Source organism: Talpa europaea, assembly GCF_964194135.1.
Source record: "Talpa europaea genome assembly, chromosome: 15".
NCBI classification, from domain to species: domain Eukaryota; kingdom Metazoa; phylum Chordata; class Mammalia; order Eulipotyphla; family Talpidae; genus Talpa; species Talpa europaea.
The window spans coordinates 52471069-52615247 of NC_140083.1; positions in this window are offsets into that span (position 1 = coordinate 52471069).

Genomic DNA, 144179 nt, shown 5'->3' on the forward strand with positions numbered 1-144179 from the left:
GTGACATGTATTAATTCATTTAATTCTGTAAGATGGAGGTTGGAAGTCTCTAAGTAGTTACAGATAGTTGGGGGCACTGAGGTATGGAGACAATGTCACTGGGCCAAACTAATACAGCTCACAAGCGATGAAAATGGGATTCAAACCCTAATAGTCTAATCCTGAATCTAAACTCTTAAAAACCAATACACATAGTGGTTAGACCCTTAATTTTACATTCCAATAGTATTTTGACCAATCCTCTATTGTAAATTTCTTCAGATATTATTTTTTAATAAAACCACTAGATTACAAACACCTTGAGGTTTTCCTGATATGTGGTGACTGGCCCATAGCTGATGTCCCACATATATTTGTGGTGCTGTGGACTATCAGGGGGAAGGTTCTGGAGCCAGAGGATACTGGCTTAGAATCCTAGCTTGAACACTTCTTCAATTCACAGACTCATTTTCTCTGGCCAAAATATGGGAATCATGGTGCTATTTTGAAGAGTAAATAAGATAATGCTACAAAGTTTTTAATACAGGACCTGGCACTTAACAGATTGTCATAAATCCTTGCTGCTATTGCCTAAATACATTATTTATTTTGAACAATTAGTAAGCATTTCTTCCTCTTTAAACAAGAAATAGCCTTAGAAATATGGAACCATTAAAGACCTAAGAGGGTCCAGACCAAACCCTAGAACTGAAGAGTGAGGCCTGGTCTGGCTAACACCCTGGTCATATAATACAGAGATGGTCTCTCTCCTTTCCTCCATCATTTCCAATCCACTATTACTTTATTCACCACTCAATTCACTTTTTATTAAGTACCTACCTATGCACCCAGCTCTGTGTTAAGGATAAAGCAAGTTGTGGGGCTCTGCACCCCTGACTCAATTCCTCCTCATGCAATGGTCCTTGCTGTGTAGACTCTGCACTACAGCATCTGCATCCATTGGTGTTGGTTCATTTCATATGTGAACTTGACTGGACCACAGGGTGCCTAGACATTTGGCCAACATTATCTGGATGTGACTCCCATGCTGTTTTTGGATGAGTCTATATTTGAGTGGGTAGACGAGTAAAGCAGATTGCCCTCCCTAATGTGGGTGGGCCTCCATCAATCAAAACAAAAACACTGTGCAAAAGGGCTATCCTGCCTGACTACTTGAGCTGGGGCCTCAGTCTTTTCCTACCTTTGGACTGGAACTGAAATATCAGCTCTTCTTAAACCTCAAACCTTGATGACCTTTGAAACAAAACTTCCACCATCAGCTCCCCTGGTTCTAAGGCCTTCAGACTGGAACTAAAACTTCCACCAGTGGCTCTCCTGGGTCTCTAGTTTGCTGACTGCAGATGTGGGGGCTCCTCAGACTCCATGTGGCATGTGCCAATTACTGTTGGCCCATCAATCAAGCTTCAGTCTGTCAATCCTATTTGTAGTGTTTCTCAGGAGAACCCTGGCTAATACACTTAGGAATTGCATTCAGGCTCCACCCTGAGAGTGCAGACCAGAGATCTGTGTTCCACTAAATGCTCTGATGTCACTAAACCTTGAGAACTCCAGAAACACGTTCTGATAGACCCTACCAGTGAAGAGGATGGCATTTTACACAATGACCAGTTTGACCAGCAGAGTCAAACTCCTAAGTCATGGCTTGTTCTTGATATCACAAATGAATATCTTCCCTGAACTGGCCAGTCTAACAGCAATCCAGAGTAACCAGGAGCCCCTGGAGGGCCACTGGCCCTCTATCACATAGGACTCTTTTTTTAAAAAAGATTTATTTATTTTTATACAAGAGCTGGCCAGAGGCGAGGGAGGGTGAGAGGATTCACCAGAGACAGAGTGGGGAGCAGAACAGGCAGACAACCAAAATACACTGTTGAGGGGTGCAGTGGATGCGACAGGAGAGGTCTGCCACACCATGTGGGAATCTCCCTGGCCGGCCAGGAATCGAACCCGCACTGCAGAGGCTGCGGACAGCTTCACAGCACTGCGCTCAACCCGCTGCACCACTGGGGAGGCCCATATAGGACTCTTTTGCAAAGAAGATAGCAGTCTGTTTATTTTCCAGTTGAAAAGAGTTGCTATCTGAACTTTCAGTGTTGCAGTTCCAGGTCCTGCTATCTTCTGAGCCTACATAACAATGTGTGAATTGAAGTAGCTGGTGTTGAATTTTAGCTCTAAGAACTGTGCCACCAACCCCAAAGCCTTGCAAAATAAAAATTTCTTATGGGCCTCCCAGGTGCTGCAAGGGGGTAAGATGCAGCACTGTGAAGCTATCCACAGCCACTGCAGCTTAAGTCCAATCCCTGGCCAGGGAGGTGACCCACATAGCCCAGCAGACCTTTCCTGTCTTGCCTGCCGCTCCCCTCAGCAGTGTATTTCAGTCAGTCTGCCTGTTCTGCTCCCCACTCTGTCTCTGGTGAATCCTCTTACCCCACCTCCCACATATCTGGCCCAGCTCTTGTATGCATAAATAAATAAATCTTAAAAAAAAATTCTTATAAAGTCCCTGTTAAAACACTATTTTTCTAAAGGGATATGTTGTAAGACATCTGAAATGACTCAGAAAGGAAGTAAAGAGATAAATCACTCTGTAAGCACCAATTAATGAGACTCTTTACATTATTGGTATCTTACTGGAGAATCAATTTTTTTTTAATAAATTTTATTGTTATATTCCCCATACAATTGCAGCCCCCCCATTCTGACCCCAATCCCTCCCCTCCCACCCCCGCCCCCCTAAAAGTGTCTCTGGTTCATAGTTTTTTGTTGATTTTGATTTTCACTTTCTTATAGTTATTCATTTTCCTGGTCCCTTATTTAAGTTTTCTAGATTCCTGCTATGAGTGAGACCATCCGGTATTTTTCTTTTTCTTTTTGGCTTATTTCGCTGAGCATGATCCCTTCCAGCGCCATCCATGTTGCTGCAAATTGCATGTGTTTATCTTTTTTGAATGCTGAGTAATATTCCATGGTATATATGTACCACATCTTCTTGATCCAGTCATCTATTTTTGGGCATTTGGGTTGTTTCCAAAGCTTAGCTATTGTAAACAGTGCTGCTATAAACATAGGGGTGCAGGTGTTCTTTGGAATTGATGTTTCTGTGTCCTTTGGGTAAATACCTAGGAGTGGAATTGCTGGATCATATGGAAGCTCTATGTTTAGTAGGTCCAGAAATCTCCATACAGCTTTCAATTTTTTAATAGAAGCACAAGTTTCTAAGATTTACATTGTTTTGCTTCAGCTTATGACTGTTTATTACTCCTGAGCTTCACTACTCACTGTTTACATCCTTAAAACAAAGTGTGTATAATTATTTCCTTTATTTAAAAGTCTAGTTTTGGAATTAATGCCCTGCATTTGGTTCCTCTGAAATGAAAGAACTAGAAACAAAGAGGTGATATAATTCTCCAAAAATGGCTCTGCCCATTAAGTGACATTTCTTTGGGCAGCAACTTCCTCTAGATCCCCGAATTACACCCCCAAGTGCACATTGTTATTCAAATGTTCTCCATTGAGGTCATTTTTGCTCAGGTTTTGCCATCTTTTTTTGCTCTCTTCATGTACTCTCTCTGGACTAACTGCTCAAGAGTCATTTCTTCTCTGACATCTCTATGCTGACATTAATTTATAGGTCTCCCCTGACTCTCAGAAGCTCACACTTGTCTTCTTGACACCTTTCCTTAGGCATCTTCAATTCCACATGTCCAAAACAGAACTGGTCATTGTGTATTTCTCTTTCATTCTCCCTTTTCTTGAAATGACTCTTCTGCAATCACTTGGTAGGGTGGAAACGTGTGAATTGTCTTAGACTCTACTGCCTCTGCAAAATGACCCTCTACAAATATCTCTTGCTGTCCTGCCAAGTATGCCCCCGATCCTGCATCTCACACCAGGAGATTACAATCTTGTGTAACACTGAAGCTGCGTGTGGGTCTGGAGTGAGGTGAGAGAGGATGTTACCTCAATTCCCTGGGTCATAATATCTTAGAGAAGAGCCAGTGCAAGCTCTGATCCCTTCCTGCACAATTTCTCTCTCGCCCCTCATCCTCACCTCCACCCTCACAACCCCCTCACTTATCTCTGTCTCCCAGATATGATTCAGGAGGCCTATTAGGGTCAGCTACCAAATTGTACTCTGAATCATTCCTATCTGCTCACTGCAAATGTGTTTCTTGATCAAGACCAGTCCATTCCCCACAAGATGTTTCTGGACCTCTCCTAGTGCCCATCCAGAATGCCTGTGCTCAGTTTAGCATCAGGGTGGGAGATCTGTCATCTATGTAGTCAACTGCAACTTGAAATTCTAGTTAGCCCTTGAACTCTGGGCTTGAGTCCCTATAAAGACCTCCTCTTAAAAACCACTGCTTATCTGTTGAATTACAGTCAGTCAAATGGACATTCTTATAACATTTTGAAGAGTGCCTTAGCAGTTACCTAAAGAAGCCAGAAAGAGGGGCCTGTACCTCAGCACTTGTATAAATAAAAAATAAATCTTTGAAAAAAAAAAGCCAGAAAGAGGTTCCCTTCTCATGATCCCTGCAGTAAGGTTCTTTGCTCAACAATCAAGTCTATTGTTTGAGACACCGCTTTTTGTGCTTTCTGCCCATCAGAAAAGAGGACTGAGATTACCTCGTTTACATAATACAGTCTTTTTTTTGCCGTTGTTAATATTTGCTTTTTCTTTTTAAAGGTTAACAAAAGGTTTATTTACAAGGGATGGGGAATGAGGAAATGTACAACTCAGGGAGAAAAGTGGGAGATAAATTCTTAAATGTGTCCTACACATTCCGCGGACCTGGAATCCCAAATGACCCACCAAGACTAAACCTGCCTTACCAAGAGCACAAGCCATGTGCCCAAGACCCCACTAACATGGCTGGTTTTTATTTGCAAACAGAGAAAATGGCTGCTTATCTCCACCATTAGGGCCTCGCCACTTCCCTTTGGGGATCCTGGGATTTGTAGTTCCCAGTGTCTTGATGGAGTGGGCTTGAAGCAGCAAACACTTGTCCCTTCAGTCTGCTGACCTGGGCTGAACCACTGAGTGTAGAACGTGAAGATGTCCGCTGCCCATGGGTCCTGGCTGTCTCACTTGTAATCATTGCTGAACTTCACTCATTTCCAAGGAATTGTTTTCCGTTAATGACCATCCTAAATGTTACACTACTCTCATGAAACCAAATGTCTGAGAATCTTCCCTGGCATTGTTGTGTGGAAGATAAATTAAGCTTTGCAGAAATCTGTGGCTTATTTCAGAAAGTGGGTTTGCCCTTTCATACTAACTAGTGTGTATCAGCTTCAATGCTTCAGTCTTTTCACTGACAGAGAAATATCAGACTTGTGATATTTTCTTTTTTTTAAAAAAAAAAAAGATTTATTTATGCATACAAGAACTGGGGTACAGGCCAGAATTGTGAGGGGTGAGAGGACTCACCAGAGACAGAGTGGGGAGCAGAACAGGCAGATTGACTGAAATACACTGCTGAGGGGAGCAGCAGGCAAGACAGGAGAGGTCTGCTACACCATGTGGGTAACTCCCTGGCCTGGGAACTCATGCTGCAGTGGCTGCAGATAGATTCATGGATTGCGTCTTAACCCCTTGTGCCACCAGGGAGGCCCATGACTTGTGATATTTTCTAATTCAACAAATGAAAGGCAAGAGTACAACCCACTCAGATTTGGTTTTCCTCTAAAGCCTTACCAGACTATCAAGGAGAAATCATTCTTCTCACTCCTTCTAGCAAGGATAGGATGCAATTTTAGCATTTTTCTCTTTTTTACATTCTATTGCTTTCTTACCTTTTCCCCTGAGAGTAATGCCATCAATTAATGTTTTTAAAAGATCACTCTAGTATCCCAGAGAGGCTGGATGGCAGGAGCCTAGAGGAAGGAATTGGATGGAGACAGAAATCATATTGGGGCAACAAGGCCCTGGCTGAGACAGGACTGGGGCCCCAGCAGTGGGACCAGGCATAAGAAGGGCCGGGGGGTGCCTGGGATGTCTCCTGAAATTCAAGGGGAGGGGGAAGCTCCCAGGATCCAGATGCCTCTCAATCTTTGTGACATTCACCAAGAGTGCCCAGAGACAGTTGTCTTGGAGGGTCTGGTGTTCTGTGAAGGGGCTGGATTTTATTTCCTAAAACAGGTGTGAGCCGCCTCATGAGCTCTAAGCCCTGGGTGGCCAGGGTGACAGGCATAAGGGAAGCCCAGACAAGATGCCAGAGCCACTTTTTTCCTTTCTCACTGAAACTATTCAACCTCTTTGGGCCAAGTTTTTATACCTTTCATTTCTTTTCTTTTCTTTTCTTTTCATCTTCTCTTCCTTTTGAAGTCCATGGCATATGGTTATATGACCTTTCACAATCTCTGCCTCTGTTGGCCGTATATCTTTCCATGTTTTTGAGGAGCAAAGAGAAGGTCATATGGCCAGAGAATGGATGAGGCCAGGTGAGTCTGCAGGTACTGCAGGGTCCTCCCGAGGATCTGGTAGGCTGTGTTGAGAATTTTGGTCCTTATCCTAAGAGCAATTAGAAGTCTTTTAAAAACCTCGAAAGGTTGAAGTACCTGATATATATCAAAGCAATGCAAAGAATGGAACTGATGTGGGGAGCCGTTAGAGACCCATGGTCAGGCTTAGACTTATGAAGGGAGAAGAGAGTAGAATTTGGAGACTATTTTGATGAGAGAGAGAGAGACGCTTGGGGTGATTTCATGGTTTCTGTGAGGAGCTTGAGACAGAAGATATGTGGCAGGTTTCCAGGGCATAAGGACTTTGCTTCCTCCTTCATCGCTCTCCTACAGCTGCAGGGGATTCTGACCACTGCCATCATTCCCAGACAGGTGGCTGTTGCCATGGAGATGATGGTGCACCTGGCTGCACTAGGCATAAGTCATCACCATTGTCAGCAGGGCCTCTCAGCTCTTTGGAAATATTTTTACCAGTTTCAAGTTAAATGTTATAGCTGTTGGAATTTTAAAGATATTTGCACTCTTTCCACATTTCTAATCCTGTCTTTCCCCTGTTTTACAAACTACCTCCCCTCTTCATTTACTTAAAAAATAGCAATGTCAAATGATGTGATTGCCTTCAGATTCTCTTATCTCAACTTCAGAATTTCTCCAAATTTTTGGTTGATCTTCTTTCCTTCTTCTCTCAGCTGGAAAAGTGACCCTATTCTTAACCCAAAGCTTGTCTCCACCTGTGTCCCTGATACCACCCATTCCATTTTTCTAGAACATTGCCCCAAGGTCCCAATCTCATGTCATATTGAAGAAAATAGCCTCTATTTTTCCTGCACCCTGAATACATAAATACATCCAATGTGGAAAATTTGGGAGCAAAGATGAAGAAAATCACCTACAGCCTCATATTAAAGAATAATCCACTTGTGATTTCTAATTTAAAAAAATTCTCTTCCCACTGTTTTTTTCTCTTTCCTCAGCCTGAAAGCATACTCAAGCCTTCTCTGTTCTAAGGAAGATTCCATTCTGGCTTCCCTTTCAGACTACTATGAGATCACTTTCATAGCATCTACTTTTAGTGCTATCTGGAGAGCATTAAGATGCCTCTGGAGTGAGGAAAGGTGCCTCAGGCTTGTGAAGATGAGCCAAGACAATGAGCAAGACTAGAGTAGATCTCCTACAGTGATCTAAACCTGCTTTTCTCCCTTCTGGACCTACCACTAGAGTCTTGCTATTCAATCCAAAATCTGTGTGGATCTTGGATTTTGCCTCATGTCTGATTTACCTTATATCTGACTATCTATTGCCTTGACCACCTGCTATGTCTCCAGACCTTTTCTGCCCCAATTTATCCATTCTCATTTCTATATGGAATGCTTCAAGCTAATATCACTGGCCAAGACCTCTTACCAAAAGCCACAATAAAATTTCCAATGGCTTTCCTGATGCCTCCCTCAGCATGGATGTCCCATCACATCTCAGCACATCCAAAACTAACTTTAGCTATTTGCTGCCAAACCTACTTCTCCTTTTGGTTTTTCGAATGTCAGTAGCATTATTGTCTTTTGTTTAGCTAGGGCAGACAATAAGGAGTTATCTTTGACTCTTCATTTCCTCAATCCAATATCAAATTCTAATTACTTAATATTACAGTAGTTACTTATTATATCAGGCATATTGCTAAGGACATTAGGGGCATTTCCTAATTAATCTTTCAACTATACTATGCCTAGTTCTTATTTTACAGAGAAGAAAACAGAAGCTAAGGGATGAGGTCAGAACTTGAACTCAAGCCTGTTATCGCCAAAGCGAGTGTCTTGGTTGTCTTTCAGTTTGTCTCCTCCTTTCTTTTTCCACCACTGCTACCCTGGCTCAGATCATTACAGAGGATGCTATGTTAGCCAACCCAAATTAGTCAAATCACTTCATTAGCAACCATCTCTGATCCTGTCTCACTCAACAGTGGAGACTAGTGGGAGATTGTCTGGTATGCTGAGCATTCTGGCTCCAATTTAGTTGTATGTTTACCAAAAACAGTTTCATGTTCTTCACAAGCCAGTCACTGAGGTTGTACTTTTTAAGATGTTACAACGTTAGTTAAGTACTAAGTCAACCAAGGAAACATAGTGTGAGAAAAAGCTGTTCCTGTGGATACTGAGTTGAATACTTTGGAAAGATTTGATAAGAGTGAGTGGCGGGCCTCCCCTGGTGGCGCAGCGGTTGAGAGCTGGGTTGTGAAACTGCCTGCAGCCTCTGCAGCGCCGGTTTGTTCCCCGGCCACCAGGCAAGGGTCCCACATGGCACGCAGACCTCTCCTGCCGTGCCCGCTGCTCCCCTCAGCAGTGTATTTCGTCGGTCTGCCTGTTCTGTTCCCCGCTCTGGCTCTGGTGAATTCTCTCACCCTCCTGCACTTCTGACTGTACCAAGAGCTTGTATAAATAAATAAATCTTTAAAAAAAAAAAAAAGAGTGAGTGGCTGAAAATATTATGACCCAAAGAAGTTTAAGAAAAGGAAACCAAGAATGATGGGAAAAAGTTGTAAAAATGGATTTCATATTCTGCCCTCTGATTGCCTGTTGCTGCAATTTAAAGAAATGGGAAACCTGGGTGTGAATCATACAGGATAGATGATATAAAATTCCATTTAGCAGAATCAAAGGAAGGGCCTGGCCTTCTATCATACATTTACTGGATGAATGGACACAGATATGTCTCAAGTGAAATATCTAAGGGGTGTGTGTGTGTGTGTGTGTGTGTGTGTATTCCCTTTTTACAACCGTTGCATATTCAGTCCCTTATTTCATTGAATGAGAGAGAGCTTCCCCTTTATGTACCATTAGCTTCCAAAAAGTGCCTTTTATCTGATCCCTATTCTTCCGTCCTCATTTCTCCATTCGGTTAACAAATATTTGTAGGAGCCTATTATTCCCAACCTCATGACCAGCATTACCTTCTTAAAATTCATCTCTAAGTCTGTCACTACTCTACTCACGATAACTCAAAGACTTTCCATTGTATATAGAATGAAGCTAAAAATACTTAGCAGGTCATGAAAGACCTGGGGTGATCTCACTTCCACCCACCTTTCTAGCCTGAGTCCTCATACAGTACCCCAGAGCCTCCAGGCATCCAACACCCACACCCTGGTTGTTGCCCAAACACGTGACACCTTCCTCATTCATCCAGAAAGAGCCTGGGCCAACCCTTTACTGTATCTTTCAATTCCACTCATTACCAAAAATAGTAGTTTACAGAGGGAAATATATTGTTCATAGAAATAATATCTAACTGGAAATGCTGAAAGCATCTAGGTTTAAATGAATACATTCCAAGTTGTTGGGGGTCTTGCTCAATATAATCTGGAGGTGAAATGGGGTCAGTATTATTTTCTAGTAACCAGAAGTTTAGATTTCTCATAAAGGTTTCTCATTAAATCATAAAGGTTTAATAGACTGCATAGAAATCATCACTTGAATGCCCTTATCCAGTTGTCCCATCAGGAGAAGCACCTAGTTCCTAGGTGACAAGTATCAGCTGAGTTTCCTGTCCTTCTCATTCATATTCTTTCTCTAGGATGTCACCCACCTGTGGATGGTCTTACCTGCCACCACCTCTTGCAGTCTTTAGACCCCCATCTCAGCCAGCGAGCCTACTGTCAGTCCCGTGCCCTTCTTTCCAATTGCTTTCATGTATTTTTCATCTGACAAAACACCATCCAACATGCCAAAATTTAAAATGCAACTTTCCTAGAAAACACACTCTCCTGTGCTTCCCACATGCAGGGACCCCCCACCTTCAAGATCATGGAATTACCCAACACTCTTGGGGCGCGGATGCTGTTTTTGTTCCTTGCTCTTCCTTAGGCATAACTAGTTGCCAGCTGTCTCCTTCTCTGAAGATTGAATGATTAAGGAAGAACTTTGAAAACTGTAAGAGTCCTTGCCCCTTCATAGTCAAACTTCCTAAAATGTTTGTCCGTTTTCACCATCTTCATGTTGTCACCTCCTGTGCGCTTTCTCAACCCAGGGTAAGAGGGCTTCTGCCCCCAACCTCATGCTGAGGCTGTCTTCATCAAGTCACACATTACTGCTGGGCACTAGATTTAGTAAACATGGCTCCATTGTCAACCCAATTCCTCCTCGTAGCAGCTGATGTTTAGATCACGCCTCCTACTCCAAATGCATTCTCCCCACAGCTTTTGAGACACTTCTTTAGCTCTCAGGCTGCCTTGTCATACTTTTTTTTTTTTTTTTTTTTGGTTCCATTCTACGGCCTGTTCAGAAAATGTGTGTGTTCTTAGGAATCTGAGGCTTTCTGTCACTTCCTTTCCACATGCTCTTCTGGTGACCTTATCAATCTCTGTGACCTGAATGACCACGTCTGCCCATGATCTCCAGCTCTGTCACTCCACCTCCTTGTTCCCCTGAACTCTCAAGACCATATTGCTGGGCCAGCACTCTTGGACATAGCATAGCACATGGCTACCAAGTGGGTTGAAACAAAATCTACAAAAAATGCAAAAAACCTTCCGTTATTTAAGTGAATCATATCACTGACCTTCCATTTGTTCAAGCATCAAACAGATATAAGTTTTGATTTCTCTTTCTTCCTTCGTTCTTTCCTTTCTTCCTTCTAATCAGTATCAGAACACTTTCAATTCCATTTTTTTTAAATAATAAATTTTATTTTTATATTCCCCATACAATTGCAACCCCCCCCCCATTCGGACCCCAATCCCTCCCCTCCCACCCCCACCCCCCAAAAAGTATCTTTGGTTCATAGTGTTTTGTTGATTTTGATTTTCACTTTCTTATAGTTATTCGTTTTCCTGGTCCCTTATTTAAGTTTTCTAGATTCCAGCTATGAGTGAGACCATCCAGTATTTTTCTTTTTCTTTCTGGCTTATTTCGCTGAGCATGATCCCTTCCAGCGCCATCCATGTTGCTGCAAATTGCATGTGTTTATCTTTTTTGAATGCTGAGTAATATTCCATGGTATATATGTACCACATCTTCTTGATCCAGTCATCTATTTTTGGGCATTTGGGTTGTTTCCAAAGCTTAGCAATTGTAAACAGTGCTGCTATAAACATAGGGGTGCAGGTGTTCTTTGGAATTGATGTTTCTGTGTCCTTTGGGTAAATACCTAGGAGTGGAATTGCTGGATCATATGGGAGCTCTATGTTTAGTAGGTCCAGAAATCTCCACACAGCTCTCCATAGTGGTTGGACCAGTTTGCACTCCCACCAGCAGTGCAGGAGAGTTCCTTTTTCTCCACACCCTTGCCAACATTTGTTGTTGCTAGTTTTTTTAATATGTGCCATTCTCACTGGTGTAAGATGGTATCTCATGGTAGTTTTGATTTGCATTTCCCTGATTACAAGTGATGCTGAACATTTTTTCATATGCCTGTTGGCCATTTGCATTTCCTCTTCAGAGAAGTTTCTTTTTAGCTCTTCTGCCCATTTTTTGACTGGATTATTTTCTTTGTTGTTGTTGAGTCTCATCAGCTCTTTGCAGATTTTTGTGATCAGTCCTTTATCATTAGTGTTGGGTGCAAAAATGTTCTCCCAGTTGGTGGGGTTTCTCTTTGTTTTTGTTATTGTCTCTTTTGCTGTGCAGAAGCTCTTTAATTTGATGTAGTCCCAGCTGTTTATCTTTGCCTTCACTATCACTGCTTTGGGTGATGTGTCTGTAAAGATGTCTTTGATATGCAAATCACGTAGTGTTTCACCAATATTTCCTTCTATGTATTTTATGGTTTTAGGTCTTATGTCTAGTTCTTTAATCCATTTTGAGTTGATTTTTGTGTATGGTGTGAGGTAGTGGTCAAGCTTCATTCTTTTGCATGTAGCAACCCAGTTTTCCCAGCACCATTTATTGAACAAACTTTCTTTGCTCCAATGCATAGTCTTTGCTCCTTTGTCAAAGATTAGTTGACCATAAATCTGTGGGTTTATTTCTGGATTTTCTATTCGATTCCATTGGTCTGTGTGTCTGTTCTTGTTCCAATACTATGCAGTTTTGATGATTATGGCTTTGTAGTATAGGTTGAAGTCTGGGCGTGTGATGCCTCCATTCCCTTCTTTTTTTTCAGGAGAGCTTTGGCTATTTGGGGTTTTTTGTGATTCCATATGAATTTCATCAATAATTGTTCTATTTCTTTGAAGAATGACATTGAAATTTTGATTGGAATAGCATTGAATCTGTATATTGCTTTTGGTAGGATGGCCATTTTAATGTTTATTCTTCCAATCCATGAGCAGGGCATGTCTTTCCATTTCTTTGTGTCTTCTTCTATTTCTTTTAACAGTGTTTTATAGTTTTCTTTGTATAGGTCCTTTACCTCTTTTGTTAGATTTATTCCCAAATATTTGATTTTTTTTGTTTCAATAGTAAAAGGGATGTTTTTTTTTTTGATTTCTTCTTCTTCAGATTTATTGTTTGTGTATAGGAAGGCTACTGACTTTTGCGTGTTGATTTTGTATCCTGCCACTTTACTGAACTGATTGATGAGTTGAATTAGTTTTTCTGTGGAATTTTTGGGGTTCTCTATGTATATTATCATATCATCTGCAAATAGTGATAGTTTGACTTCTTCTTTTCCTATTTGGATTCCTTGTATGTCTTTCTCTTGTCTTATTGCTCTGGCTAGGACTTCCAGTATTATATTGAAAAGCAGTGGTGAGAGTGGACATCCTTGTCTTGTTCCAGATCTTGAGATATTTCTTAAATCCTTGAGATATTTCTTAAATGCTTTCTCCTTCTCTTCTGCACTGCTGTGTTCTGACCACAGTTATATCGCCCATGGATTTCCTCTGAAAGGGACTCCTGCCTCCACACTTGCCCTTCCCAACCTTTCCCTGCAGCAAATATCCGTTTCTAAACATGCAGCTTTTATCACATCACTTCCCAACTTCTCTGTCAAAGTCTCTGTGTTGCCCTTGGCAGGAATTCCACTCTCTTTCACAAGGTTTGAGGGACCCTTTTTCAGTCACCGGGCTGCTAACAGCTCAGACCCCATCTCTTGCTTGGCCAAGCTTGCTGGGGTTCCTATACCATTTAGTTCCTTGCTGACTTTGGCCACCCCCATGAATCTACTCCTCCAGTAGTAGATTCTCTCTGCCCATGACCTCTGCACCCTCCCTTGTTGTTCATTCATCCACTTTCTTCTCATTTACTGTACACCAGGCTGGTTCCAGGGACTCCAAACATAGCAGGGAGCAAAGTGGGCCCTGTGTGCTGAGCTCCTGCAGCTCAGTCTATGGATGGACACATGAACAAACATAGGCATTGCAGACCGTGGGGAAGGAAGGGGCACTGGAGCACCATTAGCCTCAACGAAGGGATCTTGCTGGCCCAGAAGCACAGCTGCCTCAGCCTTACTCCGCTGTCTGATCCCTGGTTTCCTTTATCCTGCTTGTGCCCCAGAAATATGACCTCTATGGGTTGTCTCATCTGGCTCCATTATTCTTTTCTTCCAATTGTGTTCAGCCTTTGGGAGACACAGAGAAGAAGTTGGAAGGAAAGAGACTGGGCTATTCCCCTGCATTTACATTGCTCCCCACTCACCCTCCGCCTTACTGCAATTCTGGGGGAGCTGCATTTATCTAAGAACATGGCCCTTCCACAGCTCTAGTTCCAATCCTTTGTCCCTCTTCCACTTGGAACTTAAAGGTGACAATGATTCCCCATTCATTGTGGCTCTACCCCATCCCTTGGTATCCTCACCAGCCCACATCTCTATTGTTCCTTTATTATACTTTCTTCAGGCTTAAGCCCTTTTCTGAATCAGCCTTTCTTGCAATATCCCTAATAATAGAGAAAGGGGCCCAATCATATGATCAAACATGATGAAGAACAAGAAACAGTGTCAAAAGTTGGAGGCCAAAGAAAGCCAGGGACTTGAAGACCCAGGGAGGTGAGATGGAGTGATGATGAGGCATAGCATCATAGAAGCAGTATCCACAGTCTCTGCTGATCACTTAAAGTTCATGGCATTCATGCTTCACATGAATGAGTTAGTATGATAACTTCTTAATTTCAGAGATGAGAAACTATGACTTAGAGTGGGGAAGTCATTTCTAGAGATCCCTCTTTAGTAAGCTACAGAGCTAAGTGTTGGATCTAGGAATTTTTACCCCCAGACCCATGGTGCTAACTGTATACCTGCTTACTTTCTATCACAAAATCAAGAGTTGCACTTTCCCACTGGCTTCACATACTGTCACACTTGGCTGCCTTGAAGGGACAGACCTTTTGAAGTTCAGCACATTTTTGTGTTGGTGAGTCCCGAATTGGAAGGTTGCAATGGGAGCAGCTGTCATTTCTCCCACTCCCCATAGACCCCCCAAATAAAATCCAGCCTTCTTTGCTTGACTTTAGGGTTCTCCATAGTCATATTGCATATCCCTTTCTGGGTTATCTGTCCAAGTCACACACTCAACTTGCGCCAATCAAACTCACTCTTTGTTGTCCCCCCAGTTTCTTCATGTTGTTGCCTTGTTTGAAATCCTCTGAAGTCTTTTTGGTGCCCTTAAAAGCCCTTTCCTTATCACCCCAATCACAGACCACCAGCCTTCCTTCTTCTGAAGGCTACCAGCTAGTTTTCTCTGCACTTGCCAGGCACTACTTGGTGTTTCAGTTGTCTGTGTTTATCTCATTTTCTCTCCTGTTGGACATTAGAAGTTAAGGGATCCTAAGATGATTATTACCTGCCTCTGAGGAGGTAAGAACACAAAAGACTCTAAATACCAGGGACCCCATGTACTTTGTTTGGAATTTTGTGGGTCTGCTACTCCTAGGCAGTCTATACAGCTGCCATTTTGTCACCTAAACAAGGTCAAAGTGGTCCTGCAAGTTAGGAACAGGAGTCCAACCCTTCAGCCCCTCAAATCAAATGAGCACAAAGCTAGATCACACTGGGAAGGCTATGCATCACAAGGTATGTCCGGAATGCCTGGGGGGCTGAGGACTGATGCATAACATGTGCATCAGGAAGAATGTTCAGAATGCCCAGTGGGCTGAGGACCGATGCATAACACATACTCCCGACTTATACATCATAAGGTATGACCAGGAACACCAGGGGGGTGCCAAGGACCGATGAATGACAAGGTACCCCAGAAGCTGATCAGTGGAGCACCTTGTTGATAAGATTAGAACCATGGCTGGGGATTAGGGTGTATCATCAAGTAGATAAGAAGTTCCTGGAGGGCAGACTCACAATCCCTAATCTTCTACACCCCTCCCCTTTCCTTAATCTCCTTACAACCAATTACATGTGTCAATAAAAGGGCCAGGATCTTGCTCTTCAGCAGCATCCTGCATTATGTAGCCTGCTCCATGACTCCTGTTTGTCAGTGTGGTGTTGTCCCACGCAGCAGCATTTCACTTTAGGCAATGATGAGGACTTGGGGTGTGGAAAAGAGTAAATGACATAGTTTCTTGGAGGAAATGACATTTGGGGTTTCCTGAGTCTGGTTGGGCTGTTAAGGTGGGGAGGACATTCTGTGATACCCATCAAGGGAAGATGGCTTTGTGAAGAATGCTTCCACTGTGGACCCCAGCACCTTCAGAGATTAATGATAACAGTATTCATCACTTATTCAGTATATAGCAGAGGCCAGACATTGTGTTAAATGTTGTTTGTATATTATCTTGTTTAATTCTAACACCTTCCCTATTGTACAGGTAGGAAAACCAGGCTTAAAGATATTTGGTTATTTATCCAAAATGGCCCAGTTACTCAGTGGCAGAGCTAACTCTCATACCCATATGTAACTGATAAGAAAGTCCAGATGATGAAAGGTCACTAGTTAGAAGGGTTATAATACAAGACCCTTTATGCATTGTTACCAACATTCCAGAAAAAATTCAAACCCTCAGAGAGCTGTATGGAGCCAATGTAATGCACACATAATATTTATAAACAAACCATTTGTAAGGAATCTAACCATCTGCAAGTCACCTCTGAGAGTTCTTTCGAAAAACAGTATTTCTAAACAACATCACATTTATCATCTTTTATATCAGGGCATAAAATTGTGGCTCTTTAATCTGAGATACAAACCCACTCTAAAATCTCTTTGAATGATGATATCATTTTTCTCTTGAGATGTTTTCTAAAAATAAAATATTATCCCATAGTAATTATGTTAGTCACCATTCAAACCAAAGTCCCTATTTAAATTCAAAACTTTGTCTACTGAGTTAAAAAAAATGGCCTTCGATATTTTTATCAGGATTAAAAATGACAGCGCCTCTCAAATCTACAATTCAGAGAAATGAAACTGCCAAACATTATAGGATGAGGGTGAAATTTGCTAAAAATTATGAGCTTCCATCTTCCAGATGCTCAGAAGCTCGAGTAGTGAGCATTTGCGCTGCACTATTTCCTGGATGCGAGTGATAAACCAGTAGGAGCTGAAAAGGAAATGTCAGTATGTTTTAATTTTTCCTTAAATCATAAAACCTTTATCCCCCAGCTGTTGAGAAGTGGTCTGTGCCCTGGTAGGAACAGTAACAGATTTCTGTATTAACAAAATGTGCCTTGTGAATCAAGATGTTGACAATTATGTGACCTACAGTCTTCAAACCCAGGACAAATCCAAGAGTCTGTCACCATATTGCATAGTGTTAGCATTTGCAAGAGTGCTCTTAGGAAGTCAGCCTGAGGACAGATTGCTAGCAAAGTCTGTTAAAACGAAAGGGAGGGAGCGAGCCCTCCAGGAGTAGGTTTCTACCTACTGACCAGCTGGATAGCTGGTGTTCTTGACATACCACACAGCACACTTTTGCACTGGCCTCTCAGTGTATGCATGCATCAGTGCAGAGAAGCAGCTTTGGAGGGAGATTGTTAGCTTTTGTAGAGACCACAGTGCTGAAGATTCTGGGAAAAAGAATCACATCTGAAAGACATCAAGTTTGAAACTGTCCAGCTCTGACTCCGTTCCAGACTAACAGTAGCCAGAAACAAAAGGTCAGTTGGAAGTGAAACCTTGGCAATTTTGTCCAGTTGCTGTTTGATGAGAGCATCAATATTTGGACTTTTTGGGCAACTCACAAACATTTTTTCAGATCAGATAGTCTTGTAAAAAATATAAAGATTTGGAAACATCTTCCAGAAAGATCGCAGTAGGATATTGTAATAAAACGACAGAAATTAGGCCTTGAAGTGGGTGAAAGTTTGATTCGTTTAAACCACTCATTACATACTAGAAAATAACACCACCCTAAAACCAGCACCCTAACTATGAGGAGCATGATACTATCTGATTGAACAACCATGCACACAGCTTTGTCTGGGACTGGCAGGTGTTCCCTGGGATGTCGGACTTTTCAGTGTCACTCACCAGGCATAGTCTCAGGTGGACCTGGGTGACTGGTCACCCTATATTAAAGGTTTGCATTCTGTTTCATATGCAAATTCATATGGAATTTAATTGTGCTAAACAACAACAACCCAGCACTTCTATTTTTTTAATTTAAATATTTTATTTTATATAATTCTTACATCCTTTTTCATCTTTGCACAATGTATGCATTTTCATTTTGGTTATATTCCCCATACAATTGCATCTTCCCCCTTATTTTGACTCTAGTCCTTCCTTTCCCTGCCACCACCCCCCCCTTAGTGTGTCTCTGGTTTATAGTTGCTTGTTGATTTTGATTTTTACTTTGTATTGATTAGTCTTTTTCCTGGTCTCTTATTTAAGTTTTCTAAATTCCTGCTATGAGTGAGGCCATCCGGTATTTTTCTTTTTCTTTCTGGTTTATTTCGCTGAGCATGATCCCTTCTAGCACCATCCATGTTGCTGCAAACTGCATGTATTTATCTTTTTTGATTGCTGAGTAATATTCCATTGTGTATATGTACCACATCTTCTTGATCCAGTCATCTATTTTTGGACATTTGGGTTGCTTCCATAGCTTAGCTATTGTAAATAGTTCTGCTATAAACATAGGTATGCAGGTGCCCTTTGGAATTACTGTTTCTGTGTCATTTGGGTAAATACCTAGGAGTGGAATTGCTGGATCATATGGAAGCTCTATGTTTAGTAGTTCAAGAAATCTCCACACAGCTCTCCATAGTAGTCGGACCAGTTTGCGCTCCCACCAGCAGTACAGGAGAGTTCCTTTTTCTCCACACCCTTGCCAACATTTGTTGTTGCTAGTTTTTTTAATATGTGCCATTCTCACTGGTGTAAGATGGTATCTCATGGTAGTTTTGATTTGCATTTCCCTGATTACAAGTGATGTTGAACATTTTTTCATATGCCTGTTGGCCATTTGCATTTCCTCTTCAGAGAAGTTTCTTTTCAGCTCTTCTGCCCATTTTTTGACTGGATTATTTTCTTTGTTTTTGTTGAGTCTCATCAGCTCTTTGTAGATTTTTGTGATCAGTCCTTTATCGTTAGTGTTGTGCAGCACTTCTATTTTTAAGCCACAAACGTCCATGTGTTATTTTAAATTACAGAGTTATTGGAAAACTTAAAATGATTTTTTGAGAACTAAAATAGTGCAACAAAATATCACCACCTTTGGTAAACCAAATGTATGTTTCCATAGCTGATAAGGAGTGATTCCATGATTCATTACTTAAAAGCTTTTGCCTTAGAAATAAAACAGCGTCTCCCCTGATGGCACAGCAGTTTAGTGCCGGGCTGCTAAGCTCCCCACAGCCTCTGCAGTGCCAGTTCGATCCCTGGCCGCAGACAAGGGTCCCACATGGCGAGCAGACCTCTCCTGCCATACCCGCTGCTCCCCTCAGCAGTGTATTTCGTCAGTCTGCCTATTCTGTTGCTCTCTCTGGCTCTGGTGAATTCTCTCACCCTCCTGTGCTTCTGACTGTACCCAGTGCTTGTATAAATAAATAAATAAATCTTAAAAAAAAAAGGAAAGAAAGAAAACAAAGACAGAAACCAATGGAAAAAGCCTGAAATTAACTGGCCCCTGTAAAAGAATACAGTGAAGAAGTGTGATGTGTTAGGAGTCAGAGCTGTGGCACTAGTGGTGCAGGTGGTGGTGCCCAACTGGGAAGTGCTGGGAAGAAGGGATAGCGGGTCTATGCTGTGTGTGGGGTGCACATTTAGATGCATATGTGGTTGCTGAAGGGAACAATAGCATGGGCGAGCTGTTGTGCCATTCCTTGCATGGTGTCTCCTCAACAACTGAACAAGATTCAGTGGAGGAGGGAAGATGGGGCGAGAACCTTAAAATGTGAAGGTTCTCTTTTCTGTTCCTAAGCAGGGCTTCAGGCAATTCCGTTTAATATTGCATTAGAGTTTAATAATAGACAAGTGGTTTTTAAAATACATTGTAGAAGGAACACTGCACATGTTTGTGATTCATTCTAATTTAAAATATAAGGTGTCCTATTTTCATCCCTTGCTTTTATATTGTACCTGCTATACAGAAATGGAACATAATTAACTTTCATCAAATGAAAGAAGCTGGATATGAGGCAAGATGGCAATTGTGGTTATGATTTTTCCCCAAAGACAGCTTATTTTATATACACCAAGAAAAAGGAGGGAAATTGGGTTACTAAGTGTTGTTTGTGGAAGTTATTTCTGGGTTGGAAAAGAATAAGTTTTTATTTCTCATTATTTCCCACCTCTCTAAAATAATGTGCATTATCAATTAGTTTTCTTTTTCAAGAAAAATAAAACACCTATTGCTTTCATATCTGTTAGAGAATGTGATCAGTTAATAAAAAATTCTTGACTGTTAGGTGCAAATAAAGGTCTGAGTTGTAACCTCAAAAATATAAAATAAATCAAATAAGGTCAAATTAACATGAAAAAGAGAAATTACAAATATTGGATTGTGTTCATATATGTCATTATTATTCATCTCATGAATAGAAGGGCCATTGTCACTCAAGGTTATTCATTAAAACAATAATTTTCTTATTATTTTTGCCATATGTCACTTACATGAAACAAATCACAGATTATTGAAGTCTGCCTCCCTCTTGGAATACAAAATATGTTCCAGAAAATCTCCCCGCCAAACCTGTATGTTTAGTGTCCCAAGACATCATTTAGTTGAATATCATCTCCTTTGCTTGGAACACTTGTGAGTGTTCATCCTGTCCTCAGTCACCTCCATCTCTCTGACCTGGTATATGTTGAATCTCCTACTTTGTGGAGCCAGCAGAAGCAAACCCCAATGGGAATAAAGGAAAAGGACTAAATTTGCAGAGCTTTAAAAATCATATCTGGATACTACCTAGATCTGCTTTAAATGTAGTTCTGTTCATATGACTCAGTGATTTTCATGGGGCTGGTACAGACAGACAGACCACCTCCAGTGTGATTCTCCTTGGAGTCTTTTAAAAAGAGGGAATAAAGCTGACTGTCTCTCTTCAGAAAGGAACTACAGGAGGGCCTGCCTGGTGGTGCAGGCGGTTGAGCACAGTGCTGTGAAGCTGTTCTACAGCCTCTGCAGTGTGGGTTCGATCCCGGCTAGCCAGGGAGATACCTACATGGCGTGGCGCGGCAGATCTCTCGACTCTTCCTCTAATCCCCTCAGCAGTGTATTTTCAGTCTGCCTGTTCTGTTCCCCGCTCTGTATGTGTTGAATCCGCTCAGCCTCCTGCACGTCTGGCCTATACCCTGGTTCTTGTATGCATGAATAAATTTTTTAAAAAAAGAAAAAGAAAGGAACTACAGGATGGAAGTGATGCTCTGTTCCACTTGCTGATAAAAAGTACCTTCTCTAAAAGCAAGTCTTTGTAGGAAAATTAAACAGCAAAGCAGTTATAATGATTGACCAGCAAGTAGTTTTAAGAGTAGTTTTCTTTTCCTGCACAAATTCATGCAATTATGAAAAACAAGACCATTCCCTCAGTCAATCAACTGAAAACACTGGTTTCTCGCCTTCTCTAAGAAATCAAGCTTGTTACTGTCACTATGGCAACAGGTTGTCGGTATGGACCCCAGAGTTCTTCTGGCCTGCCTGTTACTGAGCAGAAGGAAATTGAGTATTTTATTTCTTATTGTTTTATTTAAAAATTGTTACGTCTTCTTGCTCTGAAGAGATTGGAAATACAGGTGCAGTCATAAGAAATTCCTTGCAGGAGGAAGTTGGCCAGGAATTCCTATGAAAGCAAGCTTGGCCTAAGGGCACAGAGCAAGCCCTCAGTGACCCACTGGTGCCTGGACAGTGACCTCTTGGTTGGCCTGCCTGGACGGGTTCACATTTCTTGGCCTTGTTGCCCTCCCTCTGGCACTTTCTCAAGTGGGCAATGCTGGTTGATGAAAATAAGTGCATGAAAACTCGTTCCCTCACTGTCAGCAAGCTTATAGAGCCCTGCTACACTCCAGGTGTGTTCCAGCCCCTGGCACAGCATGTGAATAAAAGGGTAAAATGACCACGTCATGGCCTCACATTCCTGTAGAGGAGACAGACCAAAGACAAGCAGGTAAACTACATGTAATGTCAGAGTAATAGCTGTTGGAAAGAAAAACACAGCTTATGAAGAGAGTCATCGGGAAATCTTTGAGAGAAAAAAATACTGAAAATCAGACATCTTCAAGAAAACCGTAACATTTCAACTTACCTAAAATTAGGCCTGATGGACATGGATCACATGTGAATATACTAAATCCGTCATTTTAAAAAAGAAATATAAACTGACTAGGAGCCTCTCTTTGTTAGAGACAGAGGTCATTGCTGAGAAAATTGATTCAGTTCTAGAAACCTCAAAAGTGGGACTGCAAGTCTCCCAGGAATCCATAATTCATACCTCCCTCGAGCAGATCCTTACGTTTTCTGAATATATTTTATTGTTCTAAAAAATGCCTTTGGGATAGTTTTATGTAGTTTCTTACAGACAAAAGAAGCTCAAAAAGTTCACTTTTGAAGTGAATTTATAATTTTACATAGCCAGTTCCTTTATCGAACTCCTGACATTGGGAAGTAGTAATAAAAACATATAAACAGATATGGAAAGAATTTGAACATATTCATGAATGGCAGAGTCCTAGCAACTCAGAGAAGCTTGAAGTGTGGATTCCACTGAAGAACTTAAAAAAAAAAAAAACTTAAAAAGAAGAAAAGTTCTCACTGTGGAGTGAAGAAAATTGTGAGCAAGCCCTACAGTTTGGAAGGACAAGCCAGCCCACCCTTCCTGCAGAGGTTGTGCTGGCAACAGATGAACAAGCTGCAGGAATCCTGGGCCACTTGGTGTGGCAATCCTGCCTGCTTCTCAGATTGTGTTTATTCTTTATTGTCTCCTAAAGAGACGGGGATTGACTTGGCAGTTCTGCTGGACAACATGTAGGCATCATATTTTGTTGCTGCCAAAAAGCATCTGCAATAATTGTGTAAGCATGCTGGCTTTTTGTTGAACATACAGTAACTGCTTCGTTTGCCTAGATTGAAGATCATCTTCTACAAAAGATTCCAAGTTATTTTATAGATAGCATATATAGAAATAAAGGATAATTCATTTTTGTAACAATAATCAGGATGAGTAAAGCAGGGTGTTCACCCAGAAGTCTTGAGAAATCCTGATTCCAGAACCTTCCTTATATAAATGTCTAAGGGATATAATCTGCTCTCTACCTCTTCTACACGTTTTGTTATTGTTTTAGTTCTGTTGAAAGTGCCTGTTAATCTTCAGACCATGGGGCATGACCTATTGCCTTTGGACTGATCTTGCTATTTTGGATTGGAATGAAACTCTCTTATGTCCAGTGTCTTAACAGCCTCAGCAAGAGGAACAGTTGACAAAGTGACACTTACAGCAGTTGATGCTAGGGAACAGCGATTTACATAGGAGCTTATCTGGCTATGGCCCTGAGTCAGATCTCTGTTCTCCACTCCAATCCTCCACATACCCCCATTAATTCTCTAGACGCCTGGGCATCTTTGGTCTTTTCCAATTCAGTGAATATTGGCCAGGGGCGTGCCATTCACATATGTCCTGGTGGTGGAACACCCTGGTCAACCCACTTCTTCAGTCTCGAGGCCTCAGTCCTGTGGCAGAGATCACGTCTCAGTTCATTAGCGCTAAACCCACGTGTGACAAGGGATTCACTTGCCCTCCATGAAGGGTTGTTCACACTTTGAATCCACAAATGTGGAAGTCAGATATTAATAAGTTCATGAGCTGATGGTAATTTTTTCCAGTTTTGGAAACTGCTTGTTTTTTCAATTGAAGAATACAGTCTCCCTTTCCTTTCTACATCGATGGACTATGGAGATTGTGTAAATTATATTTTGCACCATGTCAGCATTACTGTGTGTTTGCTACTGATTTACAGCACTGGCCTCCTTCAAGTTCCTTAATTTCTGGCCGAAACTAGGTACCTATTCCTTTGCCTTTCTTCTTTACTGATTTTCCTTCTGCCCTCCAGACCACATCTCACCTTCCTCTTTCAGCCACCACTGAGTTCTCAGAAGAACAACAGTCTACTTTGATTTTGAAAAACTTCCATTCTTGACCATTTATGTTATTTTGGTTGGGTCAGATTGACATTCTGCATCGTTTCTGAAGTTGTTTTCTTACATCTTGGCCTGTGATTTTGTTTGATTAGATATAAATGGCAGAGTCATTTTGGCTTCACATTTGCAGAAAAAAATGCTAGTACGTGTGTGCACGGGTGTGTGAATTTTTGGTGAAGTCTTGTTGTGAGGTGGAGAGGTGAAGCAGATGGAGAGAAAACCTTTTTATTCCTGCAATATCAGCAGCTTCTCCCAATCCAATGAAGAATCTGAATCCCTTGAGCCTCCACTCCCAGGAACGCTGGAATCGGTCAGACATTCTTGCATTGAGATTTCCATAAAATAAGGAGATTTTCCTGGAAATTGCTATACAAGCTTCCCCGGGCTTCTTTCCAAATCCAGGCCTGCCTTGCACTTGCTTGGAAAATAAAAGCAAAGAGATTTCTGGAAATAGGAATTTGCTTTGATAAAGCCCCAAACCTGACTTTTTAATTGTCAGGCTGATAAAAATGGTTAATTTTTAAAATCTCCCCAGGAGCCCATTCTGTGTGGGGAAGAGGAACACAGTGGGCAGAGGAAGGATCATAATGACACTCCTGTGTCACTATGAAAATGTATGACAGGGAGCGGGTCCTTATCTTTTTGCTGAAAGCGCACTGGAGGGGAACCATCTGTATGTAGTAGGCACTTAGAAAGCATCCGATTTTAAATATGCTTTTTGCTTACCAAAAATCTTTGGGTGAGAATAAAAAATACATAAGCTCAAATATTTCGAACCAGACCCCAGGGCTCTGTAAGCAGCAGTCAGGCAAAGAGATGGCCCAACCAGTGATCAGCAGCCCAAAGAAAGGGCTGGAATGAGGAAGTCAGAACCATCCTGTTTAGCATGTTCTTCAGGGTCCACTGAACTGGCATGTCCTATGTTCCATCCTAATTAGGTTCCAAGTTTTGAAAGGTCACTGTGAAAGGCGATCTCTGCCCCAGGTGCTGTGGTTACTGACCTGGCTTGACCTCCCCCACATCTGCCTAGGCCCCAAAGCTAAGGAAGTTTTCACACTCCCAGGTCCCAGCAACACTGTGGGTGCCCTGGTTCTAGTCAGGATCTGCCTGCAGGCTGTCTCCTTGCTAACCTTTTACTCACAAAAAGCAGGGAGCTGGGCAGAAGCTATTTGCCTTCCACCTGCCCCCACATTCCTCAGCCTCCTTCCTCTGTACTCATAGCACCATTTCCCCTCAAGGTACCATCAAACCAGGACAGAGAGAAGCTGAGAGTTTGGTTGTCTCCTACTCCTCCCACCCCAACCTCTGCTGATGAGATCTGGAACTGTGAGTCGTACAGACACAGGAGAGACCCAGAAATCCAGGAGTGACCTTTGCCTTTGCTGTGCTTCACTGCATCTCTGATTCCTACTTTGGTTGAACACATGGGTGCCTGGAAGTCCCTCCTGAGCCCCTCACCTGAAATGGGGCATGGATGTAGATTTGGGTCCTCAAAGGTTGTATTTACCAGTGGATGACTTATCTAAGCATAAACACATAGCTGCATTGTATAAAGGCATCTGTACAATTAGGGAGCGCCTAGTGCATGACCAAATGATGGCATTTCTGAGAAGAATCTCAAGTGCCCTGTGCTCATCACATAGCAGTTCCAAGTTCTTTCTTCCCTGTTTTCTATGCTCTTTCAAAAGAAGGGAACTCTTCTCCCGGGCTGCCAGGCCTCCAGCGCTGACCCCTTGGCATGTCTCTCTCACAATCCGACCCCATCACTTGGCCATGTCTTCTGAGCATGCGCCATTAATCCCTCTCCCCGGGCACCTTCCTTCCATCCACCTGAGTATGGAGAATAACTTCATATTTTCTTCATTTCTTTTTTTTTAAGATTCATTTATTTATTTATTTGTTTGTTTATTTATTTATGTATGTATGTATGTATGTATGTATTTATTTATTTATTTATTTATACAAGCACTGGGTACAGTCAGAAGCACGGGAGGGTGAGAGAATACACCAGAGCCAGGGTGGGGAGCAGAACAGGCAGACCAACGAAGTACACCACTGAGGGGAGCAGCGGGCGTGGCAGGAGAGGTCTGCGTGCCATGTGGGACCCTTGCCAGCAGCAGCCGGGGATCAAACCGGTGCTGCAGAGGCTGCGGGCAGCTTTGCAGCCCAGTGCTCAACTGCTGCACCACCAGGGGAGGTCCTTTTTTTCATTCCTAATGCTCTTTTCCTTTACAAAGCCAAAGTAGTAAAACGAAGGATGTTTTCACCACCTGTCCTCTTAGCAAATGTAATTTCCTTAATTCTTAAGGGCCAGCAGAGGAAATTTCCTCTCAGAAGAAATTTCCAGAGTCGACCAGCTCGGTGGGATAACTTGTAACTTTGAAGTATGGTCCATGCTCATCTGATTATAAGTGTGTTTTTATCAGGTGTAAAGAGTTAAATATGTTAGAATATTTGTGTTGAAGATCTGCCTCAGAGAAAACAGAAGAAACAAGAAATGCAAGTCATAAAATTTGAAAACTATATAATCTTGTATTTGCATCAGCACACAAAAAATGTATTTTTAAAGCAAGATATAATCGTGGAGGGCGGAGCAACATGGCGGCGAGGAGACGCTGCAAGTAAGATCTCCCATTAAAAAAAGTTAATAGGGAGGAAAAGCGGCAGGTCCCAGTGAGAACTGGGACACGGAAGATAAACGGGTGACTCCAGCAAACTACCTGAAGAAGAAAGTTGCCATAAAAGAGGACTAGAAGGGAGGAAAGCACAGAACCCTGCTCCCCTCCCCCACCCACAGAGTCGGCACTCTCCGACCGGCAGAGAGGAGGAAAAAAACAAACTAAAACGACCAACAAGAACAAACTACGCAGCAAGCGGGACTGTGAGTGGAAAGGAACTATTGCAGCCACCACACCCTGTGAACTGGAGCTGTGGAGAACCCTGAAGGATTCGCCGTGGAGGAGAGATCCAGGCGCCATTAAACAGAGACCCCGCCCCCCAGGAGGAGGCCAGGACCAGCACACATCCCCGGGCCACCCTGTAAGCTTGCTTGGAAAAGCGGTGCGCTGGAAAAGCAAACGCGGATTGGGATCGCGGCTGCCCAGGTCCCCGCGCCTGCGACCTAGGCTTGCAGGGAGACGCGTGCGAAGACCCTCACTGAGGTGAAAGTCTCTCACTGAGTATCCAGGAACCAGGCACCCAGGCACGGGAGCGGGGTGCAAAAGACGCCATTCTGTGGACACTGAACTGGGCTACAGCCCGCGTCCTGGACCTGAGGGCTTTGGAACTGAGATCCAAGGCACAAAATTCGGGGCGTGGGTTCTCCACGACGGTGGGGCACAAGGCAGACACAGCACCCCAAAGCCGTTGAGGTTTACCCTACCATTCCCGCTCTGTTTCCTGTCCCACGGGGTGAAAAAAAAAAATAAACAGCTCCCCAAGGGCTCTAGGAGAGATCTCTGGCGCCACCTAGCGACTTGAAACCAGCAGAGGCTCCTGGAGGAGCCAGTGGCCAGCTGGGAATTTAGCCCACGCCGGGCCCCTACGAACCAAGTATTCTGAGCCCACAGGGGGAGCGAGTACCCAAAGCGGGGCAGACCAGGCACGCAGAAGAGTGTGCCTGAGACTGGACATGCAGGGAGTGTGTCCCGCATCGCCATTTTAGAACAGGGACATTTCTTCAGTAAAGACTGCCTGCAGAATTCTCCTTCAGGAGCCAGAGGTGAGCCGGGGAAGTTCGCCCGAACCAGAACACCTCTGGCCTGCAGTCCAAGCCCAGAGGGGGAGAGGGAACCCACCGCTGGGGCAGACCAGGAGCACAGGGGAGTGTGTCCCCACATCGGCATTTTAGAACAGGGACCTTTCTTCAGTAAAGACTGCTTGAAACTGACAGATGGCTCCCGGAGGAGCCAGAGGGGAGCAGAGAAACTCACCCAAGATGCCGGCCAGTCCCAGCAACACAGTCTCCCAATGCATACGGCAAATTAGAAAACAGACAGTAGGGAGTAGAAGAACCACACGCAACATAGCAACTCCTCAGGGAAGAAGCACACCACAAAAAGAAAACCAGCCCCCAGATTGCAACGACAGTAACTTGGAAGAACTTCTGAGCCTTCCAGAATGAGAATTTAAAATTGTCATGATTAAAAAAATGACAGAACTCATAAAGGAAAACAATAATAAGGGAAAAATAATCAACGATCAGAAGAATGAAATTGAGTCCCTAAAGAGGAAAGTAAAAGAAATGCAGGAGATCAAAGAATTAATGGAAGAACTAAAGAATTCTGGGAAAAGCAATGAAAGCAGAATAGATGAAATGGAAGAACGAATAAGTTCTCTTGAAGACACAGAAATAAAAAGAACCAAAACAGAAAAGGAAAGAGAAGTACGAAGGAAAAAGAACGAAGAAAGACTACAGGAACTATCTGACACCGTGAGGAAAGGAAATATAAGAGTTATAGGAATCCCAGAAGGAGAGGAGAGAGATGTAGGAACAGAGAAAATATTCCAGGAGATAATTGGAGAGAACTTCCCAAATGTGAAGAAGGAGCTGAAAATTGATATACAAGAAGCAAGAAGAACACCAAGCTTCCATGACGAAAGGAAAAATACAGCAAGACACATAATAGTGAAGCTCCCAAGAATCCAGGACAAGGAAAAAATGAAGCTGACAAGAGGGAAGAAACAAATAACATTCAAAGGAAAACCAATAAGGCTGACATCAGACTTCTCTGAAGAAACACTACGGGCAAGGAGAGAGTGGAAGGACATAGTCAACAGACTCCAAGAAAACAGATGTCAACCAAGAATACTCTATCACGCAAAGCTTTCCTTCCTCTACGAAGAAAGAATAAGGACCTTCCCAGACAAACAGAAACACTGGAATTTCATTACCAATAAACCCCCACTCCAAAAAATACTACAAGGAATCCTAAAGCCAGAACCTCAGAGGGACGAATAACAACAAAAGAAGGCAAGGAAAAAAAAAAGATATTAAAAGAATAAATAAAATCAAAGGAAAGACAAACACAATGGCAAATACAGATGCTAACATATCAATATTAACCCTAAATGTAAATGGACTAAACTCTTCAATAAAAAGACACAGAGTTGCAGCCTGGATTAAGAAACAAAACCCAACCTTTTGCTGTCTCCAGGAAACACATTTAGCTACAAAAGATAAAATAGACTCAAAGTTAAAGGATGGAAAACAATCCTACAAGCAAATGGACCAAAAAAGAAAGCAGGAACAGCTATACTTATATCAGATAAAACAGATTTCAAACTCAAAATAATAAAAAGGGATCCCAACGGTCACTACAATATGATCAAAGGGACAATACTTCAAGAAGAAATAACACTAATTAACATATACTCACCAAACGAAGGAGCACCAAAATATATCAGACAACTGTTGTCATCTCTGAAAACAGACATCAGAGAAAACACATATGTAGTGGGAGACTTCAACACACCACTATCAACAATGGATAGATCAACAAGACAAAAAATAAGTAAAGAAACTAAAGCTCTAAATAAGGACCTAGAGCATTTGGGCTTAACAGACATCTATAGAACACTAAACCCCCAAAAACGCAGTACACATTTTTCTCAAGCGCACACGGATCATTCTCCAGGATCGATCACATACTGGGGCACAAGACAAACATCAACAGATACACCAAGATTGAAATCATATCAACCATCTTTTCTGACCATGAAGGCATCAAACTAGAAATAAACCATAAAAAGAAGGCAAGGAACTTTCCTACCTCATGGAGATTAAAAACCACACTACTGGAAGACCATTGGACTAATGAGGAGATCAAAGAAGAAATTAAAAAATTTTTTGAATTGAACGACAAGGAGGACACCAATATCCTAAATGTATGGGATGCAGCAAAAGCAGTAATAAGAGGAAAATATATAGCAATAGAAGCTCACATCAAGAAACAAGAAAGAACGCAAAGAAACAACCTAATCTCGAAGCTCAAAGATCTAGAAAAAGAACAACAAAAAAACCCCAAAACCAGTAGAAGAAAAGAAATAATAGAAACCAAAGCAGAAATAAATGAAATTGAAACTAAAAAAACAATCCAAAAGATCAATGAAACCAAGAGCTGGTTCTTTGAAAAAATCAATAAAATAGACAAACCCCTAGCCAGGCTCACAAAGGAAAAAAGGGAGAAAGCACAAATAAACAGGATCATCAATGAAAGAGGAGAAATCACAACGGACACAGCAGAAATCAAAAGAATAATCAGTAACTACTATGAACAGTTATATGGAAACAAGTTTAACAATCTAAAGGAGATGGACAAATTCCTACAACTCTACAATCACCCAAAGCTAGATAAAGAAGAAATAGAACACCTAAACAGACCAATTACAAGCAGCGAAATTGAAATGGTAATCAAAAACCTCCCCAAAAACAAAAGCCCAGGACCTAATGGATTTACAAACGAATTCTACCAAACATTCAGAGAAGAATTGGTGCCTATCCTTCACAAACTCTTCCAAAAAATTGAGAAGGAAGAGAAAATACCAAACACGTTCTATGAAGCCAACATTACACTAATACCAAAACCGAATAAGAACAACACAAAAAAGGAAAACTACAGGCCAATCTCCCTAATGAACACTGATGCAAAAATCCTCAATAAAATTTTAGCTATCAGAATCCAACAATGTATCCATAAGATAATTCACCACGACTAAGTAGGATTCATTCCAGGGACACAAGGATGGTTTAACATCTGAAAATCAATCAACATTATCCAACACATCAACAAAAAGAAATATGAAAACCATATGATAATATCAATAGATGCTGAGAAAGCTTTCGACAAAGTGCAACACCCATTCATGATAAAAGCCCTTGAAATTCTTGGGATACAAGGAACATACCTCAACATCATAAAGGCCATCTATGAGAAGCCAACAGCCAGTATCATTCTCAATGGTGAAAAGCTGAAAGCAATTCCGTTAAGATCTGGAACAAGACAAGGATGTCTACTCTCACCACTGCTTTTCAATATAATACTGGAAGTCCTAGCCAGAGCAATAAGACAAGAGAAAGACATACAAGGAATCCAAATAGGAAAAGAAGAAGTCAAACTATCACTATTTGCAGATGATATGATAATATACATAGAGAACCCCAAAAACTCCACAGAAAAGCTAATTCAACTCATCAATCAGTTCAGTAAAGTGGCAGGATACAAAATCAACACGCAAAAGTCAGTAGCCTTCCTATACACAAACAATAAATCTGAAGAAGAAGAAATAAAAAAAAACATCCCTTTTACTATTGAAACAAAAAAAATCAAATATTTGGGAATAAATCTAACAAAAGAGGTAAAGGACCTATACAAAGAAAACTATAAAACACTGTTAAAAGAAATAGAAGAAGACACAAAGAAATGGAAAGACATCCCCTGCTCATGGATTGGAAGAATAAACATTAAAATGGCCATCCTACCAAAAGCAATATACAGATTCAATGCTATTCCAATCAAAATTTCAATGTCATTCTTCAAAGAAATAGAACAATTATTGATGAAATTCATATGGAATCACAAAAAACCCCAAATAGCCAAAGCTCTCCTGAAAAAAAAGAAGGGAATGGAGGCATCACACACCCAGACTTCAAACTATACTACAAAGCCATAATCATCAAAACTGCATGGTATTGGAACAAGAACAGACATACAGACCAATGGAATCGAATAGAAAATCCAGAAATAAACCCACAGATTTATGGTCAACTAATCTTTGACAAAGGAGCAAAGACTATGCATTGGAGCAAAGAAAGTTTGTTCAATAAATGGTGCTGGGAAAACTGGGTTGCTACATGCAAAAGAATGAAGCTTGACCACTACCTCACACCATACACAAAAATCAACTCAAAATGGATTAAAGAACTAGACATAAGACCTGAAACCATAAAATATATAGAAGGAAATATAGGCGAAACACTACGTGATTTGCACATCAAAGACATCTTTACAGATACATCACCCAAAGCATTGATAGTGAAGGCAAAGATAAACAGCTGGGACTACATCAAATTAAAGAGCTTCTGCACAGCAAAAGAGACAATAACAAAAACAGAGATAAACCCCACTGACTGGGTTAGAAAATTTTTGCACACAACACTAATTATAAAGGACTGATCACAAAAATCTGCAAAGAGCTGATGAGACTCAACAACAACAAAGAAAATAACCCAGTCAAAAAATGGGCAGAAGAGCTAAAAAGAAACTTCTCTCAAGAGGAAATGCAAATGGCCAACAGGCATATGAAAAAATGTTCAGCATCACTTGTAATCAGGGAAATGCAAATCAAAACTACTATGAGATACCATCTTACACCAGTGAGAATGGCACATATTAAAAAAACTAGCAACAACAAATGTTGGCGAGGTTGTGGAGAAAAAGGAACAAACTGGTCCAACCACTATGGAGAACTGTGTGGAGATTTCTTGACCTACTAAACATAGAGCTTCCATATGATCCAGCAATTCCACTCCTAGGTATTTACCCAAAGGACACAGAAACATCAATTCCAAAGAGCACCTGCACACCTATGTTTATAGCAGCACTGTTTACAATAGCTAAGCTTTTGAAACAGCCCAAATGCCCAAAAATAGATGACTGGATCAAGAAGATGTGGTACATATATACCCTGGAATATTACTCAGCATTCAAAAAAGATAAACACATGCAATTTGCAGCAACATGGATGGCACTGGAAGGGATCATGCTCAGTGAAATAAGCCAAAAAGAAAAAGAAAAATACCGGATGGTCTCACTCATAGCAGGAATCTAGAAAACTTAAATAAGGGACCAGGAAAATGAATAACTGTAAGAAAGTGAAAATCAAAATCAACAAAAAACTATGAACCAGAGACACTTTTTGGGGGGTAGGGGCCGGGAGGGGAGGGATTGGGGTCAGAATGGGGCATGTGCAGTTGTATGGGGGAACATAAAAATAAAATTTATTATTTAAAAAAAAAAAAGAAAGTGAAAATCAAAATCAACAAAAAACTATGAACCAGAGACACTTTTTGGGGGGTGGGGGCGGGAGGGGAGGGATTGGGGTCAGAATGGGTGGGTTGCAATTTTATGGGGAATAGAAAAATAAAATTTATTATAAAAAAAAGGATAAAAATTAATAAAAGTATGCCTGATGATGAAAAAAAAATAAAGCAAGATATAATCTCTCAATTGTTTGAATAGTATTCTATAGGAAGGAATTTTGGATATAGATGACTGACAGAATGTGTATTTAATTGTGTTAGTATCCCTTTAAGAAACATCTGTTACTAATTCGACCTGTTTTGCATAGACTGAAACTCTTCCGGAAGCATCATACATTATACATTTGGTAAATTATAGCACTTAAATATAATTGCTCCTTTAGGAGCTAATGACCCCTTTTCTGCTTTGTCTAAGACACCTGACGCAATCAGCATGGAAAGGGTGTGCTCAGCCTCACATTGCCTGGTAAATTCATATTTAGTTCAAATTAACTGTAATTTCAAGATGTCTTTTAAAAAAAATCTAATCAATCTAGTATACTGTAAGCATTGCTTAAACTTACACATTTACTAAAATTTGTGAAGGTGATTTTAGTGAATGAATTTTTGTCTTTAAATAGACTCGGCCTGCTGTATATGCAAAATGACTTGGGCAGAATCAACCATGGAAATTCACTGAATATGCCCTTTGCTGTCATAATATTGAAAATCACAACATCACTGAAAAGACTTCATTTAGCTAAGAAATCAGTGTGTGATTTATAAAGGCACTGTGTAGAAACCTTATCCTTTCTCAGCATACTTCTATTATAATTATTACTTGTAAAGGTGGATTCGGGCTGGAATTTTTTTATTTTTGAATACATGATTTCTTTTAATTTCTCAATTTAAAATGTGCAAGCTTCATATAACTTAAAAGTGCCTTTCTGTGAAAAGATGAATAATATAACTTAATATTACTTCTCTATTCATAGAATCTGAGAACACAGAGCCAAAAGGGAACTAAATATATATATATATATATATATATATATATATATATATATATATATTCTCTTATTGACAGGCAAGCAAAGAGAGGCCCACAAGAGATCAAGTGACTTGCCAAGGTCTGTTTCTCCTTGCAAATTGATGACCAAACTAGTTTAAGAACTTAGTTTATGATAGACTTAATTCCATGGGAAAGGAAAAGGCACATACACTTATGGCAGAATTTTTAAATTGCATTGTTTTTTGCTGGGGTGACATTGATTTCCAACATTGCATCTGATTTAGGGGCACAAGTTTGCCCCTCCTCAGATGCGTGTCACCGCACCATACCCTCCATTAAAGCAGCCATAAACCTCCACCACAGTCCATGAGGCCTTCTCACCCTTTGCTCCCACTTCACCCTCCCACTCTGGTAGCCATCATTCTATAGTCATATTTATAGAGTTTGTTTTGGTTCAGTTTTTTAAAGAATTAAAATATTTTTCCATCCAGTTCATGGCAACAAAACAGAGAAATATAGATTTAATTTGGAAAACCATTATTCTAGTTAACTGATTTTTTGGTGTATGTATAGAGTATCCTTTTCCAACTGAATTTTTTGTTCATTGTTACATTTTTTTTAAATGAAAATGAGCAATTCAATAATTCTTTTCATTTGCAGCTTCACAGATTAAGAATTTAATTAGTACCATTAATAGAAAAGAAATTTCTTAGATGAATGTTGTATGTGAAAATTATAATGGGAAAGTTTACCTACAGAATCCAATTATTTCAAGTGTTCTCCATTTATATACATATAACGCAGCCAAAGCTAAGGCAGATTGTTAATTATACACAATATACATCTACTCATTATAAGAGATTTTCTACTTTATGTGGCTAACCCAGCGTTGGTTGTTGCTTATAACTGAAAATAAATGAAAGTGGTAGAAATGAGTGTTGATTTTCCTTTGATACTAAGTGTTTTATAGTATAAAAATTCAGAAGATTTTCTAATGGTGACATTTCTCTGATATTGCTGCTTATTTTCAATTTACTTTTTCCCCCTATAATAATCAACACCATGGACTTCACTACTCTCAAACTGACTCTTGGGGACTTTAAGAAAATTACAGTTGGGCCTCCCCGGTGGCACAGTGGTTGCGCGCTGGGCTGCGAGGCTGCCCGCAGCCTCTGCAGCGCTGGTTTGATCCCCGACCACCCTGGTGAGGGTCCCACATGGTGCGCAGACCTCTCCTGCTGCCCGCTGCTCCCCGCAGCAGTGTACTTCGTCCATCTGCCTGTTCTGCTCCCTGCTTTGGCTCTGGTGAATTCTCTCACCCTCCGGCGCTTCTGACTGTACCCAGTGCTTGTGTAAATAAATAAATAAATAAATCTTTAAAAAAAAAAAAAGAGTCTTGCAAACAAATGGTGGATCAAACATAATATGCAAATACTAGTGAACAAGAAAATTGCAGAATGGACACTTCTCCCAGAAAAAAAAAAAAAAACTCATTTCAGATAAAAACAATCATGATTTAATTACATAGGACAAGAAATTAGTCCCTGAAATTCAGAACTATCAATAAGATTATTGGAAATGTGAATTTATATATATGGACTATCATTAATGAGGTCTAAGTATAGACCGCACTTTGAAATATTAGCTCAGTTTGCTCAAAAACTGTTTACTATTGTAGTGTGCAATTAGAAAACAGTTTGGCAGTCACCTAAGCAATAAGTATTTGTTTGTTGTCACCTTCGTACATCTTTCTTTAAACAATCCCTTACAGAATTATTTCTATCATTACAAAACTACCATAAGGAAGAGTCATCCAAATGTTTTGAAGGGTGGATTTAATATGATAGGATCAGAAACATGATTTATTAACAGCCTCTGTATAATATTCTCTGATGTCCCCCTCCACATCATCCTACAAACTTTGTATGAGGATGGAAAGTTTGCATGTCCATGGTGCCGGACATGGTGTCCACTAGCTCTGTGTGATATCAAACACTTGAAATGTGGCTAGTGTGACTGTGAATTTATAGTTTTACTTTTATTTAATTTTAATGAATTTATAATTTTAGTTTAATAGCCCTAAGTGGCTCATAGCTGCAATACTGAACAGCGTAACTCTAGAATATGAGGTTCCTGAGAAATGTTCTTGAGTTGCTTCTAAGATTCCCCAGCACTTAGCACAGTACCCAGCATATGATGCGTCAAATGAAAACAGGAATCAGTAAATGCATACGTATTATAAGGAAACAAAAATAACTCCATAGCACATATACATATCATTATAATGACCACGATGCTCATTGACCTAGTATGAAAATATACTTAGAAAAATAATTATCAAATGTCCTTGGCTAGCAAGCTAACTTAAATAAGGTAGAATTTTATGAAGTAAATGTTTTGTACCATTAAACTGTGCTACCAAGCAGATAAGATCACATAAAATCTATAAAAGATTGTTAGCGCCCTGTGTAGGTAGCTTCATACTGGGTGACTTTCTTTCAAGGTTTGGGGCCCTCTGGGGGAGGGAGGAACACACTCTCACCTTGGGTGTTCTAGTCCAGGGCAGTGGCAGGCACTTGAGACACGTCCTGTCCTTGCACTAATGTACACCTCAGGAACCCTCTCTGGCAGGTTGCAGCGGGCAATTAGCTGGGCTTACCTCATTTTCTTGCTACATTATTAACACCCAGCACTTTAGAAAATGGTCATATTTGTCATCCTCACTGATAGAAAACAAGAGTATTTTTCATAAATATGAAAATGAACTTTCTAAGCTAATGAAAATGGCATGTATTGAAAGCTATTTTTGAGCAAAACAGTGAAATTTTGTGAAATGACAAGAATCATCAAGTGGTGTATATATAATATGATCCCAGGACTGTGGAAAATAGATATGTGGGTGTAGAATAAATAAAGCAAGGCATGGACATAAGTATCTCACCAAAGTGGAGTTTTGGATGATTTGCTGTTTCTTTTGGCTTATCCCTGTCTCCCAAATTTTCTCTAATAAGTGTGCATTACTTTTACAGTGAAAGTATCTCTAAAACATATATTCTCTGATTTGAGTAACAAAACATTTATAGTAAAGTAATAATCCTTAATAATAATAATAATAATAATAATAATACATCAAGTCAAAAAAAAAAAAGAATGAAAAAAGAAGTCTAAAAACAGGCAGCAATCCAGCCCTCCTATAGCCACAGGCGTTTTTTTTTCACAAATCTTTTCCCTCTGCAAAGCGCCAGCAGTAACTCTCTGCCCACCTGAAACTAGGTAAATGCCTCTTTTTTCCCTTTCTCTCTTTCCTATTAAGCCTGTCCATTTAAAATAAAAAATAAATAAAAGGTAAAAACATCCTCAGATATGTTCTAAAGCTTCTTTGTACTGATTTTCAAAATCACTTTCAGATGCTGTGAAATTGTTTTACCAGACTCTTGAGAGTCAACAGAAGCCATTTTGTTTAACTGGAAACAGTTCATTCAGTTTCAAGACTTTATATGAAATAAACTCATTTAAAAATAATAATGACTGCATTCTGGGTATATAATACTGGAAACTAGAAGGTGATAAAACTGAGTACATGGAGCCCCTCTGTCATCGGTTTAACCACACCTTTTTCTCATCTCCTTTCCAAATTCATTTCTCATCTCCTTTCCAAATTCATTATAAAAAGTTTATAAGAAATATGTATTGTTTATTTTAAAACACAAAATTATGGATTAGCCATATGACCTGTTAGATACAAGAGCATCAAAATCTTATTCTACAATTTTAGAAAATGATACTGTAAAGATTTAAGAAGTTGCCAGAAGAGAATCCAAGTTATTCTCATTCCAGAATACTAGGAAAGGCATTTTAAAATACATTCCTGCTTTCTGCTCTTTTGTTAGTCAATGGTTCTTAGGCAAAAGTGTGCCAATCACTGCTCATATGTACTAGATAAATGTCATGGCAACATTTTCATGTTATTTGAATTAAAAAGTTTAAAGTCTAAAAATGTAAATACTATGAAAACAAAGCTTCTAGAACAGCTGGAGTGCACTTAAATTACTTGAGCCCCAGTAGATCCTCACTCGCTTTATTGGGCCTTTCTGTGGTCCCCAGGACATTGTATTTGAAAACATTTTGCAGCTTGCTACTACTAGGATTTTGTTTTGACCATCTATTTAATTAGTAGTGATCCCACTTTGAATATGGTAGATGCTTCCTTGTTGCATATCATCAACCTGCTTTCTTCTATAGAAATCAAAGCCATGGACATAACACACATTATGGCAGACACCACTACCTATCACCCAGCTGCCCCTCTAAAAGGCTGTGAGAAAATCACAGGTAAAGAAAAGATCTGGTGGTCAGATTGGGTCCTAAGAGCCCAACCACAGGAAAGCAAAAAACCATCTAACAGGAGATTTGATGGACAGAATAATCAATGAGTGATCAGGGGTTGGTGAAAGGCCATAGCTGCTGCAGATGGCTGTGAGAGATCAGGGCAGCTGAGAGGGTGGGAAGGCCAGGATGATTCCAGAACCCATTTAGAACACTGTACTCTGATTGCCATATTGCGTCCATGAACAGCCAGCCTGCTCTTGCTGGGCTGGAGTAGGTCTGCCACCCCATACCACCTTCACCATTGGTATGTGTCCTAGTTTGGGGGTTCACCACTTATCAAAAAAAAACACACACATGCATTCAGGTATTGTCATTTTATTCCTGAATACTAAATGTCAACGGTCAGGAATTAAACCGTCATACTTATCATCAAAATGATTAGGCATAATGCAGTAACCAACCCCATGATAGCCCCATAGGACACCCTTTTTTTTTTTTTTTAAAGATTTATTTATTTATTTATATAAGCACTGGGTACAGTCAGAAGCGCAGGAGGGTAAGAGAATTCACCAGAGCCAGAACGGAGAGCAGAACAGGCAGACTGACGAAGTACACTGCTGAGGGGAACAGCGGGCAGCAGGAGAGGTCTACGCACCCTGTGGGACCCTCACCGGTGGCCGTGGACTGAACCAGTGCTGCAGAGGCTGCGGGCAGCTTCACAACCCAGCGCTCAACCACTGCGCAACCGGGGAGGCCCAGGACAACCCTTTCTTTACCGTTTAGGTGGCAGAGAGGTGGCACTCCCTTCGACACTCACACTTAGACAAGGAGCTTCCCCAAATGTGTCCCAAAGTGCCTGGTAGACTAAGAACAAGACTCCTTATCTTCTTAAGAGGTTCATACTGAGAACCTTTAATTTCTGGGCACTTCCCATATATGAGGATCCCTTAGAGTGTGCAGCAACCCCTGAGAAAGAGGTAGCTGTATCCCATTGTAAAAGGCTAATCCAGAGTGGTCAAATATGCCCCGGGGCATACACGTACTTTGAATCATGTCTCAGTGACTGCAAGCCCATGCCCCTTTCCTTGTGCTGCTGTGTTGTTCGGGTCGACTGTTCTGTGGCCCAATTTACCATGTCATTGCTCAGTGAGGACGTGACAATCCCCTCAGCCCATGGCTGCGTCTCAGCTGCACATAATTGTACTCTAGTCGCAGGCTTTGATCTTTTTGAAAAGGCTGAGTAAATGCAAAATAATAACAGATGAACAATGTGCTCTTAAAAGTGGAGATTTGTTGTGATGGTCCCCTCCTTCTCTCTCTTCAGCTTCCTCACCCTAGCACCTCTGTTGCAATTAGTCCTTGATTTTATCAAAGTCTCCAGTTCATCAATGCTGCCCTTTCTTTTTCACAATCTTCACTAATCTCCTAACTGGTTTTTCTTTTTGCCCAGTTTACAATTCAGGACCCATTATTAAGATAATTTTCAGGAAAACATGATCAGTTTTCTGGTCCATCTCTTTCAGTTGTCCTCCCCCTTCCATCCCTTGCCAGCTGGATCCTAACTTTTCCTGATTCCCACCCCTCCCCCCTACCCGTGTGTCTTCTCTTGCCTGCACTGATCAGAGATTCTATCTCAAGTGTCTGCTGGTTGAACTTTAAATTTGTGATCCCAAGCCACAAATATGCCCTCATTACTGCCCCATAGGGCCTACTATCTTTTATTAAGAGAGTTCCTTTTTGAGTCTTTGAAATAACTGATTCTGTGTTTCCCCTTGCCCAACCTCCCACATGCTCTCCCTCCCCATTCTTAGCAGATGACATAGACTCATGCCTAATTGAATGCCTGCATTTTATCCACTGCCTTCCAGACTCTTTGCTCCAGTTCTTTCTGCCTTCCCTCCTTTTGAAATGGAATAAATGTATCTCCTACTGTCAGAGGTCAATCCTTCCACTTGTATTCAGCTCCCACCCACTCTCATCCAAGCATTTTATCCTTCTGTTGACCTTCCTGTATTCAGCAGTGGATCATCCCAGGCAACATGCAAACAAGTTTTATCTCCTTGGCATTATAATAGCCCATTTTGCCTGACTGTCACATTGCCCTCTGTCATATTTCCTCTGTTCTTTCACAGAAAACCTTCTCCAAACTCTTCTTTAGCCTCATTCCCTCTTTAGTTCTTCTCTCAAGGTTTTGTTGAACCATTGCTCAATCTGCCCTGGGCTGGGCCACCCACAATTTCATCATTAATGGATGCTGTGCATGCTACTCCTGTGTCCACTGTCCCCACTTTCCTCCCAGCAACATGTGACACAACAATTCAGTCCTTCTTGAAAGACTTCTCTTTTTTGACTTCTAAGACAAATCCTCACCTGCAGGGACTCTGCTCAATCCTTTTTTTGTTTCTCCTCCCCTACATGATCTCTAAATACTGAGATATACCAGAGCCTGATGCTGGATTACACCTGCTCTCTCCGGGTAATCTCATTCAAGTGCACATCCTGAAATATCAGCCATTGACAGACTTCCTCCAGTGCTGTTCCCCGAATTCCAAATGTGCATAGTCAACAGACTACTTAGCACCTCCACTTGGATGGCATTACTTCCTCTTGCACTTTCCATCAGAAGCCTATCCAAAGTCCTTCCTAACTTAATCCTTACTGACAGAAACCTCACTTTTGTGGAGTTACCAGGAGGAATTGTATATCCAGGTGGAAGTTGATTTGTCAAGGCCCAGTCATAATTGATTAGTTCCTATTGTCAGTGATTGGTTTATAAATAAAAAGGGGTGTGTGTGTGTGTGTGTCTCAATTCTGGCCAAGGAATTGAAAGGAAATGGAGCTACAGAGACTCCAGGGACATTTTTCTTTCTATTAAGAAGGATTATGTAAATCAGATCCTATCTGCTTTATCTCACGGCCTATTGTCTATAAGGCCCTCTGCAATGGAGACTTTGCTTTCCTAGTTCATTCCATGTCACTCTTTTTTTGCTTGTTCAGCATGCTGGCCTCCTCCCTACTTTTCTAGCAAACCAAGGTTTCAGGGTATTTAGCTTCTATGGTCCTTCTGCTGGAAATGCTGTTCCTCTAGTGCTTTGCATGGCTTGCTCATCCTTGTCATGTGGGACTCAACTCAAATTCATCTGTTTTAGAAAGGGTCCCCTAGCCTCCCAGGTGGTGCAAGGGGTTAAGCACAGCACTGTGAAGCTATCCACAGCCTCTGCAGCATGAGTTAAATCCTCTGCCTCCACATGGCGCAACAGAGCTCTCCTGTCTCGCCCACCACGCCCCTCAGCAGTGTACTTCGGTCAGTCTGCCTGTTCTGTTCCCCACTCTGTCTCTGGTGAATCCTCTCACCCCTCATGCCTCTGGCCTGTACCCCAGTTCTTGTATGTATAAATAAATAAATCTTAAAAAAATAGAAATTCTCCCCTTTGTCATTCCATTGTGACTTATTTACCCTTTAAAGTTTACCCCAATCTAAAATTGCTAATTTTTACATTTTTTCTTTGTTTATTTTCTGTCTCATTCACTAGACTGAAAGATTCTTAAGAGGATTATTCTTGAGTATATACTAAACTCCCTTCAAGTTCATGATCTTATATGATATTTCTAGTGACTAGAGAAGTGTTTGACATTGTGTCTGCTGAATCATTATTGTGTACTGATCTGCAGTATAGAAAATATATGATGGATATGACATGACCAAATAGAACATTTGAAAATATAGTCCTGAGGGTCTGATTTATGGACAGTTAATATAGTATTCCAATTGACTGTAATTGAGTTCAAATTTGTAATGTGACAGTGGAATGAAATGAATTTGCTAGGCATCAGTTAGGGAAGTTTTGCCTCCAAATAAAAATTCTTAAAAGTTTCTCAGTGTTTTTCTTTTGTGAAGTGAGGAGAAAGGAGATTAAAACATAGGTTTGTTGTTCACATATTTTTTGAAACAAGAAGAAAGTTGTATTTGGAAAATAAAGCTAATGTGTATTCTCTGGTGCCTCTAAAACAGACATGGCCAAAGGGTCCTGAGGTGGGCCTCCCTGGTGGCGCGGGGGTTAAAGACAGTGCTATCAAGCTATCACCAGCCACTGCAGCAGAAGTTTGACCCCTGGCCAGCCAGGGAGCAACCCACATAGTGCAGCAGACCTCCCATATCTTGCCCTGTGCTCCCCTCAGCAGTGTATTTCAGTAGATCCGCCTGTTCTGCTCCCCACTCTCCCTGGTAAGTCCTCTCACCACCCACCCCCCAGCACCTCAGGATTACACCCCAGTTCTTATATGCATAAATAAGTAACTCTTTAAAAAAAGGGGGGTCTGGGGTGTCTTAGCCCATCCTAACTATAATAGCCCAGCACCGCAGACTCTGATAACCCAGCACCAAAGACTGGGTAGCTTAAACAACAAACATTTATTTCTGGCATTTCTGGAACTTGGAAAGTCCAAAATCAGGGTGCCAGCAAGATAAGTTCTTGGTGAGGACCTAGCGTGATTCACAGACAGCTGCCCTCTGGCTGGAACCACACATGGAGAGAGAACTCTTGTCTCATCATCCCCTTATAAGCCTAGTAATTCCGTTATGGGGACCCTAAATCTATGATCTAATCTAGCTCTAATTACCTCCCAAAGGCCTCACACCAAATACTCTCACAGTGGAGATGAAGGCTTCAATATAAACATTTTGAGAGGACAGTACATTCAATCTATTATATGGGGTGTTGAGATTGATAAGCTTCCTTATCACGAGGCCCCAAATGAAAAACACCTTACCTTAGATTCTTTTAAAATGGCATTTAATCATGAAATTACTTCAGCTAATATTGGGAATCTTATTTTTAAGTTGTGAATGCAGCATGTGACTCAAAGTCACATCAATTTATTTCTATTTATTCTTCTAAGAGTTTTATCATTTTAGCACTTACATATATGTCTATGATCCATGTTGAGTTATTTTGTGTGTGTGTGTGTGTGTGGTATGTGGAAGAATCCAACTCCATTCTTTTGCATGTGAATGGCTAGTTATCCAAGGACAATGTTAAAACACCATTCTTTCCTCTCTGAATTGTCTTGTCATTGAAGATAATTTTACTTCTTCCATTTCTTTCTGGTTGTATTATATTTTATTTTCTTGCCTAATTGTCCTTGACTAGACTGGGTTGGAGAAAGAAAGAAAGGAGTTCTCGAGCACTCCCTCTCAGATAGGGCTTCCATCACATTGACCTGTGGTGTGGAGAGGAAGTCCCAGCTTAAACACTAGAATGAGATTTAGTCAACATTCATAAGTAAATATTTCTCAATTTTCTATGTGTCCTTAGGACAATTTCCAGAGGCTTTCAGTGGCTGTTGTTTTTTTGATTTTCTCTAGGTCAGTGGAGATCCTTACATCACCCTTGAGAAGTGCTTCCCCCTGATGGGTGCAGTAATTTCCAAAAGCTGCTGTGACAAATTACCACAAACTTAGTGGTTTAAACAAATGCAGATTTATTCTCCTATAATTTTGGAGGCCAGATGTCTGAAATCAGTTTCACTAGGCTAAAATTAAGGTGTTGGCAGAGCTGGGTCCTTCTGGATACTCATAGGGAAAATACATTTTCGCCTCTTCCAGTTTCTGCAGGCTGCTGACTTTCCCCAGTTTGAGGCCACATAACTCAAATCTTTGCTTACTTCAGCACATAGCCCTTTTCTGGCCCTCAATCCTCCTGTGTCCCTTTATTATTTTTTTTAAAGATTTAATTATTTACACATACAAGAACTGAGGTACAGGCCAGAGGTGCGGGGGTGAGAGTATTCACCAGAGGCAGAGTGAGGAACAGAACAGGCATATTGACTGCTATACACTGCAAAGGAGAGAAGCAAGCAAGACAGGAAAGGTCTGCTGAGCCATGTGGGTAGCTCCCTGGTGGGCCAGGGATCGAATTCGTGCTGCAGAGGCTGCGGATAGCTTCATATGCTGTGCTTAACCCTTTGCACCACCAGGGAGACCCCCTCCTATGTCCTTTTTAAAAAAAGCTATTTTGTGATGACAACAGGCCCACTTGAAAATCCATGAAAATTTCATTTCAATAGTTTTAATGTGATCATATAATCAATTTTCCTCTTGCACCTAAGGTCACATTCAGCTTCCATGGAAGAATTCATAAACATGTTGGGAGTGGAGGAAGGTAGAGTGTTTCAAGACTGTATACTTGTAGTGTTTAGAAGGCACTTTAGCCTTTGTAGGTGAGGAAACTAACTTGGATGGGTCGTAACCATACTGAAGGTGGAATAGCTAGAGGTTGGCAGAGCCAGGCATCCAAACTCCTACTTCAGAACATATAGTTTGAACCATTAAAAAAGAGAAAAAAAATCTGTATTATTTCTGTATTTTAAGTCACAGGTGCAAACTTTTAAATGGCAAAATGTGCAGGCACCAAACTGGTTATCAAAACTAGCCATTTGAAGTCAGCTTAAAAGGAATTTATGTAACTCAATCATTGTATTCAAATTTCACTTCATAACATCCTTTGCCTTTTAAAGAAAAGGATTGGCTACCAGCAAGTTGTTTTCCCCCAGTTAATTTAATTCATGTTCATGAATATATGCAGTAAAATGTAGTTATTACCATATTCCCTGTGGAATAAACATATGCACATTTAGATAATTTATGGATAATGTGTCCTTTGGTGATTCCAAATGAGAGAAATCATCCACAGTTTCAGAAGGAACCTAGAAAATTTAATTGAATGAACTGGGTGTGCTATGGAAGGGTCTATTTTCAAAAGATATTCCCACTAATTTAAGTTTATAAAGTGTGATCGTCTCCAGCGCTTTTCTCTGAGGTTGTTTTTCCTCAGCCCCTGAAGGACATTTAGGGCATGTTAACATTTCTCTTGTAACATAAAATGACCCATGGCAAGAACTGATTAATGGTTGCGCACAGTACTTTGGGGGGGTGGATTCATCATGAGAATTTGAACTGTTCCTTTTAACAACAATGTCTGTACTTAGAGTTTTTCAAAGCCATTTCCCTAAAAAAAAATAATAATAAATAAAATAAATAAGGGAAAGAAAAAAAGAGGAACAAAAAGTGCAAGCCTCCTTCCCTCTGAGGATGCCTCACAGACACATTAGCATCACTCAGCACGGACTGGAACAATAAGCTATTGTGAGTTATGAGCAGTAGTTTCCAGGGAAAGACAGGCCCTGGACAGGGTTAGATTACACTGCCAAATAGACTTGATGTGACCCTCTTGTTAGCGTGTAAAATTCCCTTTGTTGTATCTGCTCAGAGAAAGGGGGGAGGGGGAGGATAACATGCTTTCTGGGCAATAGAGTTATTGGGCAATAGAGTTATTTCTGTAGAATAGATCCTTTTTTTAAAAAAATTGTGGAATACTCTCAACTAGACCTACTGATTTACTGCCATTCTATAAATACAGTGTAAGAGTGCATGAAACATTTTCTTAATTGGCTCAATTTTAAGACCGCCTTTAAGAGAAAACAAATCATAAAACAAATCTCTTTAATCAAGCAAAGACATTGTTCGGTGTCTTCTCAAATGACATTCAAGCTCATCGAGAATGTTTTTGAGATTTTAAGTTGGGTGGTGGGGAATTTTTTATGATTATGCTGCAGAAAATTCTATCAACTACAGAGCACTCTCTTTCCTAGAAACAAATACTAAGAAATAGTGGCGCAGAGTGCAAGCCAGGCTTAAAATTAGAGAACATGTTTTCCAATCACCCCGTATTCTATCCTTTCAATAATGTGCACATTGCCTTTTAGATTCCAGTTAGATTAGGAAATTTAGCCTAATGAATCACAAGTTACGTCAATCAAATCAGACCTAATGTATGTTAATAAAGCATGAATTTTGGAGCAATTCCTACTACTCCTATGGAAATGAAGTTAGAACTACTGTTTGTGTAAGGGGGAAATATCATTAACAATGACATCTTACAATCGTGATCTGTTCATTTAACTTAAAAACATATTTACTAGAGTACAAAAGTATATACAAAAATATTATGAATATTTACACCTATTAATTTTAACAAACTTAACACACATGGGTAACCAGCACCCAGGTCTGGAAATAGCAACGTCATCATCATCATCATCTTCTTTTGGAAGGTCCCCTTTATTTGCTCTCCCAAAAGGACTTTATATCATTTATTGAGATGTTTGATATTTGAAAATGTTTGAAAAATTTAGCTGCTTGAAAATTTAGCTGAACAGTCATTTTTCTGGCACTTTTGTTTGTAGGCAGTTCAGAGGAACCCAAAAGTATTTGCCATACCTGTTTAGACAGACAAAAAAGTGCTAAAAGGAAAGAAGAGACAAGTATAACCCTATTTTCCTTCCCATTCTGTCAAGGAAGGGGCATTTATACAAAATCACAATTTGTGAAGAAAACTAAATTATGAGTTTTAAATTCACAGACTTGGGAACATGACATTGAGGAGCAGGTTCTGTGGACTGCTGGAGGCCACCAGTAGGGGGAGGTGAGGCAGCACCCCTGCTCTCAGCTGGCCTCTCTGACTGTCCCCAGGACCTGTCTTGGTGGTGGGGAGGTCCAGGCAGGGTACCTGTACCTCTAGGCCAAAATCACTTCCTAGACAGGGACTATGCTCACCTCAAATGAAGGCAGGAAGCTAAGGAGTAACCAGAGGGTTCTGAAAAGAGTAGGTTTTTTTAAATTATTTATTTATTTATTTGTTTATTTGTTTATTTGTTTGTACAAGCACTGGGTACAGTCAGAAGCGCGGGAGGGTGAGAGAATTCACCAGAGCCAGAGCCGGGAGCAGAGCAGGTAGAAGGACCGAACTGAGCTTTGCAACCCAGCGCTCAACCGCTGCGCCACCGGGGAGGCCCTGAAAAGAGTAGGTTTAAGACATTAAGCAGGACTGGAAAACACCTGAGGTGGAGACACACCTGGAGTTGGCATAGAAGGTTCTGTAACCTCTCAGAGACAGCTACCAGACTTTGGAGAAGTAGAGGCCACTTCACATGTATTGTTCAGCCACTTGCTTGATTTTAGAGACACTTGGGGCTGTTCAAGGTGCAAGCACAATACATGGTAAATTTCACACCAGAACATCCACCTCCTGGCTCACAGTGCTCACACTTACTCTATATTGTTCCAGTATTCAGAGAATTCAGACAAGGATAGAGTCGGCTTATTTTACCGATCCATTGTTTTACTTCACTGAGTTGTGTTGGAAAGATGTTAATAGTAAAGGAGCTTAAAAACACAAGTGGCGAATTTGGTGCCAGTCATTTCCAAAGGCTGTGGGCTGAGGGAGGTTGGTAGGGTCGCTGTGAAGCAGTCAAATATTGAGCTCACGATGTTATCTTTACCCTCAGCTGGCTGGGAAAGAAGAGGGCAAATGCAAATGAAAGGGACCTGGCCACAGAGCTATGCCATGAACCTTGTGCTCCAGTGTATGTATGTGTGTGTGTGTGTGTGTGTGTGTCACAGCCACAGAGCCACTGTGGCAATTATAATGCATTGTTTACTTCTGGTCTATAGGACTCAGTTTTCTCATATAGCAGATCAAAGTAATAGAATGTTTCAGGTACAAGGGCAAGGTGTGGATGCTGGGATGCTTGTTGTTTTATTGGCCTTAAGACAGAAGATACATGTAGCTATCTTATGAAATGAGTTTGTGGTCTATGCATTTCAAAACCCAGGTCATATGGTTAAATAAATATAATTAGTTTTCAGTGAAGGAACACACCTGAAAAATGCAAACAACAGTAGGTCCAGCTCTTTACCTGAGACAAAAATTAACATTAGAAAGCGATAAAGTCAAGTGTGTAGGCTTGGGCTGTGCACTTAGCTCCACACTGTCAGGCTTTCTAGCTGTGGCTGGCTCGCTCTCTATTCTATTTTAAACAAGCCAATGTCATTAGTTTACTCCTTACATTGAACCTAGTTTTGGTCTCTATCATAGCTGTGGGTTGAAGTCCTCTCCCTAATGTTCTGTTTTGTAAATAGATGTTTCTGCAAGTAAGAGCGCCCATGAAACTAGGAGAGCTTGGTACTCTTGGCAAACTGTCAGGATGTATGTAAGTCTGAGATTGATGAATCTATGCGTTAGCCCCTTCTTGAAAGAAAGCTCATTTAATCAGGAGCAATTCAATTTGCATCCCTATTGATGGTGCCATGCTGTGTCCTTTCATATGTGAAAGGTGTTTCTTGCATGTGTTGAATACAGCAGTCCTGCAGAGTGCTGATGGGTCCAGTTCAAGTACGTGCTAGGTTTGAGTCAAAACTAGGTTGGACACTGAGGTGCACGAGCGAGGTGCAGAAGGGGGCACACACGTACGTGTTGTGCACATGATATGCACCAGATGTGCACCTGCAGTGGTGTCTGCTCTGCACCTGTGTGCACCTGAGGTGGTACCTATTGTGCATCCAGTGTGTACCTCGTGTGTACCTGATAATCATCTGCTGTTGACACGTGCAGCACAATCAGGAGCAGCAAAGGTCAGACAAAAGTTCAAATCCATCGTCAAGTCCATGTTGGAGAGCAGCCACACCAGTTGGGCCAGGAGTTGGCTGGACCCTGGAATGGAAATGGAGAGGAAAGGAGACCAGTGATGTAGGAGGGTGAGGTCATCACTGTAAACAGGAAAGAGTGTCTGAGAGTGGGTTTTAGAGTCCGAGGAGTGTGTGTGTACGCAGAGTGGAGTTCATAGTCAGAAACAAGACCCAATATTATTGGAGAATACTATTGGTAATCCACCTTAGTGAGTTTCCCAAATCCCTGAAGCCAATTCTTTCAAAATGTGTACATTCATCATTTCCAGGGAAATGGATTGTATTTTTTTTTTGATCTTTTAAAGCAGAGCTATGAGCTCAATGAAAATCTTCCTAGATCTAATGTGACTATATCGTTTTAAAGTGAAAGCCTTCAGCATTACTAAACTCTGTCACATCTTGTCCATACAGGAAATGTGAAATCTCTCAAGACTTCCACCTTCAAAATCATTCTTGTGCTTATTTGTATTTTTTCTTCTTTTTTTTCCTACAAGCAGCACGATGCTGTTTATCTCATCTAATGCCTATTGGTGCTCTTCCCTTCTTTCTTCTGACAACTTATTTCTGGTTTATCTGTTGGTTACAAAAAACAGATGTTTGGGTTTGTTAAAATTGTGTCTGAGAGAGGGGATCCTAAAAAATTGTCTCATGAATTAAGTATATAAATAGTACTGCACAGACATCAAACTTCAAGATCTATGTAAAACACTCACAATCCTGTGCCTTTACGTCTTGCTTTGGCTCAATTGATTTCATCGTGGAAATGGTCGGGGTCACCTCTGAGCATGTAATGTGTTGACATCCTCTGAAATGTTATGGGACACCCTACTTTTGCCATCATGACTTTTGTGGAACCGTGACTTGGTGCAGTAAAAGGGCTGAACAGATACTCGTTGTGTGAATCACATGCTGACAGTCAAGGCAGAACATGCAGTTTCTGTGCCACAAACATCAACTGCATGTCAGTTTAGCAGAAAGGAGGTCCAGTGTTAACTAAGAATGCTGTGGAGGAAAGCCAGTGATGGCATTTTGCAGTGATCGATTGCAAAATGATGGCATTTTGCAGGGGTTAAGGGCAAGGGCCAGCCCAGATTTTTGTTTTGGTCAACACTGCTTTGTTCTTTCACTCTCAACCAAGTCCTACAGTTAGTCTGCCTGCTTGGTGTGCCCTGAGGGAGTTTGGATTTTCAGCTCCCTGAGTTGCTTATATAGTCACTGTTGAATAGTCTCACATTCATGGCAGCATTACATGGTGAGGCGTGTGTTCCAAACCCAGCTCCTGATCCCCCCTCAATCCCAAACCTACTCCCACACCGTTCCACCCCCCCACACGCAAACTCCAGAGTGTCCTTCTCTTGCTATTCTACGTCACTTTCACTCCATCGACAAAAGATACTGCCTTGGAAAGATATTAGAATTTAAATATTGGACCATTGTTACTACTGTGGTCCAACCCACTATCAACTTTGGCCCAGATTATTGTGATGCCCCCTAACTGGTCCATCTGCTTCCAGGTGTGCCCTCTGACATTACTCCCCACATGGAGATCCTTTTGCCATGGAAGCAAACCAAGTCGATTGCTGATCAAGCCCTCTCTCCCATTCTTGTCTCACTCAGTGGAAAAGCTGAAGTCCTCTCCAGGGCCCCTCCCACTTCTCTGACCCTCCTCTTATGACCCTCATCCTTGTTCGCTGTGACCATCTACCTGTCTCCCCGAATGTTCCCCTTTGGGACTTTTTTTACCTGCTTTCTCTTCTAATTGCAATCTCTCCCCTACAGACCCTGGTTAGTTAATTCCTTCCCTCCTCCTGCCAGCCCAATGCCTCCTTGGCAAACTGGCCTCTATAATGTCCTGGCTAAAATAGCACCCCATATCATTTCCTAGCCATTTTCCCTGATTTATGTTCTTATTACCTGACATTAAATTTTATTAGTCTGGCTTATCCAGACCAATGAATAGCCAGGAGTCCACTCCAGATTGGAATCTTGAGGGGAAGGACTTGGTTCATTATTGTGTCTCAAGTGTATAGAGTCAGACCTGGTTTTATGGGTTCAATAAACATTTGTTTAATGAACAAATAAATGAATAAGTGAAATAAAAAAATGAACAAAGAGACTTGCAGAGTATCTACTGCATGCCAGGCACTGCTCTAGGCTCTTAGAGTACAGAGAACTAAACAGAAGAAACCTGCCCCTGGTAGAGGGCACAGATGAAGGGGGAGACAGGGAGCAGCCAGCGGGGATGCCTCTGAGATCAGCTCACCTGGGTTCCAACCTCCTCCTGGCCACTTCCCTATCTAGCTTGAACACATTTCTTAAGGCTTTGAAGGTTCAGCTCCTCTCCCTCTGGAAAGCTGGGGTGCCTCCCACCTTTTCTGCATGGTGCTGATGAGAATCACAGGGCATGGCACAGATGAACCACTTCACACTAGAATTCAATAAACAGTGACTGTCACTAGAATAGATGGAGACATGAACAGCAACCAGCAGGGGCTTTGGAGTGAATGCAATCCCCACTAGGTTTTAGGAGAGAACTGGGGTGACCTGGTGCCTGAAGCTGCCGTGCAAAGTATACTACTTTTACACTCAATAGAACTTTGATGATGGGTGAGGAGAGGCTTAGACACACATTGAGACATGAAGCTGTCCTCCTAAAATTCATGGAGGCTTTTATGTAAACAAAACAAAAGTCACATTTGACCACTTTTTGTATCTTTCAGAGAAATAACACAAAAGAAGACAGATACATACCACATATTTTGATAACTGAAAATTAGAATCAAGGACAAGGAATTGAATGGACAACAACTGAGAGGATATTGAAGTTTCTGTTTACATTTTAAAAAATCTATTTTTCGTCCTGAAATACTGTTTTAAAACATGGTATGGAGAATCGCCACTGGTGTTTATTCCACCCATAGCATGGTCACATGCGGGAGTTTGCTGTTTTCCCTGCAAGAGCAGCTCTGGCATCAGTGCCAGTAAACTATGGCAACAACAGGGCCTGTTGTCCCCTCTCGGCATAGAAACACCAGAATTTCAAGTGGAATTAAAGGAGAGTCCAAATTATAAAAGACATACATGCCCCTCTACTTGAACATCGCATATCTCTTCAATAAAAGCTGAAACTTTTAGAGACACAGAGCTCAGTGTTCTCTGAGAAGGGGCAGACGCTTCTCCTCGAATGCTGAGTTACTTGATTAAAGCCAGAATTTACAGGAAACACACAAATCCTATAATGAATATATATATATATATATATATATTAATGAAGAATGTTAGCAACTCAGTCTAGGATCAGCTTGGGGGGAATTTCCTTGCATTCACGTGCCCAGGAGAGCTTGACCATTCCTTTTGCCAAGACTGGTCTGTCCCTGGGGGGTGAGCAGGAGGGGATCCAGGCTGCCCTGAGCACTGTGGGCTGGGAATTTGCTTTGGAAAAATGGCAGAATGCACACCTGCAGTCTTAGATCATTCTTTCCTGCTGCACCATATGGGGCTGTCCCCTGGCTGGCCAGGGATCGAACTCGTGCTGTGGACAGCTTCACAGGCTGCGTCTTAACCCCTTGTGCCACCAGGGAGGTCCCTGAGGGACAGATTTTAAATCAGTATGGGATTCACCTGAAGACATGAAGCCTAGGGAAATGACCAAGGGAGCAAGTGCTGGCATGAGAGCTGGTGAGCCTGTGTGGGGCTGGAACTCTTCCACACAGTTCTGGGCTGGAACACTGGGCAATTTAATAAAAGTTATCAGGGACCATTATGAATATTGAACCTTTGAAAAGTGCCTGTCCATTCCCATCACATCCTTCAGCGCTGTTTCAAGCTCTACCTACTCTGTAAGGCTACTATTGAGTCCCCCCCAGAGTGACTCATCACTTTCTCTGCTTGCAGTGCTCCTTTGAGATTGATATTATCCACCTCTTTATCACTTGACAGGTCTTAAACTTGTTTGTACATCTCCCCCATGATAGCTTTCTGTTAAGTGGGATGAAACATTTTACACTGAGGATGGTTATTTTAGCACATTAAGGAAATAGATAACAATCCTTGTTTTTAGTGAATTTTTACCAATGTCCCCTACTTTAACTCTCTGTGAAATAGTCAGGTCTGCAAGGTCCCATCACTCTGGCCTCCACTTTCATCTGTGTCATCCCTCTGCCTTCCCTCTGTTACCATGACGATAGTCCACTCTACTCCATTAACCAGGAAGCCGCATCCCTGCCTGTCTACTGAGACTTTGGCTTTACCGATGTCTGTGAAGTGACTGGTGTTGCTGGTGCCTTACAGAACCAAGAGGCAGCGGGCACTCAAGGATGCACCTGTGACCTAGGTGCTCCCCACTAAAAATAAAGGAAAAATTATACCCAACCAGGCCTTGAATTAATAATAATATCATAGCAGCTAAGTTCAGCCAGAGAGTCTCACTCTGCTGTACTGTTGTGGGGCAAGTTATTTAACCTCTCTGAGCCTCTTTTCCCTGAATCCAGTTTCCTCTTTTGTAAAATAAATTGTTGTAAGGAGTAAATGGTACAGAGTGCCTCACAATGCCTGGCCTGTGGTGAGTGCTAAATAAATACAGACTATTACAATTGATTCACCCAAGACTTCCCTTCAATCGTCTTCCTTATAGAGCTTTTCCCTGACCACACTGTTTGATATAGTGTCAGCCTTACTTAGAGTGTGTGTGTGTGAGGGGGTGGGGGGTCGGTGGAGGGGGCGTCTGTCTTCCTCACTGGACGTAAACTTCATAGGGACAGTTTTGCTGTTCACTGCTAGGTCTGACATAGTGTGTGGCTTGTGGTAGGCACTTACTTGTGTTACTATTTATTGAATAAATGAATGAATGATTATATTCCACATGCTCATAATGTTAGGCAGAATCATGATAAAATCTCCTGAGATAAAACACAATTTATCTTATTTTTAAACCCAGTAAACCATATCAACCTTTTAACAACTCACACCATTAAGAAGTACTTTCTTCTGACAACTAAATTACTAACATTAAGAAATAATTGATGATACCTCTAAATGTCTTTCCTTTCACCCTCTAATTTATTGATTGGAGAATCACTGGTCACTCTCTTCCCTGTGACCTTAGTCAAGTTAAAAAGCAATAATAAATCCCTCCTCAGCCTCTTCATCCCTGGCTGCTAAGTCTATTTCTTTCCTAATGATTGAAAAGATATAGTTCTAGGGCCTCCCCTGGTGGCGCAGTGTTTGAGCGCTGGGCTGCGAAGCTGCCTGCAGCCTCTGCAGCGCCGGTTCGATCCCTGACCGCCGGTGAGGGTCCCACATGGCGCGCTGACCTCTCCTGCCGCCCGCTGCTCCCCTCAGCAGTGTACTTTATCAGTCTGTCTGTTCTGTTCCCTGCTCTGGCTCTGGTGAATTCTCTCACCCTCCTGCACTTCTGACTGTACCCAATGCTTGTATAAATAAATAAATAAATAAATCTTTAAGAAAAGAAAAGATAAAGTTCTGAAGATTCTCTTCCGTATCTCAGCCAAAATGTTCCCTCCATCTCAGGTTAGGAGTTCAGAGTTGGAAAGTATGTGTTATTTATTACTGACCACTGCAAAATGGAATTGCTGAATTTCCTCACAAGCGCCGCAGCCACTCTCCTATTTTCTTTAATTATTTATTTTTCACATCATTCTTTTTTTAATAATTTTTTTTACATCATTGTTCATTTTTAAACAATATTTGCTTCCCTCCACCGCTTCAGGTGTAGTCCCTATAGAGTTTCCTTCACCAATGCAGCCGTGCACCATCACCTCAGTCCCCTGTGCTCCTCCCTCCCTTCCACTGATCCCTCTCCCGCCTCCTCCCCTGCAGTATGTCTCTGATTTATAATTGTCCATTTTTTGCTTTGTTGTGTTTTTGTACTGTTATTATTTTTTTACACTGATGTCTTATTTGATTCCCCTATATTCCTGCTATAAGTGAAACCATCCGATATTTTTCTTTTTCCTCCTGGCTTATTTCACTGAGCATAATTCCTTCTAGCTCCATCCACGTTGCTGCAAATGGCAGGAGTTTATCTTTTTTGATTGCTGAATAATATTCCATTGTGTATATATACCACATCTTCTTGATCCAGTCATCTGTTTTTGGACATTTGGGTTGTTTCCAGGTTTCACCTATTGTGAATAATGCTGCAATAAACATAGGGGTACAGGTCTTCTTTCGAATCAGTGTTTTTGTGTCCTTTGGGTAGATCCCTAGGAGTGGAATTGCCAGGTCATATGGTAGCTCCATTTTTAGTAGACTGAGGAAACTCCAGACAGCTTTCCATAGCAGTTGGACCATTTTGCACTCCCACCAGCCATGTAGGAAAGTTCCTTTTTCACCACATCCTCACGAACATTTCTTGTTGCTACTTTTTTTGATATGTGTCATTCTTACTGGTGTAAGGTGGTATCTCAATGTGTTTTTGATTTGCATTTCCCTGATGATAAGGGATGTTGAACATTTTTTCATATGCCTGTTGACTGTTTGCATTTCCTCTTTGGAGAAATGCCTTTTAAGTTTTTCTGCCCATTTCTTGACTGGATTTTTTACTTTGTTTTTGTTGAGTCATGTGGGTTCGTTGTATATCCTTGTGATCAGTCCTTATCAGTTGACTGGAGTGTAAAAATTTTTTACCAGTCAGTGGGATGTCTCTTTGTTTTGGTTAATGTCTCTTTTGCTGTGCAGAAGCTTTCAGTTTGATGTAATCCCAGCTGTTTATCTTTTCCTTGACTTTCTTTGCTTTGGGTGATGAGTCTTTAAAGATGTTTGAGATGTATGTCTTGTAGTGTTTTACCTATATTTTCTTCCATGTATGTTATGGTTTCAGGCCTTATGTCCAGTTCTCTTACTCATTTTGAGTTGATTTTTGTGCATGGTGAGAGGTAGGGGTCTAGTTTCATTTTTTTGCATGTGGAGCCACTCTCCTATTTTTATACCAGGAATCATGCTTTTGGGTTTTACTGAGTCGCATGGCTGACTCCTGGCCAGCACGTTGTTCACAATGACCTCGGGGACTGTTTATGCCTGATGTGCACATCCCGGCCTGACCTCATCTTTCTTGCTACATACATTTCCCCCTTTTAACTGATGTGATTTAACTTCCACGTTGAAATTTCGGCCCCCTACCCCCGCCCACCGAGTACCTCAGAATGTGACTGTTTCTGGAGAGCGACAGTTCAGGTAAAATCAGGCCATATTCCAATGGGTGTGGGAGTTAATAAGAAGAGCTTCAGACACAGAGGCACAGAGACAGAAGACCACGTGGAGACAGAGGGATAGCAGCGTGCTGCAGGTCAAGCAGAGACTCTCAGAGGAAACCAACCAGCCAACGTTTATTCTTTTTCAGTTAGAGAGGTCAGAAGTCCAAAATGAGTGCCCTGGGCTGAGGACCTAGTGTCCTTAGGGACAAGTCTGTTTCCTTCCTTTTTCCTGCTTCTCAAGGTTGTCCTCACTCTTTGACTCATGGCTCTCAGCACATTACCTTTGCACCACACCTTCCATCTTCACATCACGGCTGCCACCAGCTCCTTCTTCTCTTCCTCCTTCGCTACCCCTTTCCTTCTCCTCCTTTCTTCTACTCTTCATTCTTCCTTTCATCGTCCTCCCTTCCAGGGTCTTTAATTTAATCACATCTGCAAAGTTCCTAAGTTAGCATCCACAGATTCCAGGAATTAGGACTAGATATCTTTAGGGACCATTACTCAACCTGCCATACATGAAACCCTTTAAATTATAAATGTAGGAAACCACATTTATTTTTTTTAATTTAAATAATAAATTTTATTTTTATATTCCCTCATACAATTGCAAACCCCCCATTCTGACCCCAGTCCCTCCCCTCCCGCCCCCCACCCCCCAAAAAGTGTCTCTGGTTCATAGTTTTTTGTTGATTTTGATTTTCACTTTCTTATATTCATTTTCCTGGTCCCTTATTTAAGTTTTCTAGATTCCTGCTATGAGTGAGACCATCCGGTATTTTTCTTTTTCTTTCTGGCTTATTTCGCTGAGCATGATCCCTTCCAGCGCCATCCATGTTGCTGCAAATTGCATGTGTTTATCTTTTTTGAATGCTGAGTAATATTCCATGGTGTATATGTACCACATCTTCTTGATCCAGTCATCTATTTTTGGGCATTTGGGTTGTTTCCAAAGCTTAGCTATTGTAAATTGTGCTGCTATAAACATAGGGGTGCAGGTGCTCTTTGGAATTGATGTTTCTGTGTCCTTGGGTAAATACCTAGGAGTGGAATTGCTGGATCATATGGAAGCTCTATGTTTAGTAGGTCCAGAAATCTCCACACAGCTCTCCATAGTGGTTGGACCACATTTATTTTAAATGAAAGTTGCTCCAGGACCCAGGCCCTCTTTTTCATTTACCTGCCTCCAGGTAGATTCATCAGTGCATCACTGATACAGTGAATAAACACTAAGCTGCTGCTATTCACATGGGAACCCTGTGCAAGGTACTGTTCACAGATCATGTGGACAACGAGAGGGTGGGAGTGTGTAAGGTATCATTCCAGCTTATTTTGCCTGAGTGACTCAGCAAAGGTTTCCTGGACACTGAATCACTTGAGCTAAGTCTTGAGTAGCAGTGGAGTCGAAGCTTATCAGTAGATGCCACGTAGAAAGCATGAAAGGAAACAGGACAGAAACTTCCCAGGTCCTGAAAGCATGAAATCAAAGTGTATTCCCATAGTTATTCAGCACTGCTGATGAAGTGTATGTGCACACACCTGTGTGTACCTGTTAGGGACTTCAGACATGGTTAATGAAAGAAAATGACAAGCTTTTCTCAGACTGTTTACTCATGTATTTAACAACATTGAAGCTTCTCTGAAAAATTTTAACGTTGCTGTGTTTCCATTAAATGCCATAGCATTTTTCTTATTTCTGCAGTTAGCAGTGGAAAGAAAAGCTGTGCCTCACAAACACACAAAATCCTTTGAGTAGGTACAATTATTTAAAGGCTAAAATGGCAAAACTCAAAAGCCCTCTCCACTCCTGAACTGAAGCTTTGCTGTTTCAAGGAAAAACATCTTTGATCGATAGTTTACTCTCTAATTCTGCTACACAGTATAAAGGAAGAATGGCCGAAACCGTGAGAAAGGAAACCCAAATTTATAAAGAACCAGTTAAATAAGGAGCAAGATTGGCATAAAGTGAGTCCCACTCTAATTTTGAATGCAAAATTGATCTTGGTCTTTTGGGATCAGCCTTTAGCACTGAAAATTCTGGCATTTTACTTAATTTATCTGCCTGTGTGAAATAATCTCATGATGTGAAATAATCTCATGGTCACTCTGCAGTTAACTTGGCTCATCAAATTACTTGCCTGGAAAAATAGAGTTAAAGACATACTTTGGAAATGATCGTGACTCTGTGTGTGTGTGTGTGTGTGTGTGTGTGTGTTGGGATGGGGGTGGGGTTGCAGAGACATAGTTACTATTTCTCAATCATTTGGGGAATTTTTGCATTAAATTTTTGTCCTGTAAAATAATACACTTAATATGTTCTTAAATAGAATCCCATTGATATTTGAGTCTGAGTAAACCATTATGTGAATAAAACTATGGATGGGATTATATCAAGAATTCTGAAAGTTCTTCCTCGCAGTCATCACAGTATCCTTCCACTGCCTTTGTTCAGGTCTCCCCATCTAAACAAACAGCTCCCTTTGATCATATTAATCTTCTCTTTAACCTTACTGGCAAGTTTTATAACACATATATCATCATGGTCTCCTTTCTCATGACCTAAGCATCTCCTAACATCTTGTATTATTCCTGTCCCTGATACTCTGCTAAAATTCCCCCTATAATATTATTATTCAGCATCACCATAGGTGATCGCTTTGCCTCAGCTACTTCTATTCTCCTTGACTTTCCTGCATGTGGTGATAAAATTTTGTCTATTGCCCCCCTGGTTGTGGCACTATTTCTCTTCACTCTGCTTCTCTGCACCTTCTGAGACCTGAGAGTTCCTAAAATAAGTGTCCCCAAGTCTCCTCTCTTTTAAAGTCATGGTTGGGGATCTTACACAAACACACACACTTACACCCACACACACACCCACACACTTACACACACGCAGAGTTTGCTGTGAAGGGAATCTGGCGTCTCAATTTTCCTTTAGTCTCAGCCTCTGCTTCCACCTCAAATTTGTTCTGTCCACAACTAAATCCAACATCTTGTCCTGAAGCCAGCTGTTCTTTGGGACTTCCTTGTATCTGCTTAATGAGACCACGCTTTTCTACACCAAAAGCCACAGAAGTTTCTTAAGTTTTCCTCTCCTCCACCTAAGGAGATGCCCAGCTCCAGGGTGTCTGCTTCCCTCACCATCCTGTTTTCCTGATCACATTTTAATTCACCCTCATGTTGCTTTTTTTCTGGACTATTATCCTGGTTCCTAATACTCTCCCCTCTCGCGTCCTCTTCATGTCATCCTGAGCCTCTGACAGCTGTCCTCCTGTGCTCCCAGGCCCTCAGTGGCTGTGCATCGCCTACTAAGCTAAACCCAAGTGAAGCTGGCCATGGATGCACCGGTTCAGCCACAGCATGAGTAACAGGTATAGCAAGTAGGAGACAGCTCATTAAATTTCAGCATCATCAGAATCATGTCCAGTGGAGATGTTTTACTTTAGAGGGGGTATAAGAAACACAGAATTCTATCAGAAATCTGCGACCAGCATGGGGAAAGATCCACAACCACATAACATAGCATGGACTAAAAATTGGAGATATTTTGGCCATAAGAATCACAGTTGAAAAAAAAAATAGCTGACCCTGATGTTTGAGTAACTGTCATTTGGAAAAGAAATTCTTTTGTTCTCGGTAGCCTTGCAAGGTTGAACTTGAGCAAATAAGTGGAAGCTCTAACAAAAACAATTTTAGGGCAATAAAAGAAGAATATAGGACTAAGCAAAGTCAGGACAGGAACTCTCAAGAGGCAACAGATTCTTTTTTTCAGAGGTAGTTGTTTAAATTGGGTAAGTTTGTGAGACTGTTACAGAGTTCTTTCAGCAATACAATTCTTTTCAGTCAAGCAGCTTTTTATTTTTTGAGTAACTTTCTTAGCTTGTCACACCAGAACCAACCCACTTTTCTAGGTTTCCCTCTCACTTTTCATACATATCCATGCTATTTCCTTGACTTACAGTTTTTCCTGTCAAATTTCTATTCCCATTTTTCCATGGTCAAATCATATGTTGTTACCTCTTCCAGGAAAATTTCTCTGCTCCCTTCTCAGACTAATATTACCATGAACCCATGAGTTGTTCTTCTACTCCAGAAGTCAGTACTTCATCAATTCTGTTTTAAGGCACTTAATACTCTTGCCCATGTTGTCTATTTACACTTCTCCTTTTCTTAATTGGGTGACACCTTCACAAGATGGGAGCTACCTTTTTGTTGGTATAACCTCTTTGGTAACTAGTATAATGGATTCCCTTTCTTTATTCAGGCAACATATATTTAAAACTAAAAGGGTAGATTAAATCACCTCTCAGGAACCTTCCAATTAAACAAATAAAAGTCCATGATTCTGTTCCTAGAGTTTGTTTAATAATGATCCTGCAAAAGTCCTCTTTGTCTCCACGTTGACCACGAGCATGAGGAGTCAGACATACTGATGTCAAACTGGTTTTGTAAGAACGTTTTTTAATATTTGATTTTGAAAAGTAGGTGACTTTTTTTAAAAGAAGTTTTGCAACATTTGAGATAGGCAACATATGTTCCTGGTAGAATTTTGAACATTAAAAGAATTGCACATCTGGTTATATTTTTATGAAATTAAGTGGCACTAAATCAGAGTTCTCTGAAGTTAAAGGTTGTATAATTGAGAACATCAAAAGATAAACAATGAACATTGGCAAGACTTAAGAGGGGAACTTTTCCTGGTGATACAGCAGAAGTTTTTACCTCCCATCCCACTCTACCACTTTTTCCTGCTCTTTGTAGCACTACAGACCATCCCCATGGGTGTTGATTTCTATTTGGCAAATTGCTGCCAAGAGTCCAGATGTTTCTAAGCATGAATTTATAGAAACTTCATTGTCCAAAATTCAGAAAAAGAGCTGTTAGAGTAAATTAGATAAATCAATGAGTGAAAAAGAAAAAAAAAACAGAGCAACCTACACTGAAAAATAAGGCTGATTTCTTTGGTTCAAGTGATTGTTTTTCTGTTCCTCTTCCCATCTGTGTTCCATTCGCAAGTGCTCCAATTAAGAGGAACTAAAAGTGGGCCTCCCTGGTGGCCCAAGGGGTTAAGCACAGCACTGTGAAGCTATCCGCAGCCTCTGAAGCACAAATTCGATCCCTGGCCCACCAGGGAGCTACCCCCATGGCGCAGCAGACCTTTCCTATCTTACCTGCTGCTCCCCTCAGCAGTGTATTGCAGTCAATCTGCCTGTTCTGCTCCCCACTCTGTCTCTGATGAATCCTCTCACCCCCCACACCTCTGGTCTGTACCCCAGTTCTTGGATGCATAAATCAATAGTTTTTTTTTTTTTTTAAAGAGGGACTAAAATTTAAATGACGACTGAAACATAGGACTCTGACCTCCAGGAAAATCCAAATACATGGGAGCCAAGCAGGGCAGTTGATGGGGGGAAAGGTCAGAAATGCCTGATTTTGGGTTCTTAGGAAATGTCTTGCAAGTCTTCTATCAGATCAGCTATTCAAAGCTCCTTAGAAACAAATGGCAGAAGGAAGCTCATCCATGGCATCTGAGGCCAGAGTGAACCTGTGCAGGAGGCAGTCACGTGACCCCCAACCGGGGGCCCCTCAGAAGTGAGCAAGTGTCTCTAGGGGCATCCTCTGCTTGCTGTTACTTGGCCCTTCTCTCTTCTGACCCTCACCCTGCACCCTAAGCAAGACAGAGTTTGTATGACATGGGACAAAAACAGCAGGAAGGGGGAGGGTATCTTCCTATTCAGCTGGATGCGTGCCCTAGAGAAAGGAAAATTGAAGGTTAACAAGTCACAACCAGACTCATTACAAGTCAGATTTCTTACTTTACTGATAGATTGATGAAGAATAATAATACTTATTATTCCTAAGTATTACTGATTAATTAAAATAAATAGTCAAACTTTCAGACACTCTCCCTGGAACATGCTGTGGCCTAGGTATTAAGATATTGGCAGGCCTCCCCGGTGGCGCAGCAGTTGAGCGCTGGGTTGCAAAGCTGCCCGCTGCCTCTGCAGCGCTGGTTCGATCCCCGGCTTCTCCCCGGCCAACAGAGGAGGGTCCCACATGGCGCGCAACCTCTCCTGCCTCCCGCTGCTCCCCTCAGCAGTGTACTTCGGTCCTTCTGCCTGCTCTGCTCCCGGCACTGGCTCTGGTGAATTCTCTCACCCTCCCTCGCTTCTGACTGTACCCAGTGCTTGTATAAATCAATCAATCTTGTATAAATAAATAAACAAATAAATATTTAAAAAAAGATGTTGGCAGACCCTTCATAGAAGGATGAACTTGGTTTTCAGCGGATGACTGAGTATTGATTTTCTTTTCTTAAAAATGCGTAACTTTATTTCCAAAGGCATTAGCTTTATTTTGCAGAAGAATTGAATCTTTTCTGGGGTTTTAATCCCCACCAATGTATCAGCTCTGTAGAATGTGTGTTGGAGAAGCCATTCCTGCTCTTGCTGAGACTTGTAACTTCTCTGGGGAGTCAGCTAGTGTAGGTATGGGGTGTCTGCAGACTGCATGATTGAGCTACATCATCAACACTCTTTCAGTCTTATTGATAGACTAGAAAGTATTTTTTATAATTACTTCATGTTGACTATAATGATCACAAGCCTCATAATCCCTTCCTGCAAACTTGACTGGTACCTAGCTATCCAAGCAATGGTCAGCTTCCTTATTTTTTAATATAAAAAATGTATAAAATGAACTATGTAACATACCCCCCCAAATATATTTTAGTGTATGTAATATAAAAATAAGTGAGCAAATAAACCTATTCTCCAGATTGAGAAATACAACTTTAACAACACCTTGAAGCCACTTGTATATCCATCCCTAACCACAGCCCTTAAAAACACCTTCAATCATTATCCTGAATTTTGTTTATCATATCACTGCTTTTCTTTGCAATTTTACCACTTACATGTATACTGCTAATGTTCATATTTCTATATATATATATACAATTTTGTGACTTTCTAGTTTTTGATAAAAGTTATATATTTTTTCTCCAGTGACTTATTTACCTTAACTGTTTATGAGACTTATTTGTGAAGATGTGAAATTCTACTTTATCTATTTCTGGCTGTTATATAGATGAAAATGTTCTTTTCCTAATGATGGACATTATTGTTTCCAGAAATTTTCTCTTATAAATCATGTTGCTGTGAGTATCCTTGTACATGGATCTTGGATAGAAATTGCTTGGTGGCAGAGGGTGTGTGTCTTCAGCTCTGCTCTCATATCCCAATTCTTAATTTGGCTTCTTTCCCATAGTAATTTCTCTTCCTCCACAGCCTAACCAAGAATTGATATTGTCAAATTTCTTAAACACATTTGGTGGATCTTGAATGGTAGCTCATATTTTTAATATGTATTTCCTGAAGGCTACTCATATCGAGCATATTTTAATGTATAAAGACCTGAACTCCATTGTCAATTGTTTGTCTATTTTTGGAGTATTTAACTTCTACTTATTGACATATAAGTTTTCCTCCCCTTTAATGGTAAGATACAGTGTGCAAATATATGAAACATCTAAATACCATTTAAAAATAATTTCAAGGGGGCCTCCCTGGTGGCACAAGGGGTTAAGATGCAACATATGAAACTGTCCACAGCCATTGCAGCTTGAGTTTGATCCTCCCTGCCAGCCAGAGAGAAACCCACATGGCGCAGCAGACCTCTCCTAACTCGCCTACTGCTCCCCTCAGCAGTGTACTTTGGTCAATCTGCCTGTTCTGTTCCCCACTCTGTCTCTGGTGAGTCCTCTCACCCTCCCCCCACACCTCTGGCCTATACCCCAGCTATTGTATGCATAAATAAATAAATTTTTAAAAATAATAATTTCAAGTAAGCATCTGTATAAGTACAACCTATGTCAAGACCCTCTAATTCAAACCTACCTTTTGCTCCAGGCGGAACCATTATCTTGATTTTTCTGAGAATCATTTCTTTTTCTTAATAGTATTATCATCTATATATGCATTCCTAAACAATATGGCCTAATGTGACTTATTTTGAACTTTACACTATATGTTTATATAGTGGCATGTGTGTGTGTTTAAATTTTGCTTCTTTATTACAATATTATGTTTGGGAGATTTAACCTGATTTCATGTGCCATTTTGAAGGGTCCAGGAAAGAGTTAGGGTCTATCTGACTTTATTCATTGCTCTAACTCAAGTTTACATGGGATTACTAGAGTTGAAATTTAAGTAAACCTAAAACAAAATAATATCTAAGTATACTCATGTCTTCCATTTTACCCCAATTTACAAATCTCTGTGTTAATTCCTCATGAGTCAGGAGATTTCACTAAATTGCTAGGTAGTTGCTATGGTAGCAGATTTATTTTTGATTTATTGCTGCCTTAATCCTGAACATTTTAGGCTGGGTATAATCATGAATTAACTTTTATACACCCACATTTCACATCTACTACAGCTGAGGCATAGCCAGTTCTTTTATATTCTTTTTTCTGCAGTACCAGTAGCCTAAATATACAGCATATATGAACTTCTGTTCATGGAAATTTAATGTGAGATATCTGGATAAATTATAAATATTCAAATTTACTGCCCAAGCTCTTAGTGCTTAGTAAACACTAATAATTCAGACCCAAGCATATGGGCAGTTATATATAAAGTAATTTAAAAGCTTTTACCTGGTTTTTTATTTTGACTCCCTTTCCTCAAATTCCCTAAGAATGCAGTTCAAATTAGTTCAGTCAACCAACAATTTTTTATGGTCCCATGACCATAAAAAAGCAAGAAAGAAAACATTAAATAGAAGTGATTTTTTCAATACATTCAAAGTCCAAGAGAGAAGATCTACATATAGGGAAATAATTGCCACATAGTATAAGGGCAATCACAGAAGCAAGGATACAGTGAAAGTCATTTTAAGAATAAAGTGACTAACTCAGATTTCAGGGTGTTAGGGGACGATATTGCAGAAGAAGGAAGTATCCAAACTGGCTTTTAAAGGATGAATAGAAAAGTTTCAGTGACAATAAGTTCAGTGAGCATTGCTAGAGCTTTAAGAACATAAAAAAAGACACAAAGAGACTGAAGGCTCCAGAGAAAGCCCAAGGTCAGATCCCCAAGGGCATGTCCAGGACTTTGAATTTCATTCTGGAAGCAACAGGAAACCCTTAAATATGGAGACATGATCAAATCTGTGTTTCAGGAATCACCTTCAAGATGTAGAGTTGAGGTATCCAGCTGTAGAGGCATAGAATTGTCTGGATTGTCAGACAATGTTATTTGAAAGCAAATAACATTGCTTTCAAAAGCTAGTCCTGAAATCCTGTTCAGGGCTGACAGGCACCAAAGTCTGTTGGTGTCAAAGACTCCATCTCTTCCTATACTTTGCTGTTGTGTGCAGTTTCCTCCAGTATCTGAGATGTAGGACCATAGCCCAGGCAGCAAGATTAAGCAGGGCCCTTCCTGTACACCAGCTGTCTTTGGAAGAAACTCCCCAGAAATTGCCACATGGCTCTTAGATTCCCCTGCCATTGGCTAGCATTGCATCTTGTGGTCACACCCAGCTGCCAGGTAAGAGGGAAGTGTAACAGAAACACAAATGAAAATGGAAGTGAGCTGGCAGCTTTTGCTCATGAGAAATAAGACCACAGAAACAAGGAAGACAACTGAAAAAAGATAGGGATATGGACTTTTGTTGAGCCAGTGTTCATGAGGATGAAGAGGCAAGATCTGAGAGCTGCTGAGGAAGCAGGATGGTTTAAAAGTTGGTCATATAATGGAGGGGGACCCAGCTCTTGGTTTCTGGATTGAGTGATTTGAGTAGATAGAGATATAACCATGGATAATAGATGAAAGCAAAGGGGATGGAGATATACCCATGGGGAATAGATGAAAGTAAGATAGATGAAATCAAAAGAAAAAAAATACACAAAAAAGGAAAAAAATCTAAATATTTTCACTATATAAAGTCTTCTTGTCTTTGACACTGACCTTTCCCCAAAACTTCCTTCAAATATTTGCATTTTACTGACAAGCAGAAGGGGAAACCCCACTATGCAAATGACATAGGACCCTGGGCCTTTCATTTCTGTTCAAAACCAGGAGATGGGAGAGTCTTTGTACCTGTCACTGATGAGAAGGCCAAGGTTTCCTTATCTATAACACAATAATGTTGCACAAGATCATGTCTCAGCTCTCATCAGCAATGGAATTGTTTGCTTGACTGGTCAGACCAATCCCCAGCAGCACTCAGCATGAACTTTCTTGGTCACCAATGGAGAAAAAGGAGTGGAGGCAACATCTTCAACTTCAAATAAACACAATTTCTTGTTCTTGGAAACTAGTTTAGTGTGGTCTGGTATATTAGACTTTGGTGAAATTACAAAGTCTCTTATTAAAGTGGAGGGTTTATTGCCAATTGCATTTCAAGATTGCTTTAAAAGGTTTTACTTGGGAGAAAAAGGATTACTTTTCTTATTATGTTCATAAGTCTATATGTGGTAGCTGAAAATATCCCTCTCAAGTGAAGAAATCTTTTTGCTTTCAGCTGGTTGAGCACACATTGTTCTACCCACTACAGAGGATTAAAATGACCTGTTTCATGATGGAGCAAAGCAATGGTGGCAGCATGTGATTTTTGGCAGAAAGAACACTTTGTAATTGCTAATTTCCTATATCCAAATGTGGCTGAAGGTTGCAGACTGAGTCCATCATATTTTGCAACTCTTAAGCAGTGGGACCCAAGCATGCTGCCAGGTTTTGTAAAATGCCAGTGAATCTAGATTGGCAGGGAATTTGCTGAGGATGTCTTTTAGAAGGAATGTTTAAATCCAAGATCCTGGATGCTTACAGATACATGAAAGAGCCCATGGGACACAGCTGGTAGACTCAGGTGTTTGCTTTGGCTGATGACTCTTGGTGCCTCCGTTTTTTTCAGTGCCAACTGGCAGCTATCCTCAAGGTCAGACTCCTTAAAATCAGCAACTTAAATGAGAACCAGTATTGCTTTCAGCAGGCATAATCCATTTTACTTGGAAAGAGTTTCAGCTAGTATTTCTTTTGAAACAAAAAAAAAAATCTTGGAAATCTGATATGAATGTACTAATTTAGAACTCATATCTCTCACCAAATTTACATTTCTCAGCTAAAGAAAGACATTCCCCACTGTATAAGTATTAGAGCTCAGTCTACGATGAAAACACACATTTTCTAGGTGGCCAAAAGGAAGTGAAAGCACAGAAGACCATGATGTTATAATCAACTTTGAAACCAATTTTATGTTCCTCAAGTTTCCAAATTATCTTCAACCCTGTCAGTTGTGTTTTCAAATAAATCATTTGCTGCATATGGCAAACAGACCTTAAAATGCAAGTTTCTTTGCTCTTTATCAAAGCATTGTTTTTAGACACACGTGCAGGAAGTGGGACCTGGAGTTCTGGATTGCCTCGATACCATCGGAACACTTCATGCCTAACTGCGTCTATAATTTAATCTTTGGTCATGTAATTCACAAAATCCACAACACTGTATAGAACTTTTACTAACCAAAAAACATGTGTTGTACACAGGGAGCCATGGACTACTGAGCAAAGCAAACAGGTTCTGTGGTTTCAGGGGGTAAACTCCAGGCCAAGTTTGTCCCTTTCTAGCAAGGTAGACTCAGGTGAACCGTGAGCCTCTCACAATTAACTTCTGATCATTTCAATGACATTTTAAGTAAGAAGAATCATATGTTGCATACATTTTATATATGTGTGTGGGTTACATATATACATATAGACATATGGTAGATCAATAGCTGTAGATATACAGGTGTCCCCCACTTTCCAAAAACTCACATTAGACCACTTCACTTTTATGAAAGATCTACATTAATACCTGAATTCATTAACCAAAAAAAATCCAAGGAGGATTTCCACTTTTATGATAAAAACCAAAAAAGCACAGTGTCCTTGTGGGGTTTGCACTAGCTGTTCTAGGGGTAGCGGCACCCCCAGCAGAGAGTTGGCCCAGCCAAGAGCCTCCCTGGGAAACTACTTTATACAGGTATGAATTTCTGCTTTTGCTTTTGATATTTTAGCTTTTATGTGTTATTTGGTATGATTTAAGTTAAACTATTGATAGGTTATTTTTTTAATCTAGGAATGATTGGCTAAAAAATTATATCTGATAAATTAATGGGCATTGTTTCTGGACTTCAATCATATCAGCTTATGAAAGGATTCTTAGGAGCACCCCGCTTTCAGATAATGGAGAAATCCTGTAGATGTATGTATCAGTAAACTGGCAGCTTAATTCCTCTGTTTGCTCAGGCCTGTATTCCTGGAGTCATCTTGTCTCCACTCCTCTCAGCCCTCACATCTCATCTGCTCAGATATCAGATTGTCCTTCCTTCAGAATACACCCAGAAGCTGACCTAGTCTCATCAACAGTGCCCCAGGGTGATGGTAACAGTCTCCTCTTCACTGCTCTCTTGCTGCTTGCTCTCCTTCAGATTATTTTTAATAAAAAGTCAAAATGGTCTTCTTAAAACAGAAGTTTGACCCTGCTACTTCTGGCTCAAAGTCCTCCGCGGACTTCCCTTCTCTCTCAGAGTAACAGCGACTCCTTTCTCCACCCAACATACCTGAGGCTCCGGGCTCTCCCACAGCCCTCAGGCCCCACACCAGTGGATCCCCGTCAATACCCCACTGCAGTGCTCCCTCTGCCCCAGCAGCCCCAGCCTCACCAGGTACTCATCTTGGGGTCTCTGCATTGTTAGTTCCTCTGTCAACAGAGACTGTTACACTGGGATGGAGTTAATAAGGACAAAGTATTGAGTGGACTCGCTGGGGATGAAAAGGATACAGCCAATCCAGGGCACTTTTCAGAAGACCTATTAGAAAAGTCAATGCCACATCCAAGCAAGGAGGCTCAGAAGGGTGCACATAGATCTGGACTCAGTATTAGTTATAGATCTGTTCGAGTATTTTGTTATATTATTTAGATCACCTGTTACATATTATGTGGCAAATATTTCAGGTGTGAGATAAGTATGCATTTCACAGTCACCACTTCAAACTATTTTCTGATTCTATAATTCTATAATTAACAAGTACTATAAAAATAATTGTGCAAATCAAATACAAGTATGCCCTGTCACATAACTGTGCTTGTAGAATATTGATGCAGTCTTATTTAAATACCAGATTAGGTTTCGGTGGTATTTTTTTTAACTTCAGTGATGTGATTTTTTTCAGTAGCTTTTTTCTGCTTCTCAAAATATATCAGGAATATGAAGTTTTAATTTTTCTCCTATCAAGATCTCCTTGTGGGCATTCTTAACAGACTGTGTGTATATAAGGAATTCATTAATTCATCCACGAACCAAAAACTAAAAGTAGGTCCTCAATTTGGGGCAGCTCAGCTACCTATTATTTCATATATGCATGAAGTAAGACTGACTGGGGGGAAAAGGAACTTGTATTCCAACCCATGTGTATGAGATACACGAAACTCTCCCTGCCTGTTCCTTGACTCATTGAAGGAAGAAGGAAAAGGGGAGCAGTGGGGCTGGGAGGGGGACAAAGTAGAGGAGGAAGTGGAAGGGCAAATATTTCTAACCTCTTTTTTGTCTTTCTTATTTTATTTACTTACATCATTGTTCATTTTTTACAGTAACAGGTTTCTCCCCTCAGATACAGTCCCCATAGTTCTCCCGTCATCATATCTCCTATGACCCACGTCCATATTCCCTAACTTCTTAATAGTCTAGTCGAAGACCAAGGCCTTTGGGTCATGCTGCAATTTCTTAAAAGTAGAATTCCCGCAGCACTGTAGAAGAGCTCTTGTTAAAACAGCAGATGCTGAACCTCATTCCAGACTTTCTGAAATGGATCTCTAGTTTGGGATCCAGGAATTTGGATTTTAAAAATCCCCTCTTTTGACTTCTGTATGTTAAATTTTGAGGATTACTGCAAGGAAAGAATATCCCACTTTCAGCCTGAGAATGAGTACCTGATGAGTATTATCTGAGGATTTCACATCATTATATAGAAAATATTCCCTGGTCAGGAACTTCTTTTTTTAAAAGATTTATTTATTTATGCATACAAGAACTGGGGTACTGGCCAGAAGTGCTGGGGTGGGGGGGCGGTGGCAAGAGGATTCACCAGAGACAGAGTGGGGAATAGAACAGGCAGATGGACTGAAACACACTGCTGAGGGGAGCAGCGGGCGAGACAGGAGAGGTCTGCTGTGCCATGTGGGTAGCTTCCTGGCTGACCAGGAGTGGAACTTGTGCTGCAGAGGCTGTGGACACCTTCACAGTGCTGTGCTTAACCCCTTGCACCACCAAAGGGGCCCACTGTCAGGAACCTTTTATGCCAGGTGCTCTTAGGAGCACTGTGGTGGAAATACAACTGTGGTGGTTGCTGCTGCTCTTCCTCCTCCTCCTGACTCCTCTCTTTCCCCTCCTTCTCTTCTTACCACTTTATCATTATCATTATTATTACTATTATGTAACAGCTTTATTCATAGATAGTTTAAATACAATTTGCCCATTTAAAGAGTGATATTCAGTGACTTTAATATACTCACAGACTTACGCAAACATCTCAACAATTAATTTTAGTGTTTTAATCATTCTCAAAAGAATCTGTTCTTTAGCTATCATGTTAACCTCTCTGCAGTCTCCCCAGCCCTGCAGCTCAAAGCATATACTGACCTAGTTTCTGTTTGTATAGATATGCTCTGAATAGTGAATGTTAGATTACACATTTTTGTGTGGACCAATGGATTCATTTCTCTTGGGTTTATACATAGAGTGGAATTGTTGAGTTAAATTGTAAGTCAGCTTAACTTTTTGAGAATCTAATAGATTTTTCCAAAGTGGCTGCACCATTTTACATTCCCACCACCAATGTTTGAGGATTCTGATTTCTCCACATTCACACCAACCCTTGGTATCATTTGCCTTTTTGATAATAGTGATTCCAATGTGAATGAAGTGGCATTGATTTGCATTTCCCTGATGACTAATGATATCAAACATCTTTTCATGTGTTTATTGGTTACTTGCATTTATTCCTTGGAGAAACGCCTATTCAGATTCTTTGTCCATTTAAAAGTTGGATTATTTTTATTGCTAAATTATATATATATATATATATATATATATATACATTTTTTTACCTATTCTAGACAGTCCATTATCAGATATATGATTCACAGATATTTTCTACCATTTTGTGGACTTTAATATACTTGAGATTGTCCTTTTGTACCCAAAAGTTTATAATTTTGATGAACTTCAACTTCTCTATTTTTTCTTTTGTTGTTCATGCTTTTGGTGTCATATCTAAGAATCCACTACCAGAGTCAAGGTTGCATAGATTTACTTCTATATTTCCTCTAAGTGTTCTATAGTTTTAGTTCTTTCATTTTGATTTTCCTCTATTTTGAGCTAATTTTTATATATGCTGTGAGCTGGGGATCCAGCTTTATCCCAGTACATGTGTCTGTCCAGTTGTCCCAACACCATTTATTGAAAAAGATTAGTCCTTCCCTCATATTTTTTTATCACCTGTCAAAAGCCAACCAGCCATTAATGTAAAGGTGTATCCCTGTCTTCTTAATTATTTTCTACTGATCATTCTTTTTTTTTTTAAATAATAAATTTTATTTTTATATTCCCCCATACAATTGCAAACGCCCCATTCTGACCCCAATCCTTCCCCTCCCACCCCCCACCCCCCAAAAAGTGTCTCTGGTTCATAGTTTTTTGTTGATTTTGATTTTCACTTTCTTATATTCATTTTCCTGGTCCCTTATTTAAGTTTTCTAGATTCCTGCTATGAGTGAGACCATCCGGTATTTTTCTTTTTCTTTTTGGCTTATTTCGCTGAGCATGATCCCTTCCAGCGCCATCCATGTTGCTGCAAATTGCATGTATTTATCTTTTTTGAATGCTGAGTAATATTCCATGGCATATATGTACCACATCTTCTTGATCCAGTCATCTATTTTTGGGCATTTGGGTTGTTTCCAAAGCTTAGCTATTGTAAACAGTGCTGCTATAAACATAGGGGTGCAGGTGCTCTTTGGAATTGATGTTTCTGTGTCCTTTGGGTAAATAAATACCTAGGAGTGGAATTGCTGGATCATATGGAAGCTCTATGTTTAGTAGGTCCAGAAATCTCCACACAGCTCTCCATAGTGGTTGGACCAGTTTGCACTCCCACCAACAGTGCAGAAGAGTTCCTTTTTCTCCACACCCTCGCCAACATTTGTTGTTGCTAGTTTTTTTAATATATGCCATTCTCACTGGTGTGAGATGGTATCTCATGGTAGTTTTGATTTGCATTTCCCTGATTACAAGGATTACAATGATTACAATGTAATCATTTCCCTGATTACAATGTTGAACATTTTTTCATATGTCTGTTGGCCATTTGCATTTCCTCTTGAGAGAAGTTTCTTTTTAGCTCTTCTGCCCATTTTTTGACTGGATTATTTTCTTTGTTGTTGCTGAGTCTCATCAGCTCTTTGCAGATTTTTGTGATCAGTCCTTTATCATTAGCGTTGGGTGCAAAAATGTTCTCCCAGTTGGTGGGGTTTCTCTTTGTTTTTGTTATTGTCTCTTTTTCTGTGCAGAAGCTCTTTAATTTGATGTAGTCCCAGCTGTTTATCTTTGTCTTCACTATCACTGCTTTGGGTGATGTGTCTGTAAAGATGTCTTTGATGTGCAAATCCCGTAGTGTTTTGCCTATATTTCCTTCTTTGTATTTTATGGTTTCAGGTCTTATGTCTAGTTCTTTAATCCATTTTGAGTTGATTTTTGTGTATGGTGTGAGGTAGTGGTCAAGCTTCATTCTTTTGCATGTAGCGACCCAGTTTTCCCAGCACCATTTATTGAACAAACTTTCTTTGCTCCAATGCATAGTCTTTGCTCCTTTGTCAAAGATTAGTTGACCATAAATCTGTGGGTTTATTTCTGGATTTTCTATTCGATTCCATTGGTCTGTATGTCTGTTCTTGTTCCAATACCATGCAGTTTTGATGATTATGGCTTTGTAGTATAGTTTGAAGTCTGGGAGTGTGATGCCTCCATTTCCTTCTTTTTTTTTCAGTAGAGCTTTGGCTATTCGGGGTTTTTGGTGATTCCATATGAATTTCATCAATAATTGTTCTATTTCTTTGAAGAATGCCATTGAGATTTTGATTGGAATAGCATTGAATCTGTATATTGCTTTTGGTATGATGGCCATTTTAATAATGTTTATTCTTCCAATCCATGAGCAGGGGATGTCTTTCCATTTCTTTGTGTCTTCTTCTATTTCTTTTAACAGTGTTTTATAGTTTTCTTTGTATAGGTCCTTTACCTCTTTTGTTAGATTTATTCCCAAATATTTGATTTTTTTTGTTTCGATAATAAAAGGGATGGTTTTTTTTATTTCTTCTTCTTCAGATTTATTGTTTGTGTATAGGAAGGCTACTGACTTTTGCGTGTTGATTTTGTATCCTGCCACTTTACTGAACTGATTGATGAGTTGAATTAGTTTTTCTGTGGAGATTTTGGGGTTCTCTATGTATATTATCACATCATCTGCAAATAGTGATAGTTTGACTTCTTCTTTTCCTATTTGGATTCCTTGTATGTCTTTCTCTTGTCTTATTGCTCTGGTTAGGACTTCCAGTATTATATTGAAAAGCAGTGGTGAGAGTGGACATCCTTGTCTTGTTCCAGATCTTAATGGAATTGCTTTCAGCTTTTCACCATTGAGAATGATACTGGCTGTTGGCTTCTCATAGATGGCCTTTATGATGTTGAGGTATGTTCCTTGTATCCCAAGAATTTCAAGGGCTTTTATCATGATTGGGTGTTGCACTTTGTTGAAAGCTTTCTCAGCATCTATTGATATTATCATATGGTTTTTATATTTCTTTTTGTTGATGTGTTGGATAACGTTGATTGATTTTCAGATGTTAAACCATCTTTGTGCCCCTGGAATGAATCCAACTTGGTCGTGGTGAATTATCTTATGGATACATTGTTGGATTCTGATAGCTAAAATTTTATTGAGTATTTTTGCATCAGTGTTCATTAGGGAGATTGGCCTATAGTTTTCCTTTTTTGTGTTGTCCTTATTCGGTTTTGGTATTAGTGTAATATTGGCTTCATAGAACGTGTTTGGTATTGTCCCTTCCTTCTCAATTTTTTGGGAGAGTTTGTGAAGGATAGGCAGTAATTTGTCTCTGAATGTTTGGTAGAATTCATTTGTAAATCCATCAGGTCCTGGGCTTTTGTTTTTGGGGAGGTTTTTGATTACCATTTCAATTTCGCTGCTTGTAATTGGTCTGTTTAGGTGTTCTATTTCTTCTTTATCTAGCTTTGGGTGATTTCTACTGATCATTCTTACAGCTGTACTATACACTGCCTTAACTACTGTTGCTCTATAGTTTCGTTTGAAAATGTCCTCCAACTTTGTTCATTGTTATTTTGGCTGGTCTGGGCTCCTTGAGTTTCCATTTGATTTTTTGGATCAATTTGTTGATTTCCACAAAGAAGCCAGGTGGGATTCTAATAGATATTCCCCTAAATTTTTAGATCTCTTGGGAGACTACTGCCATCTTCTCAATGTTTAATTTTCCTATATATATATATATATATATATATATATATATACAAGATGTCTTTACATGTATTTAGATCTTCTTTAATTTCTTTCAACAATGTTTTGTGGTTTTGAGTATATGTTCTACACTATATTTTGTTACACATATTCCTATTTATTTTATTTTTTATGATGTTATTACAAATGGGATCCTTTCTTAATTTCATTATTGATTTGCTTATAGAAATGTGTGGAAATACTATTGATAATGCAATATTGATCTTTTATCCGACAACCTTATGTAACTCATTTATTCCAATAGTTTTGTAGTGCAGCCTTTAGAATTTTCCATGTGTAGGATCATGTAATTTGCAAATAGAGAATTTTACTTTCTTCTTTAGAATCCGGATGCTTTTCTTTTGCTTACCTAATGGTCCTGAGTAATATTTCCAGTACAAAGTTGAGTAAAAGTAGCAGGAGTTGATCAACATCTTTGTTTTATAGGAAATAGCTCTCAAGGGGAATGCTGTTAATTCCTCACCATTATGTATGATTTACAAATAAAAAACCAATAAAAACAGTCTTACCAGTATAGAGTTTGCACTATAACAGAGGAGACAGAAAATAGTTAAGTAATTGCACAAATGTAATTAAATCATGATAAGCATGGTTTAGGACAGAATCCCTAACCCTGCAGAAGGATCAAAGTGACCTTGTATTTTCTTTTTTGTTCCACCATGACAGGCACAGTCAACATAAAACAGGATTAATTTAAAGCCTCCCTGGATGAGAATTTAAGAAATCCACCACACTGAAATTCTTGAGGGCAGCAATGTGTTTTATTCATTGCTATATTTCCAGGTGCCTAACAAGGTACTTGGGCATAGAGTGGACCTCTAGTAAATATTTGTTAAATCAAAGAAGACTAGGAACTTTTTATTTTCCCCAAGAATTTCCAGAGCAATATGAAAAGTAGTAACAGGAAAATGATTTTCTCTAACGTATTTGGCCTTATTTGATTCCTACTTAGAATTTCCCCAAGTAGGTACTGCTTTATTTTACAAAGAAATGACAGGGAGAGTGTAGTCCTAAGACCCAGATGATAAGTCTCTGCTGGGTCTCCGTCTGACTCCAGCCTGACTGGGAGCCTCACTGCTCTCTGGACTTAAACATCTTCTTCTGCTTACTGGAATGATGATGGTTCATACTTCATTCAATTGGTTCTAGAAAATTAACATTAGCAAGAATCACTCGGGAAACGTAAATTTTAAAAAGAGAGAGATTCTCTTCCTAATTAGAAAAACTTAGGATTTCTCAAAACTTTATCTCTGCACCAGCTGCATCAGCATTAGTAATATCCCTTTTAAAAAATAAAATGTTAGGTCCTACCCAAGACTTCTTGAGTAAGAATCCCAGGAAAGTCTCATCATAACAGGGGCAGAGATGATTCTTTAGTACTTTAAGCATGAGACCCACACTCGAGAGAGCGTGCCCAGCCACTGCTATCTCTGTTCCCAGGCAGCTTCAATATACCCTTCCTTTCTGTCCTCCTATGCTACTGTGAGGATGTTTCCAGTAACAGAGCACCACCAAACCAATTTGCGATTAGCCAGAAGTTTAAGAAGTCATTTGTTAAGTTACTCAGCAGCCTAAGTACTCCCATTGATCTAGCTTACCTAGTTGGAACTCATTGATAATTTGGTAAGTTAAAAGATAATTTCCAGAGAATCTCAGCAGCCCCACACGTTCTAAAAGCATCTTATTAATGGAACTCTGTGCAAACATGAGTCTTAAAATCCTCACCGAAAGATTGTTCCATTGGTGTCTTCAAGGGCTCCTTGGTTTGTCTGGCTTTTGTTACATTTATATGTACCATCTATTTTGGCTCTGAATTTGGAGAGATTCCAAAGGCTATGTATATCTGTATATGCCCAAGATGTAGACCACATGATCAAAGCTTACTTCTTGAAAGGACAAGGAGGACAAGTAGCCAGAGGGCTCTATGCCAACAACACCTACGATGGGTGGGTGGGGGCAAGGAGCGTGATCAGAGTCCCAATCTGTTAGAACACTGCACATTTTCCTCTGGTTCTTCTTGTTTCCTGCTGAAGCTGACTATTAGGTTATTCCTACTTACACACTCTTTAAAGCATTTGTTGTGATTTTTTTTCAATTTCTGAAGCAAGATTGTCATTTACAGACAGATTTCTTTGAGGCGAGTTATGTTTTTGTATGCAATTTACTGGTAAATAGGAAGATAACAACTAATTTACTTTAATTATTAAATTATAGAATGATAATTTTGGAAATAAACTTTGTACATCATCTGAACCATTCCCCCGTTGATACAGATATAGAAACTGTACTATTGAAATCAGCAAACTGTGAAGCAGAGAGTAATAAAAGGCAAGGAGAGGAAACCACACTAAACCCTTGCCTGGAATCCTCCATTTGACCTTGCTGTCATCCTTGTTATGTCCTGAAAATAAGTATTTTCAGGATTTGTTTTATTATCTTCTTGTTCCTTAATAAGGAAACATTTTGTATATTGGCTGTGGACCCAGATGCTAGATTTTTACCCCTGCTGAAGATGGGAGATAGACTAATAGGAGGGAGAGAAGTCATGTAGAAAGGAGAGTGAATACAGTTTCTAAAATATTCAACATTTTATAATCTCAATCTTCCTAGCTGTCAATTTTCTATAATATGCCTAAAATAATAGAATGTGATCAAAAGAACAGTAGAAATAGATTTGGAATAGTTTATTTTCTTGGCTTCATTTACTAAATTTTGTGATTTTTAGGTATTTAACTTCTTTTTATCTTAGACTCACCTTTCTTAGTTCTAATAGGTTGAGAAGTCAAAGAAATAAAATAACAATGAATAAATTACCAATCTTGACAGTTGACCTACCAACGACATCACCTAGTTGCCCCTTATACTTCACCAGCAAGAGAAAGGTCTCCATTAAAAATTAATTCCAATGTTTGGGGCTTTTGCGTACCCCTGTGAAATTTATGAAATCTAAGAACAGAACACTGGTTTCCAGGGGCTGTGGGGAAGGGGAATCAGAAGATACTAATCAACAGGAACAAAGATTAGCTAAGTAGTCTGATGCTTTCTAGAGTTCTGCTAAACTGTACTGTACCACAACACTGGCCATAAGGCCATTTCTCAGCAGCCCAATGAGAACCCATTGATAATAACAGGTGGGTTGTCCATGTGTAGGACGCTGCTAACAGGGATTATGCCTCTCACCTGCCATTTCCTACTCTGATTGGAGAAGTTGCAACTCACAATGAAAATTTATCTATTAACAAATTAGGCCCAAGTAGGTCAAAGATTACTGTTGATGGAGGATTATAATTCAAGATCTTGTATACATGCTCTAAGTTGGTTCTCATAACTCTGTAAGGGTGGTATTTATTCTCTGTTTTTGAAGAAGAGGAAATATATCACAGAGAGAAGTAGCTACCAAAGTCATGCAGTGTTTTATATATTGCTAGCTAGTTCTGGATTTGTCTGATTACGAAGCTCAGCCTTCCCCCACCCAGTTGCAAGGAAGGGAAAAGTCATGAGATCACTGAAAGTACCTGTTCTATCTGGTCCCCTGAATTGATCAAATCTGTAGTGTAGCTTTGGTCATTAAAGAGGTTGATGATAATTTTGGACTTAAATCAGGCAAACATCATAAGGTAATTATTTAAATAAAAGCAATGCTGTTTTTCTTAGAATTTCCCTCACGACTGGTTGTCTATATTTTGTTCATTTCACCAAACATATAGAGGCCCCTATATACAGATATTATGCCAGTTCCTGGAGATATGATCATGAATAAGATGCATAGCCCTGCCCTTCAGCTCACAGTCTCATTGTGGAGGCTGACTTGAAATAATGCCTATCACCAAGTGAGTCATTCTAAAGGGTTAACACCTCTACTAATCAAGCACCAACCAATCACAGTTGGTGGCTGTGTACAGTAGCTGTGTACAGCAGGCATGGTTATGCATACACTTATTGGCTATCAGTTTTGTAACCAATCCTAAAACAGAAATATGTGGGAGCACAGAGGGAAAGAAGGGCAGACGGAAGGGGTGAAGGGGTCACGAACAACTACACAATAGAGATGACATTGACCCGGACTCTGAGAGATACAGTGGACAAAAGAGTATATGACACTTTAGGCAGAGGAACGCTACATTAAACAAAAGCTGCACATGTGGTACCTAAAATAGTCAAATTTATGAACTCTAGGAACAGAACACTGGTTTCCAGGGGCTGGGGGGGAAGGGGAATCAGAAGATACTAATCAACAGACACAAAGATTCAGTTATGTAGTCTGCATACTTTCTAGAGATCTGCTAAACTATACTGTACCTGGATAACAGCACAGTCATATACACTTTATTTGTTAAAAGGGCAGATTTCATGTTCTGTATTTTTTTTTAAAGATTTATTTATTTATACAAGCACTGGGTACAGTCAGAAGCGCTGGAGGGTGAGGGAATTCACCAGAGCCAGAGCAGGAAACAGTACAGGCAAACTGACAATACACTGCTGAGGGGAGCAGCGGGCAGCAGGAGAGGTCTGCGCACCATGTGGGCTCCTTGCCAGGTGGCCAGGGATCGAACCGGCGCTGCAGAGGCTGCGGGCAGCTTCGCAACCCAGCGCTCAACCGCTGCTCCACTGGGGAGGCCCTCCGTATTCTTTTTTTTTTTTTAAGATTTATTTATTTATGCATACAAGAACTGGGGCACAAGCTAGAGATGTGGGGTGAGGGGGTGTGAGAGGATTCACCAGAGACAGAGTGGGGAACAGAACAGGCAGACTGCTGAACGGAGCAGCAGGCAAGTCAGGAGAGGTCTGCTGCGCTATGTCAGTAGCTCCCAGGCTGGGGATTGAACTCGTGCTGCAGTAGCTATGGTTAACTTCATAGGTTGCATCTCAACCCCTTGCGCCACCAGGGAGGCCCCATGTTCAGTATTCTTAACTCAATAAAATATAAACAAGCAAGCCAATTAAGGCTGGGACACATTGGGAAATGTCTAGTATCCTAATCTGGCTAGTTTGCAAGCCTCATGGAGAGTAGTGGCTAAAGGTGATTGTGGAAAGTCATTTTGATCAGATCATAAAGGACCTAAGCTATGCCAAGGAGGTTTTATTTTCTCCTCTGGGCAACAGAAAGTATAAACAAGTTCATCTACACATCAGATAATGTTGGCGGTATCGTAGAGAATATATTAGTAGGGGAAAACAACTGAAAGATTAATTTAAAGTTCAAGGGAGATATAATGAGTCTACTCTGGCATCACTGTAAAGAGTAAGGATATGGAGGCAAGAGATGTTTTGACTGTGTGTAATGACTGGTTGACTGTATTGCGAGGGGAGAAAACTCAAGAATGAGTCTAAAGCACTTGGGTTGAGAAATTTTGTTGGTTTTATGTGAGCTAGTACAGGAGGATGGAGATGCTATGTCCAGTATGTTTGGAAAGTCAGAAAGTTAATGACCTTGGTTTTGGATGTAGTATGTCACTCAGAGAGGGAAGTCAAATAGGCAATGAGAAATATAGGTGACTGGCAGTATCTCCTCCATGCTATAGATATAAGCACTATGTTTCCTTAGGAGGAAAGTCTTTGAAACTAAAACATGAATTATTCCTCCTTTTGAAGAACAATTTGACTTATTTAAAGAACAGTTTTCTGGTTTGAGTCAATTTATAGACCATATATTACATATATTATAATTTATAAATATCTAATTGTCCTCAAAAACTGATTTGGTTTTATTTGAATATTTCTTTGTGCTGATAAAGTCAAAGTTAGGTCTCAGTTGCCTGATCGGTGAGTTTGATTTGCAAAAATCCCTGAGACATGTCTTTGAAGTGTTTTTATTACTTTGCTTTAGTGAACTCCAAGATTGCATGCTATTGTGTAGTTACAGTCTGCACATGACTTGGGATGGAGATGTGGGGGTGTTGCTCAGCTACAGTCCACAGTCTAAGTCAGCACCAGTCTACAGTGTGAATCTGCCTGTCAATCAGTCAGGGTGGAATTAAACAGTTTCCTCGTTTACATAGTTTTTTATGAAACCGACTCACATACACACCTCATGTATTTTGTGATCAGTGTCTCAAATCTCACTGAAAGCATATCCCATTTCTATTTGGTATCTGTCTTCCCTCAGGGGAAGACACAACAAAGTTGAGTAGCTTGTTTTGGGCATACCCTCACCTGCTGATGTCACTGCTTCCCTAATCTTTAGGCACCTAAGTCCTTACAGGAACTCTGCTTGCCTACATATTTCACCCAACACTGCCCTTTCCCTTGCCCAGATCACCTTTACTCCTCCTCTGTGATGTCATTTAACCACTCATTTAAGGCAACGCCTCATTTTAGGAATTTCAGATTACTCATAGCAGCATAAAAATGGTATAAAAATGATCGACCCCTCTTCCCAAGGACAGTGGAGGGCACTTGCATGTGCAATTGTGCAAGAGTGTACCATGTAATGAGCAATCTCTGTATGCTTCCTTGTATGTGAGATGAGGGAAAGGAAGGCAACTAGCAGGTAGGCAACGAAGCAGGTGAGAAAAGCAAGAGACTCTTCAGTGGGGGCAAGTTGAGGTGCTGGTCAGTAGGTGTAAGTCCACCTTGGGAAATGGTTCTCCAGTCTCCCCTCAAACCCTGACCTCCTCATTCCTTGCAGGTGGTAAGCCAGCGTGACAAGGCCAGCTCACACCCTGTGGTGCCTCCACCCCCTCAGAGCCTGTTTCTGAGTGCAGGAGTTACTTCCTAACAGGTCTCCAGAAGAGAGGCCTTGGCCCTGGCACAATGCCAAAGAGAAACTGGGTGCTTTATGTCTCACTCATCAAGTTATTTGCAGATCTTCTCTGCACTGGATGGAAATACAGCCATCAATTCTAAGATGGTATTTTTTTCACAATTTTAACGCCTCTGAAATCGGGATGCATCGTGTCATCAGTGGCACTGAATTTATTATATAAGCATTTATTTCCAATAGTTACCTAGGGCTACTACCAACCTAAGACTACTTAAAACGTAACTCTCTTTCTGAGGTTCTGTATCACATTGGTGGGGTGAAATCAGACCTCAAACCTCTGTGAGTAAGGTTCACAATTTCAAGGGAGATTTTTCTTTTCTGCCTCCTCCCATTGCTGAGGCTGAGAAATGCAAGATTTCCTGCTTGCCCCTGCTTTATGCCAGAGACCGATGAGCTTCCCTATCTTGGACTTTTTTTCTAACCAATTGATAAAATCATGGAAGTATCTTATAGTCAAAATAATTTATGAAGTTTGAAACTGAAACTGAAGGTTCCCCAGGCACAAAAACTCTTCCCAGTTTCTTACTGCTGAGCAGCAACACTGCCTTCTTCAGGTCTTTGCTTGTCTTTCAGAGGCTGCCAACACCTCTCAAAAAGAGCCAGGTAATCACCCTCCAGATGAATGATTCACTGTGCAATTTGTAAGTATAATGGGATTTGTTAATTTGTAATTTCATCAAGATGTAATTTGTGAGTAAAGGTTGTGATAAAGCTATAATTACCACTGTGGTGATTTTGTTCATTGCTTTCGAAAATATTTATAGGGTATCTGTTCTGTGCACTGGAGAAGGAATGAGATGCCCAAGAGATGGTCCTGACCTCAGGGAGCTCAGAGCCCATTATGACTGAATAGGACACATGCAGAAATAGCTAGAATATAATATAGAAGGTGATCGTGCTGGCCGGGGTGGGGGGGGCTCGGGGAGGAGGGATGGAAAATGTGCCATGTGTATATTCAGGAGAGAAAAAATATCATTTTTAATTTAAAGAAGTCAGAAAAAACTTTATGGGGAATATGATTAATAAATACATTAATATTAAAAATAATAGTGGTTATCATTTAAAATGCTTCACTCTCATTTTATCTAATGTTTTATGAAATAGATATTATTTACATTTTTCAAATGAGAAAATTGGTTTTGAAGAAGAGTAGTTTTGTTTTGTTTTGTTTTTTTGAGGCACAGGCAATATTAAGAAGGGTGTTGCTCCTCGGTGGGAACAGTCAGAACGAGGACATGAACACAGGAGAGCAAGGGGGCAGATAAAAGATAGTACAAAGATCAATTTGCTGGAGGATTGGATGAGCCAGGGTGAGTAACAGGATTTCTATGATGTCTTTCCTAACTGGAAAAGCAAGATAATTCTTCCCTGAGTTCTTCTAGAACTATTCCTTTGATTCTTATCACATTCTGTCATGCATTTTATACATATGTGCATATACATATATGCATGTCTATGATATGGATGTATATTTCATATTCACTGATACTACTACCCGTCAAAAAAAAAAGTTCCAGAGGGCCTCCCCGGTGGCACAGTGGGTTGAGGGCAACACTGTAAAGCTATCCGCAGCCTCTACAGTGCCGGTTCGGTTCCCGACAAGCCATGGAGAGTCCCACATGGCATGGCAGACCTCTCCTGTCTTGTCCACTGCTCCCCTCAGCAGTGTATTTCGGTCCTTCTGCCTGTTCTGCTCCCTGCTCTGTCTCTGGTGAATTCTCTCACCCTCCCGCGCCTCTGGCTTGTACCCCAGTGCTTGTGTAAATAAATAAAATCTTTTAAAAAAAATCTTTTTTAAAAAAAGTTCCAGAACAGTAAGGCCATATCTGACACCTGTTTATATATTATAAAATATCTGACCAATTGCCTTGTAGACAATGGTGCTGAATATTCTTCAGGAAATGGCAAAGTGTTGTGGTATAGACTGCAATATATAAAGTCAGACAGACCTGGATGCTGAGCCTGGTTCTGTCACTTCCTTGCCGTGACTCCAGGCAATTACTTGACTGCTATAGGCATTAGTTTTCTCATCTGTGAAAAGTAGATAATAGATGCTTAAAAGGGTGAAATGAGATAATATACATAGAGTACCTAACACAAATAGGAAACACGTGATAGATGATAATTAATAACTATAGTAGTAGTAGTAGCCATGCTTGATTATGATCATGCATTGTAAAAACTTTTATCCAGAAAACTAAGGGAGAAATAAATGCCAATACAGAACAGCAAAACCACAAATAATGAAATACCTACAGAACATGTTCAAGTCAATTTAAATATGCAGCTTGTCTTTTTCTTCTACTGTAGAAAATTCTCTTAGAGAATTGCTAATATTGCATGGATTTTCTCATCCATCTCTGACATCAGTTCTCACCTCTTTGTAACATATGGGCTCTGAAACAAACATAACAGTGTAATTCAGACACAATCTTATCCACCCCAGTGGTTTTCTTTCTGATCCTAGTGGGGGTTAGTCCTGTCCTCCTACAAAAAGCAAAACTCGAACCTCAGGATCCTTAATATCCTTGGGAGCCTCCCATTTTCTTCCAGTTTCTTATTTTTGCATATGAGGAAAAAAACTGTTATTTACCAACTTGAATTTGTTTACACTTCATGTTGTCAGGAGAATAATGTAGATAGTATGGGATTTCTCAAGTGTGATTGATCCACCCTCAGTGATTTTGAAATAGAACAAAGCCAGGGGAATTAGGGTGACCAGATAGGTGGGTCCTCACTCACATACTTAAGGGTTTAGGACACAATGAGAAACAACAATAACAGGATTTATTTATAGTGAATAAAGGAGGGAGGGAGGGAGGGTTGGGGGGAGAGAGAGAAAGAGAGAGAGAGAGAGAGAGAGAGAGAGAGAGAGAGAGAGAGAGAATGATTTTATAGGCTTGCATGGGGGCCATATGCTGTCTATGCTATCCCAGATAGCATCCACTGAGCAAAGACTGAGATCTAAGCCAAAGCTGCATAGGCAAAGTTAATGGCTTTTCCACTAACACCCTCCTCACTAATGATTTAACTGCTCAAAGTCACAGTTCTGCTCCCATCAACTACCACTCAGTGGGTGGAGTCTATAAAGCTTCACCTCCTACCATGGAGCGGGCTATGAGAGCCACTCACTGACTCAGAGTCTGTTCCTCTTATAATTGGTCACCCTCATTACTACCTTTTGCCACCATCAACAGTGAGGAATGCTAAGAGTAGCTACTACTCACCAAATGTGTAATGTATGAGGTAACAGTGAGGAAGAGAAGCAGAGTGGAGACCCCTCCTTGAAGCACACCAAGCTAAGCTGTGTCTCAAAGTCTTAGATTTGTGCCTAAGGCCATGGGAAAGGCTTGTGTTGAAATTTCTAATGATTCTTATTCTTTCAATCCTGTACTTCTCAAACAGTGTTCCTGTGGGTTCTAGTGATCCTGGAGCTAAATGGAGGCGGGCATTGGGCACTATTGAGTAATAGCTGCTTTATCCTTTTGCAGAGAACAAAAAGAAAAAATTCATGACTAGTCTTTTCTCAATTCAAATTGTTCTCCAATATATTTTCACAAGTTCTTGAATTCTTGACTATAGACACTACTTTTCTGTTAGAGGTTTGCCAACAGATGCCAGAAGAAAATGAAATTGCAAATTCATGTCAGTAGGAAAACTCAAAATCAACCATTTGTTCTTGGTTCAATAATATGATGAGTGTTTTATTTTGTTTTAAGATGTGAGCTGGTAGTTCTGAGTTTATGTGGCATATAAGTGAAATAAAGTAGATTTCTTTTGGCTAATAAAAATAGTGTGTAGATGAAATAAAAATATATTGATTTGTATTTTTAAAAATATTTTGCAAAATACATGGTGTCCGTCAAATAATACCGAATGTCCTTGAACAAATGTGAGATGCCTTGTCTTAGAATAAATATTCTACCCCTCTAAAGAACATGAACAGAAGATTTGTTGTTAAAGGCTAATTGCAAAATGCCTGTGTTCTATGTGAAATGTACCTGTATGATTACTGTGAACCACCACAGAAACTGGTACAAAAAGTCCAAGAACTCAAACCACTACTTGACATGTAGTAGTTTCACATGTAGATCTATAATCCTACTGGTGTTTTGTGAGAGAATTTTTTGACTAGGAAAGCCCATGAAAGTTTTGTGGACCAACTATCTGAAACTTGAAACTTGAACCACCCAATAAATTGTCCTGTAGCCTCAGGGAGCACCTCCAGTAGGACCTTATCATGACCCTACCTTCAAGATAAAATAATAGTATCTATGATCAGGCTGTTAGTTACAGGAGTGAATCATCTCCATATATTTTTTAGGCTAACAAGATGTTTTACAATATAGGAATTTATACTGTTTATATGGGTGCAAATGTGAATCTATTCCTATATATACAAATTCTCTGAATCTTAGATAATGGAACATGGCATGTTTTAAATTGTAATCCTTGATTGTGTATTCTCGATATGGAAATTCCCACTCATGGCCTGAGAGGAGAGAAAAATTTCCTTTACATAAATAAGCAGCCTTCCTTCACACAAGACGTTTTATTTATATTACCAATTTAATAAAATCCCCTACTGTGCAAATGGTCTCCATATGTGGAGATAGGACTAGAATGGGTAGGCCAGCTCTTTGTGCTTTTCAGCTTTTTAAATATTATGTACATGTAATGTGTTGCCGTTTTTAAATGGTCAAATATGGTATTTTGCCACTTTTTAATTTTTTCTTAATTGAGGTAAAAGTTCATCATCCTATTTTACCCTATAGTTACTGTTCAGGGATTTCAACTTCTCATGAAAAATTCTATTTTCTAGCAGAGGTTAAAGCCCTCGAAAGAACTGACCCAGGGTCAAGAAGCAAAGGGTGAGGGATGATTTCAGACTAGAGCAAAGATGAGAAGAAGCTGGTCCAGGAGGTGAGAGCAGTTAGGCAGGTCCCAAGGCAAGAGTTAGGAAACTGTCAGAAGAGAAAGGAACAGAGAAACTGGGAGTGCAGAAAAGAGGGTTTTTGAAACAAATGAATGTGAAAACAAACCCTAGCTCTGCCTCAGCCAGTTAACCTTGGGAGACGTATCCCTCTCATCCAACTTCCACTTCTTCATTTGGGAGAGTGTAGAAATTCCCAAGTGTGCAGAGCTTTAGTCAGAGAACCCACGTGAAAAGGGACTATCCTATTGTAACTCATAGCCATCAGTGCCTGCCTCTTCCTTTCAGCTTTTGCCTGCCTCTATCTTTCCTTAAAGACAGCCACAGCAGTGATGCTATTCACGTGTGAAGTCTGTCCAGCCTCAAATATCTTCCCTTTTTTACCTATTTTATTACGGTGAATTTCAAGCCCTTACAGAAAAATATAGACTTCATGTATACTAACCCCCCAATGTACCCATCGCCTCGCTTCAGTAGTTATAAGCCATGGTCCCTTTTCTCCATTTCCATCTCTACGTACTCCCTAGTCTTGGTATTATTTTGAAACAAATCCAAACATTATATCATTTCACTTATGACTATTTCAGTACACACCTTTAAACGATTCTTTTTTAAAAATGCAGTGTAGTGCTATATCACACCTAAAATATTGAGCAGTTTAATATCAGTAAATATCAAGTGTTCTTACTTTTCCAATGCCTCATAATTTTTTTAAAGCTTACTTTTGAATTAGAATAGAAGTCATAGCCACAAATTACAAAGGGACTCTTTTAAATTCCTTAATCTGTTAGCTAACATTTTCTTTTTTTTAATAAATTTTATTTTTATATTCCCCATACATTTGCAACCCCCTTATTTTGACCCCAATCCCTCCCCTCTCCGCCCCCCACCCCCCATAGAGTGTCTCTCGTTCATAGTTGTTTGTTGATTTTGATTTTCACTTTCTTATAGTTATTCATTTTCCTGGTCCCTTATTTAAGTTTTCTAGACTCCTGCTATGAGTGAGACCATCTGGTATTTTTCTTTTTCTTTCTGGCTTATTTCGCTGCGCATGATCCCTTCCAGCACCATCCATGTTGCTGCAAATTGCATGTGTTTATCTTTTTTGAATGCTGAGTAATATTCCATGGTGTATATGTACCACATCTTCTTGATCCAGTCATCTATTTTGGGGCATTTGGGTTGTTTCCAAAGCTTATGTTAGCTAACATTTTCTGCCCTCTGTATTTTATGTAAGTTTGGGGATTCATCAAATTCAGGTTTTGTTGTTGTCACTATTGTTAATACTGGTATCTTGATGATACCTGACTTGTGAGTGCTGGCAAGTAATATAAATGATATGATTTTCCCAAACTGATGAACCACTCTTGGAAATGTCTGAATAAGCCAATATACAAGCTTCCATATAAAGAAATAAAAAAAATAGCTATTGCTTGGAAATGTTGGCATATAGGGCCTCCCTGGTGGCACAGGGGTTAAAGTCTCGGTGCTATCAAGCTATAGCCAGCCGCTGTGGCATGAGTTCAGTCCCGGCTCCTGCCAGGGAGCTAACCCACATGGTGCAGCAGACCTCTCCTGTCTCACCTGCTGCTCCCCTCAGCAGTGTGTTTCAATAGATCTGCCTGTTCTGCTCCCTGCTCTGTCTTTGGTGAATCCTCTCACCCCCACACCTCTGGCCTACACCCCATTGTATGCATAAATATAAATCTTTTTAAAAAATTTAAAAATGTTGACATGTCAAATATGTGCAAAATTTGTATGTATTTTTATGACTATGGAGTTTGATGAGACTATGGAGTTAGATATGACTATGGCTCAGATAGTTATAAACTATTTTTCATCTGAATGTATATCTTGGGGAAATTCTTGGCTAAACAGGATTATTTGCCACACCGCAGAAAGTCTAGCATCTCTGGCTTCTGCGCACCAAATGCTATTAGCAGCCCGCCAAATCTTTTTAACTATTATTAATGTCCCCTCACTTTTACAAAATGCCCTTAAGGTTTGCTTTGCACCCTGCTGGATATACTGACTTAGTGTGAGCGCCAACTAAGGAGAAAACTGGTTTTGTTGCATAATATGCTATAATTTTGGGGAAAAAAAGAAATAAGAAACATAGCCCATGTGGAAAGTGATGGTTGAAACATTCAGAAATTCAAAGCTTTCCAAAGATTTTTCTCATTGGATGGAATTTTGTTTCTCCAAACCATATTGGAAAATGTGATCGGCTTTCTGATTTAAAAAAACAATGATATCATAAAGACTTCATGCTAATATGTGTAGTCAAGTGGGATAGTGGGAAGCAAGAATAAATTCATCATTCTAGCATAAGTATAAATTTATAAATCTTATGCCATACTTACATCACTGACTCATAAAGCTGATAAGGAATTGCACTTCTCTCTTTTTAGTGAAGAATTCAGTCACATGTTTGCCTGCTAGTTAATTGCCTCGCAATGTGATAAACTTGTCTTTTTCTCTTATTCAAAGTTACTTTATTCATTGTTCTTTGAATTTAAATATTGATTTCCATACCAAAATGGAAAACCTTTTTGAATCTTGAAATGTATTTTGTCATTATTCCTCAAAATAGGAAATATTTCTTTATAATATCCAGTCAATTTTTTGTACAAAGTAGATGCTCATTTAAATGTTGAAGTTATTCACCCAGGAATCATTATCAGTAATGTGTACAGTTATATGTACTCTCACATGTGTTAATTTTTTGTGTTTTAATTTTATTCCCATACCATCATTAACTTGAAACACTAAGTGGGATTTACTCAGAGTAGACTCTAAATAAAGTGACTTCCTCTAAATCATGTTGCTGGCATAACTAGGAAAAAATTTTAGTTCTCCTAGCCCTGATTTTACTATTTCTCATATATGTATATACATGTATACATATATATGTAATGTACGTGTGTCTATATGTATATGCATATACATATATAAATGAACAATGAATTTATATATATATAAATGAACAATGATGTAATATATATATTCATTTTTTTACAATGCCTGCTTTCTCCTCTCAGGTGTAGTCCCCATAAAATTCCCACCAATTCACCTGTGCACCATCACCATAGTCTCTTACGCTCTTCCCTCCCCTGTTTTGATCTCTCTCCCTCCCCCTTCCTATTTCTATCAGCAGATGCATTTTTGCCTTTGGAACACAAAGTTTTTGGTTCCTGCTGCCTAGCTGTTTCCATGTCCAAAGAATTTGTAAACAAAACAAAACAAAAACCAGTTGTGATAAATTTCTCCAATATTTCCACAATAGCCATGACCCTCAGGAATTCATAGTTGGTTGCCAAGCACTTTTGGCAAAGTCTGTCTCAGGGGATATGTGGCTGGCCTAAGACCAGGTTAGTTATTTAATATTGCAAACCATGAAGTGGTACATCATTAACATAGTAATTGTTCAGAGAGTGGAACTTTGTAACTATGGAGACATTACCTCACAGGGTTCTAACAGCAGGGTTAGCCAGCTGGGAAAGTGGTGGTCATAAAGGTGGCTTTGCTGGATTATCACCTGCCTCCAGAGCTGCTCCCAGTGAATGCCACACCCCCTCCCCTTGGCTTGTCTGAGACATTAGCCATTATCAGGATTGGCTATGTCAGTAATTACATGTTCACATTAGAATCCCAGTTTAGGCAACAACTTGGTAAAGAAATCATTGCATCAGGTGCCTTAAGGCACTGAGGTTAACAGATGAGGCTGCTTGAAAAAAGAAATGTGCCTTGGACCTTAGCTGTGTCCGTGGTCTAATTTCATGATTTGTCTTCCCAGGAAAGAAAAGAGACTTGCCTTCAAGCCATGATGGAAGGCAGGAAAAGCAGAGAGAAGTCACCAGAGGCCCAGCAGTGTGGAATCTGTGGGCTGGATGGCAAACTGGAGATTCAAGCACAGTAAGAGCAGCCAAGAGAGAGAAGGGTCTGAGTTTTATAAGATGATGATTAAGTACTTGACTTCCTGTTCCAAAACATCTTGTAAACTTGTAGAGTATATCCTACAAGTTTTCTAGAATATATGATCTATAACCTGCGAACCACCCTTTTACAAGATTCTCATCCTTGAGTAACATAAAAATTCACCTGGACAGAATGCCATCATGTCAGAGGTTGAGAGGCCATCATAACCTGGTTGAGAGGCCAGCGCTCATCTCTAACATGTGAAGACAATTTGCTAAAAATTTCTGTAGAACAGCTTCCCTAATATGAGGACAAAGAGTTTGTAAAAAATTTTAATTTGGGAGATGTCTGTGAGGATGTTGTTACTACTGTTATTATTGCTGTTGTTTTTATTTTTAAGATACATCCATTTTTGTTCAGACCACAGAATAAAGATTTGGTGCACTTAGAAGTTAGAAACATGACAACCATAACCAGGAAAAATATTACCCGTCCTCCTAATGCATAAGAGTTAATCTGTCACTGGAACTTGTAGATTATACAGGACCTTCTATTAGAATCCAACCATTGATTCAGTTTACATGAATCATGGGGAGCAGGCATTCATGTTGTCCACACATTCTCTGGATGTATTTCTAATGTTCTCCATAGTCAAATTTCATTTTCTTGCAAATTACCACACACATTTCTAATTGCTAACCTTTTGATCATTTGACCACTGATAGGTAGGTAGGCATTCATGTCTAGAAATGGGAAAAGTGGACAGGACTTTGGAAGATCAGTATGAAAAACCAATCCATCTTTACTACTATTGGTGACTAATTATGTGGGATAGGAAGCAACTGCCTACACCCCTGTTGTAGTAGAAGCAGCACTGGGCACAAGGTCATGAGCTAAGAACATAGAATAGAGGATTCAACACAATTTTGCTAATGATGTATGCATGTAGGTCTTCCCTGTGGTGAAAATTGAGCCAATTGTCAACTTTGATTTCCTCATCAGATGTCATTGAAAGGGTTGGGGGAGGGGTGTGCTGTTCCCTTTATAGGAAACAGAAAATGCTTTTCTCTTGAGGATCATCACAGCATGTATCGGTCTTTGCTGCTGTGAGTCTTGGTGTTGGATCTTTCTTTAGATTCTAGAACTTTGAACTATCCACAAGACAAAAAGTTGAGCCCAACATTAATTTTCACCATTTTGTCAGAGACCAATGCACTTAAAAGTAAAACTTTCCACATTCTGTGGTAAGCATAACACATGAATACAGCATCACAGCTCCTCAGCAGTTGCCTTGGAATGTCACTTCAGTATCCATGATATTAGTACCTAAAGGCAGTCGTGCTGGGTTTTGACCCAAACAGGAAAAATAGTACATCAGATATCTGGTTCGTATAACAGCATCAGGCTGGATTGCACATGAATGGTGAAAAAAATAGAACCAAGTGTCCAGTTTGTTGTGAGGATGTTAACTGAACACAACTCCCAGTCTTTACTACTAGTGTAAATCATTTTGTCAACCAAAGCACTGGCTTGCCAAAGTTTTCTTAAAAATGACCTCTAGTGTTGAAGATAGACAATTTAAAAGTCGTGTAACTCTGGTCTTCCATGTCCTGGGTTTACTGTGCAGTTCAAGACCATTTTTATATATAAGTTGTTAGAGGTCACTGAGAAATGATTATTGTCAGCAATGCCAATGCAGCATGTCCCAAAATAATATTGAAATGCTGAAGGTTTCTATAAATGACCTTGGTTTAGTGCTAATCAATTGCAAAATACCAAAAAAGGAAGGGCATGGTGTACTCCAGGTGTGAGAGGGAAAGCTAAGAAAGCATCAGTTGTCTTCTAGAAGGAGTCTAGTTGATAATGAGTGCAGGGTTCAGAGGATGGGCTGCATCACATGCCTCAGTGTTGGGATGTTTTACCCCTCCCTGAGGTGTAGGCAGCTAATAAGGCCAACTGCAAAAAATAGCTATGGCCCTAGGCCAGATTTCTGTGATGGCAACTTTTGCAAAGATTTGATGGGAATCTTTGTGGAATTAAATTTATGTGGAAAAACTGTTGTTTTGTTGGAGGAAGAAAAAATATGGAGCTTATAAAATGAACATGCTGAAAGACATAGCCAGTTAGCTTGTAATGGAACCCAGATGTAAGAAGCTTAAAAAGAGAAAAGTCCGTTTCCTGTTTCCTCTAACCCATGATAGGGAGAAGTCACAGCTTGTGATCCTGTCTCAGGCTGGACGGGCATGAAATCTTCCTACTGCCATCAGCCACACTCCAATGTGTGTCTTCCTGGGCGAGGGCTTTTCTCACGAAGACAAGTGCTCGGTATCAGTGCGGTCTTCAAAGCCAATGACTTTAAAACTTGCTTAAAACTTTTTTTTTTTTCCTGAAATGACTTCAAATAGTATATTCAGAGAAAGATCTGGTTTTGAATACCAGGTTCTCCGGATACAGTATTTTTGATGAAGCTACTTACAAACTGTAGGACAAAATGATGGTGAAACCTCTTGGTTAACAAAGAGATCGGAGCTGATGTCTGCAAGACTTGTGAACCCAGGCGCTTGTTTCCTATGGAAACATTTGAGGGGGGAAAAAACCCCAAAACTACAAATTCAATGTAATAGCTTTTTAGGAACTCTGGGAAACAAAAAAATATCAAATGGAAATAATCCATGGAGGCAAATTCTTAGCTTCTGAGTCACAGTGGATGGCTGTGTGTGGCTGTCAGAAAGGGGTCCTGAGCTGGTTGTTTGTTCTGTTTTTGAGCTAGCTAGAAGGTTGGGGAGCCCAGAGTGCAAGCATTACACACACACACTCATGTCATGCAGGCTTTGAGGTTACTGAGAAGAGCCTCCTGGTGACTCACACAATGGGGTTCTTTCTTATAGGCCTTTCCACAGGCCATGCCACAAGAACTTTAATTGTAAAGCAATTGTCCTGTGGATTTAGGACTTCATTCAAATGATTGCACACTAGTTAACAAATGCTTTTCTTTTTATCAAAGAGGAAAATCTTTGTTCCAAGTAAGATTTATTTATCTGCTCAAGATGTCCAGAGAGAGAAACCACTGTGTCTTTTATGTTTATTGTTTATGCCCTACTTTATGTGAGGTAAAGGAAGGGTCTTGGAGAGGGTGTATTTAGGAGAGTTTGATAAAGAAGATTAATCTGTAGCTTCTTTTTTTTAAGATTTATTTTATTATGCATACAAGAACTGGGGCACAGGCCAGAGGTGTAAGGAGGTGACAGGATTCACCAGAGACAGAGTGGGTAACAGAACAGGCAGATTGACTGAAATACACTGCTGAGGGGAGAAGTAGGCAAGTCAGGAGAGATCTGCTGTGCCATGTGGGTAGCTCCCTGGCCAGGCATCAAACTTGTGCTGCAGTGGCTGCAGACAGCTTCATAGGTTGTGTCTTAACCCCTTGCACCATCAGGGAGGCCCCTAACATGTAGCTTCTTAAAGGATGTGGAAAGAAGTTAGGTAAGGGAGAAGCATTCAGATAGTAGAGTGCCCTGGCCCCAGAGTGGAGATGCCCAGGGCTTGGCTTGGGAACAGTGAGCAGAACCACCTGTTGCATGTGGAAAAAAGGATATAAAAGAAGCAGACTTGAAGATGGATTCTGGAGTTCTATGAATTTGAGGCTAAGAGCTAAAACTTAAATTTGTAAGCTAATGAGGTGCTTGGGATTTTTGGCAAGTGTGTAATAAGGTGAGACATGATTTTAGGAAGATTATCAGTCATGGTGAGTATGAGAGGTGTGGCCAGTGTGGACATAAGAGAGACTGGATATAACCAAAGGTGAAAGATTTTGTGGTACTCCAGATGTTGGGGCAACAGCCTGAGGTATTTGGGGTGGGGGTAGGGATGTCATAATTCAAACTAAAAAACTGGAAGTCAAGTCATGGGTAGGTCTTAGTGAAGAAAAGATATGCGATGGAGGAGGTAGTAAACTGTGTCTCTGTATCTTAAAAATTAAATTACAATATTGAAAATAAGATCAGTATTTGCAGAGAAGGTAAAAAAAAATATTTACACAAATAATGCTTGGAAATAGGCTCTTCTCCCTCTGTCCTACAATTTCTTCAATAGTCACACACACATACACAAGTTCATACACATACGGACTGTATTTATAGTTATCGCTTTGCAGAGTTGATTTGAAAGTAGACATTAACTATATAATCTTTGTAAATAAAGGAATATTGGTTAAGCACCAGCAGGAATTAAAGGACAAGGGTGTAGTAAACAACGATATATTCAACAGGAATTATAATAATGTTTCTTTCTATGGTAAGGAAAAATAGGATATAATAATTGATTAAAAGTATGCTATCAATGACTTATAGAGTCTTAATTCTGAATAGAAAATGTGTCAAAAGCCTGGCAGAAAACGGAAAAGGTTTTGGCTGGTTGGTGGCATTGTAGCGATTTTAGTTTTCTTGCTACTTTTACACATCTTCGAGCCATTGACAGTAGGAATTTGAGTTTTAAATAGAAAAAAGAAAAGAAATACATGTCTTCACATTAAAGTGTTTGCTTGGATTGTAAAAACTACAAATAGAAATGATCTCGCGCTCATCTTAGATGCGTAATTCCTTTGGAAAGCAGAACCTTGAGTAAACTTGATAGTTCCTGCTTCTTGTGTTTCTGGTCTGTTCATTCTGACTTTCCTATGTTTGCTATACTCATTTTTGTACCCAGAAGTAAAGACACAAATGGCCATGTCGTGACGAAACAGCATTCCACAGTACATTTTTATGCAGGTGTAACAGACTCAAGCTCCACCTTACTGCCGGTGTCACAGGTGTTATCCTGTGAACTGCCTCTCAGTCACTATCTGTCCAGCTCTCAGATGAGTGGAGTGTCAACAGTTGGACAGAAGTTCGCTAACTCTGCTTCCCAATCAGACAACAGCCCAGGTAAGCAAAAATTCAAATACTATGCATTTGAATGAGTAGCATTAACTGCTCTTCCTCTGAATGCTGTGAGAAGGATTAAGCAATGTTTTGTGCATTTTATCTTTTAGGACACTTATGGCTTACCTAAGAAAAAGACATGTAAGAGAAAGAGGAAAAGTAGTCAATAAGATGGTGAAGAGAAAAGGGGGTGGGGTGGCAATAGAGAATTTGGAGGAGAGGAAAACAAAACAGGACTATCGGGAAGAAGTCATATTTGGCCAGCCACCAGCAGGGCACACAGCACTCGTACAAGAATTGGAAATTTGGGGCCTCCCTGGTGGCACAAGGGGTTAAGCACCACACTGTGAAGCAATCCATAGCCTCTGCAGCACGAGTTCGATCCCTGGCCGGCCAGGGAGAAACCCACATGGCGAGGCTGACCTCTCTCCTATCTCACCCGCTGCTCCCCTCAGCAGTTTATTTCAGTCAGTCTGCCTGTTCTGTTCCCTTCTCTGTCTCTGGTGAATCCTCTCACCCCCCACATCTCTGGCCTGTACCTCAGCTCTTGTATGCATAAATAAATAAATCTTAAAAAAAAATAGGAAATTTGCTCTCATATATTCAGGGAATTTTGAAGAGCATGATATTATGGCTTACTGAAAAGATGAATGTCCTTAGAAATGGAGGATCTAGGTCCAAACTACTTTTCTGTTTCCCAATGGGAGACATTAGGTAAAGTATTTAGCATCTCTGAGTCCTGTTTATTCAATTGCAAAATGGGGCTTTAAATAGCAACTTCCCAAAGATTCAGTGTGATATCTATGAAAATCATCTAGCATACAGTAAATACTCGATAAAAATCACTTGTGAATCTGGGCATGTCTGTCAGCGCCTTCTTATATAATAACTAGATCTGAAGGTCTGTATTTCAGTTACCAATAACTAATGTTTGTTTCAAAACTGACACTAGATGCTTCCATTTCCCTCTACCATTCTGTGGATATTTACAGCTGATTTTTTTTAAAATCTATATTCCACTTGTTCAGTATTTTCCTAACCCTTTGACAGTATCATGTAGGATTTTGAATCACTGCTGTTTTTGTCATATCCCAATGTTTCATTACATACCTAAGATAAAAATTTCAAAGCAGCCTACGTTCACACTGACTTTCAGCAATGATGGAAATCCATATGCTTAAAAATGCATATATAAATTTTAGATCTAGGAAAGGAAGGGTTTCCAACCTTTGGCATTTTATCATCATGTTGTGGTCTTATATTTTTATTAAACTGCAAAAACTCCTTAAAGACAAAACAATATGCTGCGTCTTCTCCTTGCCAGATGACACTGAGCTGGGATACAGTGTCCTCCTGCAGTTACTGTAGATTCCATTTCTGTAGGTCAATGTCTAGTCCACTGGGAGTTGTTGCTTGGATTCATTTCCACCTGTTGCTCTAGATGAAACTGGGACCAAGATTAGTGTTTCCTTTACTTTCAGAATTCAAAGGTTTTCATCCAACAGGATGAGCTGTTCAAAAGGATGCTCTATATTTTCCTCCCCCAAAGGAATTTAAGGATTAAGTAAATACTCTACTGGGAATAAACTAATTTAATTCCAAACATTTCTTCAAAATAAAATACTTTGAAGAACCCTCTGCAGGAACTTTTTGTTTATTCCTTTCTACCCTTCACCCTGATTTGGCTTTGTTAAAGATACTGAAGCTAAAGCAAACTCTAGGTTGTCTTAATCCTTTGATGATTTCAGACCCAGAGTCACATTAGCCCAATTATAGCCATCATTCAATGAGTGCTAAATGCCAGACTCTGTGATAGATGTTGTTTCAGTCCTCACATGCCTTACAATGTAGTGTTGTCCTTACTTTATGTTCCAGAAAATAAAATAGTGAAAAGTTTAAATCACTTGACCTGTAAGTGGCAGGTCTGTCTAAATCTAGGGCATGGTTGCCCTCAACATTTCATCATGCTCACATCATCTCTCTGTAGTGTAGCTTTCTCTTTGCACACACATCATTAGATTTATCCAGTGTGGGACTTTCTGTGCAAAAACATGAAACCTAGTTTGTATTTGAATCTTAATAGTGAGAATTTTAAAAGAACAGATTGCTAACAGGATACTAGAATATGATGAAGATTTTTAGTTGATTAGAGTAAATTTAAGTCTTTACCTGGCAAAAGTACTAAGCATTTGAAGCTTTAATTTATGTGTGTTAATTTGGGGAGGATAGCGAATATGAAATAACAAAGTTGTATTGATATATAACATCAATTTGGGAGAATCAAATGTTTTACCTACTCAAAAATTGACAATGCTTCTGATACAACTAAGTAATCACTTAGATACTCATTTGCTGATATAATTGACAGGTTAAGATAACTATAATCATATATAGGAATTGTTGCTTAAAAAATCACAAATTATTTTATAGACATTGGTTTCAATCTTTCAACGATCTTTGTTGAGTTTTACAGTGACAGTAAAATGTATAAAGAATATAATTCTGCAGAAGCAAAGAATAAAGATAGGGGCCTTGAGTTATTTTAATGTTTTTGTATTTTCTTCCTTCTCACTTGCCTTCTCTCTTTAGTTGTTTTGGACAGAGCCAGCACCTTCGCAATTTCAAACAAACACATGTTATCGTTAGGTGATCTAGAACCCTCAGCGATTGGGGAAGGAGAGGATTATTTTTTTTCTTTGTTTGGTGATTCAAAGAGACTATCGACACCCTCATTCCAAAAGGAGAAATCTAGGAGGCACTTTTCTGTGATTCTTGAAGAAGTGGGCCAGTCTCGATCCAGGTAGATATTCCCCTTCAACAATTTCATATCATCTATTGGGATCGAGCCAATAAATTGGTAAGAAATAAATGTCTAATCTGTTATTAGATCCATGATTTCATCAATACCCTAAGCAATTTATTGAAATATAGCTATTTCAAGTTCTGAGCAATTAAAAGTAATGAGTACAACTTTCTAACAAACCAAACAAAGAATGCTAATTCTTCAAAGATGCCAGAGAAAACAGCGTTACATAATCCTTGCAAATAAAGTGGACTCAATTAGTCAAGTACCTTTTTACTTATTGGCAAATCATTCAGATGGAGTTGTGCTTTTTTCCTTTTGCTGGCTTCTTGAGTACAAAACAGAACAAGGGAGTTATACTTTAACTCATTGATCTATTTGGGTGGCTGTTAGTGTCTGTGACAAAAAGAATTGATGAAAAAGAAAACAGATATTAGCACTAAAATAAAAGAGCTGATTATTATCCAAAAGAAAATGAAATCATCAACTTGAAGCATCATATGTCCCACAATGCTCATTATTTACAATAGCTAAGCTATGTAAGATGACTAAGTGCCCAATGAGATAACTGGATTAAAAGGCTGTGGTATAGGGCATCCCCGGTGGCGCAGCGGTTGAGCGCTGGGTTGCGAAGCTGCCCACGGCCTCTGCAACGCCGGTTCGATCCCCGGCTGCTCCCCGGCCACCGGAGGAGGGTCCCACATGGCGCGCAGACCTCTCCTGCCGCCCGCTGCTCCCCTCAGCAGTGTACTTCGGTCCTTCTGCCTGCTCTGCTCCCCGCTCTGGCTCTGGTGAATTCTCTCACCCTCCCGCGCTTCTGACTGTACCCAGTGCATGTATAAACAAACAAACAAACAAACAAATAAATAAATAAAAACATGCCTTTATAAAAAAAAAAAGGCTTTGGTATATACAATGGAATACTATTCAGCTATAAGGAAAGAAGAAATTTAGCCATTTGCAGCAAAATGGAAGGAACTTAAAGGGATTATGGGAAGTGAAATTAGTCAGAATGATAAAGACAAACATTGTTAGTGTTCACCCACAAATGCACTAAAAGGAAAATAAGTGGATAAACAGTCAAAACAAAATAAAAATAAACTAATGTTGGCCATTTGCATTTCCTCTTCAGAGTAGTTTCTTTTTACCTCTTCTGCCCATTTTTTGACTGGATTATTTTCTTTGTTTCTGTTGAGTCTCATCAGCTCTTTGTAGATTTTTGTGATCAGTCCTTTATCATTAGTGTTGTGTGCAAAAATGTTCTCCCAGTGGTGGGGTTTCTCTTAGTTTTTGTTATTGTCTCTTTTGTTGTGCAGAAGGTCTTTAATTTGATGTAGTCCCAGCTGTTTATCTTTGCCTTCATTATCACTGTTTTGGGTGATGTGTCTGTAAAGATGTCTTTGATGTGCATGTCATGTAGTGTTTCGCCTATATTTCCTTCTATGTATTTTATGGTTTCAGGTCTTATGTCTACTACTTTAAATGTTCAACATCACTTGTAATCAGGGAAATGCAAATCAAAACTACAATGAGATACCATCTCATACCAGTGAGAATGACACATATAAAAAAAACTAGCAACAATAAATGTTGGCGAGGCTGTGGAGAAAAAGGAACTCTCCTGCACTGCTGGTGGGAGTGCAAACTGGTCCAACCACTATGGAGAGCTGTGTGGAGATTTCTGGACCTACTAAACATAGAGCTTCCATATGATCCAGCAATTCCACTCCTAGGTATTTACCCAAATGACACAGAAACAGTAATTCCAAAGGGCACCTGCATGCTTATGTTTATAGCAGCACTATTTACAATAGCTAAGCTTTGGAAACAACCCAAATGCCCAAAAATAGATGACTGGATCAAGAAGATTTGGTACATATACACAATGGAATATTACTCAGTAATCAACAAAGATAAACACATGCAGTTTGTAGCAACATGGATGGAGCTAGAAGGGATCATGCTCAGCGAAATAAGGCAGAAAGAAAAAGAAAAATACCGGATGGTCTCACTCATAGCAGGAATTTAGAAAACCTAAATAAGAGACCAGGAAAAAGACTAATCAATGCAAAGTAATAATCAAAATCAACAAGCAACTATAAACCAGAGACACACTGTGGGGGTGGGGGGGATTAGGGAGGAGCGGGGAGAGGAAGAACTAGAGTCAAAATAAGGGGGGGAGGGGCAATTGTATGGGGAATATAACCAAAATAAAAATGCATACATTGTACAAAGATGAAAAATGATGTAAGAATTATATAAAATAAAATATTAAAAAAATGAACAATGATGTAAAAAATAAAAAAAATTTAAAAATTAAATAAAAAACAAACAAACAAAAAAACTAATGAATATTGATAACTGAATGGAGTTTACCTAGAGGTGAAGAGGGGGCAGAGGGAACAGGATGGAGGGAGTAGAATGGATGGTGTTGGGTTTGGTTTTGTTTTTCTATTTTTTTGTTGTTTTCTTTAAAAAACAAATAAACAGGGCCTCCCTGGTGGCGCAAAGGATTAAGCACTGCACTATGAAGCAATTCACAGCCTCTGCAGCATGCATTCGAGCCCCAGCCAGCCAGGGAGAAACCCACATGGTGAGGCAGACCTCCCCTGTCTCGCCCACTGCTCCCCTCAGCAGTGTATTTCAGTCAGTCTGCCTGTTCTGTTCCCCACTCTGTCTCTGGTGGATCTTCTCATCCCCTGCATCTCTGGCCTGTACCCCAGCTCTTGTATGCATAAATAAATAAATCTTTAAAAAAAAAACCAATAGGGGCCTCCCTGGTGGCGCAGGTGGTTGAGCGCCGCACTGTGAAGCTGTCCGCAGCCTCTGTAGTGCGGGTTCGATCCCAGGTGGTAGGCAAGAATCTCACATGGCGCAGCAGACCTCTCCTGTCTCGCCCATTGCTCCCCTCAGCAGTGTATTTTGTCAGTCTGCCTGTTCTGTTCCCCTCTTTGTCTCCGGTGAATCCTCTCACCCACCCGCTCATCTGGCCTATATGCCGGGTCTTGTATAAAAATAAATAAATCTTTAAAAAAAACAAATAAACAAATAAAAACAGAAAAAATAAAATAAAAGAGCTGAATCATGTATGCATTTACTTAATTCATCTTGTTGCATGAAGAAATTGCATTTATTATTTAATATTATTTATTATCATATTATTTAAGTAATTATATTTATTATTTATTTTTTCCTTCCTTATGCTAAGTTTGGGTTTGGTTCTTTTTTCTTGTTCCTTGAGTTGTAAAGTTGGGGTGTTTAATTGATCTTTCTTCCATTTTAATGTAGGTATTTAACACTATAAAACCCCCTCTTACTATTGCTTTTTTTGTGTCCCACCAGTTTTGTGAGGTTGTATTTTTGCTTTCATTTTCCTTAAGATATTTTTAAATTCCCTTTTGATGACCTCTTTTACTCAATGGATATACACTTTGGTCAAAATTTAGTTTCCATATATTTGTGAATTTTCCTGTTTTTGATTATTGATTTCTACTTTCATTCAACAATGTCTGAGGAGAAACTTGGTATGATTTCAGTCTTCTTCAATTTGTTGGCTTTGTTACCTAACTAAGGGTTTATCCTACAGAATATTCCATGTGTTTTTAAGAAGCGTATGTATTCTGCTGCTATTGGGTAGAAAGTTGGATGTATATTTATTAGGTCCATTTTGTTACAGAGTTGTTCAAGTAATTTGTTTCTTTATTGATTTTTCTGCCATATTGAAATTGGGGTATTAAAGTTTACTGTTAATATATTGTTTATTTTTCTCTTTAGATATGTTGATGTTTGTTTGATATGTTTAGGTGCTCTAAATGTTGATTGCATAAATATACTTAATCGTGATATTTTCCTGTTGAATTGACTCTTTTATAATTACATAATGACCTCCTTTGTCTCTAGTCACAGTTTTTTTGATTAAAGTCTATATTATCTGACATAAGTATAGACATCTTTGTTTTCTTGTGGTGAGCATTTGATGGAATATCTTTTTCCTGTGCTTTCTCTGTCAGCCTGTGTTTTTGTATCTAAAGTAATTTTCTTGCAGACAGCACATTGCTGGGTCTTGTTTTTGTGTGTGTATAGAAGAACTGGAGTTTAGGCCAGAGGTGTGGGGGGCAAGAGGATTCACCAGAGACAGAGTAAGGAGCAGAACAGGCAGATCTACTGAAATACACTGCTAAGGGAAGCAGCCAGCTTGACAAGAGAGGTCAGCTGTGCCATATGTGAGTTAGCTCCTGGCCAGACTGAATTCAGGCCATAGTGGTGATAGTGCTGAGACTTAGCCCATAGGCTACCAGGGAGGCCCTAGGATCTTACATTTTTATCATTCAACCACAGTATGCCTTTTGATTGGCAAGTTTAACCCATTTACATTTATAAGTAAGGCCATACTGTTACATTGTGTTATTTCCTGTTTTGCAGTTCTTTTGTTCCTGTCTTCCTCTCTTCCTGCCTTCTTTTGTTATTTGATGAATTCTTCTAATGATTTCCTTTGATTCTTTTTTCTTTTGTGTATCTCCTATACATTTTTCTTTTGTGGCTACCATGATGCTAGGTGCTAATATAAATCTTCTTATAGAGAAAATCTCTCCATGGGCTAAATCAATTTCCCTGAATCTTTCCAAGGTCATCTCTTTTTTTGTCTTTTTCAATTTTTTTTTATTTTATATATTTCTTACATAATTTTTCATTTTTGCACAATGTATGCACTTTCATCTTGGTTATATTCCCCATACAATTGTACCCCCCTTATTTCGACTCCGATCCCTCCTCTTCACCCTCCCCCAGTGTATCTCTGGTTTATAGTTGCTTGTTGATTTTGATTTTTTCTTTTTTTTTTTATTTCTTCATTATAGTTATTCTTTTTCCTTGTCCCTTATTTAAGTTTTCTAAATTCCTGCTATGAGTGAGACCATCCGGTATTTTTCTTTTTCTTTCTGCCTTATTTCGCTGAGCATGATCCCTTCCAGCTCCATCCATGTTGCTGCAAATTGCATGAGTTTATTTTTTTGATTGCTGAGTAATATTCCATTGTGTGTGTGTGTGTGTGTGTGTGTATATATATATATATATATATACCATGTTTATGGCAGCACTATTTACAATAGCTAAGCTTTGGAAACAACCCAAATGCCCCAAAATAGTTATCTCTTTTTTAAAAAAGATTTATTTTTATTTATTTATGCATACAAGAACTGCAGTGTAGGCCAAAGGTGTGTGTGTGCGGGGGTGGGGAGTGAGAGGATTCACCAGAGACAGAGTGGGGAGCAGAACAGGCAAATCTACTGAAGAGGGAAGCAGTGGGCAAGACAGGAGAGGTCTGCTGCACCATGTGGGTTAGCTCCCTGGCTGGGAATGGAACTCATGCTGCAGTAGCTGGCTATAACTTGATAGCACTGAGACTTTAACAAACCCTGTGCCACCAAGGAGGCCTACCAAGGTTATCTTTTAAGAACTTAGGAGATCCTTAATTGTGCACCCCCCTGACTAGCACTCTCTTAACTAAAAACACAAGTGCTAATATATAGAGAGAATGTCAGGTAGATGTGTTAGGACATCCTTTCCCCCCAGCAGATGTGTAGTGGAATAACCGAAATTCCTAAGATAATTTTAACACACTTCAGAGTAGCAGATACCAAAAGTTGATAGATAGCAAGGAGATATCAACAAGAACCCAAAAACTAGATAAATGAATGCCTGAATAATAGAAAATGGTCATCTTTGAAAAAAAAAAAAAAGAAGAACTGTTGCTTCAATCAGTTTACAAATCAAACCCATATAAGAACTACTGACAGGGTGATTTATACATCGCTCTAAATTCTAGCCAGTCACAACTTATGGCAGTTGTTGGAAGTCACTTTCCTACTTATAAAAAATGCAAATGCTTATAGGGAAGAGACAAAGATAACTGCTAAAGTCTGTGTGATCTGCCTCTGAATTTTCACATACGGTGTGAAGTAATTTCCTGTTACTTTTGGCCTTGTATCTAAAGGAAAACATCTGAACTAATTTTGATATAGACAATATTAATTCTTTGTTTCCAGACAAACTGATTTATCCAACTTAATTATATAATATAAAAATTTAAGAATACTAAATAAATAGTTTAATATGATTTTTGAAAAGCTACTGTACATATTCAATTACATGTATGATAACAATGGGATGACTAAGATATTCTAGGGTTTTGGCTCTTTGAAAGCAAAAGTGAAACAACTAGAGCTCATCTCCTCAATCAGAAAAAAGCAAGTCTGAAAAACAAAAGGGTGTCCCGTCAAAAACACCCCCCAAAAAATTCATTAACAGTTAGATGATGATGGCAAAGTGGTGCATTCTAGGGATGTCAAGAGTAAAATATTTTATCCACAGTTTAGTTAAGAAACATAAGGATAATGCAAAAGAAAATAATTGATATGTAAATAGCATAAAACTGAACCTCAAGAAAAGAGGCATTCTTACATAGTGCAGTCAGAGTATAACAGGAGACCACTAATTTGAAGGCATTTTGGTGTGGTACTCATCAAAATCCCTCTTCTGGGACAGGTAACTCAGAATGGTAGCCTGACAGTTGTGACCACTTTTATCCTTAAAGCAGTTACCAATTTGAAAGCAGCTGGAAAAAGGCTAGGAAGTTAGTAAGTGATTTGGGTTATCTCATTGACCTACGTGAATAAAAATTTGATAGGCAATGACCCTATCAAAAATGAGGGTCATTGATTAAAAAGCTGAGATTTCTAGTCAAAACTCACAGGGTACAGCCAATTGTATGGCTATGTTAAAAATAGGTCAACCCAATCAGAGCTAAAGCCTAACTACATCATTTCATACCCAGCTTTGATTAAAGTGATTTTGCCCTAACTTAGATTTCTGCCAGAAGCTAAAGTAAATCCTCTCTAGAGTAAGAAAACATATACAGAGCTATAACTTATCTGTGATTCTTTTATCTATAATATTAAGTCAAAAATATCAACGTATCTTTGATGTGCATGTCATGTAGTGTTTTGCCTATATTTTCTTCTACGTATTTTATGGTTTCAGGTCTTATGTCTAGTTCTTGAACTCATTTTGAGTTAGTTTTTGTGCATGGTATGAGGTAGTGGTCAAGCTTCATTGTTTTGCATGTAGCGACCCAGTTTTCCCAGCACCATTTATTGAACAAATTTTCTTTGCTCCAGTGCATATTCTTTGCTCCTTTGTCAAATATTAGTTAACCATAAATCTGGGTTTATTTCTGGATTTTCTATTCGATTCCATTGGTCTGTGTGTCTGTTCTTGTTCCAATACCATGCAGTTTTGATTATTATGGCTTTGTAGTATAGTTTGAAGTCTGGGAGTGTGATGCCTCCATTCCCTTCTTTTTTTTTTTTTTCAGAAGAGCTTTGGCTGTTCGGGGTTTTTGGTGATTCCATATAAATTTCATCAATAATTGTTCTATTTGTTTGAAGAATGTCATTGAAATTACATGACATGCACATCAAAGACATATTTACAGACACATTACCCAAAGCAGTGATAGTGAAGTCAAAGACAAACAGCTGGGATTACATCAAATTAAAGAGCTTCTGCACAGCAAAAGAGACAATAACCAAAACAAAGAGAAACCCCACCAACTGGGAGAAAATTTTTGCACACAACACTAATGATAAAGGATTGATCACAAAAATCTACAAAGAGCTGATGAGACTCAACAAAAACAAAGAAAATAATCCAGTCAAAAAATGGGCAGAAGAGCTAAAAAGAAACTTCTCTCAAGAGGAAATGCAAATGGCCAACAGGCATATGAAAAAATGTTCAACATCACTTGTAACCAGGGAAATGGTTACAAAACTACAATAAGATACCATCTCACACCAGTGAGAATGGCAAATATTCAAAAAACTAGCAACAGCAAATGTTGGCAAGGTTGTGGAGAGAAAGGAACTCTCCTGCACTGCTGGTGGGAGTGCAAACTGGTCCAACCACTACGGAGAGCTATGTGGAGATTCCTCAACATACAAAACATAGAGCTTCCATATGATCCAGCAATTTCACTCCTAGGAATTTACCCAAATGACACAAACAGTAATTCCAAAGGGCACCTGCATGCCTATGTTTATAGCAGCATTATTTACAATAGCTAAGCTATGGAAACAATCCAAATGCCCAAAAATAGATGACTGGATCAAGAAGATTTGGTACATATACACAATGGACTATTACTCAGTAATCAACAAAGATAAACACATGCAGTTTACAACAACATGGGTGGAGCTAGAAGGGATCATGCTCAGCGAAATAAGGCAGAATGAAAAAGAAAAATACCGGATGGTCTCACTCATAGCAGGAATTTAGAAAACCTAAATAAGAGACCAGGAAAAAGACTAAATACAAAGTAAAAATCAAAATCAACAAGCAACTATAAACCAGAGACACACTACTGAGGGAGGTGGGAGGGAGGGGTGGGGAAAAGAAAGACTAGAGTCAAAATAAGGGGGTGAGATGCAATTATATGGGGACTATAACCAAAATGAAAATGCATACATTGTGCAAAGATGAAAAAAGATGTAAGAATTATATAAAATAAAATATTTAAATAAAAAATTAAATTTAAAAAAATACCAAGGTATATAAAAACTAAAAGTTGACCCAAAACTTAGTTAAAAAATGGACACTAAAATCATGCCTAGGAGATCCAGATACTATTGTTGTCTCACAGGAATTTTAAAATAATAAAAACTAAAATATTCAAGAAATTAAATGACAAGATAAACATTTTAGCATGGAACTGGAAACTAATCAAAGGAAATTTTGAAAATAAAAAAAAATCTATAACCAAATTACTATTTGATAGATTTAATAATATGCTTTATGCAACAGGAGAATTTTTGAACTGGAATATTTTCAGAATAAAATATCAAGACTAAATTATAGACAGAAGATGAGAAAAATATAAGCATAAAGACAAGTAAAGAAAGATTTTTTAATAACCTAGTGTTTATAATTAAAATCACCTAAGAATAGGAGAGAAAGATTGAGATAGAACAATATTGATGTAAATATAGTGCAGAATTTTCCCCAGTCAATGAAAGACCTCAAGTCATAGATGCAAGAAGCACTACCAAATTTCCGCAAGATGAAAGTTAGAAAATAAATTTCTTTAAACTCTGGGTATACTGCATAAAACCTCTGAAACAGAAGACATAAAGAAAATCATAAACTGTATAAAGAAAAAGGACACATACCTTCAAAGAATTACTAAAGATTGGTAGTTGATTTATCAATAGAAAAATAAGAGACAGAAGACACTGGAATGAATCTCTAATGAGGGCATCAGGACCAAAACTGCAGGCAACATTTCTAGCACATTGGTTCTAAAATTCATAAGAAGTATATGTTGGTTTTCTATTATTGCCAACTTAGCCACTTAAAATTATATGACTAGCACCCATTTACTATTGCACAGTTCTATAGGTCATATGTCTAGATTGGCTCAGCTACTTTCTCTTTTTGGACTCTCCCATGACCAGTTATATGCAAACAAGCTCAACAATCTAGAAGAGATGGACAAATTCCTACAACTCTACAATCACCCAAAGCTAGATAAAGAAGAAACAGAACACCTAAACAGACGAATTACAACCAGTGAAATTGAAATGGTAATCAAAACCCTCCCCAAAAACAATAGCCCAGGACCAGATGGATTTACAAATGAATTCTACCAAACATTCAGAAACTAATTAGTGCCTATCCTTCACAAACTCTTTAAAAAAATTGAGAAGGAAGGGATAATACCAAACACTTTCTATGAAGCCAACATTATACTAATACCATACTGAACAAGGACAACGCAAAAAAAGAAAACTACAAGCCAGTCTCTCCACAGAAAAACTAATTAATCAATCAGTTTAGTAAGTGGCAAGATACAAAATCAACACACAAAAATCAGTAGACTTCCTATACACAAACAATAAATCTGAAGAAGAAGAAATCAAGAACCATCCCTTTTATTATTGAAACAAAAAAAAAATCAAATACTTGGGAATAAACCTAACAAAAGAGGTAAAGGATCTATACAAAGAAAACTATAAAACACTATTAAAAGAAATAGAAGACACAAAGAAATGGAAAGACATCCCCTGTTCATGGATTGGAAGAATTAACATTATCAAAATGGCCATGCTGCCAAAAGCAATTTACAGATTCAATGCTATTCCAATAAAAATTTCAATGACATTCTTCAAAGAAATAGAACAAATATTGATGAAATTCATATGGAGCCACCAAAAACCCCAACTAGCCAAAGCTCTCCTAAAAAAAGGGGGGGGGGAATGGAGGCATCACACTCCCAGATTTCAAACTATACTACAAAGCCATAATAATCAAATCTGCATGGTACTGGAACAAGAACAGACACACCGACCAATGGAACCGAATAGAAAATCCAGCAATAAACCCACAGATTTACAATCAACTAATCTTTGACAGAGAAGCAAAGAATTTGCAATGGAACAAAGAAAGTTTGTTCAATAAATGGTGCTGGGAAAACTGGGTCGCTACATGCAAAAGAATGAAGCTTGACTACTACCTCACACCATGCACAAAAACCAACTCAAAATGGATTAAAGAACTAGACATGAGACCTGAAACCATAAAATATATAGAAGGAAATATAGGTGAAACACTACATGAAACACTACATGACATGCACCTCAAAAACATCTTCACAGACACATCACCCAAAGCATTGATAGTGAAGGCAAAGATAAAGAGCTGAGACTACATCAAATAAATGAAAGCTTCTGTACAGAAAAAGAGACAATAATCAAAACAAAGAGAAACCCCACTGACTGGGAGAAAAATTTTGCATACAACACTAATGATAAAGGACTGATCACAAAAATCTACAAAGAGCTGAAGAGACTCAACAAAAACAAATAATCCAGTTAAAAAAATGGGCAGACACATAATCATCAAAACTGCATGGTATTGGAACAAGAACAGACATACAGACCAATGGAATCGAATAGAAAATCCAGAAATAAACCCACAGATTTATGGTCAACTAATCTTTGACAAAGGAGCAAAGACTATGCATTGGAGCAAAGAAAGTTTGTTCAATAAATGGTGCTGGGAAAACTGGGTCGCTACATGCAAAAGAATGAAGCTTGACCATCACCTCACACCATACACAAAAATCAACTCAAAATGGATTAAAGAACTAGACATAAGACCTGAAACCATAAAATATATAGAAGGAAATATAGGCAAAACACTACATGATTTGCACATCAAAGACATCTTTACAGACACATCACCCAAAGCAGTGATAGTGAAGGCAAAGATAAACAGCTGGGACTATATCAAATTAAAGAGCTTTTGCACAGCAAAAGAGACAATAACAAAAACAAAGAGAAACCCCACCAACTGGGAGAACATTTTTGCACCCAACACTAATGATAAAGGACTGATCACAAAAATCTGCAAAGAGCTGATGAGACTCAACAACAACAAAGAAAATAATCCAGTCAAAAAATGGGCAGAAGAGCTTAAAAGAAACTTCTCTGAAGAGGAAATGCAAATGGCCAACAGGCATATGAAAAAATGTTCAACATCACTTGTCATCAGGGAAATGCAAATCAAAACTACCATGAGATACCATCTTACACCAGTGAGAATGGCACATATTAAAAAAACTAGCAACAACAAATGTTGGCGAGGGTGTGGAGAAAAAGGAACTCTTCTGCACTGTTGGTGGGAGTGCAAACTGGTCCAACCACTGTGGAAAGCTGTGTGGAGATTTCTGGACCTACTAAACATAGAGCTTCCATATGACCCAGCAATTCCACTCCTAGGTATGTACCCAAAGGACACAGAAACATCAATTCCAAAGAACACCTGCACCCCTATGTTTATAGCAGCACTGTTTACAATAGCTAAGCTTTGGAAACAACCCAAATGCCCAAAAATAGATGACTGGATCAAGAAGATGTGGTACATATATACCATGGAATATTACTCAGCATTCAAAAAAGATAAACACATGCAATTTGCTGCAACATGGATGGCGCTGGAAGGGATCATGCTCAGCGAAATAAGCCAAAAAGAAAAAGAAAAATACCGGATGGTCTCACTCATAGCAGGAATCTAGAAAACTTAAATAATGGACCAGGAAAATGAATAACTATAAGAAAGTGAAAATCAAAATCAACAAAAAACTATGAACCAGAGACACTTTTAGGGGGGCGGGGGCGGGAGGGGAGGGATTGGGGTCAGAATGGGGGGCTGCAATTGTATGGGGAATATAACAATAAAATTTATTAAAAAAAAAATAAAAAAAAAATAAAGTCTTGCAAATGTCAAAAAAAAAAAAAAAAAAAAAAAAAAAATGGGCAGACAGGGCCTCCCCAGGTGGCACAGTGGTTGAGCGCTGGGTTGTGAAGCTGCCTGCAGCCTCTGCAGCGCTGGTTCAAACCCCAGCCGCTGGCGAGGGTCCCACATGGCACAACAGACCTCTCCTGCCGTGCCCGGCGCCCGCTGCTCCCCTCAGCAGTGTATTTCATCAGTCTGCCTGTTCTGCTCCCCGCTCTGGCCCTGGTGAATTCTCTCACCCTCCCGTGCTTCTGACTGTACCCAGTGTTTGTATGTATAAATAAATAAAATAAATCTTTAAAAAAAAAGGTTGGGGGCAGATAAGCTAAAAAGAAACTTCTCCAAAGTGGAAATGCAAATGGCCAACAGGCATATGAAAAAATGTTCAACATCACTTGTAATAAGGGAAATGCAAAACTACAATGAGATACCATCTTACACCAGTGAGAATGGTACAGATTAAAAAAACTAGCAACAACAAATGTTGGTGAGGATGTGGAGAAAAAGGAACTCTCCTGCACTGCTGGTGAGAGTTCAAACTGGTCCAACCACTGTGGAGAGATGTGTGGAGATTCCTCAACCTATTAAAGATAGAGCTTCCATATGATCCAGCCATTCCACTCATAGGTATTTACCCAAAGGACACAAAAATATTAATTCAAAAGGGCACCTACACCCTATGTTCATAACAGCACTATTTACAATAGATAAGCTATGGAAACAACCCAAATGCCCAAAAATAGATGACTGGATCAAGAAGATGTGGTACACATACACAATGGACTATTACTCAGCAATCAAAAAGATAAACTCATTCCATTTGCAGCAACATGGATGGAGTTGGAAGGGATCATGCTCAGCGAAAAAAGGCAGAAAGAAAAAGAAAAATACTGGACAATCTCACTCATGGCAGAAATTTAGAAAACCTAAATAAGGGACCAAGAAAAAAACTAATTATAATAAAGAAAAAATCAAAATCAACAAGCAACTATAAACGAGAGACACACAGGGCGGCGGGGGGGGGGGAAGAGAGGAGGGATTAGGGTCAAAATAAGCAGGGTGGGAATTGTATGGGGAATACAACCAAAATGAAGACGCATACATTGTGCAAAAATGAAAAATGATGTAAGAATTATATAAAATAAAAATTTCTGACTTTAAGGGTCCATTTGATTATGTTGGGCCCACTTAAATCACCCAAGATAATCTCCCCATCTTAACATCAATGTCTTTACTTATTTCTGCAAAGTTCTTTTTGTCATATTACATAGTATATTAACAGAACCTGTAGGTTATGGCATGGACATCTTTGGGCATCAAGTCTACCTATCACAAAGGGTAAAAGTCCAAAAACAGGTAACACAATACTAAAAACAAAAATGAAGGAAGACTTGTATAACCCAAATTAAGACAATATAAAACAGTATAAATTAAAACCATTTGGTATAGAATAAAATGGACAAGTAGATTATTAGAACAACATATAAAGCTTATAATATATGAGCCTCTGGTGTATAACAAAGTAGTAAAGATAGCATTAAAAATAATCAGGGAGATGGCAGCCTATTTATTATACATAACTAGGAAAATTAGCTCCTTTTATGAATAGCATGTCCTAGTAAATTAAAATTGTCAAAAGCAAATTATTGAAATGTGTAGAAGAAAATTTGATATAAAAATAAAGGATTTCACATATTTAGTCTGATGAGAAAAAAAAAAAGTGCTAAGGACAGAATCCCAGGAATCAACCTCTGAGATGCAGGTGAAGAAAAATCTGAAAGAAAAAAAAGGCTGAAAAGGAGCAACCAGATGGATAGAAGGAAACAGTGTTCTGTAGGAAACAGTTTCAAAAAAGAGAAGATACCTGGCAGAAACAGCATAGAGACAGAAAGACGAAGATGGAAAAGTCACTGCTCGCTCACTTTACCACCGGTTAGGGCATCCATCATGTCATCTCGGCCTGGAGAGGAAGTAGATAATAGAAGTGGACTGGGGAGTGAGCAGCGGGAGAAGCCAGTCATGGTGTTTCCAGAGCATTGGCCGTGATGAGTGAAGCAGAAGCAGGAAGAGAGGTGTTTTGCTTTTTTCCTTTTGTAAGCTTGTAGCAGTTTGAGGATATGTGCACATTTGGGAGAAAGAAGTGTCCTAGAAGGAGAAGTTGTTGTTAGAGGAGAAAAGGAAAGAAACAAGTGGACCGAGATGCTTAGGCAGTGGAGGAGAGGAACGAGATAGTACAGTGCCCTGGAAGGTTTCACTGCAGGTGGGAGAAGGGCCCCTTCCTTTGAAATGAGGCAGGCTGGTGGACAGCAAATAGAAAAATGCATAAACTTGGTTCAATGTGTGAAGCAGGAAAACCCACTCTTCTCGGATGGCCCTATATTCGTGGGAGATCAGGCACGGAGTGAAGATGGAGATTTGGGGCAGAATTTGAGCATTGTTGAGGGGATAAAGGCCAAGAGGTGGCTGGAGGCCACTCATTTATTTGGTGGCCAGCAGTTGTGAGTGTGTGTGTGTGTGTGTGTTTTCTAGCAGTGTTCAAGTATCATTTTAATAGTATTAAGAGAATTTGAATGGTTGACTCAAATCTCTGAGGTTTTACTAGCTGTGTGTGATAGAAAACCAAATGTGAACATTTGTTGAATGACCTTGATTTGGGATTTAATGCCTTGAAACCTATTCCCTAATCTATAAAATGTAACCAAAAACAAAACCTGTCTGGTAGGATGTTTTGAAATTAAATGAGATAATGTTCCTCAATTTTTTTTTATTGTGATCTTCAACAAAGGATATGTGGATTGATTGGGTCTTTACCAAAATATTTGATGACTTATATGTTTCCAAATTCAGAATTTAAGGGATCAGGGGAAAGTGTTATGGAAACTGTAACACATAATATATCATATCCCACCAGGCCTTGCAGAAGTAACCAAAATCAAGTGTTAATCTTTCTGCAGCCATATATATGAATATTCACACAAACCACAAATGAGGACTATAAATAGCCTCAACTCAGTTTCAGATCAGGTTTTGCCATCAAAGGAATCCTTCTCAGAGTATGCTTCAAATATGTTTAAGATTAAGATTTTTGCTTTTTCAGACTTTTCTGGCTTTTGGGGATGTGGATATGAAATTGTAGATCTAGATCTTCTCATAAAAACCCAGTACATAATAAGTGTGAGTTATTATCAGTAGTAGTAAGGGTGTATTTCCTTTTAAAATGATGGACCCAACCCACCAGAAGGATTTATTATAAGTAGAAAAACACCATCTTATATTTGTATAATGTTTCAACTTGGCAGAATTCTGTTAGGCATATAATTGCTACTTATCTTCATAGTAACATTATCAGAAAGGAAATGAATGGTTTAACTTTCCTCTTGTTTTACTGAGAGTTCTGTCTCCATGGTTTTATGATGAACAACAAGAAACTTAAATAATGATGTCATACTTGTAAAGAAAACTTCCTTAATTTTTCCTTAGTTATTTTATGAAAAATTGATCACTTTATTGTGCAAATAAACAAAAGAGATCAAGTCATTTGTCTTAAATTAAAAAACACACTATTTCTACATAGAATTTGCCCAATGGAATACATACAGCTTAGGAACAACATCCAAAGCATAGTTACTATTCAGATCTTAAAATGAATTAAAGACATGTTTTGTGAAGTCACCTCATTACTGTGTTGTGCTATATTTCCTAGTGCTCTTGGAGACATTAAAATAGCTGAAGTGAATGCCAAGGGTTTGTTTGTGAAGCTTGTTAACTCTTCCCTGGACAAAGAACTGGAGATTGGAGATCATATTCTTCAGCAAAATGTAAATGGACAAAGAGTCGCTATGTACAGATTCCTTCCAAATATCATAATGCCGGCCAATTCTACAGTGACAGTGAGTATAAGATACAAATACTATGAACTAGAGTTGTAGGTTTTTACCTGTTTACTTTTACCTGTTCAGGTCGTGGCTCAGTGTCAGTCCATCTCTATGTGAAATGTGGCTTTTGTTGGTGGTTAATTGTGCCACTTTGTCCATCGCAGATGTAAATCCATTCCTGTAATTAAATTTCTATCATTTTCTCCAATTTTGTGTACAATGCCTTTTGTTTTTATGATTTAAATGCTAAAATACCTAAGTTACTAAAATTAAGCAAACAATCCTTAAGAGTGAAACAGATGATTAGCTTAGAGAACAGATAACTAGTGGGTGCTGAAGGGTTTTCCCTCTTTCTTGTACTTTCCTTTGAACCACATATAGTAGCTGTTGAGTTTTACATAGATTGCCATTATATGTGAATATTTTATCCTAATTATACTTTTTCAAGATTTTTATTTTTATTTATTTATGCATAGAAGAACTGGGATGTAAGCCAGTGGTGGGGGGGTGAGAGGATTCACCAGAGACAGTATGGGGAACAGAGCAGGCAGATATACCAAAAATACACTGCTGAGGGGAGCAACGGGAGAGATAAGAGAGGTCTGCTGCGTCGTATGTGGGTTAACTCCCTGGGTGGGGATCGAACTCAGAAGATGGCAGAAGATGGGTGATAGTGCTGAGACCCAACCCTTACACCACTAGGAATGCCCTATTTTATCCTAATTTTAATTTATTGTGGAAATACATAACATCTATGAAAAAAAACATTTTAATGTTCCAAGAACTATTAAATAATGTGGACAAATTGTATTTAAGGCATAGCTGTGACTCTAAAGCTGCAGAGTAAAATGAGCCAATAAGCAAAACCCAATAGCCTATGGAAAATAAGCTTATTTGGTGATCCACCTGAGTTGGCATTATATTTTATAGTTTCATCTGTGCAAAAAGCTACTTTTCAGTAATCCTCTGACATTTGCAAAAGCAAGTTGAACTCCAGTTCCTGTGTCATTAGCAGACTATATTCTTACAGGTGTGGGCAGCAGCATCTGAGGCAGAACACAAACCACCATCAAATTTTCTCTGGAAGGAACTCAACAAGTTTGGAACAAGTCCGAATTACACAACTATCCTGTGCAAACCTAATGGAGAAGTCAGTGTCCAGTTCTTAAAAATCATTTTCTAAAGACTGCATAACTCTCTTATATGCCTCTTCTCCTGTAAGGCACTTAATTATGTTTCCATCCTTAAATGTCTGGGTAGGCCATGACTAAATGCCCTAATACGTCTGACAGTGTAATGAGCCGAAAGCTACTTACAATTCGGCAAAAATCATTTTGATGTCCCATTTTCCTAAGAAGCTACTTCAAGCTTCAGAGTCAAGAGTAAATTTTTATTACAATATTTAGCATGAAGAGTAGGATAAGAAAAGGAAAATACCATATGCAGACCTCTTCTTTTCATTCTCTCATTTCTCAAATATCGATTGTTAATCTTCTTCTCTATGCTAACAGCTGTACTGAGTCTCAGAAATAAAGCCTAGAGCAAGGCATGATGATATCTGAATCAAGTGGAAAGAGAGAGCCTGTAGTCTAATTTGTGATAACTATATTTCATTCACTACAAAATTAAGTATACATGAAGGAAATAACTTTGTCTAACTCCCAATACTTGGCAATTTAACTTGTTCACTCTACAACCTTTTCCTTGGTCTTGTAAGCATAAATATATATATACCCAAAGACACACCAGTATAGCACCAATGTTACAACAAAAAAGTTACTCCTTTTTCAAACACCATTCTTGACATTTTTCTTAAATAACTCTTTTTGTCTTCCCACGACTCTTATTATGTCATGTAACTATTGATCCACACAGTATGTGTGTCAGTGTCTTTCTGAGTGCCTTTCTCACTACATTCTACCTGGTGCCAAGATCAGCTCTCCCTTTGGAGTAAGTAGACTTGTTAGTATGCTGAGTCATTTAATGTCTTTCTGCGAGAACAAGCAGTTGCCATTAGATGGGGAGAACACTCATTAGATGTAATTTTGCACTTATCTTTTGATCTTCTTGTGGCCTCAAACTGAATTTTACTTCTGATCATTTTCACTAATGGAGGAATAAGGCTATGCAATCTATGGTATTTACTTAACCTTAACAAAAAATAATTAGCGAAAACCTGATTAGAATTAAGGCATTCTTGTTTTAGATCTTTTGTCTTATGAATCCACTCACGTAGCCTGTCTTCAAACAAAATTTGGGTTTCTACTTTGTGTGCATGCTGTTCTGGGCACAGAGTATCAACCAAGGAGACCAGGTCCCTGGGCTCCTAGGTATACATTTGAGTAAGTTGTCGTTCCCTGCCATTGAATTAAACTTTGTTCATAGACTGTTCCTTGTACTGGGTGATTTGAACTGCTTTGACATATAGGATCAGGCAATTTCTGTGGGGGTGATATAAACACAAATAATAGTGTTTGCTGGTAAATGAACCTGATAGATTAATTCATATGGGAAATATCACATATATGTAGTATCTGCAAGCATTGTGCTAGGTGCTGAATTAAAGAGCATAACTATTGGATGGTTCCTGTCCCCAGGAAACTCAGACTAGACATTGATGTGTAACAAAAAGTAATTGCAGGCCTCCCTGGTGGCTCGGCGGTTGAGCGCTGGTTGTGAAGCTGCCCGCAGCCTCTGCAGCGCCGGTTCGATCCCTGGCTGTTCCCCGGCCCCCAGAGGAGGGTCCCACATGGCGTGCACACCTCTCCTGCTGCCCGCTGCTCCCCTCAGCAGTGTACTTCGGTCCTTCTGCCTGCTGTGCTCCCCGCTCTGGCTCTGGTGGGTTCTCTCACCCTCCCGTGCTTCTGACTGTACCCAGTGCTTGTGTAGAGAAATAAATAAACAAACAAACAAATAAATAAATAAATCTTTTTTTTAAAAAAAGTAATTGCATTACAGAGAAACAATGCTTTACTAGAAATGTGTGTACAAAACATGGCCATCCAGATTAGAGACATCAGTTCTGAAAATAGAACTCAAGAAAAGCATCAGAATGGAGATGCTTATTTTGAGTCTACAGATTAAAAGGGAATTCACCCAGTTCATTTGAGCCCTAGTGGTCTTTCCTTTTCCTCCTCACCAAACTCACCCCACCAACTCACTGTACTTACCTTCTCTTTCTTCTTTCATTGTCCCCCCTCTCCCTCCCTCTTCTCTCTCTCTCTCTCTCTCTCTCTCTCTCTCTCTTTCTCTCTTTCCCCCCTTCTCCTTTTTGCTATTCTCACATCAAAACTGCACCTCATTATCGGTGATTGCCAGCTTTTCATTCACAGTTTGCTACATTCCCATAGACATGCTGAAATACAGACAGACCTGAGATTTCATCATAATCCTGGAATTGATTTCTATGTATCTATCTTGTATAGAGAAAATAACCCACATCTGTGGGCAAGATTATAGATCTTACAATCTTCTGCCTAAAACAATAAGCAATTATTAGAATAGGTACTGCTTCTGGACTTGATTTATTTTAAAGATGTGGCAAAGAGAAGTGACATTATGGGTCAATGAAAAAAAGTCCAAAATAAAGGAGTGCAAGCTACTTCTTGAATAATCACTAATGTGGTCATGGTTAATATATAGAGCCACAAGTCTTTATGGGGTAATGTAAACGTAGATTTAGTCCTGCCATGCATTAATTGTGTAATATTTCATCTATTTTCTAATGCATAACATAAGAAATTGTACAATATTTTTAGTAAAATTCTATAAATTTTTTAAAAAGGATAGGTTTTTTTTCACCAGTCACATTGTTATCTTATATTTATAGCCCCTCCATTTAGTAAGACAGGCAGACAGAAATATAGAGAGTAGATGAATATAGATATATAGAGAGAAACATATATGCATAAAGTAATAGGCATCTTACATTCATTCAATGCCTTGTACTTCCCCAGGACACTGTTTTACACTAGAGCTTCCCACGATGGAAGAAACCATTCCTCAGTTGCAGGAATTTTTTGCTGGGCTGTTTACGGGTACATGATCTCATCTGATCTTCAGAATTGTTTAAATGTCTTATGAAGGAGGACAGCAGGGCTTGGAAAATTAAATGACTTCTTTGGGGCCACACATTTAGTAAAATAGCAGGTATTTGACTTTCCAGAATTTTTCTAATGTAATATAAGTAGCCTGTAAGATTCTTGTGACCAACATTCCAGAGGAGAATTAAAGCCATGCCATCTTATTTTATCACATTATTATTGTTGTCATCGAATATAGTTGAGTCCCTACAATACAGAGAGAAATATTGCAGTTGTGTGGGAAAGCCTTATAGTCTAATTGAGGAAGATTGCACTAGAGAGTATAATCACAAACATATCTTAACCCACATGTCACTTAGAGCTGCTAAAAGAACCCAATTCCTATCATGAACTGAAGTAAAAGTGGGACCTTCTTGCGTGGCCCATGAAATTAAAATTTTTTAAAGATTTCATCTTTCTGATCTTCTGCTGTAGCTATAGCCTAGCTGACTGGCCTTGCATTGCCTTTACTGTGTCATGGCAAGCACAGGGATTTTCAATGGTTACAACATAAAACCCCACACCTCTGTCTTCATAAACTAAAATCTGATCACAAGAACAAGTAGGATATTAGATTACACTTTGTCACTTAATTTTCTCATGTTCAATGAAATTTTGTTGTCAGCCCCTGTGCATGATTTTCCTAAATAATTTCTGCACGTATATGTTGTGCATGTCCCACATAGTCAGGAAACCCAAACAAACTCCAACAATTAGTGTCCATAGGTCTCCTTAAGACTCCCACCTAAGAGTGTAGCTGGAGAATGTAGTTTTACTGTCCATTTCCCCATTTCAAATTGGATGGATGGTTGGATGGATAGATATATAGTAGATATGTGCATATGCACACATTTTCATATAGTGTTTTATATATATCTACTTAATATATAACATATGTGTTAAATATATTTTTATATTTGTATATATTTAAATTTTTAACTGTATATTATTATTTCTTTAGAATTATTCCTTTATTGTAAGATTTCTAGTTATTTTTGCATAGAAGAATTGGGGTGCAGGCCAGAGTTATGCATAGGGGGGGTAGTGAGAGGATTCACTAGAGACAGAGTGGGGAGCAAAACAGACAGATCTGCTGAAATACACTGCTGAGGGGAGCAGCTGGTGAGGCAGAAGAGGTCTGCTGCGCCATGTGGGTCAACTCCCTTGCTGGGGATTGAACTCATGCCGTTGCAGTGGTAATGCTGAGACTTAACCCCTAGGCCACCAGGGAGGCCCTAAAATTTTAACTGTATATTAGAACTACCTTTGCACATTTTTTCTTATATTTATAAATATATATAAATATATTTGTAATATATATAAAATGTATATTATATATTTATTTATGTATTAAATATATTTATTTTTATATATTTAAAGTTTTAACTGTATTTTATTTTATAGCTACCTTTGCACATTTCTTTTTTCTTAGTAAATTCTTACATAGGTAACATTGATTTCCAACATTATGTAACTTGGCCTCTGTATGCGCTATGTCATGATCACCAGCAAAACTCTAGTTGCCATCCATCACCACGCAATCACCATGCAGTTCAATGACGTTCTTGACCAGTGTCACTCCCCACCCCCCTTCACCTCTGGCAATCACCGCTCTGTTCTCTCTAAGCATATGTTGTTGTTTTGTTTTGCTTATTTTTTTCTTTGTATTTCACATATGAGTGAACTCATAAAGTATTTGTCTCCTCTGACTTATTTGACTTATTTCACTGAGCATCATTCCCTCCAGTTTCATCTATGTTACGAATGGCGGGATTTAATCTTTATTCATAGCTGAGTCTTCTATTATATATCAACCGTCTTCTTTATCCAATCCTCCATCGAAGTGTCCTTAGGTTGTTTCCACATCTTGGCTATTATAAATAATGCTATGATAAGCACTGGGGATGCATAAATCTTTTTTAATTAGTGTTTTTGTATTCTGTGGATAAATACCACAAGTGGAATTGCTGGATCATATGGCATTTTTATTGTTAATGTTTTTGGGGTCTCTATACTATTTTTTGTAGTGTCTGCACAAATTTACATTCCCTAGAACAGTGTAGAAGGATTGCCTTTTCTCCACACCCTGACAATATTTGTCTTTTTAATAAAGGTCCTTTTTGGAGGTATGAGGTTAAAGTTCATTGTGGTTTTGATTTGCATTTCCTAATAATTAGAAATGATGAACATCTTTTCACAGACTGTAGGCCTCCTGTATGTCTTCTGCACAGCCTTCTATTTAGCTTGACCCAACCTCACGACACCCTCATATAACAATACCATTTCCCCACTTCTCATATGGGGACACATATGAGGTTATACCTCATATAACAATACCATTTCCACCCTCATATAACAATACCATTTATAACAATACCTCATATAACAATACCTCATATATAACAATACCATTTATAACAATACCTCATATAACAATACCATTTCCCCACTTCTCATATGGGGACCTGCCTGAGGTTATGCAGCTTATAATTTTCAGAATTTGAAACTCACTACATCCCCATTGCATGTTTCATTACTCCGCTCACCTACTGTGAGTGGATTAATGACATTAAAAAAAACTCTAGCTTTAATAGTGTTTGATATTAATGAATCTTTTTTTTAGGCTGTTGCCTGGTATACTCCTATTCACTGGAAGCAAACGTGGGAGAAATTAGAGACTGACATTGAATTTGAGAGATGCTCAAGAGTAAGTCCAATATCTCAAAGGCAAATGTTTCATTGGCCAACAGCTACAAAGACAACCTCTGAAGGAGAGCAAGATAAATCTACGAAAGACACTGAAAACTTTGAAATGGAACCAATTAAATCTTTTCTTAAGAGGTAAATTTTGCTTTTTTTTTTTTTTTAGTTCGAGCCCTTCTCACAATTAATACTGAGCAGGTGGGAATGACCTACTGACCATAAGATATATAATGAAGAGGTAAATTAATAGTGACCAAGAAAATCCCATTTCAAATAAGACCATAAAAAGCATAATAGTTTTTATGTTTTATCACAAAACAGAACAAGCAGAGAGTTACTCAAGGGCCATTAAATCACTGGGCGATATGGAGACCTGTCTGGCCATTTCACTTCTCGGTAGCTATGCTGTTAAAGGCAAGACTGTGGAGAGGTGAAAAGATGAGGTTCTGGCCACAACTTTAGCAGAGCCTAGGTGGAGGGGGAGGCAATCATCTAGGGATTTCATCTTGGAGAGGAGTGCAGAGCCTAAGGTATTCAACTGTGGGCAAATGCTGCTGATGTTGTAGCAGTGCTGCCCACCGGGATTAGAGAAGCCATAGTCTCTGGTTTTGAAATATGCTTTCACTTTAATTGAGTCTTCATTACTAATACCACTGCATAAAATGCCTTTTGGGTTCAATTTGGATTTCATTTTTCTTTTACAGAGAAAAGAAAATCCCGCCAACACTGTTCCCCACTCGCAGTCCTTGGTGTTGCAGTCCTGAAGTCCCTGCACATCCTTACTGCACTTTAATTGAATCTCCCAATGCCAGGTTGGCTGAGAGAAGCTCTAATAGACAGCCCCAGCCTCAGTCAGCCAGGCCTGACCCCACCCAGGTAAGTCAAAGGTATACTTATTCCAGTGGAGTATAGGTGGTAAAATTCGCAAAGTAATGAAATCTATTCTTATGGCGACTGTTCTAAAGCAAGTATGTGAAGCATTCACTTAAATTTGTGCTAGCATTGTCTTCTGTTCTTGATAAAAGTCCGTTTAATGAATGGAAGATTCTAAAGAACAGCATGGTCAGCAAGAGTAGGTTTCTTGAAGTTTAGTCAAGAGTACTTTTTGGTTTTCATTACGTGGGAAAAATTGGTCCCACAAGTTATGCTGTGATAAAAGTTATCCATCTTTTGTGGTATATATACACAATGGAATATTACTCAGCAATCAAAAAGATAAACTCATGCCATTCACAGCAACGTGGATGGAGCTAGCAGGAATTGTGCTCATTGAAATAAGCCAGAAGGAAAAAGGAAAATATCAGATGGATCACTTATAGCAGGAATATAGGGGAACCAAATAAGACATCAGTGTAAAAAAATAATAACAGTACAAAACACAACAAAGCAAAAATGGACAATTATAAATCAGACATATACTGCAGGGGAAGAGGAGGGAGAGGGATCGGAGGGAGGGAGGGAGGAGCACAGGGGACTGAGGTGATGGTGCACGGGTGCATTGGTGAAGGAAGTTCTATGGGGGTTACCCTAAGGGGGGGAGAAAGCAAATATTGTTCAAAAAATGAACAATGATGTAAAAAATAAACATTAATTAAAAAATCATACCAATAATATCATGGAAGAGGCAAACATGAAGAATCAGTTTCTAGCCCTAATATTGTTACCCTTCCTATGGACTGATTCTCAGCACCTGCCTTGTTTTCTCCAACCTTTATTATCTAATGAATATTTTTTAATTAAATAAATAAATAAAAGTTACCCATCTTTTCCAAATACACTTTAATATTAATCTCAAATTTTACTTTTATTCAAACAGAAGTTTATCTTTGTTTTAAATAGTTTATTTTTGCTTTAGATAAAGTTTATTTTTGCTTTGGATAAAGCTTTTAGGGTTGATGTTATTATCCTAGGATCTGTGAATGGATTTCATGAAATCCATGAACTTACTAAATTTGGTGCAGAAATCTATTCTTTAATATAATGTTTCTAGAGAGAGAGTTCATGAGATTCAAATTCATCATAATTCCCTGAGGTTTAAATACAGCTGATTAGAACACAATGTCAGGTCCTCAGCTTTGGAAAAGCCCCCTGCATACAGCAACTGCATCCTAAAGTTATAATGGTTTGCAAAGTTTCATTTAGCAAAGATAATGCTTTTTAATATGGAATCTTTGGCAGAATCCCAATATATCAAATAGCTGAAAGCAGACCTGTCCAAGTGAAAGAGGAGGGGTCCTTCTCCGGACACACCCCTCCCTTCTTTCCCCATCCCCCACCCTTTCCCTTGGGATCTGGGGCACCTTGTCGAAACCACAGAGTTCTGTATGAAAACTGCTGTGTTAGTGTGCTAACAGATCATTGAAACAGCCTCCCCAAATATTATCTTATACATAGTGGGATGATGGATATTTTGTTAATTTCTTAATATATTCTACCTGATAAAATTAAATACCACATCTTAGTACCTGAGTTTCTTCATTTGTACAGTAAGAGATCTTGGTCTGAAATTTAAAGGCCCTTTCAGCCAAAGCTTTATTTTATAATGTATAAATACCCATAATATATTACTTAGGTTTGAGACTCTCAAGAAGTACATTTGTTATGTTTTCTACAATTAACAATCGCCCGCTGTAGCCATTCTATGCAACTTGTTTTCCAGAGAAGTTTTCTTTCAAATTTTCTTGATGCTCTGTTCTGTAATGGTGGCAACTCTCCTGGATTATTCAATAACCTTTGTAATTCAACACAAAACTTTTCACTGCATGTTCTGTTCTGTAATGGTAATTAAAAAGATACCTTTAGGGCCTCTGCTCACTATTTTATACCTTTTAAAGTTTTCATTCATTAAATTTTCAATGTGAATAGATAAGCATGCAAATTGTAAGAGCTTTTTTTTTTTTTAAGATTTTTTTATTTATTTATACAAAAACTGAGGTACAGGCCAGAGGCCAAGGAGGGTGAGAGAATTCACCAGAGACAGAGTGGGGACCAGAACCAGCAGAACAACTGAAAACACTGCTGAGGGGAACAGCGGGCAACACAGGGGAGGTCTGCCGCGCCATGTGGGCATCTACCTGGCCAGCCGGGAATCCAACCCATGCTACAGAGGCTGTGGACAGCTTCACAGCGCTGCACTCAACCCGCTGCACCACCAGGGAGGCCCTGTAAGAGCGTTTCTTTAAGTTAAGTTGTGGATAATGTCCACTAAGAGACAGGTGTTAGACCTCGCTGGTTAATGATTGACTGCATAACAGCAATCTCTGTATCACCCATTAATTTCCTTGGAAAAGCATTTAGCATAATTTTTTCAAGGGAAACTTACCTATTTTGTTAACTATCCTCTGAATCTGCCTACCTTTGAACTGTTTTCTAGCATTAGCACACTCCTCAATGAATGCCAAGGAAAAGAGAAATAAAGCAAAAATTTCTCCATTTTGTCCACAGGTTTTTCAGTCCTGCTCCATTCCCCTAAACTAATAAACAGGCTCCTTTTATTTAAGCAGAACGAGAAAGGGTCTTAGTTGTGTATCTGGGAAGAGTTGCCTTGTTTTTAACTAGGCCTCTCAAATACGTTGTAGAGGAACTACAGACTTAACAATGAAGGTAATTGTAAAGAAACATCTATGCATCATATTCCTAAGTCATGCTAAGCCCAATTTGTTTTGTGAAATATGTCAAAACACAGAAAGTATAGTGGATAAAAAGTGCCCTGTGCTAATTATGCAGGAGTCCTGCAAGTAAATGTTTTATCCTATTACTTCACATTACCAAGAAACCTCCAAACATTTCAAATCTTTGATTTATTTTTCCTGTTCTGATATGAAATTGAAATAAATAGTTCTTTATTTTATACTTTAATTACATATATGTATACCTATAAAGTACATATAGTATAATTGGTGTATTTTTAATTTACATAAATAGCACCCTGCTAAATATGCTTGCTTTTTTTGACTTTCAATAGGATAATTGGGGGGATTTAACTATGACAATTCAGTCACTACGACTATTATATGGTATTTCATTACACAATTTACCATGTTTTGTCATTCCCCTATAATGATTTGCTCCACAGCATTATATTTTACCCAAGTGCTAGAGTTTCTTGGCAGTTTATAACAAACCTCTAAAATCTAAAATTCCTACATGTTTGCTCTGTTGTGTAACACATGAATCTTTATTAGATTTTGCCAGTTGCTTTAGAGAAGATTTTACTAATTCATATTCACACTACCTTTGGAAAAGACTTTGTGTTTTCTGTATTCTCATTTAACTTTACGATCAGAATTTTTAATTATTTGTCAAGCTGATGGATGTTAACTAGTGCTCACTATGGTTTTAATGGAAGGTTCCTTTTAAGTCAGATTTTCTATGTTTTCATACATTAAAAGGTAAGTTAAAAAAGGAAATTTTCTTTATTTTATGATAATACATTTAATACATTTATTTGTTTTTAAATTGTGTGTGTGTGTGTGTTTAATGCATTTGGGATTTACTTTTGTGTTGTGTGGAATGCAGACCTAATATTTTTCTATATGGAAAGCCATTTGTTGCAATACCAAATACAGTTTATTTGCACACCGATTTTTTTTTAAATAATAAATTTTATTTTTATATTCCCCATACAATTGCAGCCCCCCCATTCTGACCCCAATCCCTCCCCTCCCGCCCCTGCCCCCCTAAAAGTGTCTCTGGTTCATAGTTGTTTGTTGATTTTGATTTTCACTTTCTTATAGTTATTCATTTTCCTGGTTCCTTATTTAAGTTTTCTAGATTCCTGCTATGAGTGAGACCATCCGGTATTTTTCTTTTTCTTTCTGGCTTATTTCGCTGAGCATGATCCCTTCCAGCGCCATCCATGTTGCTGCAAATTGCATGTGTTTATCTTTTTTGAATGCTGAGTAATATTCCATGGTATATATGTACCACATCTTCTTGATCCAGTCATCTATTTTTGGGCATTTGGGTTGTTTCCAAAGCTTAGCTATTGTAAATAGTGCTGCTATAAACATAGGGGTGCAGGTGTTCTTTGGAATTGATGTTTCTGTGTCCTTTGGGTAAATACCTAGGAGTGGAATTGCTGGATCATATTGGAAGCTCTATGTTTAGTAGGTCAAGAAATCTCCACACAGCTCTCCACAGTGGTTGGACCAGTTTGCACTCCCACCAACAGTGCAGAAGAGTTCCTTTTTCTCCACACCCTCGCCAACATTTGTTGTTGCTAGTTTTTTTAATATGTGCCATTCTCACTGGTGTGAGATGGTATCTCATGGTAGTTTTGATTTGCATTTCCCTGATGACAAATGATGTTGAACATTTTTTCATATGCCTGTTGGCCATTTGCATTTCCTTTTCAGAGAAGTTTCTTTTTAGCTCCTCTGCCCATTTTTTGACTGGATTATTTTCTTTGTTGTTGTTGAGTCTCATCAGAAATAAACCCACAGATTTATGGTCAACTAATCTTTGTCAAAGGAGCAAAGACCTTGCACTGGAGCAAAGAAAGTTTGTTCAATAAATAGTGCTGGGAAAACTGGGTCGCTACATGCAAAAGAATGAAGCTTGACCACTACCTCACACCATACACAAAAATCAACTCAAAATGGATTAAAGAACTAGACATAAGACCTGAAACCATAAAATATATAGAAGGAAACATAGGCGAAACACTACGTGATTTGCACATCAAAGACATCTTTACAGACACATCACCCAAAGCAGTGATAGTAAAGGCAAAGATAAACAGCTGGGACTACATCAAATTAAAGAGCTTCTGCACAGCAAAAGAGACAATAACAAAAACAAAGAGAAACCCCACCAACTGGGAGAACATTTTTGCACCCAACACTAATGATAAAGGACTGATCACAAAAATCTGCACACCGATTTTTGTAAATCAACTCTCACTCCCTCCACATGTTTGAGTCTGGGTCTGTGCTTTCTGGAATTTTCTGTTGTTCTGGCTCTTAAGCAATAATGAAGTTCAGATTGTTATTTATATATACTAATTCTTTGCTTTCTTGCACTTCATTATCACATGGTTTTTTTTTTTTTTCAGTATCATGTGGCTTTTCTTAAACTTTTTCTCCTCTACACAACAATAGGCTTGTAAAGTATAAAATAGAATAACAATGCTATTTTTAATTTGATTGAAAGGACAAGGATTTTACAGATTCAAGAGAAAGTTCACACCTTTACAATACTGAATCATGATATATAAATTCATTTGTCCACTCACATTTCTTTCATGTCTTTTGATGTTCTATAAGTTTTTTTCCATGATATGCTTGCATATCTTTTGTTAGATTTTTCACCCAGGTAGGTTTTTCATATTGATATTTTGAGAATAGTTTTTCTTTCTCTCAATTTTTATATTTTTTATGGTGATCTTGTTTCAGCAAAGTTTCTGAATTTTCTACCATAAAATAAGTATTCACAGTGACTAAGAACCCACATGAGTCACAGTACTAGTTCCAGAAACACAAGAACAATCAAAATATTCTCCCTCGGGCCTCCCCTGGTGGCGCAGGGGGTTGAGCGCAGCTCTGTGAAGCTGTCTGCAGCCTCTGCAGCACCTGTTTGATTATGGCCGGCCGGCGAGGGTCCCACATGGAGCGGCAGACCTCTCCTGTCTCGCCAGCTGCACCCCTCAGCAGTGTGTTTCGTCAGTCTGCCTGTTCTGTTCTCCGCTCTGTCTCTGGTGAATCCTTTCACCCTCCCACGCCTCTGGCCTGTACTCTGATTCTTGTATAAATAAACAAATAAATAAATAAATAAATAAATAAATAAATAAATAAATATTTAAAAACAAACAAACAAAAACATTCTCCCTCTAGGGGGAAGACAATAGCAAAGCAACCAAAAATTAGTAGGAATCGTGACTTTCAATTTTTTTTTTAAAGATTTATTTATTTATTTTTATAAGCACAGGGTACAGTCAGAAGCACGGGAGGGTGAGAGAATTCACCAGAGCCAGAGCGGGGAGCAGAACAGGCAGACTGACACTACACTGCTGAGGGGAGCAGCGGGCGTGGCAGGAGAGGTCTGCACGCGATGCGGGACCCTCCTCCAGTGGCCTGGGAGCAGCTGGGGATCGAACTTGCGCTGCAGAGGCTGCAGGCAGCTTCACAACCCAGCGCTCAACCACTGCGCCACCGGGGAGGCCCTGAAGGAGAGTTATTGTGGTTGACAGAGAGTGGGAAAAAGCAGTCTGAGTAGAAGAAACAGCATATTTAAGAAGTATGGAGCGGTAAGAACAAACTTTATGTGTCCAGAGAAGAGTGAGAAACTGTATCCAGTGGAAATATTAAGTGACTATTGACTTGTCAGTCTGCCAAGTTTGATCTACACAAGATTTTAAATATATTTGCAGTAAGGAGACTCTGCTGGTTTTTAAGCAGGTGTTTCATTTAGTTAGATCTGTGTTTGAAAACTTGAAAGCAATGTGGGAAATGAAACAGAATAGGAAATCTTCCAAAATAGTATTTCCGTTCTGAACTCCTGACTCCTGAGGTCCACTCCCTATAATATCTACTTGGATGCCTCACAGTTGTTTCTTACCCAATATATCCAAAATAAAACTCATATTCTTTTCCCTCAAAGTTTCTCATTCCACCCTCACATCTCAGATCCCTGAGATCTGATAGTCTTTTTCTATTCCTTTTTCTCTCTTATCTCCCACCTAAAATCTTATTTATCATAAACATTTCTTCATTTTCTGCGTTGAAAGACCTTTTTTCTCCCCTTTTGTCCAAACTTATGAAACTAAGTATCTTTTTAGCCTGGCTCTTGCATTCTTGCTTCAAACATCTTGAAGTTCTTCCAGTTCCTCCAAGATGACATAACTACCTCCAGGCCTTCTCAAATGATCTCACCACTGTCTTCACACAAATAATTCTTTTCCAGCTTTGATAGTTCCACTACATGTCACTACCTCCAGATATCTGTCTCTGACCCTCACCGGCCGAAAGTTTTATGCTCCTCATATGGGCTCTCAATACCATCCTATATGTCCCCTATCAAACTAAGTGCATTTGTTGTACTCTGTTGTTTTTTTTTTTAATCATTGAACTACAAGCTCTACATGGATAAACTAGCTTCTACACTGCTCACTATTTGTGTCCCCTGCATCATGCAGAGTGTGTGACATGTAATAGTTATTTATTACATTTTTAGTATCCTTTTATCTGAAAGACAGACAGAAAAGAAGACATTGAAGCTTTTAAGCAGGTATCTCAGAGATTTAGAACTGTGTTTAAAAGGGAATTTTGAAAGCCATGCTGAAAATGAGGTGAATGGGGGAAATATTCCAAAATCTAGAAAAAAATGAAAAGAAAGAAAGGAAACACAAAACAGGACAAGTAAGTCTAGTAGACTTGTATTTTGAGCCCCAAAAGGAAAGGAAAGCAAGTTGGGGCAGGACTAATACTTAAAGAAATAAAGACAAAAATTCATGAATATCAAGTCACAGACTCAAAAAGGATGAATCCCAAGTAGCACAAATTCAAAGAAAACCGTGCCAATGTATATTATAATAAAACTTAAGAAAACCAAACAATTGAAGTCAGGAGACAGTGGAACAACATCTTCAGTGTGTTAATATGTTAAAAAAAAAACTACTAACCTGGATTTTATTTTTTGTTTAAATTTTATTTTTATATTCCCCATACAATTGCAATACCCTTACTTTGACCCCAATCCCTCCTTTCCCTGCCCCCCACCCCCCATAGAGTGTCTCTGGTTCATAGTTGTTTGTTGATTTTGATATTTTCTTTCTTATAGTTGTTCTTTTTCCTGGTCTCTTTAAGTTTTCTAGATTCCTGCTATGAGTGAGACCATCCGGTATTCTTCTTTTTCTTTCTGGCTTATTTCGCTGAGCATGATCCCTTCCAGCGCCATCCATGTTGCTGCAAACTGCATGTGTTTATCTTTTTTGAATGCTGAGTAATATTCCATGGTCTATATGTACCACATCTTCTTGATCCAGTCATCTATTTTTGGGCATTTGGGTTGTTTCCAAAGCTTAGCTATTGTAAACAGTGCTGCTATAAACATAGGGGTGCAGGTGCCCTTTGGAATTACTGTTTCTGTGTCATTTGGGTAAATACCCAGGAGTGGAATTGCTGGATCATATGGAAGCTCTATGTTTAGTAGTTCAAGAAATCTCCACACAGCTCTCCATAGGGGTTGGACCAGTTTGCACTCCTACCAACAGTGCAGGAGAGTTCCTTTTTCTCCACAACCTCGCCAACATTTGTTGTTGCTAGTTTTTTTATTATGTGTCATTCTCACTGGTGTAAGATGGTATCTCATGGTAGTTTTGATTTGCATTTCCCTGATTACAAGTGATGTTGAACATTTTTTCATATGCCTGTTGGCCATTTGCATTTCCTCTTGAGAGAAGTTTCTTTTTAGCTCTTCTGCCCATTTTTTGACTGGATTATTTTCTTTGTTTTTGTTGAGTCTCATCAGCTCTTTCTAGATTTTTGTGATCAATCCTTTATCATTAGTGTTGTGTGCAAAAATATTCTCCCATTCGGTGGGGTTTCTCTTTCAATAGATACTGAGAAAGCTTTCGACAAAGTACAACACCCATTCATGATAAAAGCCCTTGAAATTCTTGGGCTACAAGGAACATACCTCAACATCATAAAGGCCATCTATGACAAGCCAACAGCCAGTATCATTCTCAATGGTGAAAAGCTTAAAGCATTTTCATTAAGATCTGAAACAAGACAAGGATGTCCACTCTCACCACTGCTTTTCAATATAATACTGGAAGTCCTAGCCAGAGCAATAAGACAAGAGAAAGATATTCAAGGAATCCAAATAGGAAAAGAAGAAGTCAAACTATCACTATTTGCAGATGATAGGATAATATACATAGAGAACCCCAAAAACTCCACAGAAAAACTAATTCAACTAATCAATCAGTTCAGTAAAGTGGCAGGATACAAAAATTAACCTGGATTTTAATACCTAGTAAAAATTTTTTCAAATGGTGAAGGTGAAATGAAGACATTTTCAGAGTAACAAAAACAGAGAGACTTCACAACAGCAAATCCATGAGGAAATTCTTATGGAAGTACTTAAGAAGAAAGGAGATGATCCTAGAAACATGTTCAAAGATGTAGGAAGAAATGAAGAAAAAAATGCAGAATCAGAACATAGGTGAACATAAATTAATATTCACTATACACAACATCACTAGTTACTTATTAATAACTTACTAGTATTGTTTTGTAGGATATTGAATTATATAGAATTTAAATACATAACAACTGTATTAAATACATAACAACTGTATTAGTTTCTTATGTCTTCTGTAACAAAATACCACAAACTGGGCTTAATTTATTCTCACAGTGTTCAGGAGACTAGAAGCCTGAATTCAAGGTGTCAGTACACTCTCTCTGAAGGCTCTAGGGGATTAGCCTTTCTTGCCTTTTCCACCTTTGGTGACTCCAGGTGTTCCTTGTTGCTGCATTGTCTGTAATTTCTGCCTCCATCTTCACATGGCCTTTGCTCCTGTGTATCAGTCTCCAGATGTCCCTCCTCTTCTAAGGACCCATCCTGATCTAGTATGACCTCATCTTAACTTGATGCCACCCACAAAGGTCTTTTTTCCACGAAAGGTCACATTTACAGGTTCAGGGACTAGGACCTCAGTGTATCTTTTGGGGAGATACAGTCTCCCCACAACAGTCATAGTCATTGGGAGGGGCTTCAATAAAGTTATGATTGTCTAAATTCTGTGCATTGTCCAGTAAGTTGGAAAAAATAATAATTTTATATTAGAATTTAATGAATCAAGGATGTGTATCATAATATAGGATAGACTCTGAAAGAATACTATCGGAATGTCATGTTTATGACATGACATATGTTATATTTTCATTAACATTCAGCTCAAAATATATTCTAATTTTCATTGTGATATCTTCTTTATACATGGATTATTTGGGGAGAATGCATCAGACAAAGTAGGTTTATTTCAGGAATGCAAGATTGGTTTGAGCTATAAAAATTAATAAAGTGAAAATTTGTATAACTTTCTAAATAGATACAAAAAGAAACTTGATAAAATTCAATGCCCACGTATGAACAAAGTTTAGAACATTAGCATTAGGAAAACTCTCCTTATTCTGACAAATGGTATCCAGCCACTTAGGGCCCTGAACTAAAAGAAAAAATTGGAAAATAAATGAACACAACTGATTGTTTAGGATTAGAAGTGATCTAGGTCTTTATTTAGAAGTTTGGTGATATTTTTGTAACTATAGATAAACCATCATACCTTAATTCTTGTTTACATCAGTTAGCCTAGTCTCAACTTGATTTCACTTGTACCCACAATCTGTAGGAACCTAGCATCAGTGCTAGGGTGCGGACTTACTGTAGTTGGTCAATTCTAGGAACATCTCAGGCAGACATAGCTAATCACCTCCTCTAAAATACTGGTCCTTTGACACAAGACCCATGGGTCCAGGGACACCTAGACAGATGTCCACCAAGAGTAAAGCCTTTTTTTCTCAGTCTCTGCTGCAGCCTGGTAGGACCCCGTGTCTGCAATGAATATATGGAAGGTGTGAGGAAATTGTGCCCGTGATATGGATCATGCTCTGGGAGTGTGTGTTCCCCATGCCTCCCGCATGCCATCATGGCAGAGGGGGAGGGCCATCTCTCTGTCAGAGGGAGCCCCGTGTTAAGGATGGAAAATCCCCCTAAAGGCTCTGTGCTGGTGCATCTCCAGACTATTTACTGTTAAGTGAGAGAGGTGATCTTGTGTCAGCTGCTGTTCAGTTGTGTCTTAACCACATGGCCTACAGCATCACTTTCAGTTAGTATCATTTAATAGACTACTGTTAAAAAGAGAAGGAAATCACAGCCAGGAGGAGCATCTTTAAAAATTAGGTACATTTGAACATAGAATGAAGATTAGATGCAGACAAGTCACTGTTCTTTGCTTATGTGTATTGTGGTTGATGATATACACACAGACAAGACAAATATGGCAAAATACTAATGACTTAACCTGGGTGATAAGTAGACAGATTTGGTTGTATTCTGTCAGACTTTCTGTGTGTTTGAAATTTTTCACAATGAAAATTTGATGAAGAAGATAGTTGTTTTTGATGGAATGTGGTAGCATGTGGAGCTGTTGGGATGCAGAGGCCAGGCACCCAGCTCAGCTGCTGGCATGACTGTCAGGAAGGCTGCAGAGCCTCAGGACAAAGCACACTGGTGTGTGTGGCATTACACAGCCGTCCTGCCCCTACAGAGGATGCACTTTCTTCTTGCTGAGATTAGTTGCCAGATTGTGGACACCTTTGTCAGTTTTCTTTTGTGACTCAAGTAAAATGCAGAAACCAGACTGAAGAGCGTGTTCTACGGGCACTGTTTTAAGCGGAAGTGTGGGTATACAATGCTCTCTATCCGTCATCTGTGATCCACACTGCACCCTTTACTGGGGTTCATTTTAATTGTGGACTCTGCAGCTGCCACGGTCTCCCCTGAGGGTATTTCTCTAGTAATAATAATAATAGTAGTGTTATTTTGTTCCTGAGGGCTGCAGAGTCACACTATAAAACCCATCTATTAGGAAATAATGAAACTAGAACATAAATGATATTGTGCAGGAGTAAAACATTCAAAATCTCATTAGTGTAAGCTTCTTATTAAGACCACATTTATGGAATTTTACTTTAATCAGTCTGTCGGCATTTATTCACCACAGCTCAATAGCCTGACTTGTCTGGGATCACAGTATTTTTTTTCCCTGAAAAATCCTTTTCACCTTACTCAGTCCTTATTGGTAACAAGTTTGAAATAAACTTTTTCTCTGTATCCTTCATATTAGGATTTGTTCTGTTTATTGATATTTAAATTTGTACTGTATTGTTTAATTTTATCAGATTGAGAATTTGAAATGTTGAATGTGACATCTCTATGGGTAGATTTTAATTTAATATTATTTTTATATATTCACATATATGAAAGAATTATTCAATAATGTAACTATTAGAAATTGTATGCATTGGTGTGTAGAAAATTTTAAACAAAAAAGTCTGTTTATCCTGAGGAGTAGAAAAGGTCAATTACTTGGATCTCTTGTAATCAGACTGAGTAGAAAATAATTGCTTCAAGTAATACTTTGCAGAATGACAAGGATTTCTGTCTATTTTTTCTTATCACAGAGTAGCATCAAACCTTAGTAGCTTTTCTATAAAACGAAAATTATATTATATCACATATTCAAGGGCACTGAACATATTCTGTTACTGACTTTTGGAAAATTTAGAGTTAATATCACCATATTGTGCAGGACATTTTTTTAAAAGAATAGAGAGTGTGAACCATTGATGCGTCTCTTCTTATAGTTGGAATAAAGGTTTCTTTAATAACTATACAAAGAATTCCAATATATTTAGTCCTAGTGACAAAACAATTGGGTAACTTCATGACTAGCTCTTTTATTTCAAAATATTTTAACATTACAAAACAGAGTATATTAAAGTAATTGTCCTTCAGTTATGAAAGATTAGAGTCTCATTTATGGAAATGTGTGTCACTGATGGTTCATTTTTTCACACAAGTAAGAAGTATCATGTCAGAAAGTCATAGTATTCAGATTAAAGTCACTAGGTACTAAATGTTTCAGGTTCAAATAACCCAAGAAATTTCCATCACCCGCAGAATTGAAATTACCATCACCCACAGAATTACTACTGATAATCCTGTCATTAAATTTTGAGAAATTATAGACAGGAATTTTCTATGAATGCTTTTAATCTTAAAGTACAGTACGTTGCGAAAGAACAAGTTTGCACGGTGTATTGCACAACCTTCATTCTCAAGTTAGTGTGTCTGGAAGAATATACATAAAATATTTACAAGGTGTGTTTCATGCCAGCAAATTGCTCCAGAAGATGAGAGAGGTGATGAACTGGATTCTTCTTCTCTCTAAGCCACTGTCTTCAGGAAGGAAAACATCTCAGCAACCTTTTTATATGCCAGGTCTTTAACTCACTATTTAGAAAGTTCTCTGATGTGCCAAATAACATCTTGACTCATTGGATTCAGAAACCTATTACTGACAAAGAAAATCACTGCACTCATCATGGCACCAGGAATCTTTGTTAATCTTCCTCAGGTCACATTTTCACAACCAACTTCTGGATATCATTTCTTAGAAATCAAATACTAGGAATTTAGCTTGATCATTCTTCCTTTCAGCTTACAGGCAGAACTGAGTTTTCCCAACAGCTTTTTTTTTTTTTTAATTCCAGAGCATCTTGTGGTTGTCTATACCTAGAATATTATTTTGCTTCTTTTTCATCTCTGAGCTAGAGCTAATGTGTACTTGAGATCATTCCACTTACCTCTATTCTGGTTTGATACATTAGTTTACTATGTAAAAGTTGTATTTAACAAAATGACTGTCAATCCTGTGTTAAGTGTATGGATGTAAGGGAGCCCACCCTTTTTGTCACCTCCTCTGTCACCAGGATAGAGTTGGCAAAAATGGCAGGTGTTCAGCATCTGTTTCTGTCCACCTCCTCATGCACCCCTCCTCAAGCAGCCTGATTCCTGTGCTTCCTTCCACTCTTTGTCATCTGGAAGTGGAGGGAGCATTTGAGGAATTTTACATACTGGTAAATTACTCTAAAACCTCAATATCTTAAAAATATACCTTCCACATAGATATTCCTTCTCTCACAGTTTTGATGACTTATGTCTTGAAATATGTTTCTTTTTAAAATGATTCCTTGAAAAGTTGGTCTTAAAACCAAATAATACTTTTCAAGTGGTTTTTAAACCACTTGGTTCAAATTACCATTAAATATTATCCTTAAACCTTAGATTTCTCCTTCATGAAAGATAATCCTTTTGTTATTTATTCCAGGATTTGCTTAGATGGAGAAGATCAATGTTTAGAATATTGGACTGAATTCCTAACCCATTATCTTTCTTTCTTTCTCTTTCTCTTTCTTTTTCTTTCTTTCTTTCTTTCTTTCTTTCTTTCTTTATTTATTTATCTATCTATTTATTTATTTATTTATTTATTTATTTATTTATTTATTTATTTATTTATTGGTATTTGCAGGGACCAAGAAAAAAAGGAAAACTGAGTTACAAAAGTAATAGTCAGTCAGCTCAGCCTTTAAAGGTGAGTACTACCTTTGCTTTCTGCCGAAAAATAATGACTAAAATAATTTGCAGATAGAATTTTAAGAACCATCAAAATATGTTTTGTTCTCATATACCCTGCAGTCACTAATTTTGTTACACATTGATGTGATTTTTAAACCATAAGTTTTTGTCTTCCCTGTTGTATATTAAATTTTCTAGAATGGGAAACAAGGAAATATCACATCTTTGCTTTTTTGCCCCGTATCATCCTTTCCTTGTTGATAAGCAGGTAAGAGAGACCGAAATCCAAAGTAATTTCAAATACTCAAAAAATAATTCTGCAACTAACTCTGCCAATTATATTCTAATTCATGTGAGCAGCATTATTAACAGTATAACAGAAGTGGTTCTAGCTGAAGAGTCTGCAGATGCTCTATCAATGTGTATCTTCCAAGACCGTGGAGATTAGAAATTCTGACCTCTGCTGTCCAGCTGATGAATAGCCTGTGTCTTTTAACAGTCACTTCCTACATTGCCTCATCTGTTCGGTGATGGTATCAATATCTCAGTAATTGAGGAAGCTCTCCATGGCTTTCTGGTTTCTAAGAGCTGATGACGCCATGATTTGGTTGCTCAGGGAGTCTTTCTGGTCAGTGTCCTTCTCTACCTGACTTACTGTTGTTCCCCAAGCTCCTGAACTATCCATTTAATATGTTTTCTTGCTCTTTTTCTGACTTATGGAACCTTAGATTTATCCCTTGGTTTAAGACTAAAGCTACTATGTCCACCCAACCCCTAACTTGTTAGCATTCTGGTCTCTGCTTTCAGAAATGACTTAATTTTACTTCTCCACACAGCCTGCTGACCTTTCCTCATCCCCCAATCACCCACATCTGTGAACCAACCTGTCAGGTTTTCTGTGATTGCTCAGCTGCCCAATTTCTTTCAGCTTATCCCTCTCTAAATTTTCCCTAATCGTCATCAGCTATTTTTCTGAAGGTCACCTACTCTTCTTCAGGTCTACTCTCTCCATCTCTGTAACATCATCACCCTTAAGCTTCCTGCTTCCTAAAAATGTGAGGCCCACCACCTCCCTATTTTTTCTGAGAAGCTTTATGGACAGCTCCTATAAGACAATGGGAGTATAAAGGGATTCATCCCAACCACTTCATTGAAGATCAAAGGAACTAAATCTGCACCAACAACTTCCCAAAATATACCTGGTGATCAACCACAGACTCCAAAACTAAACCTGGGCCTTGGAACTGCTGAGAGGCCAGCCTTGGGCCCCAGGGAGATAATTCCTGTCCCTAGACTTCTGAGTTCTGCATCCACTGGACCTAGGGGTAGTGGAAAAGCAAAGGATGGGGTCTGAAATCTGCCACAGACGTTAGCAGCCAGCACTTCTGCAAGTCAGTTCCCTTTATTCCTTACAGACAGAGGGGAATTAGCCTGAATCCTGATTCTGCATGAATTGGAACATAATTGCATATGAGCTGGCACGTTATTATATAGCAAAACAAGAATTCTTTTTGGTGAAAAAAATTGTTTTGAGTCCTCTCATTGTTTAATGAGTAACATGATTTTGGCACAGGTTTTTAGCCTCTGCTGGTCTTCCTTGGTTATTTTGCTTAACTGCAACAGTCACAAATTTGTTCATTAATCCTCTCTGGGGGACACTCACTAGTAGGTCTGATTTGTTGGTTTGTTTTTACCCACCCTGTTTTGAAAAATTCTAGTCCTCTTAAGGCTGTCTTCTTTCCTGAGAGCAAAATTTGACTTCTGTGAAGGAATGAGCTCTCTATTGCAGTCAGCTCTGAGCCTGGCGTGTCTGCACATAGATTCTTGTTCAGAGACAAAGTCTTCATTCAGTTCTCATTGGTATTCGTGGCCATTCCTTGAGGCTTGTCACATTACACACTTGTATAGCATTCCACGATTTTCAGATTACCTTGTTTGAGCCTAGCTGGGTGGGCTGATAGTATATCTCCATTTTATGGTTGAAGAAACTTTAGCTCAGTGAGATGAAGTGACTTTCCCAAAGGCACACAGATAGTCAGAGGCAGAGTTTAGACGAGAATCCTAGTGTGAAGTCAGGGCTCTTCCACACTGCTCTGCCAATCAAACACTAAGATCATCTTTGTCTTATTTTGCTCCTCAAACTTGTTAGAAAGGAAAAAGTACCACAGAAGTAGGACTAGAAAAGATGCTTTTATTCACCACCACTGACAAAACAGAGTTGGTTACATGAGAATGCTAAGACTGCTCTATCCAGCAACAAAGAATCAGATCCTGTTTCCAAAATTGCTAATTTAACAGAGTGCCAATTATTGGTTCAAACACAGCAAATTAAAGTTCAGTCTCAGGCGTCTTTGACTGCTAATCACATTTCTATGCTACAACTAATTAAAACCACACAGCTGTACTTAGAGTCACAGCTCTCAGATGTTCCTTTTCCCAGTAACTTGCAAGGAGTGTGTGGGAGTTCTGTTGGGTGTCTATGGACCGGAAAGGTGGGTGCTGCCACAGGTTGCCTCCGGTATAGAACTTTCCACAAGTTAGAGAACTCTGGAGAGGGTAGATCATTTCCCTTATATCTGCCACCTGCCATGTGCACTACTAGAGTTGCTCAGAGACTCTCAAGAACGTAGATTAAGAGGGGAGAAGGAGCATAAATGGAACTCGGGGGCCTCCCTGGTGGCGCAAGGGTTTAAGACACAGCCTATGAAGCTGTCTGCAGTCACTGCAGCACGAGTTCGATCCCCAGCCAGGACAATACCCTGACTTGTCTGCTACTCACCTCAGCAATGTATTTCAGTGGATCTGCCTGTTCTGTTCCCCACTCTCTCTCTCTCTCTCTCTCTCTCTCTCTCTCTCTGATGAATCCTCTCATCCTCCCGCACCTCTGGCCTGTACCCCAGTTCTTGTATGGATAAATAAATATTTTTTTAAAAAAAGAAAAAAGAAATGGAACTTGGCCCCTATCAATAGCACTGTCCTCAAGGACCTAGGAATAAAGACCCAAACTGCAAACATGTAATATTAACTTTAGAACCATCTATCCCCAAGATAGTATAGGTAGGTAAACAATTGACAAATTAATAAAACTGAAGGGGGAAAAGTTCTCATACCCAGGAGCACTAGTGTATGGTACTCCTCTCTCCTAATCTAGTGTGCTGATGAGTCTTTTCCTTATACTTCTCTTACTGTTCTGCATATTCCAAACTGGGGTGTCCTTCCAGCCTCCAAGGACCCTGCCTTGAGGCCCTGACAAGATTCCGCCAGATTTATTTCTTCTTCTGGGGCCAGTTTTTGTGAGTGAGAGTCAGTATTTAACCCCCTGAAAAGAAGGGCTAATATTTAATATTACTTAAATTGATACCTTGCTAAAGGAATTTCGAATGTTTAATGGTTAAACGTTCTGGTGTCAGTGTTTTCTGCCTAAATGTTGTTTATTCTTTCTATCTCCTTAATTGATATCTTTCTCACTCCTCCAAGTGATCTGTAGCCAAAATTCTTCAGTGAGTTGAAGTTTCATGAATATTTGCGTCCCACAATCTCCTTTCTTCAAAGTTTGTCAGTCGCCCCATTCCACTGCGTGGCAGCTAGGGAGATGGAGTGGAAAGACCTTAAATCTGGATGCCTGACTGTACTAGGTCAGAGGAGGCCACAGAGAAAACTGCTTGATGCAAACACAAACGTGCCAGCCCTCTTCCCATGCAGAGGGACAGAGAGAATGTCTCAGGCGGGGTGGCCCCTGCTGAGAGCCTAGAGGGGACTCGAGTTAGTTACACGCAGAAAAAGCTGCTTTTTCCAATGACATGTTCATGTATGTTACTTGATGTATTTTATTTATTTTTTTTTTTTTAAATTTTTTTTAGATTTATTTATTTATTTATACAAGCGCTGGGTACAGTCAGAAGCGCGGGAGGGTGAGAGAATTCACCAGAGCCAGAGCGGGGAGCAGAGCAGGCAGAAGGACTGAAGTACACTGCTGAGGGGAGCAGCGGGCGGCAGGAGAGGTCCACGCGCCATGTGGGACCCTCCTCTGGTGGCCGGGGAGCAGCCGGGGATCGAACCGGTGCTGCAGAGGCTGCGGGCAGCTTCACAACCCAGCGCTCAACCGCTGCACCACCGGGGAGGCCCAGCTTGATGTATTTTAAACCTAGGACATATCTTAGATATTCAATGGAAAAGATAATTTGGTACTAAAGGGTGAGAATATGTAGAAATGGATCATTAAACTGGTTAGTCCAAGACCATTTGGATATCTTCATATTTTCATCTCTCCTGTAGCTGTCCTGTATCCATGATTATGTTCAAGATCTGCTACGTCCAGGGCTGAATTTCAGATTCCCAGGAAGGAAAGATTGTGACCATCTCTACTGTTGATCACTGTCCCATTTCAGCACACTCACAATATGTACATATTTCACATAAAAAAAATCCCTGCTTTGGTTGTTTTGTGCAGGTCAGCAAAAAGCCTAGAGATCAAAAGGATGACGGATGTGGCCCAGCCAGCCCATCATACAACAGAGGAAGCTGCAGCAAGCAAGAACATGGTTTCATCTAGAAAAGAGAATTCCTCGGGACTTTACTGTAACCATTTCTTAAAGAAGGTGTGAAAAAGAAGACAAGTGAAAACACTTGTTTCCTAGGCTGCCAAGAAGAAAAGCATGGGTGATAAACAAACCACTGGTCTTCATTTAATGCACATAAAGTTCCCAATCACGAATGTCAGTTTTGTCTACCCTGCCCCATTGTAAGGTCTAGAACCCCTGCCATGTCTGCAGATGCATTTCCCAAAACCTTGTGTTTCAGGGATTCTGAATCTTGAGGCCTGATTCTGTACACTTGCAATCTGTCTCCTTAAAGTATGGGTTAATTTAGCTTCCTCGAAACTGGAAGTAATAATAGGTGAGGTTTCTATGGAGTAACTAGTTGGAAGTTTTTAAACCCACCCATAGGTACCTCAGATTCAGCCAAAATAGTCTCCTCTTCCTGCCTGTGATACTACATCCCATGGACAGGAAATACCAAAGGGCTAAGGATCTTTTAATTAAATAATGTGATGGAACAACCCTTTTAAAAGTCATTCATTCTCCCTCCTTTTTCTTTAGCTGTCTTATTCTATATCTATCAAGAGATAGAAGTCAAAAAAAAATAATGAAATGCACTCTTAAATGCTGACCCTGAGGCCTCCCCGGTGGCGCAGCGGTTGAGCGCTGGGTTGCGAAGCTGCCCGCGGCCTCTGCGGTGCCGGTTCAATCCCCGGCTGCTCCCCGGCCACCAGAGGAGGGTCCCACATGGCGCGCAGACCTCTCCTGCTGCCCGCTGCTCCCCTCAGCAGTGTACCTCGGTCCTTCTGCCTGCTCTGCTTCCGGCTCTGGCTCTGGTGAATTCTCTCACCCTCCTGTGCTTCTGACTGTACCCAGTGCTTGTATAAATAAATAAATAAATCTTTTAAAAAAAAAAAATTGCTGACCCTGTTTGCATGTCTGATTGCTTCAGTTTCTGAAAACAAATCCTGTCTATACCTGTGGCTCTGCTTAATTTAAACAGATCTATTGTATTTATATAGCACACGCAGGAAGATGGGGCATGTGCAGTCTTGGAATGTGAAGAGGAAGAAGAAAGGTGAGGACGTTTTCCTATGTTTAGAAAAATAAAAGTCAAATAACTCAACAGTCCACCAGTGGTGACCACTGAATTCATTTTACTACATCTAAACACCAAGCTAAACTTACTCTAATTTTAAGGTCGTATGCCCGGGGACTCAAACATACACTGTACTCCCCTGTTCATTGCAGCTTTAGTCACAGTAGCCAAAAGGTGGCGGCCACCATGTCCATGAGATGAATGGATGTTTAAAGTGTGGTGTGCACTTGCAACAGCACATTATTCATTAAAAACAAAACTCTAGTAGATGCTACAACGTGGATAAAGTTTGGAGATATTATTATGCTTGGTGGACTAAGCCAGACAGAAATAGGACATGTACTCTAATACTCCATCGATCTAGGTAGTAGAATAAGCCAATTCATAGAAATGGATAATGAAAGTTTTCTAGGGACCAGGGAAAGGTAGGGATGGGGACTTACTGTTGACAAATTGTGGGTGTACAAGGCTCCTTTCAAATTAGACAAGAGCAGGACACTTGATGGCACTAGGGCAATGGGTCTACAACACGAGGTATGACCGGGACCACCTGGGGGGGCCATTGACTGATGTACTTTGCATCCCAGGGGCTGATCAGTAGAACGCCTTGTCAATAAGATTGGAGCCATGGGTGGGGATCAGGAGTATGTCAGCAGACTCACCCTCCCTAAAACCCTAAATCTAGTATTCAGGTTGACCCACCCTTTTTTCCTCAAAAAAAAGACCAGTATCTTGCTCTTGAGCAGCATCCTGCACCCAGCATCCTGCATCCTACAGCCTGCTCCAATACTCCTGTTTATTTTATCACTGTGGTGTTGCTGACACAAGTATAGAATCTTGCATCAGCTTAATGAAAAAGTTCTAGAAATGGATAGTGATGCTGGTGCACAACATTGTGAATGTACTTAATGCCACTGAATTGTGTACTTAAAAATAGTTAAAATGGTTTAAAAAAAAACTCTAGTAAAATATGATTAGTAGTTCCAAGATAAAAAAAATATTTATCCTCCTGAAGCATCTGAGAAGACGTCGATTTTCTCATAAAATGATTTGTCATATACTTTTTGGTTTGATATAAAGAGCAGATTACGTCATGGAGATGACCGGACATGCAGGCAGGCTGTCCTCCCCCTGAAGCCACAGCCAGAGAAAACTTAAAAGCAAACAAGACTCCAGTGCGCATCACGCCAGGACAGGATGTCCCAGGAGGATGTGTCTCTGAAGGTTGGTGGCTAGGGGTTCGGGGCTGTGTGTGTTTGTGTGGAGATACCGGTCTGCACCCCAGGGTGCCAGAAAGGGTCCCTGGCCCCATGATAGAAACAGCATTCACAACGTAACCAGCGACCTAAATAGTTTCTAGTCTCCAGGCCACGCTGAGGCATTGTGTCCTCATTCTTTGCACACTTAGGCGTAGACTTGTGTATTTTCGGAAAACTGTCGATAGCACCTTAAGGCACTTGGACCCATTAGGAATGATCTTTGAGTCACATGTTGACTAAATTGTGTCGCCTGTGCTGCCTTTTTCTTGGTTACTATAGAAACTGTGTAGTCGCCGGCGTTGTGAGGAGACTGTGAGGACACGTGAACGTACACGATGGAAGTGAACTTATTTTATGACTTAATTCTTTCCAGCTGTCTCCATCTGTTATTATCATGTTCTCATCGGGCTATCACACCCACCTAACGGGCTCTGATTGCTAGTCGGGAAGCAATCTCACCTGTATCAGAGGCACCCCTCCCACCCCAGCCCTGAGCTCCTCCAAACCTGCGCCCGCCTTCCTCCCTCAAAGATTTGCAACAGAATCAGAGAAGTGGCATGTGAGGTTCAGATGTTTCCAATGATCCTCCTCATGTGGGGCAGGCAGAGGTTTCTTAAATCCAAAGCATGTTTCAACCCAAATAGTTTTCCTTGTTATTTGAAGACTGTAGTTTCAGCTACAAGTCTGATTCGTGGACACTTCATCAATAACTTAATATCTCCTCTGAGCTCCTCAACACAATCGTTTCCTCTCTGGGTGGTCAAAACGATGGTACATTTAAGTACCGCTGACTTTTGTGAGGCACACTCTTAGAAAGAATATAACCTTTTGTCCTTACCAAGAAAAGCGGTAAATGCTCAGTGCTGGGATTTGCAGTAGATTCCTTGTTGGTGACATCACTGCCTCAGTCTGCAGCTGCCTCAACTCTCTTCCCCCTCAGAGACCAGCAGTCCCTCTCTAGGAGGCACAGGTGGGGGAAGTTAGACCCACCTCTGCTGCTATAAGTCACCAACTGCCTAAATGTTAATTCTCAAACAAAACTCTTCAGGAGATTAAGAGAAAGAATGTGGTTTGGAGCATTTTGTTTTCCTAAGTTTCTGTGAATGAAAGCTCTGAGGTTGAT